The sequence below is a fragment of the Mauremys mutica genome, chromosome 7 (genome assembly GCF_020497125.1).
Source record: "Mauremys mutica isolate MM-2020 ecotype Southern chromosome 7, ASM2049712v1, whole genome shotgun sequence".
NCBI lineage: Eukaryota > Metazoa > Chordata > Testudines > Geoemydidae > Mauremys > Mauremys mutica.
In genome coordinates, this window is record NC_059078.1 from 19,298,396 (window position 1) to 19,426,395 (window position 128,000).

Sequence of the window (128,000 nt, forward strand, 5' to 3'; positions counted from 1 at the left end):
CACTGCCCTACCTCAGAGGGCTGTTGGGAGGATAAATATGTTAATGATTGCAAAGTGCTTGGATACTCTAGTGATGAATACTGTATATGTACCTAAGGACATGTCTATACTTACCTCTGGAGTGATCGATCCAGTGGGGGTTGATTTATGATGTCTAGTGAAGATCTGACAAATCAAGCACTCTCCCGTCGACTCTGGTGCTCCACCAGAGTGAGAAGCATAGGCGGAGTCGACGGGGGAGTGTCAGCAGTCAACCGGGGTCAGTAGATCTAAGTACATCGACGTTGCATAACTTAGATCAATCACTCACCTAACGTAGACCAGGCCTTAGAGAGTTATAGGGATTGTGACAGTCTTGCATCTGTGTCCAGGGTGGCGCTGAGCAGGGGTGGATTCCCCCGATTCCCCAGAATTGGGCCTTGCACCTAAGAGGGCCCCGTGCCGTAGGTGCCTTTTTAATTTTAATTTTTTTTTATATACCCAGCAGCGGTCCGGGTCTTCGGCGGCACTTCAGCGGCGGGGGGTCCTTCACTTGCTCTGGGTCTTCGGCGGCATTTTGGCGGCAGGGGGTCTGGAGCGAGTGAAGGACCCTCCGCCGCCGAAGTGCCGCCGAAGACCAGGACCACTGCTGGGTATTCGAATTGGGCCCCGCAGTTCCTAAAGCTGGCCCTGGAGCTGAGAGGGGGCTTTCAGGGAGCAGAGCCTGAGCTAAATTATGGGGAGGCTGTTTCAGCCTCCAGAGTAGCCTGAATATCTCTGGCAAAATTTTGTGAAGCTCCCTTTGCCCTTCCTCCCACAAAGATGCAGCTCAGAATCTCAGCCAGCAGGAGTGGTTGGTTTTTAAAGAAAAATTCTCATTCATTTTACAACAATATTTTTTTCAGGTTGCTTCCTGGCACGATAAATAAAAAAGGAAGCACCTAAAGAGGAGACAGAGAAGAAATTCAGCCAATATCTAGATTCAAGTGGACATATCGCGTGCTTGACGGGACTAGCCTAAGAAAGAAAATTGCTTTGTCTTAGGCTACAGATGAAACAAGTTTGGTGGTTTCAGCTCAAAGGACTTTACTGCTTATTCCCAAACCACCCGACTACAGCTGAATATGGGGTTGTGGGTGCTGCTTAGGACCTGAACATCATGGCAAACTGCAGGTGAGGAGAGAGCATTGCAGAGTTGCCTTGCAGGCCTGTGCAACAATCTTTGAACTTGTAGGCAAAATCCTCAATGTGCTCGTTTTTGGAACACCCAATCACACCTGGATGCAACAAACGTGACATTGGGAGATCCTGAGCCATTATAATCAAATATACCAGAGTGGTTAGTTGGATTATTGTAATCCATTTCCGTATTCTGAAACAGAAGGGAGACTTGGGGTAACTTCTAATAATCCATCCTCCAAACCATTTCCTCCTGTATATGATTAGCCAATTTGTCAATTCGTGTGACTCCTGGCTATTGGCTATCAGATCAAATTAGAAAGTGGCACTTCGTAAAGCAAAATGCTTTCCTACCTCCTGAGTGGTGAGAGCCTCTAATGTGTGCAGTTCACTTAGCGTAGGCTTGGTGCAATGCTAGAGAAAAAATGCATTTGTTTGTTATGAATGGATGCAACGTGCACCATTAACTCAGAACTGGCTAACCAAATGAGTAACATTAATGAATGTACAAAGGTGGATGCCTGTAATATCCAGGAAAAAGAACAGGAATACTTTTGGCACCTTAAGAGGCTAATTAATTAAGATGAGGTATTATCAGCAGGAGAAAAAAAAACGTTTGTAGGGGAAATAGATTAACTTGGGTTTGAATAGAGACTAGGAGTGGCTGGGTCATTACACATATTGAATCTATTTCCCATGTTAAGTATCCTCACACCTTCTTGTCAACAGTCTAAAATGGGCTATCTTGATTATCACTACAAAAGTTTTTTTCTCTCCTGCTGATGATACCTCATCTTAATTAATTAGCCTCTTACAGTTGGTATGGCTACTTCTACCTTTTCATGTTCTCTGTAGGTATATATATTTCTTACTATATGTTCCATTGTATGCATCTGATGAAGTGGGCTGTAGCCCATGAAAGCCTATGTTCCAATAAATTTGTTAGTCTCTAAGGCTTCCCCCATTGTATTATACTCTCTTTTTAATGGTCTCAGTCCTTGCTGAGCTTCACCCTGCTCTTGGCAATAACAAGATGGGCAGTAACTCATCTCAAGAAGGCAAGTACTACCTCATGGGAAGTAAATCCAGATACAGAGGGCTAATCAATGGTGGATGGGAGGGTGATCAGGTTAAAGTGCAGGACTGGGATTCAGGACCTGTGAGGACCAGTTCTGCAACCCTTACTCACACTTATCTTTCTTACTTAGGGTGTTTAGTTCTACTGAGCAATCAATAGGACTACTCAAGTGGATCAAGGTTATATGATCAGGTCCCTGGCTCTGCCATAAACTTTGTGTGACCATTGGCAGGACCTCTGTGCCTCAGCTTTTCTATCTGTGAAATGGGAATAAAAATATCTCTATCTCTCTTCCAAGAGTTGTAAGACTTAATTTAGTCCTATTTGCAAAGCACTTTGAGATCCTTGGATGAAGGGCACTCTGAAATTGGCCAGTAGTAATATTTATAAACCCAGCAGAGGATGGACTTTTCATCTTGCATCTCTATGGTGCCCTTAAATGGACACCCCGTTACACTATATAGTGGCCACTGAGTGACATAGTGCTACTACATGTAAACACAATCCAAACCAGCAGTGGTCTGTGGGGGAGGTACCCAGCCTCAGCTAGAGGAAGAGGAGCCAGTAGATGATCTCAACATTTATTCGCACATATGGAGATGAGCGTGGGGGCTTTGTTTCCTTTAGCGAGCATCATAACATTGCTGGGGGAAGAAGAGAAAAAATACTCCAAATGCAGATTAAAAGATTTGAGTGTGGAGTTTATTTCCTGCAAAGCAATCAGATAACGTGTATTTTGCCCAGATGGTTATGAATATTAACCATTGCTTTTGTCAGATATGAGCAATTCCACCTTTGCTTCGCATTCCCTATACGATCGGCAGAACCACTGTGACTCATAAACCAAAGACGTGTCACTGATTAATTTCCCCTCTTGTCGTATGTACTGTATGAATTTTTGAAATGTGCTATAAGATGTCACCGGGCATGAAGTGTGGCTGAGGCCTGGAAGGATCTTGTGCCCTTTGTTACAATGTTTATGGGTGATGAAAAATACAAAAGCCATGATGTGATTATCATTAGACAGACAGAGCAATTAATTGTTTCATGCATTAGCGCAAACCTCCAAATGAAATAACCCGACTTCAGAATTAATGTTGTTTCTGTTATGGTTTGAGGTGGAATATTTGTTTGTTTTTGTAATATAATAATAATATAATAATCTATAATAATAAGATTGGCTACAATTTATATTTATAATATAATATATATTATGAGATTTGCATAACTGCTTCCAGCTCTTCGTTTTCATGTTAGAAAAACCCTTTCCTGGCTTTTCTAATCTTTGCCGTACATTGGAAACAGGGAAATCCAGAACAATTAATCCTTCAAATCTGGGAGATCAGATAAAATTGGACTCAGATCTGCACTGCCTTGGGTTTTGCAAAAATAAAAGCACCATTGATTTCCCCCTTTTCTGTTGCATACCTACCCAACAAATAAACTGGCCAGCTGTGTTTTCATTTGTCTAGCGAATGGAAGGTACATCTATATGGCACCTGTAGGTGTGATTGCAGCATACCTGTGCTAGCTTTAATCTAGCCAGGATGAGTTCCAATAGCAGTGAAAATATGGCAGTGTGGGCTTCCATGCAGGCTGTATAACCCTTAGTAAGTTCTCAGATTCCTATCCCGCACAGGGATCTGTGCTGCTGTGTCTTTTTGCCCATGCAGGTATGCCTACATGAGCTACAATCGCACGTCCGATAGCAATGCAGTCATACCCTCCGTCATGGTGAAAGGTCCTGAGGCTGACAGCATGGGGTACTGAATACTTTTGAGGCAAGTACAGCATTCAAGTGTCTTCTCCACCATTCTGCCCATGTGCCTCTCCCCTGTCCTGAAATGACTCCTTGCAAGCTTGGGGAGGGTTCATCTCCATTCAGTCCCTGATCTCTCTGTTGTCCAATTGAGAGGGAGCTAGTAAGCTAGTATTGTAACGTGTATACTTGTTTATAGGATGTGGACTGAAATCACTCATTTATTGTATGTGTATTGCCAAACAGCCCTCAGATGGTAATGACATTTGCTCACTGCTGACCTGGCTGGATTTCAACCTAAAGGTGACAGGCTCTATATGCCATTATCAACCCCGAGCTATCCAGTCCCCTCTACGCATTAATCTCTGACATATCCAAGCTTACACTCAGCCATACAGCCTATTTCACTGCGCAATGTACATCTCCATCACCTACTGGTATATTCAGTTAAATACAGTTGGTTGGGTCTGGGAAGAGTGTATGGATTGTAGCAATCCCAGAGAAAGGTTAATTGTATCTGGGACCTAGACATTAATCTCCATTGGGCTATAAAATGAAATACAATGGAGACTGTTTCAAACTTTCCTGTTCCTGTTGGTATAGGGAGCAGTGAGACAATGCATTGTAATGCAGGTTCCACTGATTTGTGCCCAAGAAACTTTTGAATGAACTGTAAGATTAATGAACTTGGTGTCATGCTGGACAAGGGATCATAACAAAATGTAACCACTGTAGTGTTCACATAAGGTATTGTGAGTTTCTTGCATTGCTTACATGCAATCAATAGAGCAGACCAGGAAATCTAATGCAGTTTATTACTATGGAGATACCAGAACTAGCCAACAAAATGAGTAGCATTAATGTAATAAATGAAGATGGATCTGAACTACAATCTCAATCCCAGACACCCTAGAACTTTGGGGATATTAAAAATCCAGATGCAAACCATCCAGATCCGGCAGAAATATGGCTGCTTGAAACCATCTCTAATAATAATACACTGAGAATAATAATTCCATTGTTATATTTAGACTGTGGTTGACCCCGCAGGACCCTAGAATTAACTGTGGGCCCCGTTTTCAGACAGTGGGTGTCAACTGGAAATACAAATCATGCAGCTGGATTGCAAATCAACACTCAGGCATGTAAACTATGAATTTCCACACCTAGCCCCTGAAGTGAGCATCAGAATGTGGGACATGGATGTTCAAAAGAATATATTTGAAAAGGGAGCTTTCCACATACAATATAGGGATCATCCACTCACCAGTGAAATTGTAGCCACCTCTAGGATGGAACATAGCAGCCCTTCTGCACACCATGGTGCAGCCTTTATATTTTTAAAAGAGGGAGAGTGGAATAACTTCTCTAGCTGAAAAGACCGGGGCAGTTTTTTTACATAGGTGGAAGATGTAAGGAGCTAACTTCTTTTGCACTCTTAGCACTGCCCTGGTGGGCTGAAGAGAAGGTAGAGAGGACAAGCAGAAGGAGAAGCCAGCATTTTGCATTTGCCGAGCAGCACACAGAGCCCTGGTTTTAATACTGTAAATCCCCAACACCTCATAAATACTAAATTAATCCCTACAAATTAAGAGCACATGCCACAGCAGGATTCATTGCTGTGCTACTCAGTAGCAACTGTATTTAAGACTATGTAACTATAAGCGAAAATCCTGAGCTGGCACAGCCTGCCAGCATCATGGTCCCTTGACATGTTTTCTGTTCTCCCAGTAACTTTTGTAAGAACTACTCTCAGATGCTAAATTCTCCCCTCATGTAACCAAAAGGGGAATTTGGCCCTAGATATCTATTAATAACTTTCAGGCTGCTTTTAAATCAGGGTGTCTTGAAAACAATTAGTGCTTTGGTTAATTATATAATACAGCTGGGTTGGGAGAGAAACTTTTCTCCTTGATACTGGTAAGGGACACTTTCAAACCAACCCTCTGATCCAAACACCCATAAATTAAAGGAAATTTTAGAATCAGATGCGAATTTGTCTCCCGGTCTCCTGAACAAAACAAAAACAAAAAAAAAAGAAAACCAACCAAAATTAAAATCTCATCTTTTTGTGGATGTTCAAATCTGGGTCAGTATCTAGATCCAAACGCACGTGTGTGTGTGTGTGTGTGTGTATTCATTGTTCCATCAGCATAAAGTTCTTTGGGTTTATTCAGTGTTCGGACATATAGAATCCAGCCTGCAAATCACTAACCTAGGCTATTTTTTATATCCTGCATTCTTTAGGAAACAAGTCCCTGCGCTCTCTGTTCAACTCTAGATTCTGAAAGCAACTGGTGCGTGGGTCATCTGAATGTTCTCAATGGATTCCCTCAAATGTACAGTCTAAGGAAGCTCCATACAGTAGACTTCCACTTGGCGCTAGGGTAAATGCCAGGAACTGTCATTCAGCTTTAAACAGTGTGATCTTAATCTTTATGGACGGAATGATAGTAAAGTATAGCTGTGTTTATTTCTAGCATATTTGTTTAGTGGAAAGGGGAAACTGCACAGTCCCAGTCACATGTCAGGAAAAGCAGACATCAGGGAGTTATATATTCAAACAATGTGAAAACTAACTGCCATTCGTTCCCACTCTAGGCTCCTCTCGTTCCCCATTTTGTCCTCATCCATACAAATTGCCATCTCCTGTGTGTAAAAGCCAAAAGCAAGAGAAAAGCCATCAGAATCTGTGTCTAATTGTTAACACACACTTACCTTAACGAAGCAAATGCAGTTATTAACCAGCCCTTAAACGATAAGTGGTGTCTATTGGAGAGACTGCCCTGCAGTCATTATGGCTCTAGGGTATTAATAAAATTGTATGTCTGTTACTCCAATCTCCTGGTTTCCATACACTGTAATTTTCACTTTATATTGAACTCCTCCCCAGAGCAGTAAAATTCCACATTGCTTTCAATGTTGTCTCTCTCTCATCAGAGTGTGAAAGAAGTGAAGCCTGTAATAAAAATCAAGATATATTAGCTTTTCTCCCCTGTCCCCAAGGCTTGAGAGAGAAGCTTATTGGAATTACTACGTCAGATAGTCCAACGTTCGTGCAACAGTCATAAAACTTCTATTAGATGCAGGGGGCAGGCGTAGATATTTACTTCTGATGCAGCAGCAACCCGGTGCCAAGACCTGCAGTAAAACCCAGATATTGGTTCCCTTCTCAGCACTTTGAGTCTGACTGTGTGTGAAATAAATAATGGAGAATTAAAGTGAATCCCAATAAAAAAAAAGAGGATATTAATGACCCTATTTCTTAAATGGCAGGGTTATTGAACGTGAACGGTCAAACACACACAAAGAAAATGCCTTTGGATTTTGGGGGGGGGGTGCGTGGGTTACTTGCACAGACCCGATATCTTCAGGCAGAGAAGAATGTGATAAGTTATTTGCCTGGCTTATTATCTAAACAGCAGGGTCCTCACACCTGCTTGCTCCCCTAAGATAAACTTGTGCATTTTGGCACCCGCTCCCACTCCTATGGTCGACAGCGAGCGCTTGGCCATTGATATAAACGAAGTGGAAGCAGCCCTTTAAGAGGCACATGCTGTGAAATAATAATGATGAATACTTGGTCCCAATTCCAAACTGCTGCAAGCAGAGGCAACTCCGTTCATTTGAATGGAACTGCAGCTGCTCAGTCCAGATCTAAGTTTGACTGGATGAGAAAAATCTGCCATTCAGCAGCTTCTCCAAGTGTGTTTCCCTTAGGGTGCTGCTCCCCAAGACATTGTATGTGACCCTCTTTATCATTCCATAGCTGGGGATATGGCAAAGAAGGAAATTCCTATAGGTGGGTTTGAGCCACTGAATTTGGCTCTGGATTTGGAACACCCCAAAGTGGAGCTGAGAGTCAGGCCAGTCTAGAGATCTGGTCTTGCTGCAAAATGTGGCTGTGGTTCAGGATTCAGATTCTAGCCCTCCTCCGCCATGAAATGTGTTGGGATATCTTGTTCTGAGCTCATTTGTAGCAATTGAGTGCAGGCGTGCACTCACCCACCCATCCCTCTTTCTCTCCCAGAGGCAGACAGGCAGACAGACAGCCATAGCCACTGTCACGCTGTCTGGAGTGGCTCACGACCATGAGTGCCAACCTCAGGGCAGACTGTCAAAAAAGCAGGGCAGACACCCCAAGCTGGTGGATGTTCTTTAATTAGCTTTCACCACCCAGTAACAAGCGTGAACTCCTAAATAACAGTCTTACCATGAAGTCACCGACAGTTCTCTTGGGCATCCCAGACTATCTGGCCATCCAGGCAATGTGACAGATGGTCCCTTACACCAAAAATCACAACAATATTCAGGTTACTCCTTGTCCCAAAGGACTAGTCACTTACCCCAGGTCAACTGGACGAAGATCTCAAACGAAAGACAATGCCTGTAACCAATCCTGTAACAAACTAACTAAAAATTTACTAATGAGGAAAAAGAAATCTTAATTGGTTACAAGGTTAAAACAGGAAATATACACACACAAATGAATTACAGTCTTAGATTTAAAAATGTAATATCAGCTTCTGTATTAAGCAGCTCTATACGTCCTCTAGGGCTGATCTACGCCAAGCAGCATGGGGATCTCCTGCTTATGTTTAGGAATCTTTGTCCCTCAGAGCTCAGACAGCATAGATCCACCCAGTTTCTCCATGTTTATTCCCCCCTCACCCCAGAGTCCAAGCTGATGGGTGAGTTCATGTGTGGGCTTTTCCTTCCTTAAGGGAGTTAGGGATGCAGATAAGGTCTTTGTCCTCTGATGCTACCCAATGCCTCATTTGCCTTCAGTGGGCCATCTTGAGTGCAGGACCGAGCACTTTGCCTTAATTAATGCTTTTTCCCGTTTGGTGAGTTACACAATTACAGAGGGTTACAATACAAACACTCAGCATAACTTCATACCATGTGGTACAGATGTTATAAGCAAGATTAACACATGGAGCCTCCTCCAAGCATTCCATAAATACACTTTTATAACACTACTATCTATTTTAACTACACTAATCCACAGATCATTTGCAGCTATGTATTTGTCAGTGTTCAGCAAGGCCCTGGGCCTTGCATCAGCTGGCACATGGTCGGCCAGTGTCAGTCATGTTGACTGCCCTGGAGAATGAAAAAACACTCTTTATCCACACCTCAGACAGTGGCAGTGCAAGATCTACCCAGTGTGCCCCAGCCTTCCTGGATGGGACTGCCTTTAAGGGACAAAAGAAATATACGGTTATTTCTTCTGCTGCTGCACAGGCTTAGCTTTTTATACAAGCATAGCTACTTAGCACCAGAGGTGTGCATGGTGCAGGGCATATGAATAAAACACATGGTCACTGCCCCAAAGAGTTTGCAATCCTTAGAGGTTTTTAAGGTCAAGCTTGACAAAGCCCTGGCTGGGATGATTTAGTTGGGAATTGGCCCTGCTTTGAGCAGGGGGTTGGACTAGATGACCTCCTGAGGTCCCTTCCAACCCTGATATTCTATGACAAATGATAACACACATGGAGTCAGTAAGGGAATAAAGGAGGGTGGTTACTATAAAGTAGTTGCATCTTTGTTGACACATGTTTCTAGCCTAGTGACAGATTAGGATATTTGGAGCAAGGGCAATGGGGAAGAGCTTTTTATCATTTTGTCCTTGTTTTAAAGTCATCCCCAAAATGCCATGAATCTTAATTAATGGAGTGACTTTCAAATACCTAGTGGACAGTAGCACACATGGAAAATGCTACCCCCACACATTCACTTGCATTCAGACTCCTCTAGGTGAGGACTGAGTGAATGTGGTTACACTGGACCAAGAAAGCCAGTGGCAGAGAGATATAAAAGCTGATTAATATGACTCCTTTATAGGTCTCTGTTTAAGATACAGGGCCAGATTAAGCAGAATACTCTGGTTGTTTTGAGCCTCTCCAATGATGCAGAGCAGCCATAAACTCAGCTCAACTTGCCAATTAAGTTGATTTTACTGTTGCTTTATAGTGTCAGAACAGCACAAAGCAGTGGGAATTTCACAATGAATGAGGGCCACGGATTATAGGTAGAAAGGCTAGAATAGGACCATGCTGTGATTTTGCAGGACTCCTCACTATATTAACATAGCCTATAGATGTCATACTCCCTCCTCATCTGAGCATTGTCTAAACCTTTACATTGCAGTTGGTTACAAGAGTTATAATTATTTTACTGACATTTTTAACATCGCATTTGCCTCTAGCTTGGTGTATGTGGAGATGAGAATAAATGCAAAGTCAAAGGAAGATCTAAAAGTCACATTGAAGCAATTGTGAGAACCTCACGTGACAACTGGAGACCCACAAACCGCTTAAAGGTTCAAGTCAGCTGACCACCTATAAGTTTGGGTGTTTATCCCAACTATCTGCATCTCCTGCATTTGCAAAACTGGGATGGAAATCTCTTGAGACCAGATATTGAGAGAGTCACTTTGTTCCAACTACCATTGCACTTTGAATTCAGAAGAGTGATTGCATAATTGGGATTAGTTAGTTGATTAAAACTTTTTTCAGGAACCCCACCCCCACTTTTTTTCTGTTGAAATTTGAGATTTCAATTTAAAAAATTCAGCAACATTAGAATTGTTTTTACCATTTCTAGTTGGGATTTAGAGATGGCAAATGTGAGGGAAAGAGGACTTGTTCATTCAGTATTACAGGGTTGTTGTGAGATCTCTAATGTTAACTTTCAGTGCCTACCAGCAGAACAGAATTCTGTAGTCTCTTTCAGTGACTCCAAATCAAATTTGCTCATTTTGCAAATAAAAACATGATTTTTCTAATTGCTACCACAGCAATCTCCACCAGGGATCTGAAAACCAAGCTGGGTTCTTTCTGTTTCCCACACTATTAGTAATTAACATTCCTCAGGTGTTCTTGACAATGCAGAATGGAATCTAACTTGCTCTCCAGAAGCTGTATTGGCTCCTGGAGAACAGCATAAACTGCTTTTCTCCCAGTAATCAGATGTGACTTTAAGACACCCAGGGAAGGATGAATATAAATTGAGTAAGATGGTGCCATTTTTACACTATCACTATTCTGACCATAACACATTAATTCTTGACATTACCAAATACAGGCTACAAACACATGGTCTAAAGGATGTAGGATTTCCTCTGCAGAATGACCATCTTTTGTATATATTTATATTTCCAGCACTTGAATACCAAGATTATAGGTGCTTTGCAAATATGATAGATATTGAAGTAAAGAATCACTGATGGTAGCTTTTCTGCAGAGCAACAATGTCCCTCACTAGAATACCTGACAGAAATAGGTCTGAGCCACCATATTCAGACCTTGAGCAAAGTTTTGGCTTTTGCTTCAGACTAATCACTAATCTCGGACATGTTGACACCCCATATATTGTTACAGGTAGCGGAAAGGGTGAGAGAGGATGGAGGGGTCCAGTATTTTTGCTTGAGGTTATCATTGATCCTGATACAGGCTCTGAGAAGAAAGTAGGAACTTTTTCTGCCTGCTGCATTGGTAAGCTTTGTGCATATGGAAATTAGCATTCTTGCCGGGTACATGCAACTGTCTGTCAGGGGCATATTTCATTAATCACTCAATTACCCAGACAGGCAGTGAAGCCTTCCCTGCAGAAGTCTCCATGGCTGGAGGCTGCTGTGCTCCTGCCTGGATCAGGAACACCAATCCCACCAAGCAACACGTTCAACACCATTAGTTTAATGGATTTTCAGAGGAGCAGCAAGAATCACCTGAGGAAGTGTCTGTCTCCTTACCCCTCTAATCCATCTGGCCTCACACTGTGAGGCTCCTGCACTCAACCCCTCCCAAGGAGGTTCCTGCTCTTCGATCTTGCTATTTAAAAGAGAAGCACACATTTTCACAGCTGCTGCTTCTGGCCTGGGCTTCAGACACTGAGGGGGGCTGTCTGTCATAGGATGTCATAGGATGGAAGAAGTTGTAGTCATAGAGGTAATATCTGAGGGAGTTTCCTCTGTGCTGGACTGGGAACCAGCAGACGTGCTATTATAGCCGATAGAGACATCCACTTTCTTTGACAGCTACAGATGGGCTTGAGCACCTTGGATTCCCCAAAATTCTGGGGTGTTTGGATCCAGAATTTTGGTTCAGGCCCATCTTTTTAGTGACAAAGTAACTCACACTAAGAGGGTAGCTCATTGTCTCCCTCTGGTGGCTGGACCACAGAAGAGTTTATGAATCTCATCCAACTTGTAGCTACTAAACCTGTTATCGGTCCAAATGTGAATCAAAACCGGTTGAGGATCGGCTCAGGAATAGGACAAGCATCTCAGTTAATCTCCCTATTACAACAGCACCCACAGAGGTCCAGAGCACTCCGTTAGCTGAACGCTGTTTTTTCAAACAGACATCTCCACCTAGTGAATGTTCTGCTGCTATAGTTGAGGGGGGGATTTATTTAATTATTTTTTTTAACCGTAGAATGTTTAGGCTGACAAATGTAAAGCTCATTAAGTATGTAATAATATGGTCCTGAGGACATCTCTCATATTAGCCTACTGCCCCACTCTCAGATCACATGAGAGCCACCCATTCTCTCTCTGAAAATATTTAGGTTTCTTTGGGTTGCCAGCAACCCTCTAAGAGAAGATATTGTTGGGTCTATAACTACATTAACACACTTACAACAATTAATATATAGATGAGGTTAGATGATCCTTTCACTATTAGGCCTCTGCTTTAAATCTAAGCCAGGAGACCAATCACTGAGAGTCATGACTATATGATGGCCAAGGCATGACCTATATGTCTCAGGGGCTCTAAGCCCAGCTCCTAGTGTGGACAGGTACCCATTTTATAAAACCCACCAGAACTATATCTGGTTTCTTTGTCTTAGCAGAAGAGTGAGTGGGCCTGGAAAAACCAAACTACCCTCTAACCCCTAGAGGTGATTCTTCTAGCACGGAGTTGAGTGGGTCAGAATAGGGGAGGTTTTCCTGCCCTTGTGCTTGCTTCCTTTGTTCTGTGGATGAGTAGAAGACATCATTTCCCTGTCAATCTGGTGCCGAAATAGAAAAAAAATGAAGATGGGTTGAAAAATACAACAGAAAAGTGAAATCCTTACAAAGCAACCAAAAAGCCTCCGCAATTAGTTGTTTGTTCATTGTGAGATTAATATATTCCTTTGTTCTAACACAACAACAAGATGTTTACTATCCCCTCCAATATATCACAATACCCAAGAAGACAGTTACCACTGACAAACCAAACAATGTTGTAGAAAGAATAACAGGGACTCCTGAAGTGTTTGCTTTGTTGGGAGAGCAAATGAAATGAGTTTCCTTAATAGAGAAAAATAGGTAACATTTTAATATAATGAGCTAATCATTATTCACTCCTATGGTATATTCATTATGCCTTATGAAGTCCTGTCATTATAATCTAGGTGCCAGGAATCCTTGTATCGGATTTCCACTGTAATTTAGCATTCATTAGCATCACCATTATTTTAAAGTGTTACAGACATGGGACTCCAAATTTATGTTCTTTCTGCATTTTTGGCCTTTTCTTTAAGGGGACGCTGCTGGTTTAAGTCATATAACAAATGATTTTACCTATGTAACCAACTGCAAGAATTTTAAAAATCCAATTTACTATTCACTGTTTGTGCCTGTTTGCTTTGTATACTTCTCTCAGTGCGGCAAAGGAAAGCCGTGAAGTCAGCTTCACTTTAGTGTACACTCCAGTTCACTTTCAGGTTCTCAGTCCTGAAAAATGTTTGTTCCACACAGAGCAGGGGAATAAAAAAATGATTATTTAAAATCATTTATTTTGATTGGAGTTTTTAAATATTAACAGAAACATTTCCATTGGGCTTAGGGTTATATGGCTATTTATTGGGTATTATGAGAGGCACCGACTTCCTCTCTATCCAGGGGGTGCTCAAACCCACCTCTGCCCCAGGCACTGCCTCCACTCCACCCCTTCTTCCAAGCTCCTGCCCCACACCCCATCTCTTCCCTCCCTGCCTGTTCCTGCCCCAGCTCCCCTCCCCGTCCTAGCGCCTCCTGCACGCCACAGAACAGCTGATGTGTGGTGGGCAGGAGGTGCTGGGAGGGAGTGGGAGGTGCTGATCAGCGGGGCCATCAGTGGGTGAGAGACACTGGGAGGAGGGGGAAGCACTGACCCACAGGGCTGCCAGTGGGTGCTGAGCACCCACTATTTTTTTTTCCGTGGGTGCTCCAGCCCTGACTCCACCCACAGAGTCAGTGCCTATGTTATGAGATGGGTGTGGTGTGACTGGAAGGCAGTTAGAAAACTCCACTGATGTTCAGAATTCTAAAAATTCTGTTTTGTTTGGCATGAATAAAATGTATACTTTGTCTTACGGCTGATTTTTCCCCTCAGTAATATGGTATGTCAGGCATGACTTAGGTGCTTTTTCAACAAAGCATTTATACACATGCTAATATTAACCATAAGCTCTTTGAGGGCTGTCCGTTCTGTATTTGTACAGCGCCTGGCACAAGGGGTCCTGGTCCATGACTCGCACACTACTAGGCATTATTGCCATACAAATAATAATAATAATTAAAATTAATGTGCTTAACTCTAGCCCTATTCAAAAGACATTTAAACACAGGCTTAAAGCCCACTGACTTCAATGGGACAGAAACACATTTTTCAAGTGAAGCAAGTGGGTAGATACTTTGTTGAGTCGGGTGGTCTTAGTGCTGGTGGTGGTCAAAAGTGTCAGTCGTCAGACTAAGCAGCAGCAATAAAAACATCCCCACAGCACCCCAGCAATGTGCTTCCCTGCCAGACTGGGAGGGACCCCTTGCTGGGCTGAAATAATAATTGAGTCTTTGTGTCCCATCGATCTTTGGCCTCTCTGCTCAGGTGCACTTTGTGCCAATTGCAATGGTGGCCTTTAGGATAACATTACAATCTATAAATTCTAACAGATAGTTTCCTCCACTGAGGCTAAGGGAACCATGTAGCTGTGATAAATGAACCTTCTTTAACTGTCCACTATTAATTGGGTTTTTTTTAACCTTATTACAACCGGTAAATCTGGGGGGGGGGTTAGCCTGTTATTTCTTCCACACATCTCCCCCACCCCTCCACTTTCTCCATTCTGCCTTATTGCATCCACTAAATCTGTTTGTTTTTTTCCTAAACTTGTTAAATGATTTTACATACACAGATGAGATTTCATTGTGCACCAAACCTCTTCTATTGGATTAGTGTCCTGGACCTCTCTGGGAACATCCAGTAATTGGGTGTTATTGTCCTTGAACCACCACTTTCTTTGCTTTTTTTGAACATGTATGAATAATTAGCTTTGGTCAGTCATCTGGAAGGTACTCCTTTATCCTGTGCAGCAAGAATCAGTCAAGTCTAGTGTCATGGTAGGAGAACTCATCATTCTTAACAGAACATGTACACAGGGTCCCTCTAACAGAAGTCCTCTAGATGTGCTGTATCTTTGACGGTAGGAACTCCATTAGCCTTATCCTGGTTATTTCACTTCTTCAAATGGCTATTCCTGGCCTCCCAAAGTTGCTGTTACATTGCAGGAGTGGTTGACAGCTTTCTTCACAGCTGTCACAAGGTACTATGTCTTGCAATGCTTCTGGTGTAAATGAATTGGGGGCGGGAGGGTGTATGGTATAGGAGATGACCTATATAGCCGCAGGCACAGATATGAGAGGAAAGAGGAATGTAAACCTTGACTCATTCTGGCACCTAAATAATGGGCGGGAAGAGCATACTCAGGAAGGTATACAGAAAAGAGTGCATCCTCTGTCTGAGCTGTTCCGATTTTCTCTCAGGTGTTAGCCTTTGGAATTCTCCGTATTCTGTTTAAAAGTGGTTGGAAAGCCCGTTCTTCGTTATCTTTTAATCAGGAGAGTGGGTGTACAGCATGGCTCTTGTTTCTCTAGTGCCTTTCACTGAGGGTAGGTCCATACTCACCCGCTGGGTCGACGCGGAGAGTTCGACTTCTCGGAGTTTGAACTATCGCGTCTGATCTAGACGCAATAATTCGAACACTAGACGCGCTCCCATCGACTCCGGAACTCCACCACCGCGAACGGCGGTGGCGGAGTCGACGGGGGAGCCGCGGACTTCGATCCCGCGGCGTCAGGACGGGTAAGTCAGTCGAACTAAGGTAGTTCGACTTCAGCTACGCTATTCACGTAGCTGAAGTCGCGTACCTTAGTTCGACCCCCCCACACCTAGTGTAGACCAGGCCTGAGTGTATCAAAGTTCTTTAAAGGCATTAATTATTGAGCCTTGCAACAGCCCTGTGAAATGGGTTCTTATGATCCTGTTTTGTAGATTGGGAAAGTGAGGCCCAGGGATGTTAAGTGACTTGCCCAAGTTCACATGGAGTGAATGCAGGGCTCTGTTTTTTTTAGTGCTTATACATATGCATTGTTTAGGTCTGCAATTGCATGGCTAATTATGGTAACTGCATGTGCAAATTATGCCTGTGTACAATTTTAAAAATCTAAGATTAGTCCTCTTGGTCCCTGGTCCTGTGCTTTAATTAGCAGACACCATTACTACAGATTCCCACAGTGGTTGCAGAGCATATCAGTTGTCTGTGAGTTTGGCAGATCAGGTGTCCGCTCTTGCCAAAGCTTTAGGCCTCAGCTGAGCACTGACAAATTCATTGCTGGAAATCAATGTTTCCATTGATGTTTCTATTTCACCTGTTTGTTAGTATGGTTAAGATGGGTGTTGAATTTATAAAAATGTGTTATGATTTGTAAATTACTGCATCACTAATCTCACTCACAATATCGTTATCACGTGCTGTAAGGTAATAGTTAATTTTTTTCTTTAGGCCTGTAAAAATGTTTGTTCTGAAACTGTGAACCCAGTCAGGAGGGATTATCTTGTAACCATCAAGAAGGCCTATCAAAACTAACTGGGCCATTGTGGGACATCACAATGCAAAATCTTTGTTAATTGCCTCTACACACCCATGAAGAGGGTAGTGCAACAGGGATTGTCCCACTATCTTGAATTCTGAACGAAGGAAATAAAAACAAGAAAAATGTTCATCTCTCTTTGCTGTTTGGACTGTCACAAGGCCAGAGCTACAAAACAGAATCAGAGATTCCCCAGGGTCAACCTGGGTTAGTCCTAAAAGCCATTCAGAGCTGACAGGTTACTGGAACTCTGTCACCTTTTAAAATCATAGACTATGGTTTTAACCATAGAGATTAAAGAGGCTAGGACTTTTCAGCTTGGAACAGAAGAGACTAAAGGGGGATATGATAGAGGTATATAAAATCATGAGTGGTGTGAATAAGGAAAAGTTATTTACTTGTTCCCCTAATGTAAGAACTAGGGACCATCAGATGAAATTAATGGGCAGCAGGTTTAAAACAAATAAAAGGAAGTTCTTCTTCACACAACGCACAGTCAACTTGTGGAACTCCTTGCCTGAGGAGGTTGTGAAGCCTAGGACTATAACAGGGTTTTAAAAAGAACTAGATAAATTCATGGAGGTTAAGTCCATTAATGGCTATTAGCCAGGATGGGTAAGGAATGGTGTCCCTAGCCCAGGGGTAGGCAACCTTTCAGAATTGGTGTGCCGAGTCTTCATTTATTCACTCTGATTTAAGGTTTCGCGTGCCAGTAATACATTTGAACGTTTTTAGAAGGTCTCTTTCTATAAGTCTATAATATATAACTAAACTATTGTTGTATGTAAAGTAAATAAGGTTTTAAAAATGTTTAATAAGATTCATTTTAAATTAAATTAAAATGCAGAGCCCCCTAGGACCGGTGGCCAGGACCCGGGTAGTGTGAGTGCCACTGAAAATCAGCTTGCCATAGATTGCCTACCCCTGCCCTAGCCTCTGTTTGTCAGAGGGTGGAGATGGATGACAGGAGAGAGATTATGACTCATTTGTGTATATGTGTTTGCTTGCTTTAACTTTATAATAATCCTCATTTATTTTTCCTAGTTAATAAATCTTTAGCTAGTTTATTATAGGATTGGCTACAAGCATTGTCTTTGATGAGAGATGGGGTACAAATTCACATGGGGTAAGTGACTGGTCCCTTGAGACAGGAAGCAACCTGAATCTTTTTAGATTGTTGGTGTATAACTAAGTCCAGCTTGCTTGGGTGGCAAGATAGACTGGCGTGTCCAAGGGGACTGACTCTGATGCTGTGGTAAGACTGTTATAGGGCTTCAGGAGTTCACATTTCTTGCTGTGTTGGTAAAATCTAATTATAGAACATACAACCAGTCTGGGGGGGTCTCCGCCCTGCCTCTTGACAGCCTGCCCTGAGGTTGGCACTCATAGCTGAGCGCATGCCACTGGCTAAATATATTGATTTTTATGCTGTTGTATTAAATGGAGGCTTGAATTTGTTACACGTCAATGATTTTCAGTATAAATAATCCAGGCTGTCTACAGAATATATGGCTGGGAGGTGTTCCACATGGATTTGGGCTGCTGGGATGAGTTACATTTTCCCATGCTGAGATAAGTTACATTTTCCCAGCTGGCATTGGTTTCCCTTACCAGAGCGCATCACTGAGTTGCACAGATTGTAAGTGTCTCCGGTAGGGAGATGCAGTGCAGCATGTCTTCATCATGGCTGATGATATCCCTTTCCATGGGCAGCAGGCTGCGGCAGACCCAAAAGCTCTCTTGTTTCAGTCCTTGTGATTCACGAAACTGCTAAGAAACTATACAACAAAATTCACATGAAATCACCCTGACGAGAGGGCGGTTTTTCTTCCAGTGAGAGACGATTCTATGGGAAATTACGTGGCTTCAGCTTTAAGGCTAACTCAAGGGGTGGTGGGTGAGAGTCTGCCTCATTTTACTTCCTGGATGCATAGCCGGAGCCCGGGTTGAGGCTCTGCTGTCAGTTTTCAGATGGAGGGAGATGCCTGGAGATAGGGTGACCAGACAGCAAGTGTGAAAAATTGGGACAGCGGTTGGGGGGATAAGAAAAAGACCCAAAAATCGGGACTGTCCCTATAAAATCAGGACATCTGGTCGCCCTACAATCCAGATAGCTGTTGGTCCTGCTGAAGCTGGGTATACATTGAGGAATTACCCATATCCAATGTGCACCGGAGCAGCACTCTAGATAAGCTGGAACAAAGTGTGGGTGTGGGAGGTTGCGTCACGAATTCAGAGGATCCAGAGGGTCTGTGACTATATAGATCCAGTAGCCAAAACCTCCTTGAAGGGGGTACAGAGGGGAAGGGGCACTAGTTGTTATTCCAGCCCATGAGCTTGCAGAGGGGCTGTGCTGTATTGGAGAATTCCAGTCCCTTGATGTCTGCCTAGTTCCTTGCCTGAAGTCTGATTACCTGGGCTTTGTGAAGGGAAGAGATTAATTTCCCCCTTCGGGAGTGTAGTTCCTTGATAAATAATTGGGCTATTGTTTAAAGGTCTGGGGATGCTGGATTCTCCTCTCACACCAGTTTTACCCCAGTGTAATGCCACTGAATTAAATGGAGTTAAATTGGTTTTACATCACTGCAAGTGAGACATGCATCAGGCCTAATATCTTCATGCTCACTGCTTTAGAAAGATTAAATCTTAGGGCTGAGTTTAGTAGTAGCAATCCAGTATTTTATGTTCTCCAAGAGCATGGTGGGGTAGATTGTTTCCCTTTGGTCTAGTGTGATTATACTGCCTAGATACCATGGTGAGTGACTCAAAAATATCATAGATAGATGATAAACAAAAGGATAATTATTCCCTTGTGATCTTAACTATTCATCTAGATTCCTTTCTGTCCTCCTCTGCCCCACAGGATTAATACAGGCATCAGTTGTGTAAAATCACGCAGCGTCGCTTAGATAATATGGGGAAGAAATAGACAGCTACAGCAATAAAATGTTGTTTTAATGATGGCAATTTTCTGGCCCATATTAATTTATCACACGCTCCAGAGGGCACTTTGTTATGAAGCTATTGCATCCAACACTTGCCTGCTTTATTGAAAGGTGAAGAACAAAAAAGCTCCGAGAGCTGGCAGAGGAATTTTATAACTGTTCTCACAATCTTGATAACTTGCTATCTGTATTGAATGGATACGGAAGCAGCCACTAAAGATCACCAACGGGAGCGTCAAGAGGAGTAACTCTGGCCCATTCCAAAAACAAGGAAAGGGCTCAAACTTCTGCTCCCAGAAAGGGCCTGGGAGCTGAGGTAGGTGAAGAGGGGACCTGAGCCTCTTGCTCCCAGCCGCTTCCCCCCTGCATCAATTTATCCAGTTCAGCAACATAACGAGTCCCCTCCCAGTGTCATTTCCCTCCCAAAGACATCCCTGTTTCTATTCCAGTCATGTTCACCTGGTCCCCAGAATCCTTTGCATGGGCTCTAAGGAACTCCACAAATTATTCTTAGATGTAGCTGAGAATCAAGGCCTCAGATGCACATGGTGCCATTTGGGGCAAGCAGAAGCTTCACAGCCGAAAAAGGGAGATTTGGGTCTGTGTGGCTCTGGTGGGCCCAGTACTACAGCCCTCAGATGGGCAACCCTACGTAACTTATGTCTAAAGCCGTCTGTGGCGTCTCCTCAGTAGTTGTGCCCTTGGGTAAAAATGTCCAGTTTTCAGAATCTGCTGTCAGAAAATTACAGATATCATCTGTCCCGTTGATACCCATTAAATACCCACAAACATCCATAGGAGGCCCCTGTAGCATGTGTTTGAACAATTATGCCTCACTCACCCCTTGTAAGCAATGCGGGCTCATAAGGCTGCATCACCAAAACAGAGTCAAATGATGTTCCATCCAAGTCTGCCTGCTGGCACTGGCTCTGGTATGAGGAAGGCCAAGAAGAAACGAAAGCTTAGCTCACTCCACACTATTAGGTCACATTTACATATCTGACTTCTGGAAACTATTCACTGACCCCTGGAGAGCCCCAAGGAACCTGTAGGGCTGGAGACACAATTCAAAGGGCAAATTTCACATAACAATTGTCCTGAATCATAAAACTACAGCACCATACCAGGGGGGACTAAAACTCTTAGCACACAGAAAATGTAAGATCAGTCACCACTGTTTTGTTACCTCTGTTTAGAGTCAAAACCTGCCTTACAGTATTTCCCTCTTCCTATTGGGAATGCACTGAAACAGAAGTCACAGTGCTTCTCAAGGTTCCATTTGGGAACCTTATGGTGTGGAAAAAAATCCAGATGTTTACACTATTATTGTCATCCGTTGCTGAGGTCAAAATTAAGAGAGGAAGCGGAGACAGAAGAAAGTGACAGAGGAAATGTTCACATTGATTTTATCTGCTTTTCCAACTGTAAATGTTTTTACAAGCAACTCTGTCACACTGTGGGAGTGGGTGATGGTATGAAAGGAGCCATCGCAGTGAATTGTGTATGGAGAAAAGCAGACAAAAGACCCATTCAAAGAGACTGAGGAACAGAAGAGGAGCCAAGAGATACAGTTTGGGATGGAGCAGGGACGTCTGAACTTTTGATGCTTATCTGAAACTCCAAAGCTGTTGAGGTTCACTCTTTCCTATTGCTAGTCAGAGAAGTGGCATTGCTATGTAATTATAGCAAGTGACTTGCAGTCAGGCTTCAAATCTCACCTTTGTCTTGATGGCTGTGTCTATGCACACTATGTCCAGTCTCTGACGCAGGTTTGAGCCCAAGCCTGTGCTTCAGTCCACACACAAATCAGTCCGACTCAGCTCAGCAAGCATTCAGGACCTGGGTCCTAGAACCCCGCTAGGGGAGTGGATCACAGCTTGAGTCCTGCTGTAACTAGGGTCCAAATCCTGTCATTTTGCAGTGTGGATGCAGATCAAGCTGCAGACCCGTATCAGAAGGTCTTCGTAGTGCAGTGTGGCCACGTTAGCATGTCTGTGACACCCAAGTCCAGCGATTGTAAGCCCAGGTTTACCATGCAATGTGGACAGACCCTGGGTGTCTTTGAGCAGAGCATTTTAATCTCTGTTTACTTCATTTTCTCCACTTGTAAAATGGGGCTAATAATTATTTCTAAATTGTGTTGCGATCCTCGGCGGAAAGGTGCTATATTAGCGCAACGCATTATTATACGCTACATAATAAGGAACAATAATGGTAATACAGCCCTGACATCCAAGCTGTACATCATGCTTTGCTGATAGAATATTATCATTTAAAAGGTCAGCAATCTGATCCAGAATCACTATGGTTGCAATGTGCGCTCTTCACATGAGCTCTTTTGGCAAGCACATTTCTCATGGCAGGGGCTTTTTATTTGTACCCTTTGTTCTATTTAAAGATCCATGTTTTGCTCCCAAGGTATCTTTATTCCTAGAGAAGAAAAAAAAATTAACAAAGGAATAAAGGTCACAGCACATTTCAGACAATGGCTTCGTACATCTCACTCTCGTGCCCATCTGCCCTGTCAATCCACACAGGATACATGTAGCAGTTGGATAATAATTAGGAATTATGGCTTGGAGGGCAGCTTGTAAGTCTGATGGATAGTTCATGGCACTGATTTTCTTCCTTGCTGACACTAACAAAACACGACAGGGAAATAATCAAATGAAGTCAAGAATAAAATCAACGCAACAAGCTGCCGGCAGGGGAGACTCTTCAGCCCTGCACTCCCCTTCAATTACTGAAACACAGAGGTGTCTCCCAGATACTCAAGATTGGGGCCCCATCCTGTGAGGAGCTGCGCATTCTCAACTCCCCACGGCACTTGAGGGTATTCAGCACCTTCCAGGAGGTGCTCAGCACTGTAAGGGTGGGGCCCTTCCTGGGGAGCACATAACCCTCTCCCTACCACACACATCTGTGCTTTAGCAATGTGCTCACACCCAGTACTAGTCCTTTGCTTTTTTCAGTTACCTGTAAGTGAACAAATTAAAGGGATATCATGAAAACAGAAATTACAATGTAAGTCAGGGCAAATTCTAGACCTAGAAATGTAACAGGAAAAGCTTTATCTGTGATACCAATAACAGAAAGATGAAAGAATTTTTAAAATTCTAATTTGTTTTCTTTACTATTATTGTTTCATTCCTGCCCCCACCCCCTTTACACTTCATATAACGTGGACATTAAAACTAAGTGGATCAATTTCATTTCTCAATCATAATCAGTTTCACTTTGGGGTTTTTCAGCAGCCCTAAGACAATTCTGATACTCTTTTGAGTTGCAAACGATGTGTGTGAATGTTTAAATGAAACAGAAATGTTCTAAGCATATTACGTCTTAGTAAATTACATTAGATGATAATATTTACTACTTACACAGTTCTTCAGAGCTATCCAGATTGCTTTATGTTAGTCAATTTGTATAAAACACTTTTTTAAAATCCAGAATCTGAATTGTGGTAATGTCCCTTTAAATATGATGACATATGTCCTTAATGGTCTACAGAAAAATGTTACACTAAAAAATGTGATGAAACAAGGAAATACTGTAATACTCTGAATGAGAAATATTGATCTCCAGCATCTGCTTCAGAGAGAAGATAAGAGTTCTGCTACTACTGCTAGCTGAAGGAGATCTAAAGTGGCAGAGGGCTGTGTTTTTTGGCACTAAGGCTGAGGTTCTGGGCTCAGTTCCCCATATGTATGGGTGTGCAGTTTATACAGTAATTGTAGCTGCTGTCTGCAGCACATGCATTCATTGCAAGATGAGTTTCAATATTTGCTATTCAGCCAGGTTCATTAATCAGGCTGACCCAACGGTACAATATCTGTTCAAGATTTCTGAAATCTAAATCCCTTAGCTTGTGAAAATCTTAACCTCTTTTACTTTTCTTATAATTAGACAGTGATCACGTCCATTTTGTTTCACCCATTCCTTCTTTTAAAGTAGATGCGCCTCCCATTGCTTGCGGATACCCTTTTACTCCTTTGGCTCCTAGAAAAATGGACAATAGTCCTGAAGGGACACTTTAATTCAAGAGGAAAATCCAGATCTGTGTAATTGGTGATGATCTCCTGGACAATTCAAGTCAAATAAGACAAGAGCTCATGGGATGGCAAAGAGATTTTGTATCATCTCAAAAGGCTGTGACAGGATGAGATTAGGGTGGATTTTTTTTAATATATATATATGTATACACAAAGCCAATCACTGAAGTGCCATGCCAGATTGTGTGCTTAAATGAAAGAGCCAAGATTTTTCTATCACCCCTTGTCTGGACAGATGTTCATAACAAATGTATCAATAAAAATCAAACAACAAATATTGCTAAAGGAACATTGGCATCTACAGGCATTGCAGTGGCTGACTCTGAACTGGCTTCTTTGAGGCTGCTGTGGCCCTGGAAGCCAAGTGAGTTTGATGAAATGTGCTAGAACAGGGGTCTCCCACGCGGTGCCTGCGGGCGCCATAGTGCCCGTGGGGGCATCTAAATGCGCCTGCACCCTGTCCGGCGGTCGAGCATCCGCCAAAATGCCACCGAAATTTGGCGGCATTTCGGCGGTGATGCCTCTCCACGATGCCGCTTACCGCTGACAAGTGACGTCATCGAGAGGCGTCGCCACTGAAATGCCGCCAAATTTTGGTGGTATTTTGGCGGATGCTCGACCGCCACCACGGTCCTTCATCTGGCGCCCGCCAGATGAAAAGGTTGCGGACCACTGTGCTAGAGAAAAGCCTACCTATAGGGTCTGATGAGGAAAGAAGCCTGCCTTAAATGTCACTGCAGTTGTGTTGTAGCTGAGTCAGTCCCAGGATATTAGAGAGACTCTTCTTCAGGTCCGTGTAAGCTCAGAAGCTTGTCTCCCTGACTAACAGAAATTGGTCCAATGAAAGATATGACCTCACCCACCTTTTCTCTTTAAATGCCATTGTAAGGTAGCTCTCCATATGTATTTAAAAACCAGGGCGCTATGCCAGTGCAGTTTTGTTATGTGTTTAACCTTAGATAAACTCCACCTCCAATCAGCTGGGAGCTCTTCCCTCATGTCCTTCCTCTTTTATCCACAGACGATGGGGCAGGTTCACTTCTGCTGGCAAAGGGATTTGAAATGTCCTCCTGACAGACACAGATTGCACTGGACAGGAATCCTATTTCAGGGGGTGGGCGGCAGTTTTAAATTCTGACCAGAGCGCCACCTGGCAGGAGCCCACTGGTTGGGGTTGCCTGGAGATGCACTGAAGTATCTCTGCCAATGTGCCTTCATCCTGACCTGGATCAAACTCAGTTCTTTTCCAGTTGTGGGGTCACGCCCACAGCTCTGTCAAAATCCCTCTATCCCGACCTGCTTTATTCCTAGTTATTTTGGAGAGTCCCCTTCTCACAACTCTGCCAGGGCACCTCAGTAGCGCTCACCAGCATCTCTTGTTTATCCCAGTCCTGGGCCTCTCCAGTCATACAGAACTGAGTGTACTATCACACTGGTTGCTGGAGTATTATCTAAACAGGCTGTTATCCTCTCCTTTTTGCTTCTTGCACCTTTACAGCAAGCTCTCAGAAATGCAGGTACTCAAACCAGCTTGCTGCAGAGATTCCTCTATATTCCTGACTCACCTGGACTTGTTCAGTGTCAGCTCATTCCCCTACCTCCATTGCAAAGACATGCTAGGATGTCTTTGGACACTGGTTAAAGCAGAAACTTCGTTCACATGAATCCTCAATGATTTGGTTTCTCACTGGTTCTTCTGTTGAGCTGGAATTCTCCAGGTATTGTGCAATCACCGGGGTAAGTGCACAGCGGGAGAAACCTTCTTTAAGTGAGGACAACAAGATCAAGCAAACCAAGAAGCATTTGCTGACTGCAATTTTATATTGAGAATTGAAAAGTAAATATTTCCTGTTACTAACAATCAAAATATAATAGATTGGACAAAATGGCAGAGTAGGTTTAGAAAGATGTAGCTATGTCTATATCTCTGTAGGAAGTAGAGGCCTGGGGTGTCTATTTATTAGTGTCACTATTTTTTCTGCTGTCTTTTGCTTGTGCTATCTGAGGTTTTTGGTTTTTCTTCTGCTTCTGCTGCTGCTGCTCTTGCATTGAAAAGATGCACTTCATGGCTGTCAAAGTCTTTAATCTAATAAGGAAAATACAGAGAGGGTAAAGGGGGTTGAACTGTCTTGTAGTTTGAGGGAAGGTATCTATAAATCAGATCCTAAATATTTCATATGGGAAAAATAAAGCTGTGTTAGGAAAAGCACAGTTCAGCAATATAAAGATATGATACCTATTAATACAGACTCCTTAGAAATGGGAAAACTCATTTAAATGCCCAAGACAGTCCTAATTGTGTCTTATTTGACTTGACCCCACACTCCTACTCCACCCATTGGGGCTCTGATTAGAAAACAGGAGAGGGCTAGATTAGTCTTACCCATGAGGGTTGGAGCAAAGTGCACACAAACCAAATGAAAGCCACATCATAAGGTTGACTTTAGCTCTCCATTATACCAGAGAAACTCCTATCAAATCAGTTAGTCCCATTTGAGGAGGAGTACATTAGCGTGAACGAGGGATGTGTGAATCTGAGCCCACGGCATCCACATGGGGGAGTTACAGCGCAGCATTTTAGTGCATGCTGCTATTCACACCCTCATAGTCCAAACTGCGGGGCAGTGTAGACATGCCCTTAGAGCAGAATTCAGCCTCTAATGTCTCATTTTAGGCTCTGTGGGCAGATTCCCATTGTGTCCAGTGGAAGATTCACAGGCATTTGTCAGTGTGGAATCTGACAGAAATTTAGAGTTGGGAGAGGCCTATGGGCGTTAGTATTCACCTATTCATCCAGAGCCATTCTCTGGAGTGTACAGTCAATTGCTTTGTCTAGGCTAGTTCTAAATGGCTCGAGGGATGGAGTTTCTATCCCAGGCAGATCCCAGGTCCCTACAGTCCGAGACCTCACTGTGAGGACATTTTACTAATAATCCCCCTACATGTTATTTTTTCAGTTTCTTCCCACTGCTCCTCGTTAAATCCTATGGGCCACTCTACACAATTTCTCGCCCTTACCAAGGATTATGATGATTGCAAAAGTTCTACCTATTTAGAGTGCCTAACAGTTTAGACAGCACCCCTCTAAAACTAAGATCTGCCATCCTGAACTCTACAGATGAGGGGGATGTTTCTCTAGACACACCACTTAACTTATTAAGGGCTTCAGAGGCACAAAATCAGATTCCCTTCTCCCCCTTATTGTGTAAACACTAAAAAAACTGTGTCATTAATTAAAAAAAAATTAATTTGCAAGTGGCTTTTCACAAGACAATGCAATTTTACTCCTTTTAGAAAAGCATGCTTTTTAATTCCCCAGGAGTGAATGTCCAGTCTGTTTGTCAGTCCTGTTTAAATGCTGACTACCATAACATGACTGATGTAATCAGTACTGACTCATCAGAACAAGAAGATCTAAGGGTCCAACATCTAAGAGGTGATGTACCGGTCAGCTGAACTACAGGACCAAGTGGGCTCCTCCACTTCTGTGCAGGCTTTCCTCACCCACCCATAGCTTGGTAAATGCATCTCAATATCATGGCACATAGCCCCACATATCCCCTGTTGCAATCTTCAGATCTCTACACAGGTCTGCCAGTGTGCCTCATACCTGACCTGTTTTACCCCTTGTTAAGCCACTGCTGGGCCTCTCCTAAGCAGAACATATCATTTATGCTAAATGTTGAAGCAGTTGAGTGATGGACAGATATGGAAATTATGGTGACACTGTAAATAAAACACATTTTGGGTTGACTTGAATTTGGGCAATCGTAGTTATGGAAGCCACTGATGGAAAATTAATGTGGAACAGCAAGATAGCTCGTCAGACCATCCAGCACCTTTTAAATAGTGGGGAAAAATTCATCAGCCATAACTGATCCCCACATCCATCCTGCCATCAGTACCAGCCATCACAATTCGAAGGTGCTCATCATCACAGTATCTGAGATAATGCACTGGCCTAATGCACGAGATAATGTCTCCCTCCACTGGTTAGTTCTAGTGATTATGGAGCCTTCTACTATTTCACAACTAGAAGGGTTCTCCTTTAGCTAACATGGTTGAACCCCATGTTTAGGTGCTGAAAGTACCATGAAATCAATGAACCCAGTTCTTCATGCAACACAACCCCGTTGACTTCAATAGGACCAAGTGAGGGCATAATTGGACCCAGTGGCAGAATACAGCTCTGTTCTTCCAAAACTCTCATACGTATATGATGTCTCTCACAAGCAAATCTTCTACTGACTTGAGCTCAGTTTTACGGTCACTATGCTAAAGTCAGCATCTACCAAGAGGTATCACACAGTGGCATGATATCCAAATGGAATCAGTGGGTGAAGGGTGAGACAGAGGAGAGACCCTCATCAGTCCAAACAAAGAGTGTTTAAAAGTTCATCTTCTCTAACATAGCGGTGCAGGCAGAAAAACAAATGGCATGTTTTCCTGAGGATCTCTGTGCATCACCACATTCCCTGCAGCACTTTTAAGGAAAGGTCAGATTACACAGAGTCACCTTTTCCATTAAGCTCGCCACTTCCGCTGTAGCAAGTTGTCTCCTGAGTGGAGGGAGAGAAATGGCATCCTAAGCTAAAAAGACACCAATACTTTCCTTAGCCTCTCCATGCACCAATTTTTTAAAAAAAGATGTAGTTGACAATCAGGGTTAGAGAGGAACTAGCAGAAACCCCAGGAGGCCTGCAAAATAAGTCACTCCCATGCCTCTTCTTTCTCTAAAGACCAAGCCTTTGGTTTAAAAAAAGTCTTTAACAGAGGGCAGCTAATAGGGAACACCTGCAGATGTTTCAGCTAATTCCTGGCTTTTTTAGGCAGCAGCCTTCCCTGGGACAGCTACTTACATCTTTAGCTTTGAGCGGGGAGTGTCTTCCCTCTTGGGCACTAAGGAAGGCTCTTCACTAGTTGCCTCTGCTGAATCTTGTTGGCTCTTCAATTTGTCCTGGTCAGGATCCTCCACAGGGATAGCACTGCAGAGACAAAAGGAATTGCATTTGGCACTGCTGACTAGCATTTCAAGAGCATGTTTGGCATGGCCAGCGGAGGACCAGAACCAGATGGCCAGACCTGAACACAGGAAGACTAGGGCAAAGCCAGGAGCAGAATCCAGAGTCTGCTGCCTTGACCACAAGATCATCATCTTACATCCTGAAGAACGAGATTTTGTAACTGTTACTACCGAAGCCTAAACAGCCACTGAATATTGGATCTAAAATTACCGTATCTGGCCCTTTTCTGAATCCCATCAATAGCCAAATGGAGAGGGGCAAGATGGTGTAGTAGATAGGACACTGGACTGGGAGTCAGGAGAGCTGAATTTTATTCCCAGCTCTATCACTGACTAGCTGTGTGATCTCGAGCAAGTCACGTCACCTCTCTCTGAGTCTGTTTCCCATCCCACCCTTTGTCTGTCTTGTCTATTTGGATTGTAAGCAACTAGGGACAGGGATTACGTCTTCCTCTGAGTTTGTACAGCACCTAGCACAATGGGAGCCTGATCTCAGTTGGGGCCTGCAGATGCTACTGTAATATAAATGGTAGCAGTAAAATTCAGAGTTACTGTGTCCACGGACACACCATTTACTCCAGCATTGTTCTTGTTGCACCCATTTACACCAGTTCTGAATCTTGCCCACTCGCTATCTGGTTTCTATAAAAGTGAGGGAGACTAAATCCCTGCCAACTGGTTAAACAAAACTGGGCTCCACCATGGAAAATGGCAAAAATTTGCTGCGTCGAAGCAAAAGGGGGAAAAGAAAGCTTTTGCCCAAGTTGATATTTTGCCTTGTTCCCAGTGAAGCACCATATTCACTGGTGGAAATGATCCAAAGTTTGTCCTGAATGCCCACACAGCTGTGAGTGGAATCATGCCTCAGAATAAACGTGTGGTCTTTAAATGCGACATTATTTAAAACAAAGCCAAACACACAGTTCCTTATCATCACTCCCTGCAAGCTGAAACTAAAACCTTACCACCCATTTCCAATTCCCTCCAGAAGCTCACAGCAGCTTGTGAGGGTGGGACCATCGTTCTGCGGATAGTGCACACAGTGCCTGAATATTTGGGTCCTATTCCCAGCTGTGCCACTACCTCACCGTATTAGCAAAGGTAAACCTCTCTGAACACCTGTAAAATGGAGACAGTTATGTGTATTCGTCCTTGTAAAGCACCTTCAGATCTGTGCTGATAAGGAGGGCTGCTTATAAGTGCTAGACTTTCGTTCATTTTTGCAGCGGGACGCATGAGAACTAAGCCAGGGCCAGTAGTTTGTGGTCAGAGGGTTACTGCGGTGGTGGTGTAGATTTTAGGCACTGTTTATAGAAAAGAGAGCATTGGGCGATGGGGGTGGGAAATCACATGCAAGAATCAAAGAGAACAAGGTGAGACAAAAGTCAAGTTTGGGGCTCATTGAGCTTAACAATTTCCCTTCAAAATGCATTTTTCCTAACTAGTTCTTTATACCCTTGCTAGCCCCCAGATAAAGCAGCACTTGCTTTACAAGAAACCGAATTTCCAGAGGGTTGCTAAAGGGTGAAGTGAATAGTGAAACTTCATTACACTAAATGGGGCTGATAGCTTTTGTGTAATGAAGTGATGAGCAGAGTCCATTAGGAAATCCACCTGTGATCACATTCTCTTGTTAAGGGAGAATGCATACCTGCAATTCCCTTCTAATAGTTTCTGACTTTGTGTCGTTTATTTTTCCTAGCTAAATTAATTCATAAGCCTTATTACTCACAATCCCAGCAGGTTCCTGATGTACAATTTAGCACTAGTACTTGAAACAGACCATCTGGATCAGAGGCATCAAACTTTGCCCAAGTAAAGACGGCACTGACAACTTCTCGTAGGCAGCACCCCTGCATCAGCAATTAGGCTGGCTGCGCTATAGGACTTCACGGGTCTTAGTTCTGTTGTCCATGATCTGGACACTCGCTGTAGCTTACCCAAACCATTTGTAGCTAAACACAAACCATTAAAAAAAATATGCTATGGTAAATATGGACAGTCACAGACCCATGCACACGTGAACCCTCTTTATAGGGTGAAATCATCAGGAATTTTAAAAGGACACATAAGGGCCTAAACCAGTGGAAACGATGTGTTTCCATTGGCTGGGGGAGGGAAGGGGATCAAAGCAGCAGAGAACCTATCTGGGAAACTGTACGTCCACCTTGCATGCTGGGAAAGTGATAGCCATGGTGTCTCCTTCCAGGGAAATGGAGGCAGGGTTGGGGAGAGAGAAATGAATGTGAAATGGCCACATGGTCCAAAGACAATATGGATCTACCTTATGGAGGGGACAGACGAGAACTGCGCCCATGTCTATGTAGAATATAATCTTCGCAGGGCAGGAAATTTAGTCATTTGCATCTCTAAAGTATCACACACTCAGTATTAGCCTCCCATAGCCCTAACGCCCAGCACCAGCCATCAGCGGGCTGGCTGGACACATACACCAGGCCCTATGATTGACACTGGGCTGAGGATCCACCCCTTCAGCTCTGCTGTGCTTTAGCACATTTTCATGTTACTCCTTTAACTGGGGTTTGCTCGGTTTTTCAGGATAGGGGCTCACAGAGAAGGAATTTTTTATCCCCACAGAAGACTTACATGGTAGGCAGAGGTCTCATTCAGCTATAAGTAGATATCTGTACACTGTAATGCATTGAAATAAGTCAGGGCTTTCGTTCTACCTCACTACAAGTGGAGTTTCGCTTTACCCAAGGTCACAATGACCCATCTAGCTGAGTTTTTTCTAAGACACCTGTCACTGTGGTATCATCTCAGCACGTATAGAGGCAGATTCTGGTGTATGGAGCAAGAGAGAGGGACTGCAGAGTTGCAACTGAAATTGATGAGGAAAACATGTCAAAGGAGACTCTATACCACATTTGGAGAGCTAGATGCTAGCAAAGAGCCCTCAGTATATAACATCATATCAATGGCCTCAGCTATATAATACAATAGCAGTGCCAAGGGAGGCCCTGCTGTCCAAGTTAGAAGCTGGAATCTCACTATGTCGTTCCAGGTCAGAACCTGCATCAGCACTGAATGAAGGAATGCAGAGTGACACTGCAACACAGACGACAGCAGGAGTCATTGCATCCCTCAGCTGGATGCACGTCCTTTGAGAGGCACCCCAATCAGCCTGCTTTATGAGATCCTTGGGAGGAAGATACTGAAAGTTTAGTCCCCTTTTGCAGTGACCTGATATAGTTATCACATGCTGTTTTGCGGGATAGATTGTGGAAAAATCACAACTTGGCGGAGGATCTCTTACATTAAGGGTGGAAATGCTTTGGGCTTTATCTTTCACTACTTGCCTCGTTTTATCTTGGATTGTTCCTGATAAAACAAAATGAGATTTCTCGTTGAAGTATCCATAAAGGGACTTGCAGCTCAAGCAACAGAAATGGCTGCTATCCAAGGAGAGCCAGCAGTCCACAGGTGAGACCATGCCTTGGAGCTGCTGCCCTTTCCAATCAAGAGCTAACAGCTTCAATTTCCAGTGCTCCAGCTGCCATGGCCTGTTATTTAGATACTGATGGTATCTTGGTCGTAATGTTATGAGATGCTTAGCCATGGTAATTCCTGTCAACATGGGCATGGTTAAACTGAGTCCCAGGTTGGGGAAAATGTATTCACACGGGCTTTAGGGTTTTGTTGTCATCTTCCTGTGCAAAAGGGGTGTAGGTGGGTATACGTCGTGGATGCCACCATAGAATAAAACCTCTAATTTTCCAGAAGAACAATATTTTGTATTGCAACTGGCAGGTTTTTCATTATTCTTGTCAGAATTTTTATTAACATTAGTACTGGGTCTTTCCAGCTAACTGCACCGACTGTGTCAATGATCATATTGTGTGCGAGGGTGACTGTACCTCAGGAGACTTATGGGGATACTGCAAAGAGGAGGCTGATGGATCAGCAAGTCTGATACACATTTTAAATGGTCAGCTGTAACCGTGCTTTCAGAGCACTGGACAGAGGCTGCCCATTTGTCTCAGACAGACACATTCTATATGAGCTGTTTATTACCAGTGCCAGAGTGCATGGAGCAATTTGCAGTCTTTTACATCTTCTTTTTCTGTTCCTTCCAACAATGTCCACATTATTCGGAAGTTGGAGGCACTGTGATTGAGAGGCGAAGACAAAGGACTGGAAGACAGAAGATCTAGGCTTTGTTCTCAGATTTGCCCCTGACTGGGCTTGGGAAAGTCACTTGATAATAGAACTGGTTGGAAATATTGGAGAGGGTGCAGTTCCGCTGAAATGTTGAATTTTTGGCCAAAAATCAAACCCCGAAATCTTTCAGATGAAAAATGAAATATTCAGTGTGGAAATGCAGCTGCTGTGCCTCATGGGAGTTACAGTTTGGGTGTTCCATGCTCCGATTCGCCTCTATAGGCCAGACTCCCTGATCAGACTCCATCTCTCACGATGAATCACACCCTTCGTTCGAGGGAAGGCAGTACATCAGGTAAGGCCCATGGCCACAGTGCATCACAGAAGATGAAGTTTAGTTGAAGAGTCGAGCCCAGGGAGGAGAACGGGGACATGTTGCAACTAAACTCCATTCAGTTTTCAGCCCAAAACAACACACTTTTCAGTTTTGGGGCACCTGTTTGATGAAAAAAATCAAACATTTCCAGAGAAAGGTGACACTTCACCGAAAGGTTCATTCTGTCAAAAACCAAATTTTCCTTTGAAAAGCATTTTTGACAGAACATTTTTGACCAACCATACTTAATCTCTTTACTCTGCAGTTTCCCTGAAGAATGGAGATGACACTTTCCCACTGTAGTAAAGTGCTTTGAAAGCCATGAATGAAAAGCATCCTATAAAGTGTTATAAAGCTGAGGAAATCCTTCACGCCAGCATAGACTCTTGCCACCTGGTATTTGCCTGAGCAAGAAAGTGCTCTGTGGTTGCATACTATGGGAGAGGATTTCCTGTGGTTTTAAGCACTAAGATCAGTCAGAACTCAAGTTCTCCGAAGACCTGGATTCAGTTTTCAGTGGGCTGTGCTTTTCAGGGAATATTCCCATAAAATTAATGCTTGAAGTAACATCATTCTCAGGATTCTCCTGCATGGTGCTTTGAAAGTTTCCTCCAGAATATTGAAGAAAAGCACCAGGAAAGAAATGCAATACGAAAATGAATGTCAGAAGAAAAGAAAAGCTGGGATCAAATCAACATTGGCTTTATCCAAGAGCCTTTAAAAGGCAGAAGTTGTTTTGATTTGATTTTGGGGGATGTCAGAAAGTTTCACCCCAATGTACATGGAGGGCTAGTCAAACTTCCAACAAGAACAAAGCTCCAAATGACCCGCCTATGGACATGATTTTCAGTCAGTTTCCTTTGTTCCCTCCATTACTTGCTTTAATTTGAAAGCATTTTAACTATTAGCAAAGTTCCAGCCTGTGTCACCGCACTCAATTATTCACAGCAATGGACAGAGACATTGACGGACTGCACAGGCATTAATGCAGTTTAGGACTGGGGGCGCCTGGCTCTTTGATAATTTATTACAGCCGATTATGCAGACCAGCAGAAACTCAGGGACTTTACTTACGATAAATGTGCAATGCATAATCCATCACTACGTTACATTAACTGGATAACCCAGTTCCTTAGTCTCAGTGGGATTTAAGGCGCCAGTGGTTGCCCAAGACATAGTCTTGTATTGTTTTCTGCATACCCTCTCCTGGGATAAATTTCGCTGTAGGTGCATTCAATGCAATAGCAACACTATTGCAATATTATTAGTGCTAATAAAAAATAATAGCAATAGCACTGAGAAACAGCAGGGACCTCAGACTCTTAAAGCAGCTGAGCAAATCTTATGACTTCTGCATATTTTGCTGCTGTCATGTCGAGCCTTTAAAATATATACTACAAAATGGGCAGTACTCTAGGAAGCTCAGTTCTCTTAGATTGTCTATTTGTCTTATGACAAAGCCATTATGTATTCACCTTCCTCTTACTCCCACTCTCTGACTTGTTTCAACAAGAGAAATATTGATCACTTGCTATGACTTCTGAGGAACCCAAGCGGGTGGGGTGGGTCTTTAAATGTTTCATAAACAGTTCAGCTACCTCTGACCTTTCCTGAAAACTCAGTGCCACAGATTTGTCTCACTGACCTTCAGACTGACAGGTTTTCCTTTTTCTTGCCACTTTCTAGCATTCCTTTTCTATGTTGAATGCATCCTATTATACAAGCCTTCAGCTTATTTTCCTACCCACTCCCCAGGCAGTTCACAATGGCACACACAGAAGAGAACACAGCTGTGGTCATTTCCTGTTACTGGCTGAACTTGGTAGCATGGTTCTGTTTTCTTGTTTGTTTTTTAAAAATACACCACCACTAACCTGCATTAAATCCTTGGGAGACTCCAGCCATTGACTGCAGCCCTTGTTCTCTTCTTGTCTATGACAAGCCATCTTTTAATTATTAGGTTCACGTAAAATTTGATGGCCCTGACCTCTCCCCTTCTGCACGGTCCCACATCTCCAATTACTCCCGCTCCCAAGTCAACTTCAGCACAACTGGAACTGAACTCCTCCACGGTCTCCTTTCTCCATCACCAAAGGTGCTATTCTCCCCATTACCCATGTTGGGTAATGGGGAGAATAAGTCTGACCACTGACCCATAAGTCTGACCACTGCTGTCAGACTTATGGGGAGAATAAGTCTGACCACTGACCCATAAGTCTGACCACTGCTGTCAGACTGAGCCCTGTTCATCTCCCTCGCACCTCTAGGCTGTCGCCAAACCCTATTCGTTCTTCCACTGCAGCAGCTAGCCAAGCTGTGCTTTCTTCTCCAGTCTGACAGCTAAAAGACTTGCCATTTATTGAGCCCTCCTCCCTGTCTCACCTGCGCCTGCTGTAGTCTCTAGGGGTCCACAGCTGAGGCAGGAAGGAAGAATTTTGCGTTACATTTATACATTTTCCACACTACAGATTCCTGGCTTCAGACCAGCAGAAGGGAAGGTGGAAGCCCTTAGGAACAAACAGTTGATCCTCACTCTCGTTTTTGTGAGCCAATATATTTATGACCATGGGAGGGGTTGGGTGAGGAGGAGCCACATTCCACCTCACTCTCCCACCCGTCCTTCCTCCCCGCTCAGCACGTTCTGCAGGGAGAATGAATGCTTGCAGCCACGACGCAATGTTTCTCTGCTTCCTCCCTTATCTCGGCCTCATCCGTCAGTCCGAGGGTAAGATCACGGACAAGCCCCGGTGACGTAAAATGGCTTCCTGATTCCTAAAGCTCTGCCGTCCCCGCCGCACGGAGACATCTTGTTATCAGCATGCTACTGCCCCACTCCAAGAGGATGCGTGCTGAAACACGGGGCCCTGGGGGGCTCTGTCGCGTTCTGCCCCGGGGCTGTGTGAAACACTGTTCAGTCTGAAATACAGCAAACATTGCTGCTGAGGGTCACTCCCTGGGACACAACAGCCCCCAGGTAGACCTGAGTCTTGTGCCATCATTGTGCCTTCTGCACAGATCCCACCCCCCAGACATCTGAGCCTCATCGCTCTTGGCTAGTGCCTGGCTGTCCGTCCAGATGAGGTTCCTCTACCATCTTTTTAATCCAATTTAAACTATGCTGTGCCTTTATTTGAAGACTAGCGGGCTGGCCCCCCGTCTCCCTCCACAGTGAGCACAGCCTCACATGTAAGCTCCCAAATCCATTCCAAATGCACAAGGGCTGGGAGCACACTCAGACCCGGAGGAGAAATGGGGCCAAATCTATCCCAGGCTTAGGCCCGTTGACATTCATGGAAATGGAGCAGGGATGGATTTGGGACCCGAGTGCTTTGACTGACCATCACCCCCACCCCCAAGTCATGCAGCCAAGCAGCATGGACTGGCTCCAGAGTTGGCTGCACTGAGCTCTCCTCCTCTAGAGAGGGGGTTTGCAGAATGTGCATGCTTTGGGTCAGCGGCTTTCCTCACAGCTCTGAGAATGCATTTTATTAAATCTTTATTCCCAAACGCACAGTGAGAAAGTATGATGGTCCCCAGACAAAATCTGATAAACTACCTGTCTACCTGGAGGCCATGCAAAGTAGTGCCCCTTTGAGGTGACCCCTACTACATGTAAGCAGCCTGGAAAATGTCTATGGTCCTGGGTTTAAAAGGGCTGATCCGTTTAGCCCTATACCAGGGATTGGCAACCATTGGCACGTGGCCTGTCAGAGGAATCCTCTGGCGGGCCGGGATGGTTTGCTTACCTGCAGCGTCCGCAGGTTCAGCTGATCGCAGCTCCCACTGGCTGCGATTCGCCGTTCCAGGCCAATGGAGGCTGCGGGAAGCGGTGGCCAGCACATCCCTCAGCCCACACTGCCAGCGGATTTCCCTGACAGGCCGTGTGCCAAAAGTTGCGGATCTCTGCCCTATACCATAGAGAACCTGCAGGATTTTCTATGCTCTATTCACAGTGACATAGGAACTGCCATATCACATCAGACCCAGGGTCCATCTAATCCAATATCATGTCTCCAGTGATGGGCAACATCAGATGGCTTGGAGGAAGGTGCAGGAAACCTCATAGAAAACAGTCATGGAATAACCTGCCCAGAGAGAAAGTTTCTTCCTAAACCTGATGCCCTTACTCAGGCAAACATCCATTGAAGTCAATGGGAATTTTGCTTGGAGCAAGGACTGAATAAAATATCTGGCCCTCAAATTTTAGTACAGATCAGCAATATAAGATGCCAAGAAAGAAAATGAACAGAGAAAGAAAGAGAGTGCATGCACTGACCTTTTCAGTGTCTTAAAGGGAACCTGCAGTTATAGAGGTTTCAGTTACCTTAGCCCTTCAAAGGCATAAATTTCCTGCAAGCAAACCACTAGTGCCCAGCAGTGAAAGGGTCAACCCCCCTTGCTGTATCCATCTACTACACGGAGACAGGTTCCAGTACACAGTGTAGTCTGTGCTTCCTATCCAAGAGCAGCAAGATTAAAGTGAAAAAGAAAACAAGTTAACACTGTTCCTGGATATTTTTGCTACCCATATTACAGCCACATTAAAAATAACTTCGGCCTCCATGAACATGACGGCAGAGAACGTTACATACCACAGGAACGAACAGGCATTAGTCAGCGGTGGGGAAGGGTTACTGTAAGAGACTGCAAATGAGTTCATACTCTTCCTATATAATACGTGCAGCTCAGGGTTTTCTCATCTGGACTAATAAACTCCCGACACCCAGCACCAATTAACCCTTTGGATGCTAGATGTGTTCTTTGGGGCACACCGTTTAGCATAGTGCAGCGATTGTGGATGGAATCTGGGCACGTACCTTTCATTGCTAGTTTACAGACCAATGCCCGCTGCATGCACAGCATGACATATTCCCTTGAAGCACTGGGAAGAAGTTTATTTGGAGTTACCTGTTTTCAATAACAGCTAATGTTTAATGCTTTTCCTCTGGGATCTGTAAGTGCTTTGCCAAGGGGATTCAGCATTATTGTCCTCATTTTACACATGGGGAGGTCTAAGGGATTTTATGTAGCAGAACGCTCACCGAAAGGAATTGGGCGCCTAAATCCATTAGGTGCTTTTGAAAATCTACCTGGTGACTTGCCCAGCATCACACATCAAGATAGTGGCAGAGTGGGAAATAATATTGAGATCTCTGCACTGCCAATCTAAGTCCTATCCGTTGGGCCAAGCTGGCTCCCAGTTCAAGTAGGCTGTTACCTTTTGAATACTGTGTTTATTTGATTAATTTGTATATTTATTTATTTATTTACTGTAGATTTCATTTATTTTATTTTACTTATAGTCGAGCTGTGGTTTTAATTTGCCTAGTGCACCTTTTGTGCATCCATTTAATTGGATTTAGAATGGGATTTTCAAAAGTATCCATGTGCACACTGTAATAAAAGGTGTGACTGCTGCATGTGTAGACATTCACTTTGGAAGTGAATTAAGATAAACTGAATTAAGGCCACTTTAATTTGGAATAACAACATCCGCACAAGAACTTATTGCGGTTTGACTAGCTCACTTCAAATTCACACCTTTAGTTGATCTGGATTAACTTTCTTGGATGTCCCCCTGTAGACAAACCCTGACTCAGGAGCACAAATCTCACTGAAAATCAGATTGATAGCTGCTTGAGTACATAGCCAGGGTCCTAGGCAGGCTTGTGCAGCCCGGCCCTGGCTTCACTGCTATTGTTTGCTAGATCGAAGTGACCTCTGAATTTTTCTGTGCCTGTGGGCAGGGCCGGCTCCAGCTTTTTTGCCGTCCCAAGTGGCGAAGCGAAAAAAAAGAGATAAAGCTGACCAGCGGCACTTCGGCGGCAGCTCAATCGTGCTCCTCCATTCTTCAGCAGCAATTCGGCAGCGGGTCCTTCTCTCCCTCTCTTCCTCTTCAGTGGCACATTGGCAGCAGCTCAAAGAGGAAGGGAGGGACTTAGGGACCTGCCGCCGAATTGCTGCCGAAGACCCGGACGTGCCGTCCCTTTCCATTGGCCACCCCAAGCACCTGCTTCCTTTGCTGGTGCCTGGAGCCGGCCCTGCCTGTGGAGTGGGAGAAGGGGAGCAGGATTTGCCTCTAAAAGCAAAGGGGCTCAGAATGGGGAAATCTTTCCATGCGCCTGGCTTGTAGACACTGAAGTCAAGATACTCAATAGCATAACCCAAACCTTTGAGTCAGGTCCCGGAGCTCAGACTCCAGCCTTGCTATAAAACAGAGAGGAGAAGAGTGTTGATACTGAAGCACCCTCGAAGGCCTGGACTGTGCTTGAGGTGGAGGCGGAGAGGGAGGGAACTAGGTTCCCATCCCTGCCTGTATAACTGGCTTTGAATTAAGTGATAAAACTGCCATTTCCTCGGCACCTAATATGTCATGTAAATTGGCCAAACAAGCACACACCTGATGCAGCTTGCATGTGCCAGGCAGTTCCCCTGGGAGCTCTGTGGACCACTAAAACACCATGGCTAGAGCACAGAGGCCGGAGTGGTGCAGTGAAGTAGATAACTGCCTGCTGGTTACAATTTAAGGGCTACATTTAATATATATATTCTTCAGATATAAAGGGAGAAAAACCTGTCAATTAATGTGAAAATATATGCATAGTAGTAAATGTCTCAAGGTGACTCCAATTAATGCATCTCCCTACCTAAGAGATACAGCCTAAAGTATGGGAGAGTTTAAGGGTTTGTCTACACAGAGAATTATTTTGGAATATCTATTCCTGAATAATTCCTTGTGTGGATGTTCTTATTCTGGAATAAGAATGCCTTATTCCAAATCAATTTAATTCAGAATACTTCTGGAATAAGAGCATCCACACATGGAGTTAATCCGGAATAAGTATTTTGCTTTAAATTCACACCCTACCTTAATGTGAATTAAATTCTCACTGTAGACATGTCCTACCTGTGGTATAGTTCAGCTATGCCTCTGAACTGCAAGGGGGGCACGATGTTACGATGTAGCTCCCAGCAGAATAGTGGCGGGCCAGTAAAAACTGCAGTTTGACTCCCAGCAGTAACTAAATTGAACGGATTCCCATTCCAAAGACAAGGAAACCCGCAAATACCAGAATAAAGGTGAACACCTCAGTGTGACAAAATATCCATGTCTCGATGGCAGGCGTAGCAAAGTAAGGGATTGTTGAAATCTCGGACAGTCAAGATGGAGATGTTCAGTTGTGGTTAAATTCTCAAATTGGCTTTGAAAAGCTCAACCCAAATGTGTAAGGCAGCCCACTGACTTCGTTAACTGAAATGTAACAATATGGCGGCATCTCCTCCACATCCCTCAACAGCATCCTTCCCAGTACGTGCTAGGTCAGGCCTTAGGGAGTTGTGCCTGAGCTCTGGGCATGCCCACACAGTAGGGGTGATCGATAAAGCTCTTAGTTATGCCTCAGTCACAGTCCTCTGAATTAAGGAGTTTCCAGGAACACATGAGGGAAGAATATCCCACTTGGTCTTACTTTTTTTCTTCCATTATTTTTTCCGTTCACCCTGTTTATTAACTGGAATGGCCGACAATGACTTTATCAATGCGCCCATGCGCCTTATCACAGCCCCCTCGATTTCTCCTAGTTAGCCAGGTTCATGTCACAAACAGACCTCAGTGTGACAGGGGGCCCCCTTCCCCGCATTTCCTGCTTTACCTAAATTTGAAACTCTCTGGCAGGAAGTGACCCATCTTGCAGTCGAGGCGAGCTTGGCCGATCTGCTTCAGCAGGTCCTTCTTGCTGCAGCCATATCCGTTGAAAACACAGCCCCCGAAGAGCAGCTTCCCTCCAGCGTACATCTGTTGACAAACAGGCAGGAAGAAGAAAGAGGAAAAAAAAATGCTTTGCCATAAAAAAAAAATAAAACCAAGCGTGAAAGCTTGGGCCAAATGGCTTCCCTTTCCTGTTTTGCACAGGACTCTTAGATGTTTTCACCCAGTGGTTAGGGGCTCTGAGTGCTGCAAACACACTTTCTGCCTTCAGAGCAGTTAACACCATCAGTGCTGACTGGAATTCAACTTATTTTTGGAGTGGAAAAGTATGGGACTGTCCTCCACACTGTGAAAGCACTTTTGCCGGCAATGTTTCTGTGAAACCGCTGGACATTAGTGACAGCTAGATACTAGGGTAGATTGGATGAGATCATAACATACATATGGCTGCATGAATTCTGGAGCTATTGAAGATCGGAGAGCTGTGCAGAGTTTGGTGATTTCCTTTCTCAGGAGTTTTTTTGGGGAAAATATTGTAAGTTCTGATCTGTGGTAGTTTTACACCCAATGAGTTTTGTCTGAGCCAATCTCAAATCTCAAAACATTCCCTCTTCTTCCTCTGGAATAACTGTTGTAAGCATCACAGAGGCTGGAGGACAGGATGTCTGAGCAATTAATAGACGTGTGAATGGGATAAATATGAAGCTGGTGATGTGAGTGTGTCAATACAGGACAACTTTTTTCCATTTGCATGCCTCACTTCATTTATAAGTGCTGGTTAGGAATAGAAACAGAAGCATGAAAATTCAAGATGGATGCTGTTTATATGATATCAGGTAGCTCCTTGGCCCTGTTTTCTTGAGACCTCAAGCTTAATCTTGCAGATCAGAGGATCAAGGAAGCACTAGAGTAGTGCAAAAATTAAGGGTTATTTACATTTTCTTTTGATCCTTTGTTTTAGTCTGTGTGGGTTTATTAACCCCTTCCCCTGGAATTTAAGGCCAAATGAACCCAAATTATCAAAATAATACCCACTGGAAACAGCTGTGTTTTTCCTGGGTTGGGATGAAAACTGCAGCCAGCTGAAAAATAGGAAGATTTTTTGTGAAAACTTCTGCAAAAATTCATCAATGTAAGTGTGTGTGTGTCAAAATTTGAATGTTTTCAAGCATCTCCTGAAAAATGGGATGTATTTTTCACAAAAAATATTCATGAACATTTCACCTTTTTTAATCAATGACAAGTTAACTCTGAAACATAACTTGTTTCACTGCTGACCATTTTAAGTTAAACCTCCAGATAACTGGGGATTGTGGGCAACCTTTTTAGTAATGGGTACCTCTGCTTACATTCCATGATCTGATCCCTAGTTAGAAACCATTTGAATCCAGAGCTTCCTGGTTTTTTTACTCTAGCCCAGAAATCAGTCCAAAGCTGGGCCCAGATTTGCAACTTTCTACAAATCTGGGTTCTAAATTCTTGGGTAAAACCCAAGCTGAACCTCTGAGTCTGCTGAGATTCATCAGTCTCTACTATAGGGAGTCTTCTAGCCCTCTCTGCAGTTTCTTCATACCACTCCAGTGATGTATATGTGTCAAAAAGGGTTGAAATGGGCCTAGGGTGACCAGATGTCCCAATTTTATAGGGACAGTCCTGATATTTGGGGCTTTTTCTTATATAGGTGCCAATTACCCCACCCCCCCACCCCCTGTCCTGATTTTTCACACTTGCTATCTGGTCACCCTAAATGGGCCTGTGGAAAATTCCCTCAGGAAGGGGATGACATAGGTAGTCCTACAACACCACCTGTGCACAACCCCGAGCACAAAGGGCTGGCTGGGTGCAGGAAGAGAGGAGTGTCTAGCGCAGGGGTAGGCAATCTATGGCCCGCGTGCCAAGGCGGCACGCAAGCTGATTTTCAGTGGCACTCACACTGCCCACGTCCTGGCCACCGGTCCGGGGGGCTCTGAATTTTAATTTTATTTTAAATGAAGCTTCTTAAACATTTAAAAACCCTTATTTACCTTACATACAACAATAGTTTAGTTCTATATTATAGATTTATGGAAAGAGACCTTCCAAAAATGTTAAAATGTATTACTGGCATGCAAAACCTTAAATCAGAGTGAATAAATGAAGACTCGGCACAGCACTTCCGAAAGGTTGCCGACCCCTGGTCTAGAGTATGGAGTACTTCATTTGTTGTGGAATACAGAAGAGCATAGCGGTGGTTGATGGCAACTGCCTCAGTTAGAGCAGCCTTAGGATCTGCTCTAACTTACACTGGGGGCCAAATCCCTATCCTCAAAGTTGCCTGGAATATCAGAGGTGCACAGTTATCACAAAGCTACCTTTGCACCCACTTCTCCTGGGCTGAGCCTCCTGCTAGACACAGCATGGTAGCAGGCCCTTCAACTTCCACTTTCTACTTACAGCAGGATACATTCTGCAGCAGCTTTTGTGTAGTTCAGGATTTGCAGTGAATAGATATATACCTGATCAATAAATATAATATAATATAATATAATATAATATAAATAGCCTTGACAGCCCTAGAAACTCTGTTCCCTGGTTGGGGCAGTGCAGAAGAAGAAGCATTGCAATTCAGTACTGTGCATTCTATTTTTTCCATAGTGTCCTTTGCACATAAACTCATAAGAGAAAGGGAAGATTTCAAGCCAAGACTTAACAGAGGAGAGGTGATTCAGTGGAACACAGCCCAGGGGGTAGCACAAATGAAGGAGCCACCCTGCTCCAGCTGTAGACCACCCTGGGGAGGAGATTTGGAATGAAGGTGGCAAAGATGGGTGGAGAAGTGAGATGGCAAGTGGATGTGGGGGACAACAGGTGTGGAGACCTGTAGGGTCGAGTGAGTCAGTGGATATGAGATCAGAGCAGCAGGGTGGAGACTGAAGGAGCACAGTGATTAGGCACGGGGAACAGGGTGGAGTAGGAAGACGTGAGGTCAAAGCAATAGGGTGGAGGCAGGGAGTAGGTGGATATATGCAGGGTGGGACAAAAGGAGTGGAGTGAATGGGTGGAGGGTAAGGAGTGGGGAGTAGAAGGATGAGAGATCAGGATGGTGGGGCACAGCATGCAGGGAGATATGGAAAGTGCATGGGCAATTCTCAGTGGTGGTCACTGGATACTACATGCTCGCTCTATTTGTACATCTGTGTGAGGAAGAAAAAGGGTTGTTTCAAAGCTGAAGCTCACTGATTGCCTCACAAGTTAATCTCTCTTCTGTTCAAAGTGCAGCATGTGGGCAGCTGGCCTGAGTTCTGAATGCCAGCAGCTCCCTCTGGCGTTATCCGACGAATCTCTCTGAACTGTGAGGAGCAGCAGCAGAGGGTGTAGAAAGGCACTGAAAGCCAGCGCTGATGTTAGGATTGCTACCAGCACTTTCATACCTTCTCACAAAAGGAAAGCCAGAAGGGCTCCGTGTTTAGAAAACCAAAGACATCAGGCATCTAACTACAGAATCTGGAAAAGGAGCAGGTGTGTCTGAAACCAAGGTGCAATATACCCATTTACTTGAAAAACTTTCATGCTGAATTGCGGTGTTCCTATCCCGCCTACCCACACTTTACAATATTGGGTAGATGTTTCCATGTCCATTTGAACAAAGCTAATGTGCTACTCAGTGTCTCCTGAGATAGTTATAGGTACATATCCTGATTTCTCCCTGTAGATCTACCCTCCGTGTGAAAGAGGTGGGAGACGTAGGGGGGTTGGGAGTTGAAATATCTTCCTCATTGCAGGGTGGTCTTTCTAAATTGGAATGAGTCTCAATGGGTTCAAGTATTCTGCATCTCTGGCTGCTGTATTCATCAACCCCTGGAGCACAGGGGACTGCAGGCTCTGAGGGAATGTAGTAGTATTGAATGAATTAGCTGATTACCTTGAGGCTTGAGCAACTCTGTTTAATTTGGCCTGTACCAGGTGGCCACCTGCAAGTTACAGATGGGTGAGCATGCAGCATCCTGTCTGCTAAAAGGAGCAAGCCAACCAGAGTGCTTAATGTCCCCAATGTATGATCTACACTGGCTGCCCATCAGACCCTGCACAATGTTCAAGCATCTGTTGCTTAGCTTCTAAGCCCTGGAAAGGGGAAGAACCAGGCACCATCTCCTTTTCCACTTTTAATTGCAACAACTGTGTTCCACAGGAATGTTACAGATGATAGAGTCCAGGTTCACCATCGCAGGAGGCAACAGCAAAGCCTTGTTGTTGGAGGGCTCATAGCAAACAACCTAATTTTCACCAGGTATCAGGTTACGCCCAACTCTTTGCATCTACAGATCCCGCAGCAAACCTCAGCTAGTTTGGCAGACATTCAATTGACAGCTGTGTTGAAGCAGCCCCAACAACAGTCTGGTAGCTTCAACAGGGGATGGAGGACCAGGACTCCTGGATTCTATTCCTAGCTCATTCTGTGGCATTGTGTGTGCTTCTGCCAGAAGGGACTTAGCAGGAAAAACAACTAACAGGAAGGTGGTAAGAAAAATAATCAAGATTCCCTAATTGATTTTATATGTTATGGGACAGTTCCTCAGCGGGTATAAAGCTGGGTAGCTCCATGTAAGTTAAAGAAGGCAATGAGGCTACACCAATGTACACCTGCTGAGGATCTGATCCTATCAATCTATTTACTCATAAGCCCCTTTCAGGGAGATGCTTAATTTCCCAGCCCACCTGCAGGCAAAGCAACAGTTCAGTAAAATGACTGCAGCTATTAGACATTTAAAAGTCCCTTCCTGTGGAGACATTACGCTCTGAGGAGGGTTTGTCAGGTCTTGTGGAGCAGCCACACTCTCATTGTCCAGCCAGGACTGCATTCCTTACAAGTGTGTTGGCTATTCACAAACAAAATTCCAACACACCGTTTGTTCAGGAAATCTTCAGTGTAAGAATTCTCCTAAGTACAGGATAGTCACAATATGATAATCACACTATAGAATTGGTCACCTAAATTGCATGGGCCTGTTTCTACCCCCGACAGACATTTCAAGATGGCCACCTGAGCACTCCTATAATGAACCTTCATGCAAACACACAGTCACACAGGTGTCAGCAGGTAAACCCTCTCTGCCCCAAGTCTGTACTTGGGGCATTACCTGAGTGCTCTTGCTGTGCACAAACAGGAAAAGAAATGGCTTGCAGGAGTGTTTGTGGGAAAGGGCTGTGCATGATGGGAAAGGGAACGTGATTTAGATGTCACCAAATTATTTACAAAAGACTCAGAGCAGTGTTTGTTTGGCTCTGCTCCGCCTGATAGTTCTTTGCTGTGGGGCTAGGCTGGAGAATTCTTCAAGTGATTAGCAAACTATTAAGTTCAGTGCAATGTTTAAATTTATGCCAAGCGTTGCCAGGACTGAGCCCCAGCACCTCTAGGCTCGGCTGTTCATAGCCCCGGCACCTCTGGGCTTGCTGCGTCAGTTTTGAAAGTAAAAAGAAATTGCTTGAGCCTTGGCACCTAATTGCTTGAGTCCTGACACCTCTTTTGTTACCCATTAAGCACTGGGTGCAAGGGTCAGGAGGCCGACCCTCAAGGAGAACGAAGGAGATGTCAGGCAGTATCAGCATCTCAGGACCAAACTCATTTCTGCTTTTAATAACGCAGCAGAAAGATTGAAACTGCAAACATCACAAAAGACAATTGGGAGGTTCCCATCACACTAGTACCTATTAGAGTACATGTCCACAAGCAGCCCCATGCAAGAGGTTCGGTAACGCAAAGCACCATTATCAGTCCATAAGAGTCAGTCTCTCTGTGACTGTCATGGAAGAGGAAGGGGAATCAGGAAGGGTCATTTAGAGTGGAATGGCCAACGTCAGCTTCATCTGTTCAAATACTCCTAGATAAAGAACTCCTCCCTGGGCGAGAGCCTTACAATTTTGCTTTCTACTCCAGCCCCAGCATTAGCTCAGCTCAGTTATTCAGCACAGCACATGATACCCACCAATGCAGTTGCTGTCAAGAGGCATTTACACATTTTCAAACAGTGGCATTTGTCCAGGAAGAAATCACAACATGCTGCCCAGACAAGCAGACCAATTGACCTTTCCTAGACACTCCTCTCCCCTTTCCTGCCACCACCCACACAGGGCTTTTTAAATCCTCCCAAGGGATTTGGTGCATTTCATGGGGTCAGACACGGGCATGTGTGGGATCTGTTTACTGATGGCAGCAAAGATAAAAAAATTGTGGGGCAGGGACAAGGGTGTGGGAGCTGGACTTAGTGGCATGATGAGAATTGGTGCAATGTGTCACATCGTGGGGAGATTAAACAGGCATAGCAAGAGCTATTGAACATCTGCCTCCTAAAGCACAATTGGAATAACTGGCACTTATTCAGCAGCTATCATTTCGGGCTATCAAAGCACTTTACACAATGGTAAATTAATATTATTGTGTCCATTTTACAGATGGAGAAACTGAGGCACCGATAAGTTAAGTGACTTGCCCAAAGACATACAGTGAGTTGGTAGCAAAGCTGCAATGAGAATCCATGCTGTTTTCTTGGCTCGGCTCAGTTTTTCTATATTTCTGTCTCCCCCAACCATCCCTAGTTTTCTTTTCAAAACTGTAATCCTCCCCCGTCCCTTGTGCTTTAAAGTTTCTCATGTCAGACAACGATCAAAACCTTATTTTAATAACTACACTTAAACAATTCTGTCATTAAAATTTCATCCCTTCATCTAGGTCCTTACTTTGGAAAAACTTTAGCAGTAAATTCTTGGTTACACAAATCAAAGTCCTTTCAAGCAAAACCATTTCATGAAGTTCAAATGCTTCTGCAATGACCTCTGTTTTGACCATAAAAATCTTATTTGCCTGTACATCCAGACTGTATGTTAACAATAAGCCTAACTGTGTTGAGGAGGTCAGCCAATGGATTCTGGTAGCTAAAGGGAATGAATAATAGCCTTATAACCATTCTAATCCCTGGTCTTGTCTGTCCAATGAAACAAGAGCGTTACACTTCCAGAGTCAGAGATTTACAAGGCTGTAAAAGAGCCATTCTAGAACACAGAAGGGCATTCATTAAAAGGCTCTCTAATAGTCTTATCTGATTTGGCACCTCTTTCAGTGAACCCAAATAAAAACCTGTGTGAGCCAGGACTCCCAAGAAAGGAACTGCACTTCCATGTAAATGGCCCTTCCCAAAGCAGTGGAATGTCAAGCCGTTCAATATCATGGTGTTTCTTCTGTACAAAACATGGGCCTTTAGCAAGTGAGTTCTAGTCTCAGCTCTGTCACTGACTCAGTGTGCAATACGGGCAAAGCCCTTAATTTCTTCCTGCCTCCGTTTCCCAAGCTGCTAAATGGAGATGGTGCTTATTTCACAGGGCAGCTTGAGAGACTGGATTCATTTTAAATTGTGATATCTTTGGATAGATGGTGCCATGTAACAGCAGAGACTGGGTGAGGGCAGGGTTTTGGCTGGATATTAGAGAGGGTTGGTGAAATTATTCACAGGCATCAGCTGATTAGGAACAGCCAACATACTAACACTGACTGGCACATTTTTGGAGTAGAACAGCTGAAGAGTCTATACTAATAGAAATTCACTGAGTGCTTAAATATTGAAGGCAAAATCCTGAAGTCCTTATTTGGTTAAAACTCTCATTGACGTGAACGAGAGATTTGACCCACAGGGATTATCTAGAATATCTGCTGAATACTTATTTATTCTGTGAGGTAGCTGTCAGTGTTAGTGTTGAGATGGCTGTGTCTATTATTTGTAGGGCGTTTTAATCACGAGTGAGTGCGCTTTAAGGTCACTTATTTCACTTTAAGCATGTTCTTAACTGTTAGGCTGGATGAGGGCTATAAAGGCACAAAATTACCACACGGAGCGCTTGACCCTGCAATACTGGATGGGAGTTTTGCCATTGGCTTCAGTGGGAGAAGAATCAGAGTGAGTATTTCACAATAAAATCCATTACTTAGGTGAGACAGGGCCACTTGTGGTCATTAAAAGCCCTTTAGGAACTTTTCATAATATAAGGATGCCAACCACGGTGTCCTAGCCAAATTCCAGTGTGGGTAACATTCTGCCACCCTAAATTGCTATGACCCTTTGACTGCACTCCTGTCCCTGTTCTTTTATTAGTTGTCCCCCGAAATTAATGGGTTTCTGAGGTCCTGTAGATCCTCCCCTTAGGCTGGGGGGGGATCCTTTAGCATTGTCCTAAAGTGTTCAGTAGTCTTGCTGGGCTGTGTAGTCTTGCTCTGGTGCAAACCACCACAGAAGTGGCTTCATTTCAGGGAGGGGTAAATTAAGTCCTGACATAGCTTGTACATCACTGTAAGTTTGTGCTCAGACAGCCTAGGACAAAAGGTGCTGGATGAAGCTGACAGCTATTGTATTGGTAAAAACAAAATAAGGACAACTTCTACCGCCGAACAGGAATGTAACTGGTGACCGAACAGAAAAGTGCCTTCTGAGTGTCAGTTGTAGACACTCTCCTGTCACACATTCACCTCCTGATTTGGTAATGCATATGGATAACAAAAGAAGACAAGATGTGCACTGGAGGAACATATATAGCATGGCCTTGGGTTCCTCTTAGAGGCATTGGATTCAGCCTTCTTGAAATTTTGGGGGAAATTCATGGTGTTGGCCCATCTTTATAAGACGGATTTGAACTGTGTGACATTAAATCTGAATCCACCCAAAAGTGGAGAAGTTTGAGTCAGGATCCATATTGAAATATTTCAGCTTTGGCCCATCTCAACTTTTTGTAAAGGAACTTCCCTCCTACCTTAAACCACCATCCTTCCTAGGGTTAATGCGATTCATAGCCAACAAACAGATGTTTTAATGAGTCAGTGACTCTTTCTCCTTCAGCTCATGCTGGTACTCAGCCTCATTTACAATGGAGCTGGCTGGCAGGCAGCACTATGTGTAATGTAGTCACCCATGAGTACCATACATCATAGAGACATAGTGTTCTGACTGAGTCACTGAGTCAAAGGTTCAGGGTCCTTCCAAGCAGCAAAACTTCCAGACTTACCAGCACCATTCCCGGAGTGACAGCATGCTTCCGCACAAGCAGAGGTGGCAGGGGGGGCTTTCGTCTTGTGACACTGTCCATGTCATACCTCAGCAAGCGGTAAGGGTCACACCTGCACTAGAGATGGACAAACACACTCATTCTTTCCAGATGACAGATGCACTAATGGAAGGGCCTAATACTACAGTGATGAGCATGGTATAAAAACTTGAATAGAATAAAATAGGTCTTTGGGAACTCTAGTGAGGGTCTCAGCTAAAAAATTAAGCCCTAGTGTTGGTCATTGTCATTTAAAAATGGAGAGTGTTAGAATCTCTGAAATTGACGATGGAGAAGAATGTAAGTGATTTTTGTCAGCCCCTCTCAATCCCACTGATGAAAAGGTATTGCTCCCTACTAGTATTTCTGAGGGACGTATCCAGTCTAGTTTTAGATGATACAAGTGACATAACACTAGTTAACAGGAGTCACCAAAATATTGTATCTGTGAAGGTCTCGATAGAAATGAGTTGCCGCACTGTATTTGTTGGAGCAGAAGAGGTTGACATCTGTCTATTTTAGCAAAAACAACGAGGAATCCTTGTGGCACCTTAGAGTCTAACAAATTTACTTGGGCATAAGCTTTTGTGGGCTAAAACCCACTTCATCAGATGCATGGAGTGGAAAATACAGTAGAGAGGTATAAATACACAGCATATGAAAAGATGGGAGTTGCGTCTACTGTATTTTCCACTCCATGCATCTGATGAAGTGGGTTTTAGCCCACGAAAGCTTATGCCCAAATAAATTTGTTAGTCTCTAAGGTGCCACAAGGACTCCTCATTGTTTTTGCTGATACAGACTAACACAGCTACCCCTCTGAAACCTGTCTATTTAGGGTTTTCTGCTGCTGCTGCACATCACCATAGTATTTGAGCGCCTTCCATATAAAACCAATAGCAACAATCAGAGGCCCGACTGGACTTCCTGGAGTCTCTGCCACGTCCCCCTTTTCAAAGTAGGGGGAGGGGTTGAGGTTTTGATTTTGGGGGGGGGTCGGGGTTTAGGAGTACAGTGTTATGAAATTACAGTCTAATTACTCTGCCACATCTGGGGCCAGGTGCAAGGTTGTTTTGGATCAGGCCCTTGAAGCACTGCAGCAAAAGATATGTCATTTAGCTAGCCTTAGCGGCACACAAAATGCTCTTTGACTGTATCATTTATTTCTTCTCACTGACTGTGACACTTTGCCAGATACGCTAAAGAATGCTGGGAGGTTCAGACTTGACAACATCATGTACATACAGGACTGTAACCTCTCATGTCACCATGTCTGGAATCCAGGCCAGCATTTAATGACTCCCTTTAAATCGTAGGGCTGTGTGTAAAAATGGTTGGAAATTCAATTCTCAAATCCTTACATATATGCTGGATCTGAGCTCTGACACTGCTGTACCATTTCACTGTCACTGTTGAGTGAAACTTGCTTGGTTTTATTATTAATCCAGTCTGGAATGACATTCACCATAAAGTGTTAACTCAGTAATTAATCTGATACTCTCATCTGAGTAGAACCTATCTTCTGAATATGTATAATACGGATGTAGCAACATTCTCAATATTTGAACTGGACTGAAGACATTGATGTACAGTTTGAGTTTCTTTCTTTAAGGGCTGTTTTTCTTATAAGTGCACATGCAGCTGGTTCTGAGACATCAACAGTGACCCCTAGTGAGATTGAGATAATTGCACTTGCAATTGTTTCTACTAGAACAGCAGCACATCCTGGTGGCTAGTTTGCAAAATGTGGGTGCAGCCATTATGAAGCTTTATCTTTTAATAGTAGCAATCAGAATGACATCTTGTGTTGGTTAGACATCTCTTCCGCCTGGGCTCTGCATGTTATCACACCAGTGACATTCTGCAGCTCAGTAGTAAGCAAAAAGCCTCATATTTATCATTTCAAGGGGAAATGATCAAGTAGTTTGGGAACAAATTTTATAATTTAACAGTGACTTAAAGAACGTGGAGTCTGAACTCCCCCACTCATTGCTAGTAATGGTTCCCCCCACACCTCAGGTCAAAGTTGGAGCACATTAGTGGACAGCATGAGAAAACTTGAACTGCTGCTGCTGTGTGTTGTAGCTGCTCCACAAAGAGTTCTTCCATCTCAGATTCATAGATTCCAAGGCCAGAAGGGGCCACTGTGACCATCTCATCTGACCTCCTGTGTAACACAGGCCATAGATCTTCCCCAAAATAATCCCCAAGACTGTCAGTCTAACACCATTCACTAGTGTCACTCACTCTGCATTTTATGTTTCTTGAAAAGCACTAGGCAGTCCCCTTTGCTGTGGGTCACCTATGTGCATTTCCTGTCCTCCAATCCTTAACCCCGACCACAATGTACCTGAACACAAGGAGATGGGCGGCCATGCTGTTTTTCCATGTACAGGCTTTGTAACATCCACTCCAAGAAGGGAGAATAGGAAGGGTTTTGGGATGACAGGACAAAGATCACCAGGATCTGATCAGACTTTCTGGGGGCTGAAATAAACTTGTCAAACTCCAAGTCGGTAACAAATGGAATTTTCACGACACACTTGCAACCCAGAGCAGCGTCCTGTTTTGATAGTAGCCTCCGGAGCACAACTGGGCAGTCAGCAATAGACGATGCCCAGGTCCTGGCAGGGCATGCACCTGCACCTGAAACGGTTTTAACTCTGCAAGGCATATGAAGTTCAGTTTAGATACATATATACCAGAAGTATATATTTGTGTATTCTACAGTAATCCAAGAAAGTAGTTAAATACAAGTCACTTTGTTACCATGATTTCAGGCAGAGGCTCCAGTATGTCTAAGACATGGAAATCTGACCCTTTAAAAAGTTGAGTGGGCTCGCATGTAAAATAGAGAGAGGCTTAAAAAAAACCCAAACACCAAAAATACATTCAATTGAACCTCCAAAATTTTGCAGAAGGCTTTGAACCTGCATCCAGAGCCTGATTTTGCATCTTGGGGCTGTCTCAACTTAAAAAGCATCATATTCCCTAACATCAAAGGAATGTGGCTCTTTAAGAGGCAGAAGATGCAAAACTTCTCTCCCACTAACAGTTGTGTTCATTCAGGAATGTGTGGCAGAGGGGAAGAATCCTCCAACAGGATGAACCCTTGGAAACTAATACTAGGGCATCAGGTCAGATTGAGCTGGTTCACTGTGGTTCACTAAGGCTTGATCCTACAGTCTTTGAAGTCAGTGGTGAAGCTCTCATTGATTCTACTGATGCAGGATCAGGGCCTATACCCACACTCTTTTGATGGCCCTTTATCAGTTCTTGTAGCACCTAAGCTTTATCTTACAGGAACATTCAATTTCTAGGGCTTGTGGTGGTGAAGATATTCTGACTCGTCAAACAAACTGGGCAACTGTTGTTAAATGCTTTCTGTAGGATGTGATCATAAAACTCTCTTCAGTCTTCCAGTGTATAGAGATCTATGGGGATTTCATCTACCCACTGAGGAATAAATGTACTATGCACTTAGAAATTCTAGCGGGAACTGCAGCAGGAATAGTGGAGCAGGTTGAAAAAGATGGCAAGATGTAAAGGGCTGGCTCCTCAGCTAGTGATTGTCAGCAGAGTTCCATTGAATCCATTAGAGCTATGCTGATGAACACCAACTAAGGATTTATCTCAAAGAATCCAATTTAATCCTGCCAGTTGCCTGCTTACCTCATTCGCCACACAACCATTTCCTCTATGATCAAAATAAACTGTGAACCCAAAATTTCAGTGACACTGTGTCCTCTACCCAATCAGGAAGTGTGTGTGCATCTCCAAGCAAACCTTGGTGCAGGCTTTGGTTGGGTCATGGTATCCAAGTGACTGGAAGGTTTCCTTTGATCCACGGGTCTGCGAGAAGGCTTGGGAGGAATCCTTCGGTCAATCGGTCTGCTAGGAGGTTTTTGAGGCCTTTTCGTTTCTGAAGCTATTGGAGCACGTTCTTCTTTCACTCTTTTAGCCCAGGCCTGAGACGACGGTTCCTTCCTTTTAGATTTGACATACTTTGCTCCTTCTAGGATTGGATATTCTATAGGAATCATACCTGACAAATAAAAAACAACACTTAAGGATGTGCTTGTTAGAGAATTTTCTTTAGCTCAAGTTGAAGGGGATGGTTTGGGCTTTTGGTTTGAAAGGCCCCCAGAGTTTTACCCCTGCAGAAATCCATACAACCACTGTGACTCTTTAGCTGTTGACCTATGAAATCTAAACAGCCCTGGACACACTATGCCTACACTCCCCTCTTTCTGACAGGTTGTGCGTGATTGGCCTTGTCCTGGCTGCACAGATTGGGTGCTCTTAATTCACTTTTTAAAATTAGTTCATGTTATTCACTCAGCCTTGAGTTCCATGATAGTTTGATGAAGCAAAATGGGGTATGTTCACTTGGGACCGGAAGAGAACTTGAACAAGGTTCCCAAAGGTGAATGGGACACTGAGTAACTTGTTGATTCATGTACCTTCCCAAGTGTATGTAGGTATTCTGAAGTTACTCAGTCCACCTCCAACTTGTATGGGTTTATTCAAATTTTCTATTAGGTCTTCTAGTTCACCCCTTTGAAATCTGCTGTTCAACATACCTATTAATATTTCAGTATTAAATGACTTCAAATATTTTAATCAAAGTAACTTCAGCTCTCGTGCTGGTTGAAATTTTCTAGATGAAAAAAAATAATTCCCTGAAAAAGTCAGAGTCAATCGAATGTATTCACGAATTCAGGTCAAATCTGGATAATAGTTTTGGCTCCAAAAAATAAAAGTTGTTCAAAAAAATTCAAAACATTTTGATATGTTACATCTTGAAAATGTAACTTTTAGTTTTGAAACAATATTTGTTTAGAAATTTAACAAATTAAAAAAGAATTAAAAACACACAAAAACAAAAACAAAGAACTGGGGGAAAAAATCATTTCAGGTCAAACAAAACATTTCATTTGACCCATAACAAGATTTTTTCAGGTTTTTTGTTTCAGCAAAAAAACCCCAAACATTTCCATTTGGGGTCAATCCAAGATAAATTTTTTTTCTGATTTGTTTGGTTCAGCCACTGAACCAGAAATCAATTATTTGCTCCACTCTATTCAGTACCCACATCATTCTTTCCCTTCAGCTCATTCCTTTGAGCCCATTTCTCCTCCAGAAAGCCTTTCTGCAATTCTTTCTCCCAGCCTCTCCAGTACTTTGACCTTACATCATCATCCTTGCATTAATATGTGCCAGAGCTAAACTGTAAGTCCCTTGGTGGAGACACCAGACCTTATTATACATATGTACAGGACTAATCACTTTGTTGGCATGCAGCAAAAAATACTATACCTGAAGCTATCAAAATGGCATTTATAAATTGTTTCACTGTCTTCTGAAATCGCTTCTTAATCTCTTCCAAGGCTCTCTCCAGTTGTTGCTCCTTCTTCTCACTGTCACTTGCTTTTGCAAGTATCTTTAAAGAGTGAAAGGAGAAACCCAACCATTGTTAGTTAAGATTAGAATCAGGTTTCCAGCACTGCAAACTTTGAATGACATCATGACTGAGGGGAGGCAGGTGCAGTCCTGTTAGAGACCTGTTCAGTGGGTAACAGTCTTACTTCCTAGTCAAGATCCAAGGTTCTGTTCAAGTCTCACAGAAAGCGTGGATCTTTTACCCACTTAAGTGGTAGCCCCTCCCAGGATGAGGAAGACTGGGTGATGATTTCGTTTTCCCTCATCTTCTCCTTTAATCTCTGTCCTCTGCGATAATAGTTCATTATTAGGTAGCAGGAATATATCATCAGAGATAAATCACCTAATCACATCCCTCCTGTGTTATTCCTCTTTCCTTTCCTATCCAATGGAAACGTGACATCAAAAATAAGTTAGCCAAATAATCAATCTCCCTCTTTTCTCCAATGCCTTTGCATCTTGAAACCCTATGGATGGAAATGTCTTCAAATTCTTGCAGCTCTTTAGAATTTATAAACTACATTTTTGATTCAGTTTTATTTTAGGACCACGAACAGCTACAGAAAAATGCAATTCGAAAGGCCACTCTCTCCTGCAGATTGGTTGAGAATGGTAGAAGGACTTTTCTGCACACAAGTGCAGACAGATAACTGATTGCCATTAAACAACAGTGTTTCTCTAACTACGGTCCCAGAGCCAAAAATAGTCCACAAAAGGAAACTTTCTGTGATGTAAGTGTTGGGAAAGTGGATGGAGAGGTAGACCCATAAGAAAGTCTCTCTCTTAAGAAGTGATCCAAAGGATTTAAAAAAAAAGAACCACAGCCACACGACACCATTGCAAACCAAAGGTGAAGGAAATTGCATGGTCATAGATGCCATCTTTCAGATGCGACAGTCAGTGTAGAGTTTTTCTGACCAGCCACACTGACTGTCCTGGAGGAAATAAAAGATCTCTTGGTACTATTTGAAAAATAGAAGGGGGTAATTGGTATCACAGCCAAAATTCCCTCTCTCACTAAAGCAGATTTTGATGTCCAGTATTACATTTATATGAAGCTTTTTAACCTAAGGCATTCCAAAACTCTCTAGAACCTAGATATACAGGAAATGCAGCTATATCTACTATGAAACACATTAGTTGTTTAACAACAGCCAGCGATATCACATGACAGGTTAGGTCAGGAAGCACAGAAGAATAACATCTCCAAGGGTATGTCCAGACTACCCGCCGTATCGGCGGGTAGCGATCGATTTATCGGGGATCGATATATCGCGTCTCATCTAGACACGATATATCGATCCCCGAACGGGCTCCCCGTCGACTCCGGAACTCCACCGGAGCGAGCGGCGGTAGTGGAGTCGATGGGGGAGCCGCGGACGTCGATCTCGCGCCGTGAGGACGGGAGGTAAGTCGGAATAAGATACGTCAACTTCAGCTACGGTATTCCCGTAGCTGAAGTTGCGTATCTTACATCGACCCCCCCCTCCCCCCGGGTAGAGCAGGCCCAATTGAAACTGCAGGGGGAGTTTAGGAAGGCACAGCAGAATATGGCTGTCACCAGGGCTAACAAACCTGCTGATTTTACTGCTCATCTGAAAGATGATGACCTCAAACTCAAAAAAGAGTCCTACAGAAAGTGGAAATTAGGTTAAATTACAAAAGATGAATATAAACTACAAGCATATAGGAACAAAATTAGAAAGGCCAAGGAAAAAAAACAAGATTAAACAACTAGCTGGGGACATAAAGGATAACAAGAAAACATTTCACAAATACATGAGAAGCAAGAGGAAGACCAAAGACAGGGTACATCCATTCCTCAATGAGGAGGGGAAAATAAATAACAGAAAACACTGCAGTGGCTGTAGTGTTAAATTACCTTTTTGTTTTAGTTTTCGCCAAAAAAGTTAGCAGTGACTGGACACCTAACATAGCAATCAGTGTAAATGGGATAGGATCTGAGGCTAAAATAGGAAAGGAACAAGTTAAGAATCTTAAACAGGTTAGAGTTCTTCAAGTTGACAGGGCCTGATGAAATGCATCCTAGAATTCTTAAGGAACTGGCTGTAAATATCTCTGAACCACTAGTGATTATCTCTGAAAACCCGCAGAGGACAGGAGAGATCCCAGCAGACTGGGAAAGGGAAAATATAGTAATTCTCTATAGAAAGGGGAATAAGGACAACCCAAAAACTTATTGACCAGTCTCCTTAACTTCAGCACCTGGAAAGATAATGGAGCAAATAAACAATCAATTTGTAAGCACCTACAAGAAGATAAGGTGATAAGTAACAGTCGTCAAGAGCAAATCATGTCAATCAACCCAATATCCTTCTTTGACAAGGTAACAAGCCTGTAGGAAGCAGTAGATATGATATATCTCGACTTTAGTAATGCTTTTGATATTGTCTTTCATGACCATCTCATAAATAAACTAGAGAAACATAGCCTACCGTAGATGAACCTAATATAAAGTGGGTGCACAACTGGTTGAGAAAGAGTACTCAGAGCATAGTTATCAATGGTTCACAATCAAGTGGAAGGACATATTGAATGGGGTCCTACGGGGATCGAGTTCTATTCAATATCTTCATACATGATTTGGATAATGGCATAGAGAGTACACTTCTAAAGTTTGCAGACAATTCCAAGCCGGGAGGGGTTGCAAGCACTTTGGAGGACAGGATTAGAATTCAAAATGACTTGACAAACTGGAGAAATAGTCTGAAATAAATAGGATGAAATTTGATAAGGACAAAGGAGGGAATAATCAGTTGCTCAAATAGAAAATGGGAAATGACTGCCTTGGAAGGAGTACTGCAGAAAAGGATCTGGGGGTTACAGTTGATCACAAACTAAGTACAGTCAACGACGCAATTCTGTTGCAAAAAAAGCAAACATCATTCTGGGATGTATTAGCAGGAGTGTTGTAAACAAGACATGAGAAGTAATTCTTCCCCTCTACTCCACACTGGTAAGACTCAACTGGAGTATTGTGTCCTGTTCTGGGCACCACACTTTGAGAAAGATGTGGACAAATTGGAGAAAGTCTGGAGAGCAACAAAAATAACTGAAGGTCTAGAAAACATCACCTATGAGGGAAGATTGAAAAAACTGGGTTTGTTTAGTCTGGAGAAGAGAAGACTGAGGGGGGACGTGATACAGTCTTCAAATACATAAAAGGTTGTTATAAAAAGGAGGGTGATCAATTGTTTTCCTTAACTATTCATGACAGGACAAGAAGTAAGGGGTTTAAATTGCAGCAAGGGAGATTAGACATTAGGAAAAGCTTTCTAGCTGTTAGGGTAGTTAAGCACTGGAATAAATTGTCTAGGGAGGTTGTGGAATCTACGTCACTGGAGGTTTTTAAGAACAGGTTAGACAAACACCTGTCAGGGATGGTCTAGATAATACTTAGTCCTGCCTCAGTGGAGGGGGCTGGACGAGATGACCTATTGAGGTCCCTTCCAGTCCTACATTTCTATGATTCTGTTAAATGAAAAGGACAAATCCAGCATCCAGGTTTCAGTGTTGAGCAAATGGTGTTATGAGGCTGTGAAGGTGCCTCCTGGCTACTGCTGTTCTCTATCTCAGAGGTGAGGAGGCCCTGCTTAATCACTTCACACCTGACTGTATCTCATACTCAATGCTTTGAGGAAGGAGCCTTGAAAGTCTGGGGATTTCTGTAGTCTTCTTGTCTGAGCTTCTCCTGGCTTCTACTACTACAGGGAAACTGGAGTGTTACTACAGTGGAAACAGGTGTTACAGGTGCATCCTCTGGGTACACAGTAAGACGGATGAGCTGTACCTGATGCTCGGTGCTTTGGGGAAGGAGCCCTTAGCATCTAGGATTTCCATAATTCACCCAGATGAACACTTTCTGGTTGTTTCCATGTGAAAGAGGGAAGGGATGGTCTCTGGGTCTAGTGGGAAGGGAGTTCGGTTTATTGTTGGATTTTATTAATTAATATATATTAGTTAAGACACATAATGATGTGTGTCTGATATTGTTACTTATTACTGTTTTGCATAAAATAGTTCATTTAGAACACTAAACCGAAAACTCTGAAATAAAGATAATAATAATAAAAAAACCAGAGGCACTAAACATACAACATAAATTTGTATATAGTTTCTTTCCTATCAAGTATCAAGCACAACAGTGAGAGGTGAAATAGAAAAATTGGACAGAGTTGGATACAGAGAAAAGGAAAGTGATGTACAAAACTGAAAGAGTGATTTTGTTTTAAACAGAAATTTAAATGGGATAAAAGATGGAAGTAAATATTCCTACAGGCTGATTATTGTATTTATTTGTAGTGAGAGAGGTCTTGAAGGATGTAATTATAGAAAGGAAAAGTTGAGTAGAAATGTGTCCGTTTTAAACAAAGTTAAATGAAGTTTTAAGGTGAGCTTTGGAGAGGATTTAACTCATACAGAGGGCATTGAAGTTACTGTATAACTTGTACAAAGTGAGAATGACCACTAACTCTGAAGAGTTTGGGGTATATAAAAGAAGAGACCAAGTCCACAGAGACTCAAATAAGTGGAAGGATTCTTTTTGAGAGAGAGCTGGACAAATGTACGAGTGGGATTGTATGACAGTGTCGCTTGTGATGGTGGAGGACAGGGCTTGGCAGCCCTGAGGGTCTCTTCTGGTTCATGTGGGATGTTCCTAAAATTTCCTGCTTCAAGGCTTCAGCCAGTCACCTGCAGAGATCAGGAAGGGATCTTGCCCTCCTGCCCTCCTCCCCGCCCCATGTATTCTGGGGGGGGGGTTGTCTCCTTCCTCCAAAGCATCAGAGATGGTTACAGCTGGAGATGAAACCTTGGACAGGATGGGCCAGTGCTCTGAGGTGGCACCGTGCATTCTCTCTCTCTCGCTCATGCTTCACTGGCTTGTTCTTGCTCACGTGCTAAGGGTCTAATGATTGCCATTATATATATACATTTGGAAAGGGATTTTCTCCCCCAGGTTAGATTGGCAGTGACATTGTTGGTTTTTTTGCCTTCCCCTGCAGTGTGTGGATGTTGCTTGCTTGCCAGGATCCTTTGGGTACATTTCACATAAACAGTTTGCTGCCATTGAGGGGCTTCGGGCATTGGTGCACCTGTCCCTCCTGTTCTCTGCCTGTGACATATAATAGTCTAGTCTGCTGTGGGCTGTAATACTTTGGTCTAATTTCAGTTGTTGGGTTTTAGTGAGCGGGTGCTGCGTGGTGTTGGTGGCCTGTGATATACAGAAGGTCAGACTAGATGATCTGGTGGTCCCTTCTGGCCTTAAATTCTGTGACCTCCTACAGCGTAACAGTTCCATATTGACTCAGCACTGACTTATGAAGAATGTTTCCTACTGAATGCAAACTCTCCTTGACAATAGTGAGAATAGATTTTTAAATATTTAATAGATATTTATATATTTCAGTGAAACTTGCATTTTCAAACATGGAGAGCAAGAACATTTTGAAAGCTATCCAGAATGTCTAGCATCTACATATATGTGATTTAAATTGGCCAGGTCCCTAATTAGTGTAAACTGAAGTCAATGGAGCGACACTAATTTACACCTGAAGATCTGGCCCATTCTCAGATACCAGAAAAATGAAGCTAGCATTCCACACCAGATCTAAAGTTCTTAAAGGACACTATAATCAGGCCCAAAATTTAGACAAGCTTTTACAAATCTATCACCACTAAAAATCCTTCAAGATTTTACCCTCTCTTAATTCAATGGTAACATTCATTTTCCCATTAAATGAACATTCCCCTGCAGTCCTGCCTTTTCAGCATTGAAAACCTGAAAATGAAGTTGACCATAAACAAAAATGTCACCGAGAGAGAAATGCAAAAAGCAAAGAAAAGATTTAAAACGTAAATGAGATTTCAAACATTCTTTCAGCTTAAACTGGCTAAGAGGTTAGCAGCAAGTAAAGACGTATTTATTTGCCACATACTGTTTGGTTTTGAAGTTGACAGATTTCCTCTCTGTATGATGAATAAACCTTTTTATTTTATCTGTCTTCTAAAAGAGAGAATAGTAAAAACAAAAATGCCAGCTGGGAGGATGATGAATTCTAAGTAGAAAGTCCGGGCCAATTAACACCAAATGGTGGAGAAATATGTCACTCAGGCAGCCTATGAAGGCTGCCTCTGGGCTAATAAAGCATTTTAATTGAAAAATTGTCTTTCTATAAAAGTGCATCCACAATATAAATATTTAGGGGAGGACCTGTGAATGGTCCTTAAGAGAAGGTTGTCTTTAAGGCAGGTTTCAATGTAGTTCCTAGGGGTTACTTTTCAAAGGTCAATGGGAGCCTTGGGAAGCAATTTAAAAACATCCAGTCTTAAAACGGAGATGTATTGTTTATCTACTTTCCTTAAATTTAATGTTTGCTTTTGCTGATAAGTCAAAACCTGAGATAAAAGCATCTGCAAGCAAAACAGCACTGTACTGTAATGCCTGGGGCTCAGGGGGCAATCTCTCCAGTACAGAGGTCCCATGCAAGGTTTATTCCTGCTGGCTACCTACTTATGTACCATAAAAAGCCCCACTCAGACAGACCCTTAACACAGGATTTCAAGTGCATAAGGCTTGGCACTAGCCCCCTTGTCCTAGGGTAAATTTCAGCACTAGGGCATAGGAAGGGTGGGTGAAACATAGCCCCCAATTTAGCTACACCCCCTCAGATCAGGAAATAGGCTGGAAATTGGAAGAAAACCACCCTTTCATGTGAATTCTAGCATTTCTGGTTGCAAGTCAGTGGGAAATATTGCTGATTGTTATTAGTATAGTAATACCACAGTGCAATAAGTACCTCCCTGCCTGAAGAGCTCACAGTCTAAGAATTACAAATGCAAAGGACGTCTCTAACACCCTGTAGTTTAGAAATAGGTCATTTATGCCTCACTATGGGCCTGATCCTGCATTTTTTGCACACCCAAGGCCAGATCTTCAGCTCCCTCCTGCAGTCCCTCTGTCTGCTCCTTTGCACTGCTTCAGCAGCACACTGTAACCAGAAAGCCAGGGTAAGGAGAACCCACGGGTGGAACAGAACTGGTACGATGATTCTACACTCATCCTCTTCACAGTCCCTGCGTAAAGGGCAGCAAGGTCAGGGAAAGATGGTGGCCAAAGTTCTTGCGCCTGCCGGCCAACAGTGGGTGCAAGAACAACCCTAGGGGGGCTCTGTTGTAGTTGGCCACAACTTGGTGTGGCCATGAAGCATCGGATACCAGCTCAGTCACTGGATCGGGGGGACAGAGGTAGCAAAAAGTTATCTTTGCCTCTTTCTCAGTTACACCAGGTGCAGCACCAGTACAGTCTGTCAGTTCATTGGGCGTTTGGGTTACACAAGGAATGTAGGATCAGGCCTGACATTGAATCGTTTCTGCTTCTGGTCCACTTCAAAATCAAGAAATGCAAAGTCACATGCAAAACAATAGTTCAAAACATTAACTGAACTTATCTAAAACTAGAGCAGACACCATTAAAACCTCAGCATTTGCCTCTCTAGTCCCCTGCGATGACTATGGTACCTTCCTATTCTTAGAAGAGGCGATAGCTCCTTAGTAATTGCACTGTCTCTCATGGTGACCTTTGAAACGCCTGAGAGAGGGAGAGATGAACCAACACTGAGCGTTTTAATGGCTTCCATTATACAAAACCAGTTTTATGTTTGGTTCAAGTTTAGGATCTGTCCTTATTTTATCACTCTAGTAAATAGGCTTGACTAGGTCAGTGAAAACAGCAATAGTTGAGCCATATTTCACATAATATGGCTGGTTAATTAATTTAAAACTGGTTAGCAATTAGTTGGGCACCTGTCAGCCATCCTTCCGGATGTAATTCGTGCATGCATGACTGCCGCTTACCCGTTTGTTAGCTTTGGGGGGGTGTGCGCATGGAGCTCTTGACAAAGACATATTGACGGTCTCATTCAAACAGGAAAAAGAAAGAGTAATGGAATTTTGACCAAGTACCTTCAGTTTTAGCTGTTCATTTATCTGAGGAAGATAATGGACAGGGTAGATTATGCCTTAGTTTTTGCTGCCACTATTTTCCTACTACATGCTACTCCAGGAGATTTTTATCCATCTCTTCACCTGACGGCTTCCCAGGTCTGTGAAACATCTCTAACACATTTTGCCAGGGTTTATGCCTCCTTAGAGCACAACTGAGTTCATTTGTTAATCAAGGGCAGGTTCCTATATTGAAAACATGCAGACATTCAAATGATTTTGATGGGAAAATCTCTCTTCTGTCAAAACTGTGACTAAAAAGAAATGCAGAGGGTTCTGTAAAATGAGGAAGTATGAGAAACTCCTCAAAGTTAAATTATGTGAATTTGTCACAGCCCCACAGGGTTGTGATTTCCGACATGTACGGTTGCTTCATTCAGACCAGAAGTTGAGGGTGCTCAAAACAACATCTCACAGGATTTGGGCTTTAGTCTGCAGTTTTCCAGGAGAACACCCTCAAACAGAAACAAATTAGAATCATGGGGTAATTCATTCTTGAGAGATAGCCTAGCGTCAGCTACATTTTCTTCAGTGAGCACAAACCAAAGAAGCTTCTGGTTCGCAAATCTTCGGTCCATTCAACTTGTCCTGAGTTAACGTTAAACAATTCAGCTGAGATTTTCAGAGCCACCTAAGTGATTTGGATGCCAAATTTCATAGAATCATAGAATATCAGGGTTGGAAGGGACCTCAGGAGGTCATCTAGTCCAACCCCCTGCTCAAAGCAGGACCAATCCCCAACTTCCATTAACACTAATCAAAATTAGGCACCCATATCCCTTAGGAGGCTTTGGAAATTTCAGCTGAATTTATGAAGGTCTCCTCAGTCTGGTGGCACACAGCTTCTTTTCGAACTAATAATGCCGCAGACCCATCTTTTCCAAGAAGCTATAGTCAGAAACCAAAATGACAAGTTACATCTTTCCAAGGCCATATTATTGCAGGTTTGATAAATTAGAAATAATCTGCAGGTTAAGACTGGGTGCAAAAGTAGTATGAAAGGGACTAGGCAGAAATAAAACACAATGCATCTACCATCATCACATCGAACAGAAGAACTCAGACAGGATCACAGGTGTTCCTGGTGCAAAACCGCACTACACAGACAGCTAGTCTATAGTCTGGGAATGTTCATAATTTTTTACTCTGTTAGGTGTGTGACTATTGGCACTTAGCGGGAGTTCCGTTTTGTACCTGAAATTCTAAAGACTGTAGAGTCTGGGTCTTTGAAGCCCAACTCCACTTGTGAGTCAAATATCCATCTCTGTCCCTGACTGCTCCTCCTTCAAGATCCATCATCAGCGCAAGTGAACAGCTGGGCAGGACAGAAGGGGAAGTACTTGTTAGATTTGTGTTGATTGGATGGAATGATAATAATAAACGTCCAACACTCAGGGGAGAATTCTCAGCAAAGATCTTTACACTCTTACGGAGAGTCACATAAAACCAGTGCAACCCTGGGCTTCACTACTCAACAGCTTTGCTCGGTTCTGCTCCCCTCCCCTTTCATACACATTGCTCAGCTCTCTGATGACCTTTTCTACCTGAGTTATGGCCTGCATTGTAACCATCAGTTACGCCCACTGGGATTAAACTCTTACATGCACCATTAATAAGCACCAATACCGCTCTGTGCGAAGACTAATGGTCAGGAGAATTAATTATCTTTCTTAAAGAAAGAATGATGGGGATGATCATCATAAACAGTAAGTAATAGGTCAGGTTAAGATTCTATGATGGGTATTTTTAGTAAAAGTCAGGGGCAGGTTGCGAGCACTAAATAAAATTGCATGGAAGCCCGTGACCTGTCCCTGACTTTTACAAACAGAGCACTGCCAGGGCTTGCAGCTGCTCCAGCTCCACCACAGCTCCTGTGGCAGGGCTGACCGCTGCTGCTTCAGCCCCAGATGGGCCGACCCAACCCCAGCCACTGGTCCGCAGGCTGGGGACTGCTGTTCTGCCAGCCCCAGGACTGACCGCTGCTGCTGTTCTGGCGGTGGCTGTTCGGCGGCCAGCTGTTCAGTGACCCCAGGCCTGACCGCCGGCCAGCTATTCGGCGTGACCTCCGTGACAGAATCTTATCCTTAGTAATAGGAGACTCTTTTTATAGTATATTCAGTTATTATTAATGAGAAGGAACCATTTGATTGGAGTTGAGACCTCTGGGTTTTGTTCCTTTGTTCCCAATCAACTAGCTATGTGCAGGGCCGCTGAGAGCAGGTTCAGGCTTTGGTGAAAAAAAAATTTTGGGCCCCCCCAGCAAGGGCGGACCAGCTAAATAGGGCTGACAAAGCCAGGGAAGCCGGGCCCTGGGCCCCCTTCCAGACCACCGGGCCCCGGTAATTTGTACCAGCTTCCCCCCGCCCCCAGCTATGTGACCTCAGGAAAATCATTTAACTTCTTTGTGCCTTAAGCCTACTCATCTGTAAAATAGAGAGGATAAGGAGTACTTCACAGGGCTCAGAGGCTTAGTAGGTAATATTTGTAAAGTATGCTGGTGTCCTCAGATGGGAAAGCACTCCAGGAGTGTAGAGTCTTATGCACAACAATATGGAAGCAATACAGAATTAGCAAGAACCCAGTCTTGCAAACACTTGAGCACATGAGTACATTTATGCATGAGCTGTCACTGGGATAGTTGCACATGTGCATAAAGGTAACTTGGGTGCTTAAGTGTTTGCAGGACTGAGGCCTAAACTGACGAGAACCCACCAAAATAACCCACTAATAATTAAAATGTCCTTGCACACCTCTTCTTGAACTGATATGGGAACATTGTCTAATGAACGTCCAGAGCAGAAGATGGGGAAAGGCCTGTGAGATAAATGAAGGGGAGGAGGGGTAGCCCCTGTTTATGAACACGCAGCCAGCCAGTTAGCTGTAAAATCCCTCTTGGTGTCTGTTCTCTGCTTGCTTTACCTGTAAAGGGTTAACAAGCCCACAGGTAAAAGGAAAGGAGTGGGCACCTGATCAAAAGAGCCAATGGGAAGGCTAGAACTTTTAAATTTTGGAAAGAAACTTTCCCTTTGTCTGTTGTTCTCTGGGCTGCAGGGACGGAGCAGCAATGCTGTGTAAGGTTGAACCAGGTATGAAAATTCATGTTCCATACCTAGAAGAAATTATTTGGATAGGGAATGTTTAGTTAGACGCTATCAGGTTTATTTTGGCTTGTGGGTCTCCTCTGTGCTAACCCCAGATGTTTTTGTTTGCTTGTAACCTTTAAGCTGAACCCCCAAGAAAGCTATTTTGGGTGCTTAATTTTTGTAATTGTTTCTTTTAAGATCAAGCAAAAAGCCTAAGTTTACATTTTTAAAGAACAGGATTGGATTTTTCGTGTCCTAAGAGGTTTGTGCATATGCTGTTTGATTAGCTGATAGCCACAGCTAATTTCCTTTGTTTTCTTTCTCAGCTCTTCCCTGGAGGGGAGAGTGTGAAAGTGCTTGAGGGTACCCACAGGGAGGAATTCCCAAGTGCTCCTTCCTGAGTTCAAAGGGTTTTTTTTTGCATTTGAGTGGTGGCAGCGTTTACCAAGCCAAGGTCAGAGAGAAGCTGTAACCTTGGGAGTTTAATACAAGCCTGGAGTGGCCAGTATTATTTTTTAAAATCCTTGAGGGTCCCCACTTACTGCACTTGGAGTGACAGAGTGGGGATTCAGCCTTGACAGCCTGCAAGGGCCTTGAAAGTAAAGACAAGCAGCATCTGTTGGATACACTAGAGCAGGGGGTCCTGATCCAAGTCTGGGGCTGCTAGGTGCTATGGTAATACAAATAAATAAATAATCGTAAAGTATTAAAAATCAAAATCCAGGAGCACTGGCAAGTCCTCAGACTATGAAATGTTACAGTTTAGAAAGACTTCTCTCCCGCAGCCCCATTGCCATCAGCCCTCTGGATGCTTTAAAACTCCTGGGGTTGCCATGTGTCAGCTGTGTGCTCTGACAGGGTTGCACCTGTAACAGAAAGTCATTGCATGCACTAGGCATCAGTAGGCTTTCTCCCTTTATGTACTGCACAGCTTACAATGCTAGCTGCAAATATTTTAAGTTCTCTCACGAAAGATGCTCTTCTGTATTCGAGCTATGGTTCTTGTTTCTTTCAATCTGTTTTTTATATATGCCACTGTATCATTTACTGCTCCGTCCACTGATTCCACCACCATCTATACCAGTGCAATAAGCCACCATTTCTGGTTGTTGGGGACTCAGTCAATTACTTAAATTAGATCCCCCTGGCCTGATTTTTCAGAGGTGTTGAATTCCCACATTTCCCAGGGTTCAATGGAAGCTGCTCAACAGCTCTGGAAAATGGGCATCGGTATTCCAGCTCCACGTACATATTATCTACACTATAGAAGCAGGTTAAAATCCACTCACCTGGCTTTGAAGGAATAATGCACACATGCCTGGTAGTCAGCTATAAAAGAGGCCAGGAGAGCTAGATTTGGAGCATTATTAAAGAGAAGGGTGATTGTTTTTCCCACACAGCACATGGGGAACTGGCAAGCAGCAATATTTCCTGTTGGGTAACTTATACATACTGTTAAGTACTGTTAACACTTGTATATAAGAGACCTTCTGGGATGCTCTGTCCAACTGCATCTTGCCACATTATAAGTAGCACCAACTCCAGTTCTTGCCCAAGACATTTTTGGCCTCCCACGGCAATCATACTGTATTTGTTTTGTTCCCCTCCTCTCCCCACCATCAGACCAGCCCCATTTCCTGAAGCTCACAATACCCTGGCAGAAGCCTAAGTTCTGGACCACATAATAGCCTCCAAGTGAATACCTTTGCCCTACATCTCTGGAACCAGCTCCATTCACATGTCCACTCGAACCAGAGTTTGACAATATTCAGGGCACAGTATGAGATCTATGATTCTGGGCTATACTTTTGATCAAACTTTTGTAATATTAAGGAACAAGAGAATTTTCTTAGCGAGCAAGGAGTTTGTTAAAATGTCTTTTGTAATTGACAGCTTTACTGATGAACACCACCAACATCCATTTCTAAAATAAATGATGAGTGTGGGTGGTGTCTGTAGTTAGGAAACTGTAATATCTTTTCTCATGTACTTCAGAGGACTTTGTTTATGTGTAGAGACAGTAGCTATTGTGTTCTCATGGTTGAGGCAGATGAGAGCTAGATGAAGATCTCAAAACTATTTTTCAACAGAAAATTGACTACGTGAAAATTTTTGCAGGGAGTGTCTGCATCCTTTGAAAATGGTTAATTTTTCATCAGAAAAAAAAACACCTGAAAATTTGGAGTCAAAAATCTACATGTTTTTGGTCCTGAACATTTCTGGGTGTTTGGGTGGTATGTTTTCCAAAAAATGTGGGGGGTTTAGTTTTTTTAAAAAGTCAAAATTTTGAAATTACAATTTTGACAAGAATGATTTTTTTTAAAATGTTAATGAAAATCGTGTATATTTTAAAAAAAGAAAAATTCTCCAACCAGTTCTGCTGCAGACTGTCACAAAGAGGGTGACATACACACATACACCATGTTCTTGTATGGAAACTTTACTTTTGTTCTTTCTTGCTGCTTTTCTGAGGCTAAAATAAGTCACTCAGCCTGAAAGGTAATTGGGTGGGTCTTTGTGTGCAGAAAAACATAAGAACAATTTCTCCATCTAGAAATAACTATCAGCTACAAAGTTACTGCCATGCTCCCAATTACTCCCATTGTATAGCATCTTGGCATAGTGGCAAACACCGGATCCTGGCTGCAAATACTTCCAAAGCTCCTTTCCATCCTTAGTGATGATATGTGCATGTTGCTAAACTATTAGAGATTAGCCTGAATTACTGGCAGCTGAACGACTGAGCACAGGGTCTGTCTCTCGCTCGAGCGCCAGTTCTTTAAGGGCTTAATTCACTGACGTCTTCACAACCAACACTGCAGCGACTGATTCTATTAACCAAAGTGAGGAGCTAGAAACAGAATAAAAAAAGGAAGCATGTCGCCAAATGAGCCCTTTGTGTTTTATACACGGTATTAGAAAGCAGAGACTGGATAAAACGTGATGAATGGATTCATTTAAACTAGAGAAATGATATGAATTTTTTGACGAGCTTTAAATTCTTAATTCCCAGTTCAGTCAAACTGAACACGAGCTCTTGTGAAACAACCACAGATTGAACTACAAAGGAGCTGAAAGGTAGTGGGCAGAAATTGCCTCCGAGATGGAGTGAGGGATTCAGTGGTAGTTCAGACAGTACTCTTGTCCCTCCTTGCCTCTTAACAGTCTGTGAACTCCCGGAAGGACTGGAACTGAAAGTTTAATTTATGAAAATTAAATTATGCTGGGCAAGGAGCTGCATTTCTCCCCACTATCCCCAACAATTTCAGGGTCTTTTGGGGGATGGACGGGGTTATTAATTATGAATGGAAGCTGAATGCCAATGTTTCCAGCTATGCTCTGCAGAAGTGTTTTCAGTGAAAAATCACTGGCCTACAACTAGCATTGGGAAAACTTGCTCGGGTAGCACAAAAAATGGATCCAAAACTTGGTGTGTTCTTTGAACCTGAACGGGAATTATCTGGGGATTCAAAACAGCCTGGTTATATTTCTAAAGGTACTAAAGTGCATTGTTAGCACTTTCAGGCAGGGACCATCTTTTTGTTCTGAATTTGTACAGCACCAAGCACAGAGGGGTCCTGCTCCATGCCTGGGGCTCCCAGGTGCTACTACCATATGAAGAAGAATACCTTAAATGTCTTTGAGCAGCCTGATCATAATTAGGACCAGAAGCAAAAGGGACAAAATCTAATGTAATCTATTCCATCTATCTAACCTAAATGTTTACACTACCCCAATCATCCCGACATCTGAGCGCCAGCAGTGGTTGCACTTTCTACCAGTTTGAGAGATTCTACCAGTTATAATAGAAATCTTGCTGTGGCCAGTAAAATGTTACTGTTCATTTGAAAGATTTTAAGTGTGACCGTTGTCAGTGTCGTAAAAGGGGCTTTTCTTATGGTCTTTCCAGCTCAGGAAAAAGCCCTAGGAATCGCCTGCTCTCATGAGATTCACATCACAATTTGGCAGGCCAATGATATTTGGATGTCTTAGGTGAGGTTTGGCTGAGTATCTGAGCTTCTTAGTGCCTGGTAAACCAAATGGTTGAGTCTTCTGGCGTTCACCCATCCCTAGCTGTTAGCAATGGTTCATGTAAGGACCAGATGGGTGACAGGGGATGGATCACTTGGTGATTACCTGTTCTGTTCATTCCCTCTGTGGCACTGGCCACTGTCGGAAGACAGGATACTGGGCTAGATGGATCATTGGTCTGACCCAGCATAGCCGTTCTTATGTTCACATGGAAAAAGCAAATTACCTTCTCCAGTTCCCACTGACTTCAATCAGAGGGAGATTAGGTTCAAACATGGGACTTCATCCAGCAGTCAGGAGAGAACCAAAGCAAATGCTATACAATGCTTTTATAGACCATGCTTCCACCTTTTGTTTCAACGTGGCTTGAGCACACCTTTTATTACAATCCATTGGCTGGCTTTCTGATCTCTTGGATCAAGACAAATGCAGTAGGCTGTGTTGGAAGGGTGGCACAATTTAGTTTCAATTGAGGGACTAGGAAAGGTTAATCTGCCATTGGGTGCTTACAGGAAATCAGATCAAAGTAGCCTGCAGGAATTCACTGAGCCACATTCTGTCTCAAATGTGTTATCCTGAGTTGTTATGTAATACAAGGGTGTGTAATAGTCAGAAGTGTGTGTGTGTGTGTGTGTATGTGTATGCCTGACTAAATCGGATCACTTTCCAGTCTGAATTTTCTCTTAGACCCATGAAAAAGCACTGTTCTCCTTCCATTTCAAGATCTTGCCACTATCAATCCTCCCCTCCCAGTCCCTCACCAAAAAATATCTAAATCATGTATGAATACTATTTTCCTCTAGGATATACCATGGGTTGATTTCTCCTTAGTATGAGCATTCAGTAACTATCTACAATATTTTGTTCCTCTTTGGACATCCATAGAGAACTAATCCGAAAGCCTGGCTCCCTCAGCAACTCGTTCTTTGTACTGTGTACCGTACATTTGGATACTTCACCAAGGAAAGGCAATGGTACTCATGCTGCTACTATGTGGCTCAGTGGGATTAGTGTCGAAAGAGCCTATGTTAATCTAGGGCCAGATACTAAGTGGCCAGTTTGTGGCTGTGGAGTGGCACAGAAGAAGCATCTCCCTGTAAATCCTGTTATAACCCACCCTTCTCCCTTGGTTTCAGTAGAAGGATACAAAATAAATTCTGTCCCATCAGGAAAGGCAAAATAGAGCTTTGGTGGTTTAGGCTTGCGTTCTGTTGGCAGTGGGACCATCTGCCCACCTTTCCTAGAGGAGATGGATGGTGACCCGAGCACAGTGCCATAGTTTCGCACTATTAGGGGCTTGGTATGGCCCTTTGCTTTCATTGCAGCCTTCTCTTCCTCTCTAAAGTGAACAGGAATAAAGGAATTGTCTGTCTCTGAAACAGTCCAGATTCATGAAGCCAGGGGGCGAGGCCCTCAGCTGGCATGAACAGGTGTGGCTCTATTGATTTCATTGATTTATACCAGCTGAGGGTCTGGCCCTCTGCATTTATTTTGAAATTATTATTGTACAAGTCAGGCTTTTTTTTTTTGACTCCTTTGTGAAGAAAGGGCTCTGCCCACTTTTCTTTTTGAAGAATCTTACTAATTTTTTTTTCTCTCTCTCTCTCTGTTTTAAAGTAGCGAGTTTACTGCTTCTGAAAGCTACTGGATGAAAAGAAATGCATCCACAAAATAAATAACACACAATGAGATACAGTGCAAGCTACTGCCAAGCCTCTCCGCTTGCTAACGTGCTTCATCCCTGACCCTGGGGGGGAACATCTCTAGATGTGAGAGGGAGGTTGAATTACAAGGGCTCTTTCAGTCAGTTCTTGGCCTCTCTATTGGGATTACCACACAGGGCATCCTTCAGTGCCAATTTTTTGTCATGTGGATATCTAGCCAATGGGAACCAGATGAGAGACTGGTCCCCAACTAGCCATCTGATTGTAACAACAATCAGCCTGGCAATATAGACATGAAAAGTTCATTCCTCACTAGCAATTCTCTGAACCACCCATTCCTTCTTTTTACAGCACTCTATTGGCTATAGTTTTAATTTTCTTTTTGGCCTCCAGTGATGTAATACTCTATACATCTTGAAAGTAATATTCTATTCTCCTACTGAATTCATCCCCTTCCATTTTCTAATACTGATCATTTCCCCCGCTTTACATTTCTAAAAACAACTATCTTTTGTAGTCAGGAAAGATCAAAGGGAACATTTCTCACAAATAGAAGCCTTAACCATAGTATCCTCAATCAATTCCAATTTGGGTAATTACAGAGTGTGTCATCATAAATTCCCCCTGCAGTTTCAATTTCAGAAAACTAACCTTTTGCTTCCCCTCCTCTGACACTGTTGTGGGACGCAGATTGGAAATTATGTTCTATTCCAGAGATGGCTGAAATCTCTGTGGTCTTTAAAGCATTCTCAGGATGACAGGCACTAATTAATTTTATATATATATATATATATATATATATATATATATATATATATATATATATATATATATATATATATATATATATATATATATATATATATAAAGGTTCTCTGGAAGATAACTTCTCACAACATTATATATATTATGTTCTATTCCAGAGATGGAATATATAATGTTGTGAGAAGTTATCTTCCAGAGAACCTTGCTGGCGTTCTAGTCTTTCAATTCAAGTCAGCTACCTGGCAGGAAGGGCCTATAGCCCATGGCCTATACAGAGTGTTATGACAGATAAACAAACACAACTCTTTAAAATGCCTATTTCCTTGAAACCTGAAGTTAATCAGACAAGAGAAACCTATCAGCCAAAAACAGTTTTAGAGATATGAGCCCTCATGCTTCAATGTAAACCAGCCACTAACTGAGATGGATTAGGAAGAAACTTCTCCTGTGGGTGGATTATTCCGTAATTGTCCCTTATGGGGTTGTCTGCCTATCAAAAATCTATTGCTGGCCACTGCTGGAGACATGATATTGAACAAGACTGACCATAGATCTGATCTGGCATGGACTTTTTTATGTTCCTATCCCACCACTTAGTCCTTTTTCCACCCATGCCTTTAGGCTTTAGCCTTGGTCATTGGAGATGCTTACATATGTCGGCACATTTCTCTGAGCTTCTGCCTGGCTTCAGGGCACGGGTCATGCTGATGGTCAACATTTATCGCTTCCTGCATCGGTTTGAATTTAGGGGAACCTGCAAAAGTAAATGTTGAGACAAAGACTAAAACCGTCCCTCTTATTGCCCTGGCCCTGAGAGTCTGCGCAAAGGGATGGGGGAGCTAAGATTACATTAACCCCCTTTTCACCATGGACAAGTTGTACCTATCTGAAAGCTATATTAATCCCCCCCATAGTACCCTTTTCAGCCCCTGCTCCATCACATCTACACGCTACTGTAATTAAAGCCACCTGACACATGGGAATAGTTTTCATGAAAATGTTCTCTCCTTTTTCATCAGAAAATTTATGAGCAGTTGTAACTGTAATGGAATAAAGCAGAAGTCAGTATATGCAATACACACATGGGAACACCAGAAGGGGTTCTGGGAAGAAGCCTTGAAGGGGAAAAAAGTAGAATACCAGAATGGAACACAATGCTACATTCATTTGAATAAAAAGATCCTGAAGACTGCTTGTTTAGATGTGGGGAGACAAGATGATCCAGGAGTTAGGTTGCTAGCCGGGAAATCGGAGATGTGGGATCAGTTCCTTGCTCTGCTACAGATCTCCTGTATGAGCTTGGACAAGTCACTTAACCTTTCTGTGCCTTACTTCTCCATCCGTAAAATGGAGAGAATAGCACTGACCTATCTCACAAGGGCACTGGGTGGGTAAATAAATATGTTAAAAAAGATTGTAAGGCACTTAGTATAGTAATGGGAGCCATATATGTACCTAAAATGGATAGTTCAGGGAAAAACTTCACCCAGGCTATATAGCATCTCCCATTGTTTGCTGGTATATTTGCCTGTGTAGACTGTAGTCAGGAGTGAAGCTGATATTAATAATGCAGATGAGGGATCCCCACCCTGGCTGCCACAAACTCCTATATGGGCCTTTCTTTTGGCTGAAGCACTTGCTATTCATGGTGAGGACATTGTGCTTACCTGGGGCCTTTGGTAGTTTGTTTTCCTTTGATGCGAGTGAGAAGGTGAGGCAGGACACAGAGACTTGGTGTATTAGTTGGATGGTGGAGGAAATAGGGATGGGCTTGCAGCTGCCGTGTGACACTGGGATTAAGCAGAAACCAGGGTTTAGAAGTTAAAACCGACCAACCAAGAACTTTCAAATGAAACTAGCTATGGAAATAAAGACAGATGCCTCAGTTGTGTCACAATTCTTGTCAGCCTGATTCATAAACCCGGGGCTGGAGGAAGAAAGGAAAGATGTTTCTGGGGTTAAAGCACTGGACTGAGACTCAGGTGATCTGGGCTCAATTCCCCACTTTTCATAGCCTTTTGCATGACCTTGGGCAAGTCACTTAATCTCTCTTTGCCTCATCTGTAAAATGGGGTTATGGTTATACCTTCTTCTCCACACCCTTTGTCTGTCTTGTCTATGTAGCCTGGGAGCTCTTCTTTGTTCACAGCTTAGCACAGTAGGGTCCCACACTTGGTTGGAGCCCTTAATAATAATGAATATAGTACAGTGAATAGTACTAAAGAGGTGGGAAATCTATTTATTGTGGACAGAGGAGGGCACTATGACTGAGGAATCCTGGGTTCTTTTCCTAGCTCTGCCATTAATTTTCTGTCAGGTAATTTCTCAGTGCCTCAGTTCCCCCTCTCTGTAAAATGGATACCTGCATGGAATGTTGTGAGAATTCATTAGCATGTGTAAAGCCCTTTTGAGATCCTTGTAAGAAAAGGCACACTTATACAGGCAAACTATTAGGCTTATTTATTTTATTTCCCATAAGAAGGATACAATTGTATCAGAGTCTTCAAAAACCTGGATACCATTTTCTATCCCCACCTCTTTTTCTGGGTGCTTGTGCCATTAATTCAGCAGCCTCCTCCTGGTTCTTGGGACATAGCAGCTGACCTGCCTCCAAAAACTTTCTGGCAACCTCATCGGAACTACATCCTGAGGGGGAAAAAAAATCAGGTTGAAAAAAATTAGAGGTCTCTTCCTGTTAATGTTGTCTTCTATCAATAAATCAGAGTTTCTACCTAAGATAATAAGTGCATAGAAGTGTTAATATGCTTTCTCCTCTAGAGCCGATAATGATGTGATTCAAAAACGTTGATATATGAGGCCATACAGAGAATTCTCTCTCTCAGATGCTTAGCTGGTGGGTCTTGCTCACATGCTTGGGATCACCATTTTAGAGAGTGAGAATGAAGTTTTCCCCAGGTCAGATTGGCAGGGATCTGGGAGAGGGGGGTTTCACCTTCTTCTAACATGGGGGGACGGGGGGAATGTTTGCTTACTAGGCTCATTTGGGCACACTCAACACATCGGTTCTCTGCCATTGATGCACCTAGCTCCCTTTCATTCTCTGCCTGAGGCACACAATAGTTTACTCTCCAGAGCAGGGCCGCCCATAGGATTCAGGGGGCCTGGGGCAAAGCGGGGGAGCTGCGGCACTTGTACTCACCCAGCGGCGGTCCGGGTCTTTGGCAGCATTTCGGTGGCAGGGGACTTTCAGTCGCTCCGCGTCTTCAGCAGCACTGAAGGGTCCCCCACCGCCAAAATGCCACTGAAGACCCGGACCACCGCCGGGCCAGGACTCGCGGGGCCCCGGCAGGGCCCGGGGCAAATTGCCCCACTTGCCCCCCGCCCAGGCAGCCCTGCTCCAGAGGGCTGTAAAACTTCAGTCTAATCCAGGTGACTGGGCTCAGTGCAAGAGTAACTAGGTGTGGGGAGTGGTCTGATGTGCAGGAGGTCAAATTAGATGATCTGTGGATCCCTTCTGGCCTTACATTCTACGACTGACAACTATGTAGAAAGTTACCTGAATTGTCGTATCTGCTCAAAGGCTTTGAACAGATGTAGAGATAACTGGGTTGAATGAATATCTAAGGGCTTCTCCATGCTAGGGTCACCGGCACACTTGCTTCAATCATATTTTAACACGGTTAATGGGGGCACGGGGTTACCATAGAGGTTCTAGCACAGTTTCCCAGACCAGGGGCAGGTTCCATTGTGGTGACAGCTGTGTTCTATCGCTGTAGCGAAAGAAAACTAAAGGTAACTGAGGTGTCCTTACCAGTGACAGAATCAATCATCACCTTCATCTTCAGCTTGAGGAGTTCGCTCAGCAGGTGGACTGACCTTCGCTGAAACTTGAGGAGTATTTGCTGATTTTCTGCTGAAGGAGACAGATAGCTGGGCTCTGACACAGTGCTTTTGGGGATAGATTTCGTCCCTGTATGGCTCTTGTAGGGAGTGCTAGAGAAAGATGATTCCATGGTGCGGACTAAATGGACAACAGGACAGTACTCTCCAATGATGACTTTCCTCTCTGTCGTTATTGTTAGCTCCTCCCATGTGAACTCGAAGAGGTTCTTGACCCCTTGTGGCACATGGATGTCCAGTTTATGGCATAATGCAAGCACCTGGATGATTTGGGCCAGCATTTCCGGTGCTGTCACTTTGAACTTTTCATATAACTTGGCATCACTTCTTTTGGCACTCATATCACCCATGTAGCTATTTCCCTTGCGGGTATTTCATTTGATGTGATCTATGGGAAAACAGATGATAAAACAAAATCTATCTTCCATCATAGGCCTATGCTGCAGACGAGGTGACCAAAAAGAATATGTTCCAATGGAATAATAGTAAAAGGTGTTAGTAGTGGTTAAATTTGTATAATAGTTTACTGATGATCAATTAATACCTTCCTGGTGGATTACAACGTGGATTAGCTTTGCAAATAGATGCTTCCCCCAGTATGGAAACAAAGCCACCTCTGTTGGAATGTGGCAGTTGTTTAACCCCACACAGGAATTTCAGACTGTTTTCTTGTTGTTTCAAGCATGCCCCGGGTGTGCATAGGTTTACAGTTGAAGTTGGCCACATCAAAATGAGGGATGGGGTAAAGCATGGGAGAGAACAAAGGATCGCAAGGTGAAAGATAATAAAATCCATCTCTAATGGCTACGTACTTGACTTGTTTTGACTTTTTAAAATTAATGTATTCAAATTTATGGACAGTGGGCCAAATCCTGACACACTGGATCTACTCTGGATTTGGCCTCTACAAGTTACTGTTTTGCTTGCTACAAGTATCTTAGATAAATCAGCTTGGCTGACGTGAGTATTAATGAGAACAGAATCTAGTGCAATGTCTCAGCTGAAGGACAAAGTGAACGGGAATATCATATGCAGCTGAAACAGCAAAGGGAATTTAAATGTATATGAGATATAAAAACAGTTCTCTGAATACGTGTCATTTGTGGTACCAGGTCTCAGAGGCTGTCAAACTGCAATGCTTGTCATAAACATACAGATTACGTCTATAGATGATTTTGGCAACCCCTGTTCTGTATACATGAGGCTACACCAGGTTCTCTTAATTGAATATATGAGTATTTGCTTGGCCAGCACTATGTATTTGATGCCCGATCTAACTCCGTGTGCAAAATTTAGATCAACTGAAAGATAGGGTTTGATTTTCATAGTTGAAGTATGCAACTGTAGATGCAAAACAAATGCACAGCTGTATCCCTAATTTGCATAGACAGTTGCTATACCTGTATGCAGAAATCATATAGATGTTGCATGCACGTGTGTTTAATTAGCTAATTGCATGCACAAATACTTATGTGTAATCATAGTACTGGCATTTGAAATATTGGGTGCACAATTAGATGCTAAACTAATTAGATGCACTGAATATCATTTATTTATTTATAGGCCTGCTTTTCAAAGTTATTACCTTCTGACAGCTTTTTGGTGGTATAGGAAGAAAGTTGGCTGCTGTAGTTCCTGTTGCACAGATATGCACCTCAGAGAATCAGTTCCCAAAGTTAGGTACTCTTGTTGGCAGACCCAGCAGAGATGCTGAGAACTGTATGGGTCCTGGAGACTGAATTACAGATACAGAAGGGGCAAGGAGGCAAAGAATAATTGAAGAGGAGAAGGAGATGATAAAGACTTTAGGTCATTAAGAAGCAAGGAGGTGAGCACACCTCTTCAACATGAACATGCCGACCTTACCACGTTGATGACTGTGGAGTCCAGGGCAAAGACTGGGTTTCAAGAGACCAAAATGCATTATAAGGCCACCATCACCTTGCACTTTTCCATTAATTAGTGAATTTATAAAGGTGGCTATTGCAAGGTATATCTGTGCCACAAATTAAGCCATTGAGTGAGTTAGTGGCAGAGCTTAAGTCGGGTCTCCTGTCTAGACCAGACTACCATCCTGGAACTAAAGATATTTTAAACTTTCCAGAGTGGTAGTGGTTACTTTTATCCCAAATATAGTTGCAGGTGCCTCAGTGTGAAAGATCAAATTACATTTGGGTTAATTAGGAAAAGGAAGCAAATTTTCTTAATTACAAAGTAAACTTTCAGCTGGAACTAACGAAGTGTCAGTCTGATTTTTTATGAAAGTTCATATTTCTATGGCTGGTTAGGGGGTTAGCTAATCCAGACATTGGCATGCAAATTGATTCCTGATGAATTTTTACATTCATTTTAATTTCTGTTCTGCCATTTTTACTATATAAGATGGGAAATCTGTACCCTTTGCCTTCAGTTATTCTATTTTATTCCAAGTCGAGCTTTTCAGGCAAGTTTTCAGAACCAAACCCAGGACATTACAGTTCCCAAGTCACATATACCCAAGAATCAGAAAGGTCCAGAAAACAGGAAGCCTGAGTGGAATGGGGATGGTGGAAAGCTTTATGTCAGTGATTAAAATGGGAGGCAAAATAGGAACATAGAACAGGAACAGACGTGAATGTAGTTCAAAGGAAACAATAACGAACAACTTGTTATTCAAGTTGATGCCAACATTTAAAACATCCTGGCTGCTGTTTTGCAGGAGTCTGCTCAGATCCAATTAAATCTCTGCTTCTACTCCAAATTATGATTTACATTTGCTGATTTACATAGTGCCTTTAAAGGAAGCATTGTCTAGTAGTGCACTAAGCTCAGACCTGGGAGACGAGAGACCTGAGTTCAAGTCTCTGCTCTGTCACAGACTCGTTGTGTGACTTTGAATGATAGACATAGTGTGCTCCAATTTCACCTCATCTGTAAAGTAGGGACAGCAACCCTCTGCTACTTCAGAACAGTGATGTGAGTCTTGATTCATAAATATTTGCAGTGTTGAGACCCTAGGAGGAAAGTAGTAGTGCAAACATATTACTCAGAAAATCAAAAAACTTGCATGCAGGAATTGCTTCAACCACTGCAGAAATGCAGCCACTTTTGGTGTGGAATCCAATAGGAGTGTAAAAGTGTATAGCAACAGTGCACACCAGCTTAGGACAATAAATAAATACTAGTGTGGTGTTTAAACTACGCAGGCCGGCTCCTGCTGGAATTTGAGTAAGATTCCATGATTAATACCCTAATGAGTCACATTGCTTGGGTCATTTAAAACTCAATTGGACAAAGTACCGAAGTCTGGGCTGGAGGAGACACTCCTACCATGGAGGATGAATGGACTAGATGGCATACTACTGCAGGTCTATTACAGCACTCACGTCTATTTTTCCACTTTAAAAGAATGTTAAATGTCCAACACACAAGGCATTTTGCTACTTTCTAGCTGCCATATCTTTATGTGGGCTCACCATATACCTTTAGGCTAGGATTTTTAAAGAGGCCCAAGGGAATTAGGTACCTAAATCCCATTGAAATTTACCAAGAGTTGGGTGCCTGGCACCTTTAAGCGCCTTTATAAACCCACCCTTTATACCTAATTGCACAAGATATTTAGGGTCAGATTGTGATAAATATGCAGAAAAATCCACTAGTGAGCTCATATGCACAAGTCCAATACTGAATTATTCAAGCCATTCAGACAAGGAAATCTGCATTGGGCCTCTAAACATCATGTTTATCAGCTCTAATTGTGTCTTGTGTTTTAACCATGACATAACCCTTTTCAACCTGGGTAATTTGCTCACTTAGCTGAAACCAACTGTTAGTTTTCCTATATATATATATTTTTTTGTACTCTGGATGTGGTTTTGATCCAATTTTGATCAGAACACAAGTTTACTACAAACATCTAGTTAATGAACACCAGAGATTTTATTTTTCAGTAAGTAATGACAAAGCACAGCTTCAAAATGGGAACCAACAGTAGATTAGAACTTTTTGCAGTAAAATATCTTGTATTTCTTACCTCGATCATTTAAGATGCATCAAACCCACAGCTTTAAATGCAGCCTACTCTTGATTAATAAAACCAACAACCCACTAAAAGGTATTCCAAACATGAATGTTGCTATTATAAGCTATATTAGTTGTCAACGAGAACAGAATAGGTGATTTGCTCCAAGTTCTACATTCTAAAATTGAACGTTTACATGTCACAATAGGTCAGAACCCTACAGTATAAACCACTTGGTTGGTACAGAACATTGCTCACCTACATTTCAAAACTACTCTGGCCTAAAATTTAAGAGGAATTTAAGAATGTGCACAATGGGCTTAGGCTTCAACTGATTCTGCGAGAGGAGAAGAGTTTTCCCATATCTTGACTGGTAAATTAACAAGCAGTAAATTAGGGGGAAAGAGAGCCTCAGAATTATATAGGAGTATTAATATGGCTTAATGCCAGAACATAGGACTGGGAATCAGGAACTCCCAAATCCTCATCCTCCTCGGCTGGTGGTTCTTTGTGGCCTTGAACAAGTCACATAACTGGTCTCAATTTCCCTTCTCATAAAATGGAGATGGTAATATTTACTTCCCTACCTCCTGAAGGTGTTATTAGTTAATATTTGTAAAGGACTTTGACACCTGAATCTCTGATCAAAAGCCGATTGTGTTTTTCAAGATTCCATTACCATACATTCTAGCTACCATTACATTCTTTAAATATGTCAACATTTCTAGGCTAGCAAGCCATTCTCCCCTCCCTCATACATTGAGGCGTTTGTTTATAAGAGGAGTCTAGGTTATTTATTCCAGGGGCACAGTGCAGGGGACATTGTATAGCTGAGCTATTTGCTACATGAGTTCAACCATGCATTAGTTCCTAAGTTTGCAAGATTTAACTTCAGCCTGATGTCTGCGAATTCCACAACTGATGGCACTCCATTGAGACTACCCTACCCATTTCACGTTCAGCTCTGGGTTCCATCTGCAGGTGGCGTTGTTGAATGCAGCTGCCTAAATGTAGAAATAGCTGTGTGCTAGCCCAAAGATCCTGAGCTATACATTGTTCGGTGTACCATTTGGGATAATTGTTATGGGTTCTGTAATAGTCTGTCAATGTACTGGAGATACATACAGATAATTCCTCAATGCTACTGGGAAGGGAATGGTACATAAATTGCCCACACATGGATGAAAGCAATTGCAGTGAGTTGTTACTAGCAAGTAAGTACTAGACTGCCATCTGGTGGACATTAACTTTGACTCAAAAACCAGAGAGATCAGAGCTGAAAAACATCCATTTTTGTTGTGCCACCTATCATTATAAAGAAAGTTAAACTTTGACGGTCAGTAAAAGTGGCCAGATTTAGAACATTTTCCTCTCATTTTACTTCAGTGTAAACTGGCTAATTGTTTTGAGTTCTTTAAAAAGAAATCCATAGTTATACGTTTTTGTTTTGCATGAAGAGAGGTGATTGGATGGCCCAATTATCATCAAAGAACTGTTTCCTTCTAGTTTGCTGCTTCAAATTAATTCACATTGGGAGAAACTCAGAGGATGAGCGGGATATGCGGATGGACGTCCCCTCTCGACCCTTAAAAATTGGTCCAGGTCAGAGTTGAAACATCAGCGAGGAAGGCACAGAAGTGTGCACTGTTAGCTGAGCTGTACACACTGGGTGGATTAAACTTTTCATTCTGCAGCACCTTTTACAAACACTAAATCTATTAAATAGAAATATGAAACTAAAGTTACTTTGGCACTCCTGACCCTATTGGTAAAATAGGGATACTATTACTTACCAACCTTTGTAAAGCACTCTGAGACCCTAGGATGAAAAGCACTATTACAAGAGTAAAACACTGACAATCTCCATGCCAACTTCAGTGTTTGCTGCCATGCTTATCACTTTGATAGTGTTTATAAGGTTAAGTGACAATGGTAATCTGGGAAATTTCATTTCAAATGTACTCCATCTTGATGTCTTTGTATAAGCTTTCAAAATATCAACTCCAATGATCAAAATTGCCCCTGAAATCACATGTATTTTTTCTAAATATCAAATACCACCGTCTATTTAGCTAACTGAAGTGTAGTAGTAGCATATCAATTTGGTTATACAATAATTATTGCAATAGCATATAAAAGTAATGTCAGTATGTTGGTAAATGGGTTAAACATAAAATAAAGCCACATACACCTAGCAAGAAAAATTGTATTTTGGAAACTCTGATATATCAGATCTGTTTAAGCTATTAAGATGGTAGTATCAAGTGCCACGGCTTCTGCTTGAACTGTGTGTTTATGATTGGTCTACCCCTTCATGTGGATATTATATATTGATTTATGCAGTGCCTCTCAAGCTTTGAAGGGCTTTACAGAGTTACAGATTATACACACATCTCCAGAATGCAGCAGGCATAACAACAACATGAGGAACCCCACACAACTATTTAGGGATAGGAAGTGAACTACCCTAGCCAGTAAAGTCAACAGGTGACATTAGATAGGCAGGCAAATAAGTTTCTCATAAAAAAAATAAAGGTTTTGTATTTAACACCAGATGGTTTAATTAGCAAATAGGAGTAACTAGCTGACTGTTGTTTCTTTAGAAGTATTTGACCATATTATCATTGGACTTGATTTTCAGTTTGTCAGAGTATTCTCAATTTGACACTTCTTAGAAGTTAGCTCTTATAAAAATCTCCCTTGGGGGGGGGGGGGGGAAAGAGGGTCTCGTTGAAAAAGGACTAAAACAAGCGTTACCTATTTAAAATAACATCTCTATTCATAAATTTCAAAAAACGGACAAAATGCAGGAGAATCACAAAGAATAGGGTTATAGGGTAAAAAATAAGTGTCAAATACCACAATCAAATACCACCATCAAAACTTATCCTTTTAATACAATACAGCACTGATGAAGCAAATGTGTGGCTGTTATGTGATAGAAGTCAGACAGCATTACTTCACAGGACAGATTTCTTTAATTAATAAGGTATCTACTTACAGGAACCTTATTTCCCCAAAACCTGGGAAAAACAATAGGTGAATGCTACGAACATAATTCTATTTCACTTATTTAAGTTAAGATTCTTGCTTATGCTTTTGATAAGCTCAAGTCATTTGTTTGTAGTAAGACAACATGTCATCTAGACTTTGGTAAACTGGTTGCTGATCCTCCGAACTGTTGCAGTAATTCTGCGTCGATGGAAACGGCTTGTTCTGTGTTGACTCCTGTCCCAGTTTCTCATGAGAGGATCCAAGCTTGTTCCAACTCTGGCTTTGGTAGTTATTGGCTCTCTTTTGACAAACAAAGTAATTGGAAGGTGGTGCAAATTCCGGATCTCGTTCATCTGCACGTTTCTTTGACCATTCTCCAAAAGTAAATTCTATTAGATAGGAAAAACAGGGTGACTTGAAAACAAATTTTACTGTACAAAGATCATTTATGTTCCCTTCCTGTGAAGGAATTTATTCTTCAATGTTTAACAGAAATGGAAAACTGAATTGCTTGAAGTAATCTGCACTAGAGTCTTTCACTTAATTTCATCAGTATTAAGCTGACACACCACTTGCTTCAAACCTCAGGAACCAAATCACTTTAAAAAAATGTTAAGACAACTTAACAATGTTGGTTATTTTAAGAAGACAGTTGCTAATTGTAAGGGGAAGCCCATGTTCTAAATGAGATCAAAGCAGTAAGAACCCACAGATATTTAAAAATGACCATTATGCTAGGGTAGACAACAAGGTCAGAATGTGCTATGACCTGTGATGGTGCTTATTTGATTACAATGGTAGGCATTTTAACTTCTATTAGTGAATCATTTCCCATGACACATTTTTAAAGGTAGCTATGAAATGTGATGACAGCTCAAGTTCACGATAAATACGTTTTACATTGAAGATGACCTGAACAGCTTTTTACTCCATGTACAGTGGTACAGGAACCTAATCAACTGATTAGAAGCTCCTGGGGGCAGGTGCTGTGGATTTGTACAACCTATAGCAAAAAGGCGCTCTAGTTCTGAAGACGGATTTTTTACACTATTCCAATACAAATGTTAACTGCAGCAAACAAAAGTTTCTAAACAGAGCAAGGAACTGCACATCTTACAGTGCTTTTGGTGCTACAAATTGATTTACAAATCACGGACTTGTAACTATTTTTTCAAATTTTATTTGTAATTTAGGTCTACACACTATTTGTAGAGAAGTGATTCTCAACCAGGCGTCCAAGGCCCCTTAGGGGGCCGTGAGCAGGTTTCAGGGGGTCCCCCAAAATAAACCAGAGTGCAGGGTCGACATTAGACTCGCTGGGGCTCAGGATAGAAAGCAAGAGCCCAAGCTGTGCGGGACTGAAGCCAAAGCCTGAGCAACTTAGCTTTGTGGAGCTCCCTGTCGTGTGGGGCTATAGACAATTGCCCTGCTTGCTACCTCCTGGCTTTTAATCTACTGGATATGCAGAAAACCAGTTGTTGTGGCACAGGTTTTTATAGCATGTGGCCGTGGGTTTTTTTTTTTTTAATAGCATATGTGGGGGGGGAGGGGCAGAAAGAAAAAGATTGAGAACCCCCTGTTGCAGAGTACCATTTATATTAGTAGTATTGTGATAGTATAGAATCATAGAAATGTAGGACTGGAATAGACCTCGATAAGTCATCTAGTCTAATCCCCTGCACTGAGGCAGGAATAAGTATTATCTATACCAGTGATTCTCAACCAGGGGTCCGGGACCCCCTGGGGGGCAGTGAGTAGGTTTCAGGGGGTCCGCCATGCAGGACAAGCATTAAACTGGCTGGGGCCCAGGGCAGAAAGCCGAAGCTTCACTGCCTGGGACTAAAGCCAAAGCCTGAGCAACTTAGCTTCACAGGGGACCCCTGTGGCATGAGGCCCCAAGCAACTGCCCTGCTTGCTACCCCCTCATGCTGGCCCTGGCTTTTATATGCAGAAAAAACAGTTGTTGTGACACAGGTGGGCAGTGGAGTTTTTACAGCATGCTGAGGGGGCTTCAAAAGAAAGGTTGAGAACCCCTGATCTATACCATCCCCGACAGGCGTTTTGCTAACCTGTTCCTAAAAACCTCCACTGACCGAGATTCCTCAACCTCCCCAGGTAATTTTTTCCAGTGCTTAACTCTCCTTACACGTAAGAAATTTTTCCTAATGTCTAATCTAAGTCTCCCTTACTGCAATTTAAGCCCATTACTTCTTGCATCTAGGAGTCCCGGTCATAGCCCATGTCCCCATTGTAGTAGGTGCTGTACAAACACAGACTAAAAAAAGATGCCCCTCACAAGTATGAGCGCAGGAGGCTTAACTAAGTTTTTTTCCCAAGTTATAGAATGTGACGAAGTTTTTGTCAGAGTGCCAGAGGTCCTTACAATCTAACCACAAAGATAAGGAGTGGAACAAGGGTCTCCCACCTCACAGGAGAGCACTCTAATCACTATGCTGTGGGCTATTCTGATGTGGGGCCCTCTGTCTCCCGTGTTGAAGCTGTTCCACTATGGATAAATAATGGAATGATCAGAGTAGGGGGGCTGGACCTGGAGTCGCCTACCTCCCCGGTGGGTGTCTTAACCATTAGGCTACAGAGTCTCTCTCTTGCTCTCTGGCCCAATGACTATTTAAGTATTTATCCACAGTGGAACAGTCACTGGGTGAGAGAGAAAGAGTGAGCACGCAAATGTATACAGCCCTCGTCAGCATTCCCCCTGGCTAGGTTAGGCAGCTCTCCGCCTAGCATCTTGGCTTTTGTGAATCAGAGTCTAAGGTGCCTAAGTGCCAAACTCAGACTTTGTAAATCCCAGTGTTGTTCCAGTAGTTTTCTAGCGCCTAGAGGTCAGGCGTTGTGTCACAATGCTCCATTGGTGCACTCTGGCCAGGGTGCCTGAGATTAGATTAATGGCAGGGAGTGAGATGGAAGGAGTGAGTTTTGAGAGAGGATTTGAAAGACAGCAAAGTCACTTAGCATTCAGGAAAAGGAAGATGCTACCAAGTGTTACCACAGCATGAATAAAGGCAAGGGCAGAGCGGAGGGCACACATACATTAATGACTGAGATATAAAGTTAGTTACTTTCTTCACAGAGCACTTCTGTTCACTTCTAAGAAAAAGTTTGGCCAGTTAAACTAAGTTTACCCCCATGTGCTGTAGTAGGGTTGATGTTGCCTTGTAACCAGAAGGCCAAAAGCCAAATATTTTTATTCAGTATAAATTAATATGGTGGTCCTAACTACATCAATTTGTATTAAATTGTCAAGAGTTAAGTGCTGTAGCCACATATTTAACAATACCTCATTATGAGGGAGGGCCCTCTCTTCAGTTCCAAATTTACTACTTTCTACCACCCACCCACTTCTCTTGCATTAAGTTCAAACTACTTGTCCACACCTTCAAGGATCTGCCCACATCTCTCTCACTGTTTCCTCTTTTTCCCCTTTTCCTATCTTCTTACATGCACCTTCCGTCACAAGAATCATGGAACAGCCTCCACTCACTGTGTGCCAACAGCCTTTCTGCCTTTCCTTCACATCCTTCCCTCAAAATTCACTTCTACCATGAAGCATTTTAGGGAAAGTGACCTCACACTACATTTGCCTCCATGGTGTCTGTTTATGTAATTTGGTGCAATACTCTACCTACTCATGCATTTAGAGCTTAGGCTCTTCTGTGTGACACATCCTGCCCATCCATACCACATAGTGCAGGGGTTGACAACCTTTCAGAAGTGGTGTGCTGAGTCTTCATTTATTCACTCTGGTTTAAGGTTTTGCGTGCCAGTAACACATTTTAACGTTTTTAGACGGGCTCCTTCTATAAGTCTGTAATATATAACTAAACTATTGTTGTATGTAGAGTAAATAAGGTTTTTTAAATGTTTAAGAAGCTTCATTTAAAATTAAATTAAAATGCAGAGTCCCCCGGACCAGTGGCCAGAACCTGGGCAGGTGAGTGCCACTGAAAATCAGCTCACGTACCGCCTTCGGCACCCGTGCCATAGGTTGCCTACCCCTGGCATAGTGTAAAGTTACAGCAATTATTTTTGCATATCAGGATAGGTTATAAACTAAAAAAAATTCACACTTCCACCTTCTTCCATCAGTATCTTTGTATGGAACGCAATAACCTGTGTGAAGGGTAAGACTATGTTATGTTACAGCAGCTGCTCATGTCATGGTCAAGGCTGTCAATCTCTTTCTAGGGCTCACCATAAAGTAATGACAATGTAAATTTAAAAGGGAAGGGGAAAGGGAAATTTATTACTTTACTTCTCAGGTTCATCATGTATAAAAATGACACTAATTCTGATCCCATTAATAAACAGTGTTTCTGACTATACCATGCTACGTTCATAGTTCAGTTTTCTTACCTTTCCCTTTATCCCACTCTCGAACATAGGGCACACCAGCCTTTGTATCTTTTCTCTCCTGAATGATGACCTCCACTTTTCTACTTTCTGCAACTCTTGGGGCCACAGGGGCTTCTGGGTCAGCTGGTAATGGTCCAATAACGTCTTCCTCTTCTTTTGAAAAAGGGAAAAGAAATTTGTTATAGGTTTATTTTTCAAATATTATAGGATGAATACATAACAAGAGCTACTCCACATTCACACTGATAATGTCTACAGCAGTTATCTAACTAGAATGAAATGCACCTCACTGGGCAGGTGTTTTTTGTTGGTTTGTTTTTAATTTACTGTGCATTAGTTCAGAAGCCACAGTGGATAAACCAGATAATCTAGAAATGAATCTACAACCCTTCATTAGCTTTTCAGTGTAAATAGGCTGAGTGTTCTACTGGCAATGGGAAATTAGGAAAGAGTGAAAACATTACTCGCACGTATCTCCACTTCAGTGATCTTAGAAAAAAGTTGTGTTCTTATTCTGCTCTGTAAGAATAATACTTAACACTGATATACTACTGTTCTGCATTTCCAAAGCACTTTACATTTAAGCACTCTCTCATTACTGGGAAGTGGAAAGTACTAAATCTATTTTACAGATGAGGAAGCAAGTAGTGTGACTTAATACCACAGATGGAGCCAGTGGAGAACTGGGATTAGCACTCAAAAATTCATGTCTGCAAGTTGTGAAATGAGGCCACATTCCCTTTACATGATTTCTGACATTCACCTTTTTCAGAGCTTGTAACTTGCATGTTGCCTCTAATTTGAGTCTATCCACACAAAAACCCTTAATTTGAATGTGGTTGCTGACCCATCAGAGGGTCTAGGCTAAAGGTTGAGATGGCACAACTTAGCCACGAACACAACCACTCTGTGTAGCTTGAGTGTGATTTCACAGTGTGGCCACTCTCACTCAAGTGGAGTTAATTTAAAAGATAACTCAAGTTAACTCTGCAGTGAAGACATACACTCAATTGTGTAGCATTATTTAATCTCATCATGCTCACCCACAGACTGCTGTTACCAGAGGGTATTCTTTTTTGTACCAAGTTACAAATAAGTTTTGGAATGTGTCCATTTGTACATACTGAACCTTTTACTTAAAACAACTCTCACAAAAATCACATGGCAGAAGGGGTTTTTCTGCATACATAAATTAAGCTATAGGCTTGATAGCAAACGTATGCCTCCGATAGCTGTGCACAGTCATCTGAATACAGATTCTGGCCCTTAATTATCACCTGCAATCACTTTAATTCTATGAATATACAGTATCTGACATTCCCTACAAGACAGCTCTAAACAAATTGCTTGTATTTCTTCATACCTCAATTAATTGGCTATCATTTTTATCCTCGCTCATTAAAAAAAATCATTCCAAGCTAGAATTGCATATATTTAAATGGTGACCTGCATAATTCTTCCTGGCAGGTGTGAACCTAAAAGGCAGGACAATGCACACAACAACAACACTTTCCTCTCCACGGAAAGAACTATTTTTAGTATATATGATTTTATACCTATGTGTAATTAATTTCAACTGCTATTTTTTTCAAAGCCACATAATTTAATATATTCAAAATATATAACGTTGATATTCAAACACAGATATTCAATCTGAACAGAACACTTTTTCCACGATACTGAGGGAGAACGATTGTTTTAAAACAAAGATACTTGTTACAGACCATACCTTCATTTTCTAGTTTGTTTGCTTCTTCCTCTAGTCCATCTTCTCTTAGTCTCTTTATCTTTCTTGCTTTAAGTTTAGAAAGCCTTGTTTTCAGAACTGCCTTTCGTTTTTCCTTTAAATGTTCACGTTTAGTCCTTTGGTCTGTGGTCTTAACAGTAACCGAAAATGTTCATTAGTTAATCCTGTATTTGGTTATAGTCAACTGTGCATTTCCTTCAATTATACCCAGAAATGAACTGATTACCAGCTCCATTGTCTCAATGGGGAGGAAAATGACCCCATTCCTTGAATCCAAACTTGCACACACTACCAGGCATAATACTTACTACCATTGGTTTAAGCTGTGAACATGGTACAGTAAAATTTGGCTAAGTATGCCAAACAAAACATGTCTCTGTTCTAAGTAGCTTGCTATAGAGAGGCATGTGGAAGAGGTGTAAAGATACTTATTTCAGATACAAGATGAAAACTTCTAGAGAGTAGAAGAAACAGATTTTTCACTGAAGCTACACCTAATCTCAACTCAAAAGAAATCCATGAATGATTAGCCAAAATGGGGGAAGGGGTTTATTTTAGGATTTCAACATTTATTTTGACAGGTTTCAGAGTAGCAGCCGTGTTAGTCTGTATCTGCAAAAAGAACAGGAGTACTTGTGGCACCTTAAAGACTAACAAATTTATTTTAGCATGAGCTTTCGTGAGCTGTAACTTTGTCCCTGTTCTTGCAACCCTTTCCCTATATTGATAGGATAAAAGCCTTTTAAACATTTTTTTATACTCAGAAATTAATACAAAAATGTAATAATTGAAAAGTGGTTCCTCAACTTTAAGGGCCAAATTCCAGTGGGTAGGAGCCATGGCTGTGTATTTATCAATTATTGCAACTGTGCATGCAAGTGGCTTTCTGAAGTCTAAATATCCATTCACTGACACAACTACAGTAACACTTTCTTGCATGCAGACTTCAGGTTACTTCCATTGAAAATTTATTTCTAAATATTTTGCCTTTCAGCATCAAAGATCATGAGTGGACAACTATAGATGTTGATGCTCTGCAGTTCAACATCCTACACAAGTAGTTTTGGTTTTGCTACTATTTTCCAACACATTTACTACATGGTATACAGTGCAAGGTTCCAAAATTATATATAAAGATGGGGAGCCAAGGCTGTTCCCAGCACAGGCTATGGATCTACTTTTAGCTTCATACCTGCTCTCTTAGCATTTCCAAAGTCTCCATTTGCTTATTTCTCCGCGCTCCATCACGAGCAAAGGCAAAGTAGCCAACACCAAGCTGTCTGGCCTCTGAAAGGAACAATTTTCAACAGTTAGGTTTCATCAGATTTACAGCTGCAGCAGCCTTGAAATCACCAGGGTATAAGTTATTGGAGAAAGACTCATTAGGTCATCTTGCCCACTGCCCTGCCTGACAATAGCATTAGAGTGTTATGTCCAGTCTAGTTTTAATTGACTCACGTGATGATGCTTCCCAGCAACTTCTCTTAGGAGACTAGGAGGTTTTTTTCCTTATTTATTTTTTCTGTCAGTAGATGAATGCATGCTATCCCTGTGTAAATTAAGTGGCTATTTCTAACACAGTTTAACAAGGTGAGAATATACTTATACTGGAGTATTTTTTATACTTTGTGATAAATTACACCTTCTTCCTCTAAAAACCATCTTCCAGTGAAGATAAACCATACAAAGGAATGAATATAAACCATTTTCTCTAATGTCCTCATAATGTATGGGTCCCACAGGTTTCTTTAGGGCCTCTTCTTCCTCTCTTTCCCATTGCTGCCGCTGAAGTTCTCGTCTCATATCTTCAGACAATAGAGTCTTCTCCTCAATGCCTTGTCTAGTGAAAAACAAAACCCAAACAACAAAGTGTAAAGGTTCTTTGGTATTGAACAATGAAAGTATGACAACAGCTTAATTACTCATCAGAAGTGTGGACATAGTTTGCAGAACACTAATGGAAGGCACCAAGATACTACAGTCGTGAGCACAGTATGGGAATTTATAGTACATTACAGAATAGAGGAGGGAGGAAAGGATATGATACCACATCTGGCACAGCACAGTAAAATAATTCTAATTAAACATCCTTAAAAAGAAGTTGATACCATTTTCACAGGTATTGTGAAGTCACTAATAACTGAAAATAGAAGTGGGAGATGACCAGTGCTCAATAGAATAGTCACCAAAAGTAGAATAACAGCAACACTTTCACCAATGTGAAGTGGATACAAAAACGTGAACAGCATTTATTTGTTTAATGTAAAATAATGAAACATTTAAATGAGGAACATCAGTAGCTGAGGGAGCAAATACTTTTATGTTTTCCCTTGGGAGGCAGAAACATTTCTCTCCCTCATAATCTAGCTAGGCTAGAGCAAAATATGATTGCAGACCACTTATCTAGGTGAATACAGAGAATGTACTTCCTATGCAATTTTATATTCTTCATTCTCTTTTGAATTATAAAGAACAGGCTGCAGAATTTTCAAGGAGGAAAACTTACAATTCAATAATATAAGTGCTCAATTATGGCACATTTCATTCCAATATAATTTTCACTTCTGCCATTAGTTTTATCAGAATAGCTGTAATTAACTATTCAACTGGAGTTCTAACAAATTCACTCAGAACGTCATGTATTTGACTTTATTAAAACCCTTGAAATCAGATCATCCAGGACAAAAAAATATTCATCTGCTGGGATTCTTTAGGTTTAGGGCACACTAAAATACAACTTCTATAGAAGGACCACAGTTCTTAAAAAAACAAGTCAAGTACCCGATAGGCTGCTAAATTAAATTTAATAAACCTTTGTTTGTAGGACAAATACGAGCCAATGCTCTTCAGTGAAGTTTTTAGATTTCATTAGTATTTTCCATCAGAATCTGAGCTTTAGTAGTTTATAAAAATTCGGTGTGTTTAAGTTTGGCATACACGGCCTCAACTCAGGCACCATTTAAAATGTGAATCTACCACACACTTTTCAGAGGATTAATTCAGTTGCCAGTGAAATAAATAGCTTAGGACAAATGCATGTGTTCACAGAGGAAGTTTTGATAAAACCACTACCAATCTTGTGGGAGAAAATACTTTCTTTACAGAAGCCATACCTTTTCCCCTGAAGTTCTTTATCCATTTTAAGCAAATTTGGCAAATCCTTCTTCATACAGCGTCTAGATCGGCCTAAGGAATCCACATAATCAACCCTGTAATGAAAGTAAAAAGAATTTCACACAATTTATATTCTCAGATTTATAGAACTCTTATCCAAAGGATAAAAAAATTAACTGAATACTTTCCATAGAGAACATTCACATTCAGGGTGCTAAAGTTACCTCCATCCTAACAGTTAACAGGCCCAGTTTAACAATTAAAAGGACATATTTTTAAACAAGGTTTCTGACAGATTTATCACATTGAATAAAATATCACTCATTTTGAGCCAACTGTCTTCCTTCATAAGACAGTTTGAAAACTGTTTACAAGTTACAATGTCACGTAGTTCCCAAGTCAAAATAACATTGCAAGCATAATATTTGCTTCCTGTGGTGAAAATAATGATGCAGCACGGACTTCTCACACAAATACTAAATTGCTATAGTATAATGCAATTATCAGTCTATGGCTCATTTACTAAGAGCTTCAGTAATCATTCAACTGGTTTAACAAAAGCCTAGGAAATCACGCAGAATGTTGTTCCTTTGAAGCTCTCTTTACATAGTGTGCTTTAGGTAAAGCTCTTTATCATAGTGAATGCTCCACTTAAAACTGTGGGGAGAATAAGAAACAGAGGTACTTATTGTCCACCAATCCTACATAGAGTTCTTTAACATCAAGCAGTTCTAGTTATGCCGTTTTAGGAAACTCAAGACACACAGACGACAAAGTATCGCTGAACAACAGTACAAAATAGTCCCAAAATACTAAACTTTTAAAGATTTATTCTTTCATTACGTTATGCTTTTTAAATAAATGTTAAGGGCACTGAGGGTATATCTGCACTACAATTAGATACCCATGGCAGGCCCGTGCCAGCTGACACAGGTTTGCAGGGCTTGGGCCAATGGGCTGTTTAACTGTGGTGCAGACGTTCAGGCTCGGGCTGGAGCCTGTGCTCTAGGACTGTGCAAGGGGAGAGGGTTACCAAGCGTGGGCTCCAGCTCGAGCCCAAACTTCTGCACTGGAATTAAACAGCCTCTTAGCCCAAGCCCAAGTCAGCTGCCACAGACCAGCTGTGGGTCTAACTGCAGGGCAGACATACTCTTAGAGCTTAGTATTAGTGCCATTTATTTTTACCAAGTAAATAATATGATCATTGAAAAAATATTTCTATCTGTGACCTCTGGTCCAAGAGTATACACATGGCTGGAGAATAATTAGTAGTATATATTAATCCTATGGTACTGCCCAAAGGCCTCCAATGAGATTGGAGCCCCATTGTGCAGGGTGCTGAGACAATGTTCCTGGAGGCTTATCAGTAAATAATTAGAACTGTCTTTTTCATTTTCTTGAGGTGGGGTGAAGACAAGTATTGAAAAAGTATACGGAAGGTGAACACATTGGCTTACATTTCTGATATTTAAATTTGATAAGGGCACAGAATAACTAGACAGTTTCACCTTAGACCTAGTGTAGTATACTAGTACCATATATTTCTACTCTGTTCAAGTTTACAGCTTTCTGATTCTTCACTATGGGCCCACTACCCCCATACGCTGTAAGAAATAAAATGACATTCTCTCCTGTCTTAAACTAATAAATTGAAAAACTGTAATTCTACTTTTCAGACTAGTTATTGTTGTTCAAAGCTGATTACAGGAGTAAAACCTCCATCTGCATACACTGTTTTCTTTATGAACAGACAGGAAAAAAATACCTAGCTAGCTAGGTTTCATAATTATTTATAGTATCTTTGCTGAAAGACTACTGGCCACCTGAAACTTAACTACAGAAGTATCAGAGGGGTAGCCGTGTTAGTCTGGTTCTGTAGAAGCAGCAAAGAATCCTGTGGCACCTTATAGACTAACAGACGTTTTGCAGCATGAGCTTTCGTGGGTGAATACCCACTTCTTCGGATGCAAGGACCCTCTTGCATCCGAAGAAGTGGGTATTCACCCACGAAAGCTCATGCTGCAAAACGTCTGTTAGTCTATAAGGTGCCACAGGATTCTTTGCTGCTTAACTACAGAAGGGTTTTTATGGGTAGTTTAAGATTCTGGAGCTTAAAGAAATGCTGGTAAAGCACTGTCTTCCTCCATATAGAGAAAATCTGTACATATAGTAATGCCAGAAACCCAAAACTCCTGCTGACTTTGAAAGTCATGTGATCAGAGGAAATAATTACTTAAGAACATAAGAATAGCCGTACCGGATCAGACCAAAGGTCCATCTAGGCCAGTATCTGTCTACCGACAGTGGCCAATGCCAGGTGCCCCAGAGGGAGTGAACCTAACAGGCAATGATCAAGTGATCTCTCTCCTACCATCCATCTCCATCCTCTGACGAACAGAGGCTAGGGACACCATTCTTACCCATCCTAGCTAATAGCCATTTATGGACTTAGCCACCATGAATTTATCCAGTCCCCTTTTAAACATTGTTATACTCCTAGCCTTCACAACCTCCTCAGGTAAGGAGTTCCACAAGTTGACTGTGTGCTGTGTGAAGAACTTCCTTGTATTTGTTTTAAACCTGCTGCCTATTAATTTCATTTGGTGACCCCTAGTTCTTGTATTATGGGAATAAGTAAATAACTTTTCCTTATCCACTTTCTCGACATCACTCATGATTTTATATACCTCTATCATATCCCCCCCTTAGTCTTCTCTTTTCCAAGCCAAAAAGAGTCCTAGCCTCTTTAATCTTTCCTTGTATGGGACCCTCTCCAAACCCTTAATCATTTTAGTTGCCCTTTTCTGAACCTTTTCTAGTGCTAGAATATCTTTTTTGAGGTGAGAAGACCACATCTGTACACAGTATTCGAGATGTGGGCGTACCATGGATTTATATAAGGGCAATAATATATTCTCTGTCTTATTTTCTATCCCCTTTTTAATGATTCCTAACATCCTGTTTGCTTTTTTGACCGCCTCTGCACACTGCGTGGACATCTTCAGAGAACTATCCACGATGACTCCAAGATCTTTTTCCTGACTCGTTGTAGCTAAATTAGCCCCCATCATGTTGTATGTATAGTTAGGGGTTTTTTTTCCAATGTGCATTACTTTACATTTATCCACATTAAATTTCATTTGCCATTTTGTTGCCCAATCACTTAGTTTTGTGAGATCTTTTTGAAGTTCTTCACAATCTGCTTTGGTCTTAACTATCTTGAGCAGTTTAGTATCATCTGCAAACTTTGCCACCTCACTGTTTACCCCTTTCTCCAGATCATTTATGAATAAATTGAATAGGATTGGTCCTAGGACTGACCCCTGGGGAACACCACTAGTTACCCCTCTCCATTCTGAGAATTTGCCATTAATTCCTACCCTTTGTTCCCTGTCCTTTAACCAGTTCTCAATCCATGAAAGGACCTTCCCTTTTATCCCATGACAGCTTAATTTACGTAAGAGCCTTTGGTGAGGGACCTTGTCAAAGGCTTTCTGGAAATCTAAGTACACTATGTCCACCGGATCCCCTTGTCCACATGTTTGTTGACCCCTTCAAAGAACTCTAATAGATTAGTAAGACACGATTTCCCTTTACAGAAACCATGTTGACTATTGCTCAGTTTGTTTTTCTACGTGTCTGACAATTTTATTCTTAACTATTGTTTCAACTAATTTGCCCGGTACCGACGTTAGACTTACCAGCCTGTAATTGCCGGGATCACCCCTAGAGCCCTTTTTAAATATTGGCGTTACATTAGCTAACTTCCAGTCATTGGGTACCAAAGCCGATTTAAAGGACAGGTTACAAACCTCAGTTAATAGTTCCGCAACTTCACATTTGAGTTCTTTCAGAACTCTTGGGTGAATGCCATCTGGTCCCGGTGACTTGTTAATGTTGAGTTTATCAATTAATTCCAAAACCTCCTCTAGTGACACTTCAATCTGTGACAGTTCCTCAGATTTGTCACCTACAAAAGCCAGCTCAGGTTTGGGAATCTCCCTAACATCCTCAGCCGTGAAGACTGAAGCAAAGAATCCATTTAGTTTCTCCGCAATGACTTTATCGTCTTTAAGCGCTCCTTTTGTATTTTGATCGTCAAGGGGCCCCACTGGTTGTTTAGCAGGCTTCCTGCTTCTGATGTACTTAAAAAACATTTTGTTACCACCTTTGGAGTTCTTGGCTAGCCGTTCTTCAAACTCCTCTTTGGCTTTTCTTATTACACTCTTGCACTTAAGTTGGCAGTGTTTGTGTTCCTTTCTATTTGCCTCATTAGGATTTGACTTCCACCTTTTAAAGGAAGTCTTTTTATCTCTCACTGCTTCTTTTACATGGTTGTTAAGCCACGGTGGCTCTTTTTTAGTTCTTTTACTGTTTTTCTTAATTTGGGGTATACATTGAAGTTGGGCCTCTATTATGGTGTCTTTAAAAAGGGCCCATGCAACTTGCAGGGATTTCACTTTAGTCACTGTACCTTTTAACTTTTGCCTAACTAACCCCCTCATTTTTGTATAGTTCCCCCTTTTGAAATTAAATGCCACTTGAAAGGGCATTAAATTACTTGAAAGGGAGCAGGGTTGTTTCAGTAAAAATTAGTCTAGTTAAATAATGCTTCCAGGCAGGAAGTCTGATGTACCGTCTGCATCGATAAGGGGATCAGAACTCCCATAACTTCAGCAGGAAAACATATGAGCCCTTTTAATATCATTCTTATTTACAGCACATTTTCTTGATCAATACATCTCAAAACCATGGGTACTTAAAACAGCATCTATTGTGGGTCAGCAGTTTAAAATTCATAGTTGTGCAAGGAAATGTTACTTGCAAATATGTTAGCAGTTTGAGAAACTTTGAACTTCTGGATCTCTTTCTGGAAGATCAAAGGTTTTCCCTTTTCAATCTAAAAAGGCTCAGTTTAAATTAGTTACCTTATGCACTAGATAAGAATGATTTAGCTCTCATACAGCCCAGCCTCCCCCACACACTGAAACCTCTAGAATTCCCAAGTCCGGCTGCACTAAGCAAGTCAATGTCGTTGAGAGATGAGACAAAGTAAGGGGAAATAATGTGTTCCGTAAGGCATATAAATTATGTTTTCTAAACCTATTGCATTCTCCTCTTTTATATAATGGCATTAAAAGAAAAATAACTGGTAGATTACCTAGTTTAACATTTTGTCTCAGTGATCTCAAGGGTAAAAAACAAGAACCCTATGAAGCTAAATTTTAACTATTTGAAAATCAAACAGCTACACAGGTACAAAAAAATCTTGTTTGTGAATAGGACTGGCGTCTAAACATCCCATTTCCTCACTTTGAAAATGTAACCCTATTTTAGAAAGGTCAATCTACATAATCTGGTCTATGTAATGGAAGTCTTTCCCTGAACTAGTTCATAAAGCTCAATAATGCCTGCATGGTTATCCATCCAAAGGAAAGAGTTGGATTTGAGGAGATATCTTCACACGATTACATGCTTTTAGTTTTGACATAAGAAGAGAGACTATAATTGCGCTTAGATAAAACTAAACTAAAAATTTTACATAGATTTAAAAAACAACTTAATCTTAAATTATATACAAATAACCTATTCTACCTGGAGTCTTTTCTGCAGGGTGAGAAGACACATGTGAAAAAAATGCTTCTTAAAGGGAAAGAATGTTATAATCACAAGTGATGGACTCGTATCAGCCAGAATGATTCCTTATTCAAGATGTTTTATAAACTAGACTAAATGCACATGAGATTATAAAAAAAATAAAAACAGATTTGTCAGACTTGTTCTGTCCATACGGTATTACCAACCATTCTTCATTTGGGTCCTGTGGGGGTGGTATTTCTATTTCAGGTAGTGTCTTTTCTTTATCTTCCTCCTGTTCTGATGCCTTTCTAGCAGCTTCACTCTCGCACAGATCATGTATTTCTCTCCGTTTGTCTATGATCTTCTGAGCAAAATCCACAAGGTACAAATCCTCAGTTTCTTCATCTAGCGCAGAAAAATCAATTCTTAGATAACAAGCATCAAAAGAACACAACTGAGCAAGAAATCAATATGGAATAGCCACAATCAGTTTCACAGCTGCCAACAATGCCCTTGACTATACTATCAGACAATGCTTTAATCTCATCTAGTGTCAAGAAAATTCAGCTATATGGGATGAATCGTATTTCTGTATGTAAACTTTGTTTGTTTAAAGCAATTAATTATATATACCCTAGAAAAAATTTCACAGCAACTGTGCTGATACCATCTTTAAAAAAAATATATCTTTATGCTAATTAACAGTTACAATACTAATTCAAGTCCTAACATGAAAATGAAACTGGCAGTAACAGATTTAAAATTGCTAATTTTATTAAAGAGAGAACAAAATAGTTCTTTGACAAGTAAACTGTGAATATGAAAGAGATGAATGGGTACAGCAGGCTACTACATTCAATAGTTCAGTTTCCGATGATGGTGTTTATAGAGGACAATTACTTAAGACTGAATTTAACATAAGGATGTACTGTGCATGTAGAAGAATGCACCTAAGCAGTCACTTGAGTTCTCTTTGCAAAAGGGAGAAGAATGATGAGACTACATTTTATATGATGTATCTTGCACATAGAAACTAGTGAAAGTGATAGCACTGAAGGATTAAATTGAATCTGAGCCTTTCTACTATTAACTGTCACATGACACAAAGGACTGGACATGTGCTGAGAGGAAAGTGGAAGTGTGTATATGCATTAGAGATGGTTAAAGCTGGAAGGTGAGAAGTCAGACCCTACTAGCTACTGGCATTCACATATGGACCAGCCAGTCACCTCCTCTCTTTCCCAAGTTAAACTCTTCATATAGTGAAAAGAAAGCATGCAGAAGCATAGATAAAAGCCAAGGATGTCAAAATGACAAAGTAACTTTACTTTTCTAGGGTTCTATACTAAGAAACCAGAATATATTTCTCTCACTTGATGATTCAAGCCAAATGATTCCCATATTTCTTTCCTAGGGCGGACTGTCCTTCAAAAAGTAATATTCTTTCCTTAGCACTGGCTTTTCTCTCTCAGCAAAAATAATCTTTATCAATCAGCTTGTACACTGTGCCTCCAAAAAGCTTATTTAGTATAAAAGCTACATTTATTGATTAACAGAAGTACTGTATTTTATAGCATAACAGCTGTCAACTATGAGACAGTTAAGGTGGCCAGCTTCTAAAGTGACCAAATAAAAGCAAGGTTTTTAAAATATATACTGGTTTTATGCAGGTTTTGTTCACCTGGAAAGTCTCCTTTTGTCATCTTCTCATACAGCTTTGCTTTCTCTTCCAGTTTCTGCCTAAAGAAAAAGCAGGTTATATTTATAGTATGATTCCAAATACATCACAAACAGAATAGTCTTTGAGTATTTAGACCGCAATGGAATAAATGACAATGTTTGATATTTTCCCTTAGAGATGAACTGCAAGAGTTTTTAATCAAACAATGGCTTAGGGGACACTGCAGGAAAAGCACCATTTTTCTTATACTGCTGAAGCTATCAGTGAAGTTATCAACCATAGCAAGTGGAATCGTTGAACCCAGAATTCAGATCTTAACAGCTAAGCAAAGGAGGAATTTTGTTTTAAACTGTAACTGACATTTCTACGAACATACAGATTCCTGATTAGTCTGTATTGTGAACAATTTTTAATAAAAAGTAACATAGTTCACCTTCAATGAAATGATCAAATAGGTAGCAACATATAATGTAAGTATTGTACATCTCTGTAATTACAATTATCTAGATGACAGACCAAGAAACTGTACATCGGCCCAGAACCTTTCTATGGTAATTACTTTCAGGCAACAAGATATGGAGCACAGTGTACAAGGCATGAGATACCATTTGCCGGGAACGGCGAACTGTGGCCACTGGCAGCTGCAGACGCCCGTGCCTGCAGACGGTCAATGTAAACACTGCCTCGCAGCCCACCAGCAGATTACACTGACGGGCCATAGGTGGCCCACCACTGATCTAAATGGACACAGAAACCAGGGAGAATATCTTAAAACTAGCTCCTGGAATGGTTTACACCTATGTATTCATAAGAGATGGGGAATTTATAGCAGAGAACCAGCAGATGTCACATTTTCAATGTATATTTTAATTGTACAACTAACCAAAACAGGTCATTGACCTGTAATTTTCCTCAAAAATATATATATTATTAAATAGGTAAGAAACAGTTTTCTGCAAAAATTATAAATAAGTATTCTTTGGAGCACAAAATGCTGATTGTGATGTTTGTATCCATGCTTTTACTGAAATGGAAGAAAATGCTTTAAAAGAAAATCTATACTCTGTCAAATTTCTGTGGATACAATAATGTAAGTGTAGATGTCTCACAGTGCAGCAAGTGGAGCAATGAACAAGCAATGAACCAGCTGCATCCCTATAGAAACTGAATAGCTACCACTTTTACCTGCATTCTGCTATTTGCATGATTTCTTTTTGCAATTCGTTACAAATGTAAAAAAATTCTACAAAGCGTTTGTTCCTCTTATTTATTTGTATTGCTGTAACTTAAAATTTACCTTGCTTTCTCTAATGTTTGATCTTCTTCTATCTTCTGCTCAACATCTTTCTCAGCTCGACTTGAAACCCCTGTGTTCTGCTTATTCCAAATGCTTGGTTTCTGTGGAACATAGGTTTTTAAAACACAGGATTTCAACCTTATTTGACCACTAAAAAAAATAAAAATAAAAAAAAGAAAGGCTCTGGAGTTATTTATCCGCTTAAACATTCTTCGTATAATCCTGCTGCTGTGATGTGGCAAATAGCATGTGTGTCTTAAATTTATGACGGCACAGGAAGGAGAACCAACAAAGAGGTTAACATGAGTTTATGATTTTTTATTTAAAAAATTTGGAACACAAATTTTATTCTTGAGCAACTACAGATAAAGATAATAGTTGCTTACTGGACAATATTACTAAAGGAAAAGCAAATCTAAGAATAAATTCATATTGTTCTTGGAAGTGAAGATTATCAGGAAGAATGATGCCAAAGACTTAGTGTGAGAAGTACTGATACAAGTATAGTGTAACAGTACACTATATGCTATGAGAACTCGGGTTCTTAATTAGATACGGTCAACAAAAATAACATTTTTAAAGCTTCATATACCTTAGTCACTGACCTTTTCATACCGAATTACATAGCCTGTTATGGGACTGATATTTTTCAGCGTTATAACCTGACCATTTTCTTCAAAATGACACCTAATTCCGATCTGTTTGCATAATTCTTCCAGATGTCTATTTCTAGTTCTACACATAACATAGTGACAAGTCTAACTTTTAGCATGTAAAGGCAAAAGTGCTGCATGGTCTTCAAACATAGCAATAATACTACAGTCTACAACAAGATAGCCACAAGATCACACAAATTCATTTGGTCTGAATGTTAAAAGTAAGTCTGAACATGACTGAAAAGTCAGGTTTATGCAATACGTTATTTTAGAAAAATGAACAGAGGTTTTACTGCAGTAGAGATTGAAGTATGAGATTGCAAGGCATCTGATATTATTTCCCTAAATATAAATGAATAGGAGCTGATGGCAGGGCATTTTCCAAGAAGGTTCATTGACTCTGGAAAGTGCTTTCCTAGTCCAACTGATCATGGATTTGTCAAAATTCAAAGCTCATTTTTTCTTGCTGGCATTTAAGGAGTTGGGGCTCACAAATGGGTAGAGTACATAGATTAAGAGATTATTTAAATGCAGTTTTGCAATATAATTGAATGGTGAGTTTTGGTTTTTTTGAGGGAGACTCAACTGGAAATGAGTCAATAGAAATTTGATAAATAAAGCCATCACAACCTTTGTCCTACAACTGGAAATGAAACATTGTATTAATAACTTTTTAGATTTTCTAAGGGCTTGTTCTTCAATTCTGGGAGATGCCTAGAAAAACTGAAAGAAAAACAGAAAAATGAGTAATGATGGGTATTTTATTTCTACCTTGTTTGTTGTTTGGGATTTTACAGAGAGTCCAGCATCTTTCAGAAGTTTTTCCTTCTTGAATTCTTCTTGCTTTCGGAAGAGTTCAGCCTTTAAATCTACCAACTACATCAGCCACAATGAAAAACAACAAAAAGTCATTTTAACAAAATAATTAGGGAATGTCTAGAGTCTTATGTGAGAAATCAAGAGTTTACACCTGTAAAAAAATAAACTAATTGCATTTCTGATGTAGAAAATAGGAGCAGTGATTTGAATAGGAAGAACGTTGTGACATTTGCAGCAATATGTAATCCAAAATAATGAGATAGAACATAATTTATGATTAGGTGGTTAAATAAATTAATTAAAAGCTTCCATTTATATTACTGATCCTTCACTCCAAAATGGAAAATCTGCAGGAACAAAATGGGCATAATCCCCTACAAAGTTTTCGGCAACCAAAGTCTGTAATAAACAATAGTTTGTTTTTAATTTAAAAAGTAACCCCTAAGGAGATTTGCTAGCAAGCAAAAATTTCGTTTGTTTTTTTTGTAAAAAGGAGCTAGCTGATAGACATTACTCTTTTTTAAAAGTACCTTCTTCCCTGCTGCTTTTAGACTTCCTTTTTTATAAATATGAATATGTAACTCCCATTGGTATTAATCATCACTAATAAATGTTAGTTATCAAGGCCCACATTCTCGAAGGTATTTAGGTACCTAACACCCACTGACTTAAATGGGAGTTAGGTGTCTAAATACCTTTGAGAATCTGGGCCCAAGAAACTTCACTCAGCAGGTGCATTGCTTTTGAACAATTGCCTTCAGGAGTCTGGGAGGCCCTTTTAAAAACAAACAAACAAACAACCAAAAAAAATTTATGATCTGATGGCTTCTTCAGCCAGTCTTACAGTAAACTGATTTCTACAAGAAATTTAACCAGGCTGTTAGTTGCCCTTGATATTAAAATTTTCCACAAACACAATGGTGCTAACCATCCAAGCTTTTCCTGAACTGTCAGAAGTGCTAATGCAAAAGTTAATTAGATGTATGTTTTGGATATAACCCTATTTATTTTCACTGCTGTGTTTCAATTAAGTTGCTAGATTATATTGACACACAAAATGCTGAAGCAGCATTAATAAAAATAACGGAGTGAAACTATCAAAGACTTTAATGAATCAATGAAAGATGCTTAGACTACAAACAAAAGTATACCAAAGAAAATAAATGAACAGCAAAATGCCACCTTATTTCAGGCTATGTTTAAGTTCTGACAACCCCTTAGGTATGAATGAAGTTACCTACTGCTTTCATATTTGGGACTTTTGCAGAAACTTAACCTCCCATGAAGGATGCTCCATAATCAAATGTTTAATAGGAATGTCTCACTTAACCAACCTTAATTCCATTTAAGCATACCCTTATCAGCAAGGGAATATATCAAGCTATGGGAAATCACTTAACTGTACCCTAATGTCCACAGCAGACATTTCCAATGACAGTCAGAGACTATGCATCTTCACAAAAATTCCTTCTGCCTCCAAAAAAAAAAAATCAGAAAATACATTCACATTCATCTCCTTCACAAAATACAAACCCCTAAATATAACTTGAGTAACATTAGCAAATTCAGCACTGACATAGGTGCACAGGTAAAGTGTTCAGTGTGCTGTGTTTGAAGGGGAAAGTGTAAGGTCACAGGGCTACAACTGCCATGTCAAAGCACAGCAGCATCCCACAGAAAGACATACCTTTTATCCAAATATCTCAAAGTATTAAGTGCAAACTATTAATTTTTTACATTAGGATTTATTTTTTATTAATAGGGTTGAGGTGTTGGGGTATTGTCTCTTGCCTCACCCCCATGTTTACTTAATGGCATTTTGTTTTCTCATGAAGGATGGAGAAAGACTATTCTTAGATGATGTTGAACCTTCTGTATTTAGACCAACCCAAGGATTATAACTTTGTGGGTAAGTAACAGGGCACACAGACCATTTTACAGCTCTTAAGGGAACCTTCATTGTCCAGTAGCACCTCATCCCTATTTCAAATAATAAACACACTCAATAGGCAGAGGAAAATAAAGATCACCAGCTGGGATATACAAGGCACAGCTGTTTCTCCAAACCTACTCTACATGGGGTATAAAGTAGCTGTGTTCTTACCAGGACCCAATCAGGGCAAAGAGATGAGTGCTGCAATTCTAATACAAATCCTCTCAGAAAGAGGCACTACCTGGGTAGGAGGAAAGAATTCCTAGAGGGCTCTTAAAAACTGGGTAAGTACAAGTTTTGCTTAATTTAATTTGTGTTGCATGTAAGTGTGATTACCAACTACAATAAAATAAAATAGCCCAGATACAAAACCATTTAATTTATCTGTAATGAGCTACAAACCAACTGATTTAAAAACCCAAGGGAACTTTCCAGGAGGAACTAAAACTAATGTGAATTGCCTTCTGTTGTTCTTGCCTGAACCTTGAACATCTTATAAATGGTTCTAAAATCCTTTACTGTTGCTGTAGTACATCAGAAAGTAAGAGGTTTTTTATATTTGGCCTTTGGGGTTGGGAAGGAATTTTCCTCCAGGGCAGACTGGCAGAAATCCAGTGTGGGGCACGGGTCATTTGCTGGAAGATTCTCTGCATCTCCAAGTCTTTAAACCATGATTTGAGGACTTCAATGGCTCAGACACAGGTTTGATACAGGAGTGGGTGGGTGAGATTCTGTGGCCTGCATTGTGCAGGAGGTCAGACTAGATGATCATAATGGTCCCTTCTGACCTTAAAGTCTATGATTCTGGAAACCCTGCCCCCTCTCACACACACAAAAAATGTTTGCATCTTGGTAACATCCTGTGGTGCTGTCTTATGATGCACCACATCACTTTAATCTGTGTCTTCACATAACAGAATCACTGCATCCACTGACTCCAGCCAGGTGGAGACTTGCCATTCACACACCCTGGCCAAAAGGGGATGAGCTGGAGCTGTATGGTCACAACACGATGGCATTTCCTGCACCGTGCAGAACCTTGGCTCTGATGCGTTCACCGCGCTAGGAGGAGCCAGGCTTGTATCTATTAGGTTTCTGGGAACCGGGCGGGCAGAAGCCTGCCCAATGCTAAAGGATCTCCCCCCCCCCCAGCCTAAGGGGAGGATCTACAGGACCTCAGAAACCCACTAATTTCAGGGAACAACTAATAAAAGAACAGGAACAGGAGTGCGGTCAGAGGATCATAAGAAGGGAGCCTGAGGGGGACACCGAGCAGAGAACCCTGGAGAGCGCCCACTGCTCCTCGAAGGCATCAAAGGAGCCAGCGGACGCCGCCTTCGAGGACGCCGCCCAGAGGAACTCCGCCAGGATACGTGAACGGACTAAGGACCGGAAACAAGCCCCACAGTCACAGGAGTCTCCATTGGCCAACCGCCTCTCCCTGGTTGTGTAGATGGCCATCTTAGCCAGGGCGAGGAGGAGGTTGACCAGGAGGTCCCGTGACTTTTGGGGCGATGAGCAGCTAGACCCAGCTACCCTGCTCGGCCCAGGGGGTGGGTTTCTTCAGCACCTTGGGGGAGGAGAGCGAGTATCGTCTCCCCGCTTCCTCTCCCCACCCCCGTGGGCCCTTTCCCCAGTTGGGGCAGGGGGAAGCGGTCTGGGGAACGGAGCAGGGCGGGCAGCGGGAACCAGCCTAGGCCATGGGGCTAGCGGGGGAAGAGGCCAGAGCCCTCCCCACCCATCGCACCCGCTCTCCCACCCTGGCCAGCCGCACTCACCGAGGCGACCGTGACCTCCAGTGGCTTCTTCCTACGGTCCATGGCGCCTCTGCGCCGGGGCACGGGAAACCGGCTACGACGCACAGAGCGGGGCCGTAAACAACACAGAGGCCGGCCCCCCGTTGGCCGCCATCTTGCCGTAAAGCGCCGCTGAGCGGAGCCAGCCTGACTGATCGCGACAGCGCCGTGAAGCGCGAAAGGGAGGGTGGGGGTTTCCCCGGCGCCATGATGGGGAGGTCGGCGGGCGTTGCTGTGGCCCAGGCCCGCGGGGTTAGGGAGCCTCCCTCAGCCCTGCCCGGCGTCCGCGCCGCTGCTGCCTTGTGCGGGGATCCGCGACCGTCCTGCTGCTGCGCTCTGGCTCCTCCCCCCCCGGGCAGAGCCGCCCCGCCGCCTGCGCTCCAAGGGTGGGGGAGAGTCGCCGCCCCTCCCCCCCGAGAGACCCCCGCTTTCCTCAGCCCGCCCTGGCGCTGCCGGCAGCAGCCCGGGCGGGAACCACGCGCTAAAGCCGACGGGCCGGCCGGGTGCCGCCCGCAGGGAGCCTGAGCAGCGCCCAGAAACCAGGGCACAGGGCTGCCCACGGACACCCTGAGATTTGGGGTTTTTTTTTAAGTCGGGGGCTCTATTTGCCTTTGGGTTTTGAGCCCTTAGCGGTCACAGGGGCCGTTCTCAAGCTTTTCTCTGCAGCCTGGAAGGCAAGACGCTTACATTATCTATATCTATAAACAAAAACCCCTCAGATCTCAAAATCAGTTGGGGTTCAGAGAAAAACGATCAAACATTGTGAGAGAGGCAATTGATAAGGGTGGGGAGGGGTTACATGGTTTTTCTTTTTGTTCCTCATTAGCTAAGAATCCAGTGCCTTTTTTGCAGTGGCCACTCATTCATGTGACAAGTGTAATGATTGATATTTAACAGCCATATTTTCACTTTACCTGCCAAGTTTTATTTATATATATTAGTGCCACACACAGGAAATTACACTCCCTGAATTACAGTATAAACTATTTCCATTATTTAAGAATGAAATGCTATGCTGGAGTAACGATCATCCCCTAAATGATCGTTGTCCACTAAAAATTTCAGTGAATCCCTACTGTGTGCCGCATAAGAGGAAAAAGAGTAATTTAAAGGGATACTGGCAACTTGAAATCTACTCAATTTCAAAAGTATGGAGTATGTTCCTTATTGCTCCTCCTCCTGAGTCTCACTGCCAATTTGGGAGGTTTACATTTTTTTCCCATTTAAAAAATGATTTCATGCAACAAAAGGGGAGAAATCTTGTAGTCCTTTCGGGTGATATTCCTACAATAACTACATAACAGAAGGTTTGGTATTATTTTTCTTTAGTTGACTGTAACTCTTCAGAAAAAAATTCTAGTTCTATCGTATATTGATTACCAATCCCCTGATCCTGCAGTGGGCTCTGTTAGGGTGGAACACTGGGCCTGAATCAAGCCCTATTAACTTAATTGCTTCAATGGGTGCACCCCTGGAACCCTACTGTGGCCATGAAGTAATGGGATCCGGTGCAGGTGAAAGCATATGAATTCACAGAACTCAATTTGGGCCTAAACCAGGATACTGGTCTTAGTGGATTAGGCATTAGTTTTGCAGTACCTACACTTATTTGCAACAAGAAAAGAAGACTATATATCCCTACAGCAGTCAATATGTGAGTGACAATGAGAAATAAGTGAGATTTAAAATGTCTCATTGAACCAGACTACAACAACCTTTAACACAGTGGTTCTCAACCAGGGGTACATCAACTCCTCTAGATATTTGTCTAGTTTTACAACTGGCTACATAAAAAGTACAAACTAACATTTCATGCAGACGGCTTATTTATACTGCTCTATATACTATACACTGAAATGCAAGTACAATGTTTATATTCCAATTGATTTTTTTATCAGTTATATGGTAAAAATGAGTCAGCATTTTGCAGTAATAGTGTGCTGTGACACTTTAGTATTTTTATGTCCGATTTTGTAAGTAAGCACTTTTGAAGTGAGATGAAACTTGTGGGTACGCAAGACAAAACAGACTCCTGAAAGGGGTACTGTACAGTAGTCTGGATAGGTTCAGAGCCACTGCTTTAACACAGCTTTAAAATCTGCCCAAGAAATACTCCCATTTTGGATTATCTCCCTCCCTCCCTGAGAGTGAGCTTTTTGGAATAGCTGTTCAAATAGCCACAGGACCAGCTCTGCACTTTGTCTTGTTCAGATAGATAAATCAAGTTACATTTCTGTCTGTCTCTCTCTCTTTGGAGAGAGAGGAAAAAATTGAGGTCCCGTCTGCTTGGCCATTAAGGATGCTGTGGCCTTTCATGTAAGACTGGGGGTTGTCCACTGGTACTTATGGATGCTCAACATCTGTCCAGAATCTAGCTGTTTTTAAAGGTTGGCAATACAGTACAACCTGAATTAGTGGAATGTCATGAAGGGGTGGAGTGGGGGGCAGTAGATGGAGAATAAGTTTGAATCAAGGTTTGTAGATAACTGAAGGAATTTTCAATATGATTAGTAATGTTGGGAGACATAAAGTTGTTTCATATGACAAGGCATTTTGGGTAGTCTAGGTTCTGTGTGTGTATAATATGTGTGTGTGTGTATATATATATATATATACACAGCATTTTATTATTGTATTTCCACAAAGACCAAGTGTCATGGTTGTGGGGAATACAAATAGTTTTTTTCCTTTTTCGATCCTGTGATTGCCATCCTTGTGGCAAACACACACAAAGCATGAGCCAAGGCTCTATGGCCAGGGGTTGTAACAAACTTGTATCCTCTGTGGATCAGCACAGAGGGGAACCTGTAATGCACATTCACCTGTGGATTACAATCTCTCTGAGCTGATACCCAATACATTGTGTATTTAGGGTTCCAGCTATAACCCCATGGAAGTCCAGTGGGTTCTTTCAATTGATTTTATTGGTTTTTGGATCAGGCCCAGAGTGGACAGACCTAAAAATGGACATAGCAGGAGGAAAGGAAGAAGAACTCTGATAGTTCTCAGTTGGCTTGATTCCAATTCCCCTATATGTGTTGAGTAGTTCCTTACTCCACTCATCTTTTCAATGAAGAAATGGGGACCATTTGTGGCAGTAGATGTTACTCCATTTGAGTAGAGGAATAGGAATTAGTCCCAGTGTTAGAAAAGGAACGTGTAAATCTCATTTAACTCATGGAACAAAAAAAAGTAAGATACTAGAACATTGTGGCCTTTATTATGTATGACAGTTGTCATTAAACATTACGTCTAAAATTTAATTTTGATGTCTCCAACATTTGTGTTTGGATCTGGGAATTTGGTTCAGGCCCATATCTATTTAAGTGTATTTAGATACATTTATGGGAAAAATCAACAAATCATCCTATTTTTAGATACTTGGGAATTTAATACAGTATGTCTGTATTCTAAGAGATAAGTGAATAAACATGGAATTCTGAAAGAGCAAATTGAATAAAGCTGACTGGACTCACTTATGGTTCATTAACAGAAAACTAAAGTTGCAGGGACAGAAGCAGAAGGTTATGGCCATAATATCATCTGCAAAGTTGGCCTCCTTCAGACTGCGGGGGAGGAAGAAAAGTGAGCATTGCTGGAAAGTAGGGAAAAAGCATAGATTTCCCCCCACCAACCCCATCCCTTCTCATTTCAATAAAATAGAACTGCTACAAATCACACCAGGACATGCATATACATGCGCCCCACCCACAGGCAAATTGTTAAATATAAATTGCCCTTAACCTGAACTGAGTGCAGGTTCTGACTTTTTAGTAACCTATCCATCTCCCCACATCTTTTCTGGGATGGGGAATTCTCCACTTGAGATCCTCTAACACTTGCAGCGCAATGCATCACTTGCATAGAAGTCCTCACGTGGTCTACCTGCAGGTGCCATAAGCATTCACATTTCTAAGCCTTACATAACTCCTTTAGGAAAGGAGCTACAGAAGAACAGTATCCAGGTGAAACTGCAGGAGGAATTTAAGTAGTTGCCTAAAATGGAATTTTGGCCAGGACTCCACTGGCTCACACACCTGCTCTTGCAAAAAGTGTAGTGGAATCTTCAATACTGGGAGTGGGAAAGGCCTCAGTTTGCCATCTCTGCAATATGTTGTGGAGCAAGTCAATCAATTTCATTCTTTTCCACTGTATAATTTATGGACTCAAGCTATGAGATAACCATTAGCCAGCATTCCCTTCCTCAATCAACATCAGGAAGACGAACAGGCAGTAATGAAAACGTAGGCAGATATGTGATTGTTGAGCTCACAATGGCTGCAGGATTGGTCTGCACACAAGAGCTGTTTTAGGTGTGTGATTCATTGCTCTGTAGTGTGCATTCAGACAGATGATTTAAAAAGCACTCTATAAATGTCAATTCAATAGTCCCATTCTTGCTGTCTAAGAACTGACAAGCTTTTACGCATGGTTTCATCAAGAAGGCTTGATGTTAACTCCAACCTACTGGGGACCGTCTTAGTTTAGTCTCTGGCATACAAGCAATTTATCAAGGGTTTTCACGTGTATATAGTGGTTGTGGGCACCGGGGGGGGAGACGAAAATAAGAACAGCTCTGAACTTTTGTGAAGCAAAACCAGATGAACCGGATTAATAAAAAAAGTGATGAATTTTTCAAATTCAATGTAGCTGGCTTCTGCTTAACACCAAATTTCTTATCTGAAATGTGAAGTCTAAATAAACTAGCTTTTATAACCGAAAGCTGTTTGATGGCCATGATTCCCTTAGGAATAATTGATTCAGTATGTCTCATTAGTATGCTGCTCATTTTAGCATAAAAGAGGCCTAATTGTGTTTACTTCCACGTAGCTGCATTAACACAGGAGCTTGTTTATTATTTTTGGTGACGATAATGCTCATAGTGGATCACATTAAAGGAAATTTAAAAATAAAGTCAGTGGGAGCTAAGAAGTTGCAGGATTTGACCCAGAATCCTGAGCATCTTAAAATGGGCCATATGCAAAGTTAGGAATTTTTTTTGTATCAACTAAAATTAGAATACGTGGCTTAAAAAAAGTTGTAATTTTGATGGATTGTGCTATTTTGAGACTGATGCTTATACCATAGCCGCTAGGAACAGTGAAGCCTCAAAAGACAATAAAACATGTCTATTTTGCATCTTTGCTTTAAAAAAAAATGCTTAAGATTCAAGTTGCGGACAGGTAACAAACACACACTTTGGGCTTATAAAGTCTCTGGTCTGGCACACCACCTTCTCCCACAACATCTCATCTCATGTACCACACACAACTTCTTTTAGGTGAGAGAAATTCCTCATGGAATTTTCAAGCTTCCCCCCCCCACCCCCCCATTCATGTTCAAGTTGCTCTTAGGAAGCAATCTGCGCCACGTCAACATGCACCTTTTAAAAGTGGGTATGACACCCGGGGTGCAATCCAGACCAGTGAGGGGCTGTGTCACCACTTGCCCTGCAACCTGGGGTGCCTTCCTATGCTTTTCTGCTGTACCTCCTACCCTAGGCTACTCACGAACAGCTGAACAGCATGGAGGTCACACCCTGACTGTCTGTATAGCCATAGCTCTGATTCCAGCAGCCTGTCAACAAACACCAGTCGCACTCTGGCTTCCAGCAGCCTTGGTTACTACTTACAGGGTGAACCCAAACCACTCCCAGTCCCGGACTTCCTCCCAGAAGCCTGTGTTTTGCATTGTCCAGCCTTCTCCTGGATGGTGCAGATACGTTGCCCCTTTAAGGTAGCAGACTGTTGTATGTTGATCTCCTTAAAGGGAGTTACCCAAAAAATTCACAACACTAGATTAGTTTCAATTAAAGAAAATAAGTTTATTTAACTACAGAGAGCTAGATTTTAAGTAAGTACAAGTAAGGAGGCATTAAAGTCAGAAATGTTTCCAAGAAAAATTAAGATTAAAAAACTTAAGCTAGCTTTGGTTCAGAGTGAAGGCCATTACCATGTTTTCAGCACATTGCTGACCAAACTCTCAGGCCAGGATCTCCTCCCAAAGTCTTTGTCTTCTTAGGAGACAAAAAGAGATGGGTACAGAGTGATAATTTGGCATATTTTTGCCTCACATTTATAGTTCAGTCACCCTTTGAAATGCATTTTCCTGAGAGTGACCCCTTGATAAGAGTAATGAGACCTGGGTGTGGTGGGGAAGTTTTTGCTGTTTGCTAAGATGCCAATCTATTTGTTCCTGCCCCCTTCCTTGCCAAAGAATGGCCACTTGATAGGTGATGGTCCATCAGCTTTGACACCTGGCTAAAGGCATCAACTTGTCCTTTGTCTTTGAGAAACCGTTTACCCACTCCCAGACTTGTCTGGTAAACACACTTCAGTCATGATTTCAGCATAGGTTAATGCCTTTTGTCTAATGTTGCTACATATACTTCACCATGACATTATTGACCAAGTGGTTGTTTTTCAAATGATACCGTACAAGGCATATTTTGTACAAAGATTATTACAATAGTGTGTTGGGTGTGAATACAGGGGTGCATTTCGTCACCATGGGTCACAAGAGTTTTCCCACTTTCTACTGACAATCTCTCTATACAACCACAGCTCATTTTAAAGAAGGCTTTGTGGTAGTCCCTTATATTAAAAAAAAAAAAAAAAAAAATCACGGCACAAATAGAGTTCTAACTCGTTCTGTATCTCATGATTCCACACTAGTTCCTAATATTCAATATTTTTACAGAATTTTATGTTGTAGAAACTGCCAAATTGCTACAGGTTGCTAATGTGCATTGCCCATTACACTGCATTTGATCTAGAAGTGGTCTTCTGGTTGTACTGAATACATTTGGGGGTGCATTAGGGTAGTCTTTGACAGGAGGTTTTCTAATAAAATGGTCTCTTGAGGCTTGATCCTGCTTCTGTTGAAGTCCCATTGGGAGTTTTGCCATTGACTTCAGTGGAAGCAGAATTAGACCCTTATTCATATCTGATAGTATTTGGATAGATTGCCGTCGTCATAGCAAAGGGAGAGAAGGAGGAGCAATTGGATTACAAAGTGAAGAATGAGGTTCACAACACATCCAATAAAGTAACTACATTTGATTCCCCCAAACCTAAATCTCTGTGGTTCACCTGAAGTAGAATCTGGAAGTCTGGATTGTAGCGTTGTGGTTGTGGCAGTGTCAAGAATGTCTCCAGTAAAAATTAAGCTGTCTCCTTCACTGGTCAAAACTGCATTTGCAGATTAGAAGTAAGGAGGGATGTTCATTTAATAATGTCTCTTTTCAAAAAAAGAAAAGAGGAAGACTTTTTATTATTTTTCAGTTTGATACAATCCTCTGTAGATGGACATGGGTTCTGAATGAGAATGATTGTATGTTTATTATACGCTACAACTTCTGTTGTCTGAGTCTAGGTAGAAAGTCAAAACCTCTGTTCAGGAGTAACACATAAGCATTGAGTGTCTGTAATAAGTGCCTGCCTGAACCTTCAGAACTAGGTTTAAAGGATGCTGCTACGGAATACTTTAGCTTCTTTCTGCTCATAGACTACAGTAACTCCTCTCTTAAAGTCGTCCCGATTAATGTTGTTACATTGCTGATCAATTAGGGAACATGCTCATTTAAAGTTGTGCAATGATCCCTTCCAAGATCATTTGGCAGGTGCCTGCTTGGTCCACTGCTTGCAGGAAGAGTAGCCCATTACAGCTAGCTGGTGGGGACCTGTAACCCCCCATGAGCTCCTCACTCCCTTAAGTTCTCTGTGCTGCAGCCTGCTGGGAGGCTATCAATCAACAGTTCAGCTCTCCCTCCCCCCCACTGCCACATGCTGCTCCTGCCCTCCGCCTTGGAGCTGCTCCCAGAGACTCCTGCTTGCTGTGCGGGGAGGGGCTAATGTCAGGGTGTCCCCCGGCTCCTGCACCCCGCTTACCCCTTCTCCATATAGAGCAGGGAGGGGACACAGACAGACAGAGCGAGCTTGGGGCAGCAGCTGCTGTCTCAACATCCTGATCCACTTAAAAAGACAATGCCTTTAAGTAAGCTGATCCACTCTTAAAGGCAGCATGCAGCTCTCTCTCTCCCCCACACACAAGGTCTGTGTGTCTGTCTGCTATGCTGCCTCCCCTCTCTCCTGTTTGTGCTGCCTCGATGAGAGGCTACATTTAAAAACGTGTTAACCCTTGAGGGCTCAGCTGAGGGCTAGTTCATCATTTAGCAGCAGGGCATTCCCTGGGAAATATCCCTCCCTCTTCCACCTTCTAACTTCACCACCTCAACCAAGCTTCACAATCATCATAGCTGTGAACAGTATTGAATTGTTTGTTTAAAACTTACACTGTGTGTATCTAGATAATATAGTTTGTTTGGTCTGGTGAGCATTTCCCTGGAACCTAACCTATTTACATTATGGGAAAATTGAATTAGCTGAACATCGTTTCGCTTAAAGTCACATTTTTCAGGAACATAACTACAACATTAAGCAAGGAGTTACTGTATTTGGTGAGCGGACAAGACAAGTATGTTATAGTTCCCAAGTTGTTTAGTGCTAAATTGAAATAAGCTGTCTTAACTAGCCTTGAACTCTCTAGTTTAACCCCCGCTTCCCCTCCAAAAACCCCTGCATTTTACATATGCTGTGGTTGTCTTAACTAAGTGCATTATAAACTTGTATGTCCTAAATTTGTCTCTCTCTACATATGAGAGGGCAACTTTTTATCCAGAAGGACCCTGAGGCACTTTATAAAATATATAAAAGTGAACTGTATTTCTCCATCACTGCAACACAGCTAGAAAGCAACAGTTCAACAGTGTGCAACAATTTTGATAGGAAATGAGAATAATACCATATAGAATAGAAACTGGAGGAGGAATGTAATTCAATTATAATTTTTCTAGTAAACTTGTGTTGACATCCTTAATCTTTTATTTTTAATAAAATTTTTGGTGGGTTCTTTTGAACATGGGAATATTGAGCTCTACTTAAGAAGGCACCTATGCATGTTTTTAAGTCTCATTGGAGTCAAAGGTCCTTAACTTTAAGCCTGGGCTTAAGTCCACGCTCAAGTGCTTTCATCATCTGTGCCCTGAAGAAGCAGGGAAAAATAATTTTAAAACAAAATATATAGCTGTGTACTGTGATAGATTTAAAAACACTTTTTCACCCCCACTGATAAACATTCTCTAAGCCATTCAAATATTTTGTATCATGTACCCCTTTGTTCTGCCATCATCAGTGACTTTTGTAACAGGAATTAAAGGTTCACCTGCCCTTTAAGGAACTGCTCAACTTCTTGAAACTTGCCGGTCCATCCAGCCTCCCTCTCTCCAGCCATCTGTTTCTTTTGCTTTGGACAGGAAGTTGCTCCATCCCCGCAGCAAAATTTGGTCTAGGTACTTCACATCAGAGAATTTTCATGCCTTTGCAAGCACTGAGGGAACTGCCTGCACATCAATGTCTAGCCCTATAAATGAAGCTGGATTTCCAATTCCAGCTGCACATCTACAAGCCACTTTACAGACTTGTAGTTCTCTGTCTGTCCTGCGCTGGGATGCCAGGCTGGAGGAAAAGCCTTATTCTTTGTCTGCAGAGAATGCAGCATGGAGGTGAGGCTGGAGAGGAATACTACCAACTAAGTGGAGATTCTAATGCTTTGTAATCTTGGGGCAGCAATGGGAAGTGTTCCAGTGTTCCCTTTTTTTTTTTTTTTTAAATTCATGGATGATTCAACCAACTCCAAATCTCTCTTCCAAAACCTTTGCCTACTGAGTATTAAAAATATAATTCTGATAGAGCTTTATTAAAAAAATGGGGGCAGCACAAAATTTCTTCCAATCAAATGATCTTTCCAAAGAAATCCTTGGTGAAGCCCAATTCCAATCTCTGTTACACTGGTGTAAATCCAGAGGAACTCTGATAACTCCTGTTAGACTAGTGTTCCTAAAATCAGAACCTGGCCTAAAAATGTAGCTTTACACTGTTGAAGTGTACATGTTAAGTGGCAGTTACAGCATGATATCAAATGGCTGGAAACTTAACTAAGATCATCATTAAGCATGATTTGATTTTCTTTTAAAGAAATTTTTGGAGTACTGATTGTGGCAGGCAGAGAAGCACATGCTGCCTTTCACTGTGGATGTTTCTTTCCAAAGATGCTGTTTTCTAACCTCCGCGTTTAAACCCTGTTTTACGTTCCTCCAATGACATCCTCAGGGTGATGTTATGAGCTGTATCTATAGCAGTGGCACTACCTGTGACATGATTCTGTTTATATCCCACTGTGTTTGATAGAATTATTTTTATACCAGAAAGTTCATGGCTGCATACCCACAAGGTGGCAGGAATCTGGGTCCTATAGAATGTTCCTTGGCCTCTTTCAATGGAACGCTATTGGGAATTTACTAGCCCTAGTACAATGCCTCTGAACTGCTATTAGGGCATTACAAATATAAATAGCTGAGAAGTGATAAATATATATTGAACTTGAAATGGGTACATGGGCAAGATTGCAGTGAACTGAAAAGTAGCAGATTCTGTTCTGGGAATCTGAGCAAACTAGCCTGAGGTTGTCTTTAGCTTTTGAGGCTGGAAATTCCTTTTAAAATACATGCAGTGCACTTAAACCCCAAAAAGCCCTACTTAATTTTTTTTTCTGTTGCCATGTCAGTTTTATCAAAACCCATGTCAGCAATTGTTGATGGCTAGTGCATAAAGTCCAAGTATTCTGCACAATTTCTGCTTATGGAGGGTTTAGTTCTTGATGCTCAGTAAAGAGGAGGTAGACTGGCCTAATTAATCAGACTGGCTCCACATGTGTGATGTGATTCCTTGATACCCTGATTGATTTAATCATTTCTGTGCATTTGCCAGAGAAATACCCAGAGGTGAAAGTAAGTGGGGGCTGGTAGGGAGGACCGGTTAGAAAAGGAGACTGAGGGAGGGAGAAGCCTGCCCCCTGCATAAGAATAGTTTAAACTCAGCTGTTCCCTGAGTGGTTCTGCCCTCAGGGTTAGGAGTGGTTTCTGGCATCCTTGTTAATTTCACTACCAGTTGTTGGTGGGAGGGTGTGTGTGACCATGGCAGGGGCAGTTCTTTTCTGCCCCTGGGATGAGGGGATGTCCTATACACAGAAAACACAATCAAAATCAGGAACCATTTCCAAGTTCAAATCTATCCCATTCACTCCCCAGCAGAAGATCATGGTTGTGATGTCCAAACTGCTTGCAGATCCTCTTTGAAATGTTGCTGAACCACACAGGGAACAGCTGAGTTTAAACTGTTCTTACACAGGAAGCAGGCTTCTCCCTCCCTCAACCAGTCTCCCTGCTGCAAGCTAGAGGGAAGCCCCTGCAGCTGCTGCTCGGTACCAGGCAGGGAGAAAGCACAGAGCCTAGTGTCAGCAGCCTGGCTGGAGGAGGAGGGAAGTCACGGAGAAATATGTGACAGTGAGTTTTCACTTTTTCAGGCTTATTCCAATAGTAAAGTTTTTTATTATAGACAGTACTGGTAGTAGTAATAGTAGCTTTATTTTCTCTATCTGTCATGCAATGGGAGGGATCCATGAAGTACATAGTAGAGGTGGGTTGCTTGCAATTGGATCATATGGGTAAGAAATGTAAATTACTTTCACCCCTGCCCAAACCCCAGGGCTCCCAGCTGCCTCTGCAGCTGGTAGCTCCAGGGGTGATTTAAAGGGCCTGGCTCCTAGCTTCAGCTGAGTCCCTAAGCCCTTTAAATCCCAGGGCTTTTAAATCAGGATTTAAAGGTCCCACCTCATCTGATAGAGGACATGCCTCTTCTGGTTGAGGCACCTCCCCCTCTGCAGGACTCTGGAATGCTGGCAAGTCCCTTAAGTTACTTTCACCCCTGGAAATACCATGCCCACAGGATTACCTGTCAACCATTCTTGCCAGCATGGGGAGGATAACAGGAGGCAACTATTATTTGGTTCAAGAACTTGCTGTTAACCTGTATATGTTTTTACATTAGAAAACATTTTAGAAATGAAGGACTTTTCATAGTGTATCAAATCACTGGTTAGTCTAGTTTGGGATCATCTCTACGTCTGAAGTAAATAGCTGATCACTTAGAAGAACATGCCCCTCTGTCTCCCCCTTCCCTTCCAACATCCATGCACCCTGAAATTTAAAGTGGCTAGGTATATGGTTTGAGTCTGGATCTGCTCATTTATTATAGCCTATGTAAACATTTTCTCAATTAGATATTTTATAGCACATTTTGGGAAAGGGAAGGAATTATGTTTGGTGTCAAAGCAGCTGGTTTTTTGAACACCTACTGTTGAGATTATCTATCAAGTAAAACTTACCTAGAAAAAAGGGGCCCACCTGTTGGGAAGAAAAAGGGGCCAGCTGTAGGTGGTCAAAAACGCATTCCTGGTTTCCATCTGCATCAACAGCCTGGAGGTTAATCACCCCCCTTTGGTAACTTGCTCTCTCTCTCTCAGTACAGTAGATGGCAGTACAGGCCGGTTAGCTCCACGCAGCACAGCACTCTTAGCAGAATTTACTCTACATAAATGAGAACATCTCTACCTTCCCATAGACCATCCTCTCTCTCAAACTGCTACATTTATGAGAAATAAATGGCATTGATCTTCTATTTCCATAGTCCTATAGAAATAAAATAATGCTGGAAATATGGCAAAAGAAGAACTCAAAAATGTGAGAGGGACTAACTAGTTCGGATGATGGGCTACGGTACCTTTACTATAGGTTGCTACATAGTACTATACTATACTATAGGTTCAGCATGGGTCAATAGGGGCTAAAAGTCATTACCCTCTAATGGTGATTTGGTAGCCTATATGAAATGAGCCAGTGATCGGAAGACAAGTGCTTACATCTCTGATCACCCCCATAATTGGCAGCCACTGACACTGGCAGTCTCTGCAGCAAGGCTAAGGACCAAAGAGACATGGAAACTGAATTTCTCTCTCCCCCGGGGGTAACCCCTCTAGAGCAGAATTGAGGCACATCAGTGAGACAGTTTGTGGGAAGCTAGCACTTCTCCTGCCTGAGCTATTCCTTTTCTGTCATTGGATTGGAGCACTCCAATCTCCAGGACTGTCACTCCAGCACTAAATTGGCTTAAAATAAAAACCCAGAAGGCACAAAAAATGTGTCTGTGTAGCTGGCTGGCAAAGGAAATTCAAAGTAAGATTATTAATACCCCCCTAGGAATTTGAAGTAAGAAGCGAAACTAAACCAGGCTTTACACCCCTGGGGAGCTTACAAGTGTATGTTGCATGCTATCACCAGCCCAATACAGAGGAGCAGAATGAGACAGAATTGTCATTTCAGAGGAGATGAAAATTACATTGGGTTAAGGTCCATACTGGATCAATGCCAAGAAACGACTCTGCTAAACTAAGGATCCACAAAGACTTTAAAGTCCAATATTTTGCAGAACATCAGAGCAGGATATTATGCAAGTGTCAGTAGAAGGCTGGGGGTAACCTCAGTTCTCTCTCTCCATCATAACATTTTGTTTTCACTCGGGTTGGGTTGTGAGGCATTGGAACATGTAATCAGGATGATGTGATTTCTGTTTTGCTTCCCATCCCACCCCCAACACACACCTCACTTCCAAGATGATTTTAGTCATTCTCTTGAGAACTAACTTCAAGCTCCCCCCCCCATTTTGAAATGGTTTGATCTGTTCATATAAAATTCTAACCATTCGTGAGATACTGAGAGCTAAAATCGACATCCGAATGAAAGGGGTGCAGAAGTACTGACGGATCAGGGCATATAGTTTCCAGACTAGTACATTTGTCAAACCACTTCTGGACTGGCAATCAGAAAAAGGAAAGTACCTTAGTGGATTGGGGTGTAGGATAGCTCAGTGGTTTGAGCATTGGCCTGCTAAACCCAGGGTTGTGAGTTCAATCCTTGAGGGGGCCACTTAGGGATCTGGGACAAAATCAGTAGTTGGTCTTGCTAGTGAAGGCAGGGGGCTGGACTCTAGGACCTTTTGGGGTCCCTTCCAGTTCTGTGAGATAGGTATATCTCCATATATAAACCCCAGGCTACAGAGTGTGTCTGTCTGTGTCTCTCTCACTGGCCTAATGACTATTTATCCAAAGTGGAGCAGTCAGGGGGTGCATGCACATGAGAGGCTCTGTAGCCTGGTGGTAAGGGCACCTGCCTGGGAGATGGGAAACCTAGGGTCCATCCCCCTGAGTCAATCATTCTTGAATTAATCATCCACAGTGCAACAGTTTCAACAGAAGAGTCACTGCGAGCCCCACATCAGAATATCCTACAGGACAGTGGTTAAAGCTCTCTCCTGAGAGGATTTGAGCAGGGTCTCCCACCTTTCTCCTGCTCAGGCAGAAGGGAAAATGAACCTGGCTCTCCTTCATCCCAGGTGAGCTCTCTAATCACTGGGCTAAAAGTTATAAGGTGGGTGGCACTATCTCCTTCTCCTGCTGTTGTGCGCAGATGCCAAAACTCATTTGTACAAGCAATTTCTGAGGCACTTAAGCCCCCTGCCTCCAGGAGACAGGTGCCTGTTCATGGATACCTAGGCAGAGAGAGGTGCCTCCCTGCAGCCCTGGCTCAGGAGCTTATCTCCAAGAGAGGGGTGAGGCTTAAGACACTGTTCTCTTGTCAGCATCTCCCATGGCTAGCTTAGGCAGTTCCCTGTCTAGAGTGGTGGCTTTTGTGGATTGCATTCTAAGGCCCCTATCTCTCTCTCTCTTCTTTGTATAGGGAGCCTAAGCACTTAACTCCAGCTCTGGGGATCACAGTGGTGTTCCTCAAAAAGAACAGGAGTACTTGTGGCACCTTAAAGACTAACAAATTTATTTTAGCATGGTGTTCCTGTGATTCTTCTTCAGCGTTGTGATGCCTATATCTTTTTGTGGATCTGAGACAAAATGTTTTAATATCTGCTGTTAATGGAGGTGGCTGCCTTTCAGATACAAGATCTGAAGTTGCTTACTGTGAAGTGTATGGTAAATACACCAATCATTATAACTTCAATAGCTCAGTAGGCAGAGTGGTCAGGGTGTCCATTGTCCTCACCACTGCGTTTTTAATGACATCTCAGGAAGGAGTCTGTATGTTCTCAGCATGGCAGGCCTGGCTGTTGTTAGTAAGGAGACCTAGGAGCAGCTGAGAATTGTCACCATGTGAAAGTGTCACAGGCATTAGAACGCTCCCAGAAGATGATAAAGATCCAGCTGAGGAACTTCTTTACTTGCAGGGCTGGCAGCCAAGAGACACGTACCAATTGGGAGAGTGACTCAGCAGGTGTAGGACAGACGTACTCAGCAAGGACTTATTCCCCCTTAAGTGAAAATGTTTTTATAAAGCTGAGATCGAACAAAAAAAATCATGTACTAACTGGAAACTCTCCCAGACTGGGGTTCAGCCAAGTCCTAGAGCTGAAGGCCAGAAGGGCCCACCTGATCTAGTGTGACCTCCTGTATATCACAAGCTACCAACACCACCCGGCACCTACTCACTAAACCCAACAACCTATGACCTGAGTATGGAATGCTCACTTCTCATGCAATGCCCCTCGCTTTTGCAATTAGCTGATTTATGGAACTTTCCCTGAGCACCTGTTCAAGGAGAAGCTGAGTCGGGGTGAAACCCTTATGTACTAGGTAGCCGTTAATGCCGCTGAACCTTGTAAAAATGTGCATTGCTGGAGGGGATGCTGTGTAATTGTACAGGGAGCTTGACAACTGTGGTAAATCCATTTTTAGTTGTATGTTTTACAATGGATATAATTGCACCCAGCAGCAAGGGCCAAATGTGGACTGGGGTAAGCAGGTGCAACTTCTTTCCTGTCACCATGCCTGAATGTGAGGTTAGGGTGGATGGGGGGGGGGGAGAGAGAACGAGATAGGAGGAGTTAATAGAGAAGAAGGAAGGAAAAGAAGGGGGGATATTGAAAGGATTGCGGGGGAGGAAGCACCCATTTGTCTTTTGAAAATCTGTATGTTTTCTTATAGTGGGACGGAAGCTCTTTAGGGAGAGGGGGGAGAAAACCTTCTGCTAAAATTCTGTGGATATTTTTTCATTCTTACAGATCGGATGTTAACACCATTATTATCTATTCCAAGGAAAGATTGAAGTAGCCCTTAAATATACTGCTGGCTGAACTCAGGCTGGTTTAGCAACACAAAGTTGTGCAGTAGGTCCGCTGTACCGTGAGAAAGATGTCGACTGGCAACCTTGTGACTATTCCAAACAGAAAAACAACTGGACCAGTACCTGTCCCCTACCATATATAATTACAAGCAAACGTTAATGGTGTTAAGCAATTGTCAGCAACTAGTGCTTCAAGCGCTTTGCTGACTACTTGGAATAGGAGACTTTATAGACTAACATGGTCAGTCACCTCAGTGTATTGAATTACAAGAATCTGCCTCAGCAGACCTGAAATCAATACACAGCAGCTGCAATGGAGCTGTGTGCACAACACTATTATAAACAATACAGTCTTAGCAGGAAAAAGGCCAGTCCTTTCTGGCTTGCTTAAACACCGATGTTTTCGAATAAGCATTGACCAAGACACAGGCTCCTCTGGCTCTGCCTTGCTCTCTGCCATAGTCCTACAGGTCCATAACCTTTAGTGTCAGTGAATAATTGGAAGTAAGAAGTGTGGAACTCCTGCAATGCTGTACTGCAGTCGTCAGCTGTCGGGGGACAAGATTACATTGAAGTGGGAAACAGCATTGCAGAACAAATCCTGTTAAGACTCTCTAATAGATCCCAGGGTGTTATCCTGATGGAATGGCACAGCAGAATCCAAACAGCTGTGCCACTGTAAGGTCTGTAGTGTAGACATAGCATGTCTGTAGACCTGTTTGAAGACACCACCAGCCCTGGCCACAAGTGCTGATCGACTACAGACAAGCCATGTGATAATGAGAAGAGGCTGAGCTGACAGTGTTTTTCAGAAATAAGCAAAGATATCTTGTTGGGTTTTTTGTTTGTTTTACCAATCAACCCACTCTGACTTTCACTCTGTTTTGACTCTGGCTGGCAGGCAGACTTGCCGCTTCAACAGCAAGAACTTTTTTGGGTCCTTATCTTGCAAGACCCTCATAGCATGGACATACTGGAGAGTACCCATGAACTGACCTTAGCCCTCTGCTGCTCATGCTGTAGTTCTCCTGTACAGCGGGGATAGTGTGTGGGTGTGTGTGTAATAACATACCTCTTGCTGAACGCAACTTAACTGTTGCTGTGCTCTCTGGAAACACAGCAGGCAAATGGATATGTTTCCACTTCCATCTTGTAGGACCAAAGGGTGATGATTACAATTGCTTGGGGACAAATTTCTTGAACCCACAGTGTTTCCTGTGGTTTGTTTGTGGGTGCTTGTGAACAAAGCTTATACTTGTGCATAAACTCTTGGTAATGTAAGATGATTCTGTACTTTACACAAGTATCTTGGATGGATAAGGTTTTCTCAGCCACAGCTGAAAGGCACAAAATGTAGATTTGGTTTAAAAAAAAAAAAAAAAAAGCTTCAATAGGAATATCTTAATGAAACTACTCTTTAAAATTTCAGCGAACCCTGTATGCATTTCCCCAGCAGTGTTTGTTTGCAACCCAAGCACTGCAGCAGTGCGATTGTGTATGAGAACCTAACAATGAAACATAGGCTTTGTCTACACTTAAAACTTACACCAGCATAGTTCTGTTGGTCAGGGCTGTGAAAAATCCTCACTACCTACCGACACAGATATGCCAACAAAACCCCCAGCGTAGATGCAGCTATGTTGACAGAAGACTCAGGGAGGTAGTGTTCCTACACTGGCAGCAAAGCTCCCTCACTTGGTGTAAACTGCATCTATACTGGGGGAACCACCGGAACAGGGTCTGCAGCATAGACATAGGCCCACTCTACACAAATGTGAAACTGACTAGTGTATTATTGTCCATACTGAGTGAAGTGCAAAATGTAAATAAGCTGCACCAGTAAGTAAATTTTGTATCAATCTTGCATGTTGTCAGTAACAGAATGAAGGTGATTTGATATTTACAGTGATTTTTAACCTGGTAGTATTACCTTTCCAGGTATGTGATTTATGCAGCAAATGTGAATCACTGCTTTAGATGAACCAGTTGTGGGGGTGTGTTTTGTTTTTTGTTTTTTGTTTTCCCCAAGGCACAGTGCCACATAGGAGGGAGTTGTAACAGTAGCCACTGAAATAAATTGATTCTGACCCCCTGTTCTGTAACAAGGGTATTAACCTTTTGTAACCATGACCCTTTAACATATACACAGAATTTATTCTGAGACAAGCCTTGGAAGGTTTTGACAAAGAGGAAGGCGCTGAGAATTCCACTGTGGTGCCTCTTACCTGACCTCATATATGCTGATGACATAATACTCTTTGCTACCACCACTGATGCAATGCAACAAATGTTGTCGTCTTTGAGAAAACAGAGGAATATGGACTATTTCTGAATGCGACAAAACAAAATGCATGTATGGTGACATGACTAACAAAAACGAGATGCATGCAGACATCACGGTTAATGGACAAGCTGTAGAGGCAGTACATGATCTGGATCATATATAGCCAATCAAGGAGGCTCTTCCAAAGAAATCTGAAGAAGTAGGGATGACTTCTCAGATATGGCCTCCTTTAAGAAAGTGTGTGGGGGGGGGGAGGGAAGTGGCATCTTGAAATTGGTGAAAAGCCAAATTTTTTTCCATAGTGATTTATGGATTTGAATCATGGGAAGCTTAATGCTGCTGACAAGAAGAAAATTGAAGCTTTTGAAATGTGGCGCTGGTGAAAACTCCTGCGTATCTCCTGGACAGAAAAATATATGACTGCTGATGTTTGAAATATTATGGGAGAGAAGCAGACCCTGATGTTGGAGATCAACAGATGCAAACTTTTGTCACGTTATGTGTAGAAATGAAATAACCTTGTGAAAGTTTATTATCAAAGGAGTGGTAGAGGGTCATTGTAGTAGGGAATGACCAGCAAGGAGATAGATGGATCATCTGCAGATCACTGGAAGGTCAGTTGCTGAGTGCTCGAAGTTAGCAATCGTGAAGGCTTCTGAAAATTCTACTGTGATGTTTCCAATATTTGGACTTACTTACTTTTAACAATGACTCATTTTCATGTGGCTGGGGCCTGGAAATAAACATTTACTTAATACAGCAGAGTGGAGGCAGATTGCTGCATGATAAACTTCTGGAGAGATCCTGCTTTACTCAGACACAAAGCTTCCTGGAGCTGTGGGGAACATTATAGAGTGGTGGATTAGTCAAGATGCAGAGTGCACTTCCTCTCCATCCCCACCCAGGGCCAGCTGAACTAGCCAATGAAGGAGAGGACTCTGTTGGCTCTTAGTGAAATTAAGTACAAGGACCAGATTGCATCCAGTCCCTTGTGCAAGAACCTATGGCAGAAATGGTTGCTCATATTCTCTTCCTCCTGTGCAGGTCTGGCCACAAACTATTCCAAAGCAAGTAACATTTTGTAAACAACTACTAAATATCTATTATCAGCTTATGCCTCTCATCCCCATGGTATCTGAGCACCTCACAATCTTCAATACCCTTGTGAGGTAGGACAGTGCTATTATCCCTATTGTACAGGTAGGGAAATAGAGCACAGAGAGGTTAAGTGAGTTGCCCATCACTATGTAGGAAGTCTGTAGAAGAGCAGAGATTTGAACCTGGGTCTCCTAAGTCCCAGGCTAATGCCATACCCACTTGGCTATCCTTCCTTTTCTTTATAATGGTACCCCAACCAGGACTGGGGCTCTTTTATGCTAGCTATAGTGCAACCATAGAGTTACGCAAGGTCCCTTCCCCAAAAAACCTAGTTTGTATTAGTATTTACATTACAACTGAGAAAGTAACTAACATAGCCATGTAAACCCACTTTAAAATCTGAGGTTTTTATAGTGTTTACTGACAAGTTATACTTGAATTATATGTGGAATCAATTTTAAATACTAATTTACAGGGACGGCATAATTTACATGCAATATCTTGCCATCATTTTGTGTGCAAAACTCCTACTGAGAGTCAATGGGAAGTTTGCATCAAAACAATGACCAGAGATGGCCCTACGTAAATGTTGTTGTTTTCCCTTGATGTATTTACAAAACACTGTTTGCCCTGCAAGCCACTTAGTGAAAGTTTCTTTCATTCTGCTTATTTTTTTCTAAGTCCAGTAGTGCAAGAGAGAGAGTCTGGAAATAATTATCCAAGAATGTTTGTTTCCTGTCTGCAGAATTAAAGAAAACTAAGATAGAAACAAAGCCAGCACAATGTTGCTAACTATATGTTGTATGGCAGCAGTTCATTAAGGAAGGTAAAACCTCCACATAGATATCTAAGCTTGCTCAAAATGAAATGCACCTTGGGAGGGACTGCTGAGGCAACAACCCATTTCCCAGAAGGGCTGTCCAGGAACTCCGTCAAGGGTGGGGTAACACGGCTTAGAGGAGAGGGAGTTTGCTTGGAGGGAATACCAAAAAGTACTTATTTAAAACAAGGCAACGAAAGGGGTAGGAAGAATGCACCACCAGTCACTAAGTTGGGATCAAACAGCCAGGCAAACAAGCACTCTCCACTCATGGAGCTCAGTGTGGGGGTGAAGGTCCTTGCAGATTCAACATTTATGACAGAAGGGTACTGCTTAATTTGTACCAGGGCTGAGCCCTGGCATCTCTGGGCCTGGCAGTTCATAGCCCCAGTACCTCTGGGCTCTTGGCATCATTTATGAAAGAGTGTAAAAAAAATTGCTTGAGCCCCAGCACCTCTTTCATTACAAATGAAGCTTTGCAGAAGGACGCTCTCAACCCACTTGGTCAGAGGTTAAAGGGGGACAGTGGGGGAGCTCTCACTCCACTGCCTCTCTGGGGTGCGGGCAGCTCAGCTCCCACTCTTCACAGGCTGATGAAGTGAGGACTCCTCTAATGAGCTCCATTATTATTGCTTGGAAGACCTCTTATGATGACATGCAAACACTACTGTC

The 128,000-nt window shown here is 42.3% G+C and overlaps 2 protein-coding genes across 7 annotated transcripts; both read right to left on the reverse strand.

Annotated features, from left to right (window-relative positions):
• Positions 1–25,786: 25,786 nt before the first annotated feature.
• Positions 25,787–81,202, reverse strand: C7H3orf20 (chromosome 7 C3orf20 homolog). Of its 4 annotated transcripts, XM_045024005.1 has the most exons (16): positions 81,067–81,202; positions 76,966–77,442; positions 75,729–75,839; positions 74,861–74,983; positions 73,845–73,947; positions 71,912–72,103; positions 68,022–68,174; positions 64,844–64,964; positions 63,503–63,634; positions 55,505–55,628; positions 53,972–54,230; positions 52,536–52,848; positions 50,147–50,263; positions 41,067–41,209; positions 28,753–28,878; positions 25,787–25,979 (listed from the first exon to the last, which is right to left on the reverse strand). In XM_045024005.1, the coding sequence occupies exons 2-16, from the start codon at positions 77,402–77,404 to the stop codon at positions 25,847–25,849; spliced, it is 2,589 nt and encodes an 862-aa protein (XP_044879940.1). In that variant the 5' UTR covers positions 77,405–77,442; positions 81,067–81,202; the 3' UTR covers positions 25,787–25,846. The 4 variants fall into 4 exon arrangements, with proteins under 4 accessions (XP_044879940.1, XP_044879941.1, XP_044879942.1 ...); XM_045024006.1 differs by lacking the exon at positions 63,503–63,634; XM_045024007.1 differs by lacking the exons at positions 68,022–68,174; positions 71,912–72,103.
• CCDC174 (coiled-coil domain containing 174) lies at positions 80,949–107,184 on the reverse strand. Of its 3 annotated transcripts, none has more exons than XM_045024010.1 (11): positions 107,028–107,184; positions 103,269–103,373; positions 101,842–101,942; positions 100,545–100,603; positions 99,088–99,268; positions 93,283–93,378; positions 91,873–92,009; positions 91,362–91,456; positions 90,152–90,299; positions 88,423–88,572; positions 80,949–84,437 (listed from the first exon to the last, which is right to left on the reverse strand). In XM_045024010.1, the coding sequence occupies exons 1-11, from the start codon at positions 107,067–107,069 to the stop codon at positions 84,163–84,165; spliced, it is 1,389 nt and encodes a 462-aa protein (XP_044879945.1). In that variant the 5' UTR covers positions 107,070–107,184; the 3' UTR covers positions 80,949–84,162. The 3 variants fall into 3 exon arrangements, with proteins under 3 accessions (XP_044879945.1, XP_044879944.1, XP_044879947.1); XM_045024009.1 differs by having other exon boundaries at positions 88,423–88,575; positions 107,028–107,183; XM_045024012.1 differs by lacking the exon at positions 107,028–107,184 and adding an exon at positions 104,722–104,787 and having other exon boundaries at positions 88,423–88,575.
• Positions 107,185–128,000: the final 20,816 nt, after the last annotated feature.

Bases quoted from the DNA above. Each gene is read 5' to 3' on its own strand.
- C7H3orf20 (XM_045024005.1), bottom strand. From the start codon at position 77,404: ATGGGTGATATGAGTGCCAAAAGAAGTGATGCCAAGTTATATGAAAAG. The intron at 64,965-68,021 runs GTGAGTGGATTT...TGTCCTGCCCAG, and splicing joins CATTATTCCTTCAAAGCCAG to CTGTTCACTTGCGCTGATGA. The intron at 50,264-52,535 runs GTACATTGTGGT...GTCCATCTCTAG, and splicing joins GCCCATCTCCTTGTGTTCAG to TGCAGGTGTGACCCTTACCG.
- CCDC174 (XM_045024009.1), bottom strand. From the start codon at position 107,069: ATGGACCGTAGGAAGAAGCCACTGGAGGTCACGGTCGCCTCG. The intron at 92,010-93,282 runs GTATGGCTTCTG...GTTTTTCACTAG, and splicing joins AAAGAACTTCAGGGGAAAAG to ACAAGGCATTGAGGAGAAGA. The intron at 84,438-88,422 runs GTAAGAAAACTG...CCTATCTAATAG, and splicing joins AGAGTGGGATAAAGGGAAAG to AATTTACTTTTGGAGAATGG.